This window comes from Pezoporus wallicus, unplaced genomic scaffold (genome assembly GCF_028554395.1).
Source record: "Pezoporus wallicus isolate ANWC-B61680 ecotype Strahan unplaced genomic scaffold, APGP_CSIRO_Pwel_v1 contig_1739, whole genome shotgun sequence".
Lineage (NCBI taxonomy): Eukaryota > Metazoa > Chordata > Aves > Psittaciformes > Psittacidae > Pezoporus > Pezoporus wallicus.
In genome coordinates, this window is record NW_026637351.1 from 313,428 (window position 1) to 446,844 (window position 133,417).

Consider the following 133,417-nt stretch of genomic DNA (forward strand, 5'->3'; position numbering starts at 1 on the left):
GCTACAGCCCCCGCTCAGGCTTTCTTGCCAAGAACATGAGACAGCCTTGTCCAGCAAAGGGAATTGACTTTTCCACTTCTTGGCTACCATCCCTCTGAATGATCGAGCGGGTGACTCCAGGCACAGTTAATTTCATTTATTTTTTTCTCATCAGCTCTTGAAAGTTCCAGTTGGGTCTGCTAATTTCTTCCATAACCTTATGAAAACACAGCTTTCATAGCTGGGCTTTCCCAGAAGCTCTATAGCAGGGATGCAGCATGCTGACTGCCTGGGTCGTTAGCAGCTAGTTAGGGTCTGTGTGTGCAGGTTTGGATTGCATGCCTAATATCATACACAGCAATGCCTAGGGCAGGATTGTAAGACACTGGGGTGCTCTTGGCTCTATGTTGATACTTTAAATGAAGGCTTTGGAACAGACAGCTGGATTGCAGAGATGGGAGGGGAGTGAGAAGTTAAGGGAAGAGGTGGAAAATGGAAAGCAGAGAGGGAAGGGAGCCTGAGAATCAAGCAGAGAGGTTGCAACAGAAGAGAGTGCAGCCAAGGCTCCCTGTAGGCAGCTGGCAGCACACCGTGGCTTGGGGCATGGCAATGCCTGAGGTCTTGCTCATTCCTGGCAGGGAGAAGGGGTGCCCTGGGCAGGGGATGCAAAGGGCTGTTATCAAAATCAGGACATAGAGTTCTCTGTGCCAGTGCATTGCAGGGCCTGTGCCAAAACCCTGATGTGAGCACTGCAATGAAAAGAAACGCTTGTGGAGGCTGAGCTTCCTCCATGCCCAGCAGGGAAAGGCAATGGGTTAGCACCACTGGGAGACCTTCAGGGAATCAGCATGGGAACCTGCCAGGTAGCGCAAGTGCTGTAGAAAACAGATTACTAAAAAAATAATGCTGACATAGGGTTGGAGAAAAAAGTTTTTTTTCTCGATAGACAAAAGAAGAAAGTCAAGAAATAGCAGATACTGTCATGGACACGTGCTTTCGTAAAGTGGAAGAATGGCCCGTGGCTTAAGACTGCTCTTCTGTTCCAAGTGAGCACAGCACACATGGGCAGGTATTTGTGAGTTAGCAGGGCTTGCTATTTTTACTTTCCCAAGATCTGAGCCTATTAACTGGTGAGTGTTGAGACATAAGCAAGAACTACTGGTACCAGGATTTGAACAGCAATTGTAAACAGAATAAAAGCAGCATTATCACCAAGGTGGCCAGCACTGCTGGATTAAAGAGCAAGGCTCGCTCACAAATGAGTAATATTACGTCTCCAGCCCACAGGGCTCTACTTCTGCACCCTGGTGCCCTGGACCAGCCACGTCAGGAGATGCTGCAGCTCCCTTCCAGCCCACGTTTCTGGGGGTTTGCCATGGAAACCAGGATGTGGGCAATTACGACTGCACCACATAGATAGACGATTGGGTGAGCAGCAGACCCAGAAAGGGGGCTGGAACCAAGAGGAAGGTGGAGAGCTGTGTTGCTGCATGGTGAAGGGCCAAACACAGGCTTTCAGAGTCTATATATGAATCATATAAAGGTGCCAGTATTAATAATCAGTTGTTCTGTAATTAGCATTAAATATGATCATTTCCAGGACTGGTCCTCTGGAAACCTGGCAGTATATAAAGAAACGTGCAAATGAGTGAGCTAACAATTCCATATACTGCAAGCTGTATGCTTTCCATAGGCTTAAGGAAAGGAGCTGGACTGAAAAGGTCAGTCATACTCCGCAATGGGTGCAATGGAAGAGCTTATGCTGGCATAGCCATTGGTTTAGCTGTTAACAGCATAACCACCATGAAAAGTTAATTCCTCATAGACTCGACCTTGATTTATGGGTTTGTGGGGTAGAAGAATGTAGAAGCGAGAGTGGTGAAACACCAAAGATGGCGAAAGGAAGGAAAGAAGACTGAGCAAAGTAGGGAGGGGAAGAACGAAGGGGAAACCTTCCAGCTCCATGGGCAATCAGGTGTTTTGGTAGGTTTGAGGGAAACATGTGGAGAGCTAAAGCAATAAGACAAGGCCTGCGGAAACATGGAGACAGATACACACATGCACCTACAGCTAAAGGAGAGGACCTGGAAGAGAAGGGGTTAGTAGGCAGAGACAAGAAGCAGCTGAAAGTCCTAGATATAGAGTAGGTAAGGAAAATTTGATTTTTAAAGATTGTTATTCTTTGCTTTTTCTTCCAGGCAAACTGGTCAAAATGCATCACTGTCCTGAAGATACTTGGCTTGAGTTATGCTCCAGCTGCCCATCGCCTCCTCGGGTCAAGCTGCGCACTCCCAGTACCAGTGGCCCAGGAGCATCTCCGTATACAACCTTAGGCCCAAATTAGCCCCCTAATGGCACTCAAATATTTTCTGTGCTTTGCACAGCCCTAACCATGACACCTCTCTGTCCCTGCCCTTCAGGTGGAGGGAGCTATTTGGGGTTGAGTCCAGCCCCACAAGCTCACTCGCCCTTTAAGCAGGGTTTGCAGCAGGGGGGGATCTTAACCTCTGTAAAGACAGCTTGAACGTTTGTGCCTCCAAGGCAGTGAGTCCAAGTGCAAACCATGTGTGATCTGAATATCCTCCGCTTACACCTTAGAAACCCTGATAAAGCTGCCTCTGAACCACATATGTGGAGCAGACACCAGAACTGGGAGACAGAGACACCTTTTTTACTCTTTGGGAGCACTTGCTGGAGTAAGTGACATCTGGCTGGGGCACAGCCAGGTCATCAGGCCAAAGGCTTGAGCCCCACATCTCTCCAAAAGGCACATGTACTTTTAAGGGCTGTGTATACAAAGTGGTGTGTGTTAGCCTCGGTAAACAATGTAGCAGAGAAGGCAAAGCAGAGCTGTGCGACACTTGATGTGCTGCCTCCCGTCTGGGGGATAACAGCCTGGTGCTGTCCTCAGCAGACAAAATGCTCCTTTAAGGCAAATGATGGAGAAACATTGACTGGCGCTGTATTGCCGGGATTTAGCCCAGCTGATGGAATCATAGAGTCATACAGAAGCATAGAATTAACTAGTTTAGAAAAGGCCTTTAAGATCATCAAGTCCAGCCTTTACCCCAGGACTGCCAAGTCCACCGCTATACTGCGTCATTGAGGCTCTCATCCACATGGTTTGTGAACACTTCCAGGGCTGGTGATTCCACCACTTCCCTGGGCAGCCTGTTCCAATGCCTGAGCACCCTCTCAGTGAAGAAATTCCTAATATCCAGCCTAAACTTCCCCTGGTACAGCTTGAGTGGGAGGTCCTATCACTTGTTACTTGGGAAAAGAGACCAGCCACCTCCTCTCTCCATTGTCCTTTTCAGGTAGTTGTAGAAAGTGGTAAGGTCCTCCCTGAGCCTTCTCTTCTCCAGACTAAACAAGCACAACTGCTGAAGGGTTGATAAGATAGATGGGATAATTCTTCCAAGTAATTTTTGCCCATATGTTGCACAGCATATAATGAAATAAGGAGATTCAGCTAAAGTTAACCAGCAGTTAACTTTTTTAAGGCAGTGATCCCACAGAGCTGCACTTCCTCTTGATGCATACCATCCTTCAGGCATTGGCCTGAGCTGTGCCTTAGATTGTGTTAGGCTTTTGCCATAATTTCTGAGAGCTCATCTTTGTAGGTTCACTTCAATGGGAAAAATTCAAACAAACTAAATAGTAATGTAATTAAGGGGGTGGGGCGTGTGATATGTGCTGGAGCTTAAGAAACAGTCAAAAGCATAGGGACAACAGGTATGACAAGGATGATGGAGAGGCAGCAACAGGATCATCATCTGGATGACATTTTGGAGCCTGTCTTTGCTGGCTGGAGAAGCCAGTCAGTTTTTAAATTAGAAATCAAAAGGTGGGTGCTCACTGCCACGAGATTCTGATTGTCAGTGATGTGTGTCAAATCCTGCAATGCACCAGTGACCTTGTCAGACCCCTCTTGGACCAAATGCCCCATGTGCATCTCCCAGTGTGAGTGCTCTTGCTGCCTCTTTCTAAATGGATGCATTTTTGTTGTCATGGCCATCCTCCTCAGCTATTTGCTGTGCTTGTCAAGGTCAATCAACTCACTCAGGAGTGAACAACTGTACAACAGGGTTAAGGCAATGCTGAGCAGAGCAGGGTATGAAATGATCAGTCACAGAAGTCCTGACCAATGTACAGAAGCAGTGGAGTTGATGTGGGAGGGTTGTTGCAGTGGAAAAGGCTCTGCCCACCTTGTAATAGTCAAAGAGATAGCATATGGAATAGCCTAAGGAATTAGCCTTCAGGACAGCCTGTGGAGTAGCCTCCAGGACAGCATACAGGATAGAGGATAGCACAGCTTAGGGGGCATCCTCAAGGATAGCTCACAAGATAGCCCATTGAATAGCCCTACAGTGGCAATGGCTCTCTCCTGGAAGACTTCAAGTGGCTGTTCCAGGCTGGCAGAGGAAGGATGTGAAGCAAAGGCTTGCACCTCCCAGTAGTCACCTTGCTGCTGGCTCTGAGGGCAGTAGGAGTACTGCCGGCTTTGGTCTGAAAGGCCAGCCTGGCTCTGGCTCCTGGAGTGGCTCCAGGACCCTCTCAGCCCTGCTGGCTGTTATGAATCCAGTTCACAAGGCGAATGAGCCTTGCCTGTGTGCTGCAGCAGACAGCCGAGGCTGCACACCATGCAGGGCCATGTTGGCCTCCTCTGTGAGTCAGTTGTGTCTCACTCAAGCTTCAGCAAAGGTTTGGGGTGAGAAGAGAAGGCAGCGCCAACCCCACTCCCACGAGCCCAGCTCTCCCAGACCACAGCACAAGAAAGGCTGGGGAATGCTCCATCAGAAGCCTCAGAAAACCCCAAGAACTAAGCCTCACAGGACAAGCTGTGCATGCTTGCAGCCCATCAGACAGCCTCTCCCCTGCGAGGGTGGAGGAGCCTCTGTCTCCAAAGCTCTCTCCACTCCGTGACAGAGTGCCGCCCGCCACCACCACTGCCTCAGCTCCCCACAGGCGCAGGCACTGCAGCACAGCACAGACACGCAGCAGATGGCATTTGGCATCTGCTCAGAGAATCGACCGTCGGCTGCTTTGCTCCCTCCTGGTTTTTGGCTGTGCCTCCCCGTGAGAGATGCCTTTGCCAGGATACTTCATGTTCCCTTAGATTACAAATTTCTTCTCTCCGGGGGTGGTATGAATGGTGTTGGGCAAGAGCATGGGCTTTACACTTTCTTCGTGATTCTGGGGCTTACAGGGGGAAAAAAGCTGCCGCTTTTTCTTTCCATCCTTGTAATGATGACAGGAGCAATGTGGAAATAAAGCTGCTGAGTTTGGGCTGAGCTTGTCCATGCCCTGGCTGCAGTGGGTGACTGAAAGGACCCTTCCAGCTCAGGGCACAGCTGGGAGCCTGTCACACCGCTTGCAGGGTCTGGGCAGCTCACCAGAAGGGTCAGCGCTAATTAGTAATTGCAGCCCTATTTCAGCATAAAACTGAATGACATCTCTCACCACCCTGGTGAAGGAGGTTTTCCCTCCCCCATCCCACCCAGGAGATAAGTGCCAGTTGGTTTTGTGTGTAACAGGAGCTGGTCAGCCCCAGGGTCAGAGCTACCATGGGGATGCCCAGCAGCTCTCAGCCCTGAAGCCAAGAGGGGTTGTTGCTATGGGAATCAAGAGGGTACTCGCAGACAGCAGCTGGAGCCCGTGTCTTTCCCTGTTCAAGGCAGCTGGATTTGGAGAGAAGCAAAACTAAAAGGAGGTGACAGAGAGAGACAGAGGCACAGCAAAATTCATGCATGTTAGAGGAGGGACCTTCCCAGAATGAGAGTACAGTGGGATACAGAAGAGCGGGGACACCAAACTGTCAGGCAGCCGTGGCTCGGCTTGGTAGGATAAACCTAATTTTCTCCTGTTTGTCGCTGGAAAAAAGTCCAGTGAAAACCCAACTGTAGCAAGATGGGATCTGCCTCCTCAACTTACCGGTCCAAGTGTATTTATTTGGATATTGATGGAAGAATTCAAAAGGTACTTTTGCTGTTTTTCACAAAGTAGCATCTCCGGACGCAGCAGCGGCTGCGGGCTGTGTTTGCTGCACGACCTATTTCTGTAACGCGAGTTAGATCCGCGCTTGCCTTCAGCGCCGTCCACACGGCATTCAGTGGGCTTCAAATCTCTTTCTAAGGGGAAGCGGGGGGAGTGGGGGGGATCTTGAGCTGCTGCTGCTTTGTACACAGATGTTTATTTAAAGGGGAAGGGGAGGCTGGCAGCAGGGGAAGGCTGGGCGCTGCCAGCTCTCACTGGAGGTCCGTGGTTTAGCAGCTGTGCAGGAGCGTTGCGATGCGTTTACAAAGTTTTTTGCCTGTGGAGAGGTTTTCACCCCAGCAGTGGGAGCGTGGAGCACGGAGTGCGCCAAGTTATGTGGAGATTGCTGTGGGGGGCTTGAGCAATGGGCGTTTTGGCGTTTTCCTACCATCAAGCTGGACAGCAGGCAGATGCCCGGCTGCTGTGCGATGGGGTCACTGCTGCCTTTGCACCTTGGCTCAGAAATGATGATAAACCTTCATTAATTAAAACTTTCACTTCCATTAGCCTGCCCTGTTTGCTTAACCATGGTTCACAGCACAGGGAAAACTGCAGAGAGAAATGTATTCTAGCTAAGAGGGAGAGCTCGCACGCTGTCGAGCTGACAGCCCACTGCTTTTAAACAGAAACAATGCCGCTCCATTTTTGCAAGTCTCTTCTTTCTTCTTTTTGACAGCAATGCTTTGGCCACAAACCAAGTGCTTTTTTTGTAATAGAAGGCCGCTTGTGAGGCTCAAGAGCAAGTAAACTCTGTGAGTTGCAGAATTCAAATATCTCTCTCTCATCTTCCTGCTCTAAATTTCTTTTCACCCAGCCTTGCCTTTTGTTTCTCCTTTAAAAAGAAAGAGCAAAAATACCCTTTCCCTTCCCTCGCCTTTGCTACAAGAGTGACAGCAGAAATGAGGTAAATGGAGAGCTAGTACTCACAGTCCCGTCCCACCGCGCACACCTCCGTTGCCTATGGTGCCTCGGAGACCCACCGCAACTGCCAAAGTCGTGTCCTCAGGAACAAGACCTTGGAGAATCCAGATATGCACCAGTTCCCCAGAGCAGGCTGCTCCTCTTCATCCATCTTGGGGCTTAGACATGACAGTGATCCCTCTGATGCTGTGGGCTCCTCTGTACCAGTGGGCAGGAGCGTGCTGGCTCTGCTGAGCTGAAGGCACTGCTTCTCTATTGCTGGGGCTTAATGAGTTGGTTGCCTGACAGTCCCCCAAAGAAAGGCTTGTACGGAGCTCCCTGGCATCTTTACAGTTCAGTATGAAAATGTTTCAGCATTTTAAAAGGGTGGCGAGTGTTTCTATAAATATTGGTAAAGCACATTGTCTGTCATCTACGCTGGCTTAAAAAAGCCCAGAAAAGCATTTCCCAGAACCAGTCTCCTGAGAGTGCTTTTGACACTAAAAACACAGAGGAGGCATGATCGCATGAGCAAGCAAAGGCAAACTCAGGCAGTATTAAGGGTTTTTTGCTCGATGAATGTTATCTGTTTCTTTTGTCAGATGTGAAATTCCATCTGTGCAATGTCTGGAAGGATTCCTGCAGTAAAAATGCTGTGTAAATGGCGTTCACCCAGGGGTAAGCAGGGCATATCTCAGATTCCCATGCCTCCTCAGTAACAACATCATTAGAAAGAAATAAAAACAAAAATCCAACCTTAATCTTCCGAGGAATGCAGTATTGGAGCCTTCTTAGAGGGAACTCATTAAATCAATGCTAAGCTACTCGTCATCCCAGTAATGAGGTGTGAGCTTCATTATAACAGCACTTGTTGGGTTTGAAAGGGCTCAGGTCCAGCTTGCAATTGTCTTGCTGGATATCTCAGAGTTGTACAGTAGAACTGGGCATCCTACAGCAGTGCTACCTGTGACAGCAATTATTCACAGGAAATTTTGTGCTTCCATAGCCTCATCGCAATTTCTACTGGTGTAGCCTCAGGGTGTGCTACTGACTTCAGGTGAAGTTGTTTTGCCTCGGCACTGGAGTAAATGAAGGGGCAAACCAGGCTCTGAGAGCTTCATGAAGCCTCCCCTGGGAACCAGAGCTTTGCAGATGAGCCCCTGAAAGTGTTCTGCAAAAGGAGTGATGAATTAAGCTAAGTAGGTTTGTGTGCTGGCAGGTCCAGAGGGGCACAGCAGGGAGGGCAGAGGTACGATCACTGAAGGAGAGTTTGCTGGGTTGGAACCCCTTCTGGGGAGTCATTGAAATGAAGGAGGCACCATCAGCAGGGGCTGAATACAGGACCGTGCAAAGGGCAGCATGTCCCAGAGGAAGGGCTGAGGTCCATACCTTCAAGGCCAGTGCCGTGAGCACCCAGGACTCCAGCAGCCCCCTGTGTGAGGGTGGTCGGAAGCTGGGAGCAGAGGGGAGCCCAGCCCAGCGGTGTTGGACATCACTCTGTTATCACACTGGGAAAGCCTTGCCCTCACCTCCACAACTTCCTTGGCTCTCACCCTTTCCCCTCATCCCATCCTGCCTTTGCCCAAAGAGTGTCCCAGTCATTTGTCACAGTTTGATAAACTGACTTTTCAGAGCTACGGGCAGGTAGAAAATTGTCTTCACCAAAGCTGGCGGCAGGGACAGGCTCTCCTCCAGTGGGCAGGTGGCTGAGCATCTTCTCATGCTCAGGGACAAGCAGCAAGGGCTTTGGGATAGACGTGAGATGACCCAGCCCAGCAAACACCAACCATGGTACCACCACAGGCACCTGAGCTCAGGATCTCCCAAGGGGTGGCTTTTGCGTCCACCAAGGGAGGCATTTGGGCTGCTGGTACCTGTGTCCCACCCAAAGGGCAGGGAACAGGATCTCCTGTGGGGAGGTCACCCGCAGAACTGGTGGAGGTAGAAGCAAATGCAAAGTAGGAGATGGAGGGAACAGCCTTGCTGAAGCTGCAGGAGAGGGAAGATCAGAGGTTTCACGGTGCTACAGCTGTATGCCAAACCGGGGCTCTGCGCAAACCGGCTTCAAAGAGGTCACTTGTTTCAGAGCCGAGTGAAAAATGAAATTACAACACAACGTGCTTCCTATCCAGTGCCTATGTAAAGAGAATGCACACCTGGGGGAAACACGTGGCCGTGTTTCACATAGGATACCGTGATCTTGCAGTACCACTGAGGACAAGGATTTCTCCTTGTTCCTGGAATGCCACTAGATGGGGTCAAGCACCCAACCCCCCAGCCTGACAGCAAAGAAGTGAGGTTTGCTCTGTCAAACTTAAGCCGGATCTGGAGTCTTTATTTTCCTTCATGATGTTGTTAACCCTTTGGCTGTGTTTTTAAGAAAAATTCCTATTGAGTATGTTTCGAATTAAAAATCCACCAGCAAGAAAATATTCCCCAGCTCATGCCCAGCTTTTTTCCGTGAGGAAACTACTGGCAAACGTTTTCTTTTGACCTTTGAGATTTAAATGGTAGCAAAGCTGAACCAGCCAGTGGCCTTATTCCCTGATGGGTGGCTTCATGGCTCTTATTTTCAAATGTCACGGGGTAGTGGTTTTGCTGACAGAGTTGTAAGTTTCTCTGAGATGAATGTTTAATTTGAGAGGATTTCTGCTTCCAGTGTCTTAATCCACATCATATTTGTAACAGGGATGGAAAATCAGAAGGGCACAGAGCCTGAACTAACTGGAAAAAAGAAAAGGACCGCTGCCTTTGTCAAGGATTCTATGAAATCACCCAGGGTGGTATTTGCTTCCTCTTCAGAAAGCAAGTGAAGAATTTTGGAGTCATTTTGCTGGTTTACTGAGTCATTCGGGATGCCAAACAGAGAAATTACTTTTTTTTCTCTCAAGGAAATGTATTGAGTTCAACCTTTCTGAGTGTCTGCTGCACTGACCTGTGGAGTAGGATGCTGTCTTTTCCACAACCGTTGTTCCTCTTGGTCTGAGGTGCACAATGAACAGAACAGCGCCAAGACTGGGTTTTGGTGCTGTGGTTATTGCACTGAAATGTCAGCGCGCAGGAATCATTCCTGTCATGTGAGCTTTTCTTTTTAATTAGAACAGCAACAGCAACTGTGGTGTAAATGCTCAGCCTGTAGCAAACCCAACAGATTTTTCCGAAGCTCACCGTGCTATTTTTAACACATCAAACTGGATTCAGGGTGAAAACAAAACACAGCAAAAAAATAATGGCGTGGCAATCAGTTCAAGGCATGAACATATTTTTGGGTGCAGCAGGGCAAGGATGCTCTGCAATGCCCATAGACCTCATTCCCTGTCTGTTTGGGCTGGGGATTTAGAGCAACACTTTTCCAGCCGCCGACCATCAGAGGGGTGCACAGTCGGGACACGGACACCCCCAGGGGTCGCTCTTCCTGGCTGGTGTTCCCAGGTTCTTCCTATGCATGGACAAGCCAATGACGCATAAGCGCAATGAAGCAAGCATAAGTATGTTTTTGTGGGATCAAGGCCATTTTCTTAGTGCTGGCAAACGTTTGTGAGTGAGGGAGTGTGCAGTGTAGCACAGCCTAAGTCTGGCCAGTGATTTTGGCTAACCTTGGCTCTCCAATTTCATCTGGCCCCAGTGAATTCAAGGCTGCTGCTAGATGTTCTTGTTGTAAAGCAGCATGAAAGCATTTCAGGTTCCTGAAGCTCCATTACATTACAGCACATAAACACTTTAAAAAGTAAAAATGGCTTAAAACCATGGTTTTAAAAAAGTGAAAGAAAATGTCAGACTTGAGGCCTCTCTCTCTCCTACTCCCCCTTATCTTTCCAGCGAGGGATCCTCAGGACATTTAGGGAGCCAAACCATAATCCCAGAACATCTCTGTAAATCCAGCATAGCTCTATAGTTATTCTGTACTCATCACTCAGAAAGTCTTGTTTATTGCCATTTATCTTTCTGAAGTCACACACAGTCTATTATTACAGTGCATGTTCACATTACCCAGGACAATGCGTGACTTTAACACTCTTGTACTAGCATTACCTATGGATTCAGACAAGCCAACTGTAACGATTTATGCTACTCATATGCATCTCTTCTGATTTAGTACAGACTAGACAAAACCATTTTGTTTCTAGCACCTTTCTAGTGAACTACAGCTGCAAATCCGCCTTTCTCTGGCCTCTCACCATACCTGCTTTTTCTTACTCTGTTAACTAACATTGTGCTTCTAACAGTCCTATATTATCAATCCTGTTGTGATTAATTGTGTGGGTAGTTATGAAACAAGCAGCCTAGCTTCACTTACATTCAGTGAGGACGTTTGGTGCAAAAGCATCCTTATTATCCAGTTTATGGAATATTTCAAGGTTAATGCACTAATGTGCTAGGGGTTAATTGCACTTAGTACTCCATTAACAACAATCCTGTGCCCTTTTTATGTTAAGAAAAGCCACAGAATAGACATTTGTATCATTTGTCAAAGACTGAGATGCTTTAATATCTGATGCAGAAAATAAGAAACTTGCAGCTCCGACTCTCTGAGCTCTTACTGGTTCCTGGTTGCATTCCGCCATTAACCATTAGTACTGAAAGACTGAATATTAGCAATTATGTCCCTCAGTACAGTCAGTAGGTTGCACAAGGCTCTCTTTCATGTAACCTCATTTCTTCTATGAGCCCAAATGACTCTAAAAAGTAATGAGATCTTTCCTTGCTCATAGTGAAAGAGCCATCCTCTGTCATGCTGTCCCTCTCCATGGATGTGCAAGTGACCCTGGGGGTCACATTTATGACTGTATCATAGCCATTTTTTCTTTCCTGAAAAAAGAAAAATCTGTTTTCCCATAGCGTTCTCTTCAAGTACGTTATAATGATGGGAATTGTGACTTATGCCTCAGGATCCTAATATGTCAGCTCTGTTTGATGGCTCCTGTTTCTTATTTTACAGTAATGTACACAGTTAGGAAACTAACAGGATTCACCTCACTTAACCATTAACTGTAGCCATCTGAAAATTAGTGATGACTGTTCCATGCTAGTCGCGCAGGCTCCCCTGTAGACACTGGGGAGGCGGGTGGTATCCCAGAAGATGATTCATTCCATCTTTAACTGGTTTTCAGAGACATGTGGGCTGATTTGCCTTTGGAAGTTGTCCTCTTTCTCTGCTGGCAAGAGGGAGTCTAGTGAAGCGACATGCATGAGGTGTCGAATTTCTAGATGGTTAAAGTTATGTCAGACAAATCACAGCAGTACATTTCACTTAGGTGTCCTGTTGAAATAAATGTTATCAAGCCACGTCACTGCCCAAAGGTAAGTGTGAATCAGCAGGACTGCAGAGCACCAGCTGCTGGAAGTGAAACATCTACCACACTCCTCATCCTATGACAGAAATGGTGTTTGAAGAACTCAGTGGAGCTTTCATTTTTGATCAGGATTTCAGCTGAGGGATCTCATTTTTTTCTTCCCCATACATGTATACGAACACGCACGTTTACTTTCTGTTCTTCTCTTAAAGTTCCTACTTCATCAAACAGATGGCAAATCTGCTGTAGTATTTTTAATACCACCTAATATTTGCAGCTTAGATAAATGCAGTGGTTTTCTGAATATCACCTGTTTATTAGGGCAAGAAATAAAAAATAGAGAATTTGGATATAGTTGGTCTCATGTTATGCTTGTATCTGAATTCAAAGAATGAGAAACCTGGAAGATGGTTAGGTATGGGATTTTAGATAAGGCTTCTGTTAGATATTGGGAACTATGGTAAGCCCTTTACTGTTGTTTTTTGAGGAAGGACTATTTGCTTGCATGTTTAGAAATATTAATTCCTTCCAGTGATACCTGCAGAGTGGTATCTAAAAGTTCTGGATCCTGCTTCATTTTGATATGGACAACAAAGACCACTGGAGAGATAGGGAAAATCACAGTGAGAAATTTCACATCAGCTTTCTGCCTTAGCAACTCAGAAATCCAACCTGAAAGCTTCCCTTATGAAAGCAGCAACAATTTCCACAGTCCATGCAAGATATGCATCAGAGTTCTATCAGACTCTTTTCTGACACACTCTCCTCCAACCTCACTAGTGAAAGATTACCATTTAAATAGTGAAAGATATCATTATAAATTGTTCAAACTCCACAATTTCAGCCCTGACTCTGAACATCGCTCACTGTGCTGAAGGAAAGGTATCACCAAGTGCTAGAAGTCAAACACAGCAGTCTGAGACCTGAAAAAGAAGGTAGAACTGGAAACTGAGGGAATACTGGCTTTGAAAATAGTTCTGCATTATTTATGTAGGAATTTTACTGGAGCTAAAAAAACTAAAAAACAAACACAAGTTAAATTCTTGGAAGAAAACACAGTTAACAACGTCAGATCAGAACAGGATAACATTTTGGACAGGGTTTGCAGTTTACAGAGAGGATTAGCTGTTCTGAGGATCAAATACAGAGCAGAAATTGGATTTGTAAGCTGCGTTTTTACCCTGAAAACAAAATATAATGTGATTAATTGTAAACTGGTATGTTGCAGAGTATATGCACCATGGTCCCTTAGTAATATCTCCATCACAGTCCTTAATATTGAACTGCTCCTCTGAGTGGGAGGGCTCTTAATCCTTACTCTCTCTGAGAGGGGTTTTAAAATCCTTGTCCTACACCACAGGTGGATACTATGGATTAAGAGACAAAGGCCCATTCTTTCAGAGGAAGATGTTTCAAAAACTGCAGAACTGTATTCAGGGAAGAAACCAGTCCCACAGAAGGAACCTTAGGGCCAGGAACCAGGCATCCCCATCGAGTCATGCTGTCCTCCTTCGCAGCCAATGCATGAGTGCTTCATCAAAATATTATTTCCACTCCAAAAAGCCTCAGTTATTATTCATTCTGCTTTTCCCCTCCTTTGCTTCACATTACTGTCCAAGGCAGACAGACAGCATTCCCCACTTAAATCAAATGTCTGTTTCTTGGTCTTGATGGAGACTCATTGAGACAATCAAGATAAGCATTCAGAGAAGATGAGTTTTCCTGCCATTTTTTCTACACATAGTAGAAGATTTGCTAAAAGTGACAGAAATATGAAATAACCTTAACTCTCAAATAGAGGAAACGAATCATTTGCAGATGCTGCCTCAATTTTGAGGAATACATTCTTTTCCTTCTGGCACAAACCCAAAAGAAATGCAATTAACAGGGTGGTTTTCTTCATGGCATTTAGTCATTAATCTGCAAGCTGAAGCAGAGGCCTCTGTTTCTCTTTCCCCTGCAGTGTATCGCTACTGTGACTCTGTTTACACAGCATTTTGGCTCTGTCTTTGCTTTCAGAAATGATGCTGGCAACTCAGTGTCTTTTGTTGACCAGTCTTGCAGGAGGCTCTTGTACCAGCAGGCAATACTAGAGTCCCTTTGTCCGCTCTTTCTCGCAGGAGGTATCTGGAGCTGCACCCCTGGCTTTTTTGGGCTGTATTGACTTGCATGACTATGTACTTTTTGACATGTGTTTTGGGGACAAAAACCTGTCTGTGTATGATCTTAGCCCACTACCACAGCTGTAGAAACTGTTGTGGTCTCCTGTATTTGGCCTCTGTTGTATTTGGCCTCTGTTATGCTCCATAGCAAGGTCTCAGTCCTATCCTAAGCAGTGATATCTTCCAGCGCCAGGCATTAACACAGGGAGTGAGATGCTATGAGACACGTCACAGCAGTGGATTGCCACCCAGGCATAGGAACAGGGACCTAAGAAAGATGATGACTGTGGGTCAGTGACATTTGAGACAGGTTTGAAGGTGGATGAATTCCCTCAGTGCTGACTGTGGGTCTGGATCAGACCGACAAACAGCACCAGAAAAGTGTCATCGTGGAGACCCAGGCTGAACAGCAGTGGCTTCAGGACATCTGCCCAAGAAGTACATCTTCACAGGATGGGATAAAATGGTCAGTTACGCAGCTAGTGCCTACAGGGTTCTCCACAGTCAGAGCTGCAGATCAACCATCTTCCCTGGTCATGGGAGAAACCATGTGTCCCAGATGACGGAAGTATGGCTGCAAGCCAAGTTGTCACTCTACCGCCTTCATGCTGTTAATGTCCCTGCAATGATAATGGACTTTGGGCAAATAGCATTCCTATACTGTGCTGGTCTCGTCAATAGTATGCAATACCACCCTCCTGTCTCTCCAAAATACATTCCAATCATATTCCATCAGCACAATCGGCATCAACTGTATTGGGAACATAAATGTGCAGACAGGAACAGGAACAATTGCATATTGCTGGGAAATGTGTGGGGCTGGCTCCTTCGTTTCAGAACAGGAGGAAGTTTGTCAGAAAAGCTCAGTAGGCTGAAACAGAAGTAAACTTTAGTAGCACTCTTTTACTATTTTAGTAGCACTCTTTGGTTAAAAAAACCCAACCAACCAACCAACCAACCAACCAAAAAATCTCAAAAACCTCAAGCAACTGAGGACAACCATCCTGAGATGAGTAGTATCAAAGTGCAGTGGGTAATTCACAAATCCACTTTTAGCAAACTTAAGTAAAAATGCCAAGTATGGAAAAGTAAAAAGCATGTACAGAGATAGCTCACAATCTAGGATATACATGTTTTGCTTCCCACACTTTCACTACGACATGGTGTAAAAAAAGCATTGAAATCCATCCTTAATGCACTGAAAGCTCCCGCTGCTTTCTATGAGTCAGGCCGGCTTTCTTACCTTTAATGTTTTTTGATTTTTTTTTTCTTTTAATCTTTTCCTCTCTTATCTGTCCTGGTCAATAATAATTGATTTCCAGAATAAAAAACCTCAATACCTTAAATAGCACTCCTGGCACATCACACGCCTTTAACCTCTGTTCAGCCGCAATTAACATCATCTGCTTCTCTGCTTCGTTACTGCATGTACCAGACGTTGTACCCACCAATACCCTGTCAGACAATTTTAGCAGCTATCACTCTAATGGGATGCTGTAATCTGCTGGAAGTGGGGTTTCAGACCTATCTGAACTTGACTTGCTATGTTTTATTGCTTTGATTACTGTTGTATTTAATAATCAACAATTGATCACTGGTCAAAATAGGCTTTTAAAACACACCTGGGCATTCATCCCACTCAGTTCCCTGGTAGCAGTTACTAACTATAGCAGCGATCAAGTGCCTTGATGTTGTATGAAGTAAAGATATCGCCTGGTATAATCTCATCCAGGTTGGAAAACAGGAGAGATGGGTGTGCATGCACATATTGGTCACAGTCACCTCTTGAGGTGACCAGTACTATCCTCTTCTCTACCACAAAACCCCTGATGCTTCATGCAAGAGTAAGAGTGCTCCTCACTGACAGTGAAAATTGAGGTCTGAAGCCTTGCTTCAGCATCGTCTTGAGCATCAGTGCATCACACCCCAGGCACAATAGTTGCTGGCCAGATGCTGCAGTGTTGTACCTACTTTCTTGAAACTTCCAGGTTTGTCATGTCCCAGGCTGTGAGCAGGCATTACCAGTTCCTCACTGGCAGAGCATCCTGCAGGCTCTCCCACTGCTTCCCCGTTGCCAGCGGCAGAGGTCTGGGTCGACACCATGCAACACCTCCATGTGAGGGATTTCCCCTGGCGTCTGAAAGGCACCTTAGAAACAGCACATGGGAACAGTGTTACTGCAGTGCTATTACAGTTTAGGAATTAAAGCACTCGGAGGCCAAGGCTGCTGGAGTAAGCCTCCAGGCTGTTCTCCTGGCACCTACACCTTTCAGAAGAGTCTTAATTGGATGATGACCTCTTATTTTTCTAGCATAGTCCTCACCAGTCTGAACTGCTTGATCCAGGGAGGGTGACAGCATTCCCCACTGCCTGCAACCCTGGTGCCCACAGCCCCTCTCTCTTCCTGGCAGCATGAGGCAGGGCAGGGAAAACAAACCATTGGAAGGCCATCCTGGGTGGCACATTCCTCATTTTCTGGGTCAGCAGCCTCAAGGCTGATCTGTGACCACGCACACTGCCCGTGCCCTTGATGGACAGCAGTAGAAACGTGCCTGAGAATGTGGGATGCTATGGGTGGTTGGGAGGAGATGGAAAATAGTGTTCCCAGCAAGGCACTCACAAAAAGAGGAGACTTTTGGCCTTGATCTCCCTATGCATCAGACGTCATCTGCAAAATACCACTTTCTTGTTCCTCCCGAACTTTGCCATTAGGTCTTCACAAGTCCCTCTGAGCTGCTGCATTCTGAACCCAGAGGGTCGGTGGCTGTTTCTTCTTGGGGTATGCCCCATTAATACCAGCATCCCCCAGACGAATCAACCCCACCATTTGCTGTTGTCCCTGGCTTCAAAAAGGTGAGCTGGATTTGACTGCAGTGAGGCTTTTCATTTCCACAGTAGGATCAAAGCCTCCACCATAGTAAATCAAAAGCAGAGAGGCTTTCAGCCCCCCACCCTGGCTGCAGTAAAGCTTCTCAACTAGGGAGCACCATCACCTGCATGTCCTAATGGATGCAGGAGTGTTGTGGAAATTGTGGCAAGGGATCATGTCATTGAGGGCTGTATCACAATGGGATCATGGGGATGTTGTACTCTTAGACGTGCTGCTCGAACAGTCTTCTGGGCATAGGGGCTGCCTGGCATATGCTGGGCAGGGGGATGTTCTGGGGTAGATGGGTAGATGGCAGATTCAAGGTCCGAGTTCTGACCTAACAGCAGGAATGATACAGCCTGAGAGTCAGTGGGAAATTTGGCACAACCTGGGGGAAAATGGGAAAAGACTCTGTCAGTTTAAAGCTAGCTTAAGCCAGTGTAGCTCAAAAAGCAGTGCCCTTTTGTAGCATCCAAGGACCTCCCCAAATTTGGACTGTTTTCTTCCTAAATCTGGGCTCTTACATCCTTAAATTCACAGTTGTTCTAATCCTGCAGCAATACTGCATTCTGAGAAAACTTTTGCTCTCAGTTCACATATATTACTGCTCTACTTCTGAACAGTGCAATTAGGTCTCCAGAGCTTGCTCGCTTTATCAAAAAAGACACAGGTATTAAACAGGCGTAGAGAAATATTCCAGCTCTCAAGTCAAATCAGATAATTGAAATAGTAGGATAAGTCTTAAAATTAGCCCAGTTCATGCCTGAATAGAGATCATTTCTCACTGGGAACTAACTGTCCTTTTTTTTCTTTGTCTTCATGGTTTTTTCCTCCGCTGCTGTTCGGTTTGGAAGGTGATCTTTAGTAAATACTGCAATTCCAAAGATATTATGGATCTCTTCTGCATTGCAACAGGGTTACCAAGGTAGGTCTCTCTTCATTTGTGACGTTCATTTCACTCTTGTTCCTATACTTCTGGGCACAATGTAAAGGCAGGCCCCAAATGATTAATTTATCAGCTATTCAGGCTTTCCTCTCATTCCAGTCTACTGGAGGAAGAAATTGAGGCAATCCAGAGAGCACAAGGTGGAAAAGTGCATGAAGCCCGGACAAGAACTGAGCCACCTCAGTGCCATCTGCACCTGGGGAACAGAGTGGAATAGAGTAGAACAGAAGGGATATGAGCTAAAAAAAGGAAAAGCAAGTGCAGAATCCCCGCTGCGAATGCACTTGAGTTATAACCTCCCAGTTACAGCTCAGCACTATATTTTTGCCCATATTGAGTGAAATGCAACCATATATTTAGAACCTGTTTTTTAAGGGAGAAGTTTGAGCCAATGAGAAGCATTGCCACTAGATGATAAACTTTCTATTTAGATACAGTACAATATAATCCCAGGTATGGGATAGCCAAGCATGAATTACCGCATTAGAATAATTTTATAGAATTTAAATATCGCCAAATCCGTTGCTCAGACCAAGTATTTCCTAATTTACACTGTCCTGCAAAGTCCACGTATCTCCTGTAGGGTTTGTTTCTCTTACCTTCAACCTAGAAAGCAGCATCTAACTTAAATCTCTGTGCTGGGAGAGATCCAGGATCAGGTGTAGGTGTGTGTTGTGGTAGGAGATACCATTGTGGGAGGCATGGTATAGTACCAGCCACTTCTGTACCACCTATCCAGGGTGGTGGTGCATGGGGAGGGAAGCCCCTTAGTCACATCTAGAAGGAAGCATCTGCTGTCTGCATAGAGACCTTGAGCAACACAGGCCAGATGCACACCAGCATGCAAGAAGCCATTGTCTTTACCTTTGTACACACAGGTTTACAATACAGAAAATGCACAGAGTAAAAAAAGTCCTTTAATCATGGGTTTATTGCATGATTCCAGCTCTGGGGATTGAAAGATAAAATTGTCTATATTGACTGAGAATTTGCATAAGCTGCTCGACAGAATTAATGCCCTTTGCTGTTTATCCTGGCTATTTCCTCCCATTTGATATTAGAGAAGTTAATAAGTCTCATTTGCCTGTGATGTCAATTACTTCCACTCCATCACCCAAGAAACTTTGTTCAGCAGTTTTAGTGCTCCATGATCAGGGCGTTAACTGCATATATGGCACTTTGTTTTAATCAGAAGACTTCCAAAGAATTGTGCATTTCAACCAGGCTCCTGGAGCCAAAGTAAACCTCCAAAGTTTACATCTAAGCCTCTGAGATCACACCTAGCATGGTATAAAGAAAAAACAGTAAAAAACCCACCCCATATTCAGCAAGATATTTGTTTTATTTGTTTTGGTAAGAGAGTAACTAAATAATTTCAAGGCATTCATAGCACCGGTAGTCATTTGTATAGTGGGAGTCAATACATAGCTGCCAAGTCAATGTATCACAAAGCATAGCTTTTTAACAGAAATTAATAGTTGATGAGTCAACAGAACCCATGAGTTAGCAGGGAGGAAAATCTGCTCTGAGATCAGTGATGATCTCACTTAACGTTTTGCCAGAAACGTCTCTGGTAGTTGAAGTGGGTGAAGCATCAAGCCTACCCTGTCTTGTGCTTTGACCCGTTCTGCAGCAGCTAGAATGAGTCAGAGACAGTACCAGGCCAGGAGTGCTGCAGGAGAGAAGGTGGCTGTGTGCTGTATGCATAGAATTTCAGACAGCATTTCCAACTCAAATAAACTTCTTTGAAACATGCTTTACAGGAATACAACAATCTCCCTTTTGACAGCAGACAACTGCATGGTATCCATTGATCCAACAATGCCTGCAAACTCGGAGAGGTAAGCCTTGCTGCAGCTTGCTCCTCAAAGCTCAGGTCAACCCAAGGGAAGGGGTGGTGGTTGCCTGCAGATGACTTTTCTGTGCAGCAGGAGGTGAGCAGCTCCTTGGAGGAGAGAGATGACAGTAAGAGTTGAATGCTGGCTTATAACACTAATGCCTGTTGGCTTTGAAGATTTTTACTTGCTATTAAAGTAGGAGTAATTGTCTGAGGGAAAAATACTGCTTTTAAGTATTTAATGTAGAACATCTGTTCCCATCCCACCCTGTTTGTTGTCAAAGCTTCCAGCTTCTTTGTTCACCCACTCTTTTATTGCTCTGCTAGGACACAACCATGATATTACCTGCAATGTGAATTCACTCTTTGATGAAGTTAGGTCTCCTCCATGCTGGCTTTGGCCCTTCCCACCCCCAGATCCCTTTCTGCTTGGCTTCCTGTTGCTTATTCACCCCAGTACTTTTAATTTCATTCTGACTGTTCACAGTTACTCCTTCTGCTGTTATTTACTTCATTGCATATTTCATCATTACTTATCAGTGGCACTACTCTAACTGACACCATGTGGCAGGGCCCAAGCAGTTGGGAAGGAACTACTGCACAGGACAGTGTGTGAACACAGAGCAAAAAGATGATCCCCACCACCAGAGTTTCCTCCTGACCTAAAGAATTTCCTTACATTCTCGTTTCACAAGCTAACAAGGCCTGCCAAAGAACAGGCATTTTTACCACATTTATTGCGTGACAGTACAGCACAAGAAGGATCTCTGTCTCTCGTTCAGCAGTGAATTGGAGGGTCATGTGCTCATAAAAAGTGCCCATTTCATATTTAAACTGACAGGTTTTAAGAGATCCTGGAATATATTCAGATTCTCTGGGAGTACAGATGTGAAATACAAACTGCTTTCTGGGTGTTGCTAATATCAACCTCTGACTCTTCCAGGTCTCCATACAAAGTGATTCCTGTTGCCACTGGGCAGCTCTCAGGTAAAATGACCCTTTTGAACTGCGTATACTAAAGCTGAATTTGTGAACATTTGCACATGGGAATTACATGGCTATGATACAAGGAGGAAAGATGATGGTGTCATGGTTGTCACTGCAGCAGAGTAAGTGTTTGATCACAGTGTTCTGGAGGAGAGCTAAAAAAATGTCCCTAAATTTCAACATATCTGAGGGTGAGGTTGGATGGGGAAACTTTCCCAGTGCCTAGCTCCAATCTGACTCAGCACCACTGATGTCCTGGGGGAAATCTCACATGGAAGAGTGGGGTTTTTCAGACAACAGACAATGTTTGAAAGCCTGTTCTGCAGTATTTTGTTAAACTTGTTCATCTTTCAGCAAAGCTATGCTGAGAAGCTGAGCACAACATTTGAACCCCATGGTATTTCCAAATTGCTGATGAGAGAGCATAATGTCTGCTGTAGGCACGGTAGCTCTAAGTGTAATAAATATTTAAATACACCTGACAAGATTAAGGAGGGCCTGGATGAAACAACACGTCTGGAACACGTTGCCCAGCTCACAACACAGGCAAGAGTGGCACTCCTACCATTTCTCTTTGCCTGTCAGTCTTATGCTCAGGCCAGGAGCTCTCAGATGATGGAGCACAGCATTTCGTTGTGGCAATTCCTGTAGAGCATCTGGCTCGCCATCTCTCTCATCTGTGCATCTGCAACATCTCCTGCCACTCTCTCTTGCCTGAGCAAGAGCCCTAATCTATACATAGTAGAGCTATAGGCAGAGGCTGGCCACTGAGGTAGGCTAGGAGACATCGTTTGGAGCAGTAAAATTGGAAGACAGGAGAGACAAAAGGCAAGAGGTTAAGATTATCTTGTAAACGCAGAGTGCACAGAAGAAACAGGAGGGAGCCAGAAAGTCTGGGGGCTGGAAAAAAGTAGTTTGCAGGAACGGGTAAGGCTCTTGCGATAGCAGCAAGGCAGTTTTGCTGGTCTCATCTCCTCATCTGGCTCAAGTTAATTGCAGGTCCCATCTCCTCTTCTTGCTTAGGCTCTTGTATTACTCAAGAGAAAATACAGTGTCTCACAGCACTGTTTTTTTTTCAGATGGGGAGGCACAGGGAACTGAAGCCCCTCTCTGAGGCACTCACATCAGCTGCGGCAGGAATGTCTGTAGGAAAAGGGCACAGCAAGGCAGTGTAGGAGGATGAGGGGTGGGCAGAGAAGCAACAATGGGGAGTTTGTACATGCAGAGAGCAAAGGCGAATGGAGAGCAAAAACAACAAAGAAGCTTAGGAAACAGGGAAGAACTTTATCACAGTAAGATTTGTTACAAGCCATGAACAGGTCCCATGTCAGTGACTGCCACTGCTGCCAGAAGGAGGTAGTCAAAGCCAAGAGACACACGATTGTGAAGAGAAAAGAAGCTGTCTCCTAAACTATTTCCCTGTTGTAACAAAGTCTGCTGGAACAGCATCACTCTTCTGGTCCAGGAGTACGTTATTTGCTTTACAAGATCAGAAAAGATGAGGTCTAACTGGAGCATAACTCTGTGTACCGTCTGGCATGGGTAACCAATAACCATTTGCCCCAGCACAGAGAAAGACCAGTGAACAGGGCTGGCGAGGCTCTGCTGGGGAATGCCACTGTGTTATACCAGCTGGGAAGTTGACTGAAGGCCTTTCAAGAACACGTACCTTTTTTCCCCCTGACATGAAGCTAACCGTATATTTTTGTAAGCCCGTGTATGACTTTTCGCACTCTCCCAGGGCCCTCATTTTTCACTCCAGCTGACAGCGCATGGCTCTGCTTTGTGCAGAGCGCAGCTCACTGAGTCAGCAAGGTCTCTCTTTCCTCCCTGAATTTTATAAAATGAGGATTTCCAAAGGTCTTAGCTAAAAAGGGCAAGAAAAATTCTGATGGTAGGCTGCCAAAACATAAGACAGACGCTGCTATGGAAAGAGGAGGAAGGTTGAACTGAGTGTGATGGAACTAATGTTCCTTGGTATCTGTTTCTCTTTCACATAGGTTGTCATTAATCTTAAGCATTCCTGACGTTTTGCTGAGAGTGGGAAGAATAAACAGAGTGGGAAATTGTTCCTATTCATTAAAAGAAAAAAACCCAGCTCTGTTCCAGTCTTCCCTTCTTAAACAACTCTGCCTGCGTGACTCTGCTTCTCAAAGCAGTTTGTCCAAGCACATGCCAAAAATGGGGTCACCCCAATTTTCACAGCAGTGGGAGGTAATGCACCTCTTTTCAGCAGTCTCCCAGGCAGCTAGAAAAGAATGACGCATGCTTCAGCAGAACAAAGACTGTAAAAGGTGGGACTGGAAAATATGATCCTTCGAGAGGAAAATACAAGCAGTGGCTTTTATCCAGCAGAAGAGATATCCACCAGAGTCCTGCTAGGAAACTGCTCTTCATTCCCTGGCCATAGTCATGGGAGAGGGTTGGAATGAAAAAACTTACTATCCCACCGAGCATCCATTGGATGCAGCATCCATTGCCATATCACCATGGGCTGGCTCTGGGCCTGCAGGGCCATTGCATCATGTGCTGTCCTTCCTACCATGGCCTCAGACCAGAAGGCGCATGGCTATCCAAGCGGAGCACCAAACACCCAATGACAAACCTTTCCTTCTCTCTGGAGCATTTAAAATGCAAAGCTCATCAAAAGGGCATCTTCTCCTTCCTAGAAAGGCTCTGGTCTGTGTCCTTGTGGAGGAACAGGCTTAAAACTCACAAACTGATGGCTGTGTGGGGCTGCAATTAGTAGAGTTCAAGCACTCTGAACTGGTGGTGTTGCTGGAGATGACAGCTAAATGAACAAATCCTACTAGGAGCACACTCCTGAGAGGTCAAAATGAAGTCTGTGGCATTTCTAATAGAGCAGAGAAAGGATCTGTTGTGAAGCTCAGGATAGCCTGATCCACTGCATTCCTAAACACGGGGTAAACATTCACAGGGGCTTTCCTACTGCTCCAAAGTCAGGGCAGCAAAGCACACAGGTGGCTGAACAAGCCCTTAAACATCTCACTAGAGGTGTGACATGAAAAAGCACATAATGTGCTGAGCTTATCCCCAGTTCCATCTGCATGTCTCCAGTTTGTTCTGCGGGTCCTTCAACACAAGCATCCTCTCACACCCGGGGGGAAATGGCCAAGGAAACCCAAAGAGAACAATGCCTGGTCAGGATGGAAGCCAGCAAGTGGAGAGAGCTCACCACCTGCCACTGCTTGCTTAGCAGCCTCCATGCCGGGGAACCCCGCCAGCATGTGTTGGAGACACTTGGCCATGCTGGAGCTGTAGGCACCATCTTTGCCTCCCACTTTGCTTGCCATTCAGTTATTTGCTTTTTCAGCTAATAGGATATCTAGCGTTTGCACTGAGAAAAGCCCAGGGTCTCTCCCAAGGGATACTGGCTTATGACGGGACACCTAGCTCCAGCAAGACCCTTGTAACGGCCTGCTAGAAGGCCCATGTCTGAATTGTCTTGCCCTGCCTTTCCTACCACTGAGCCCACCAGTGACTGAACCAGAGATCTGTAGGGTCCGCTTTTTCTCCCAAAGAATTAAAGACACAATATCTTGTGCAAATTGCTATTGGTAAAAGTGACAGAAGCTCGTCACTGTGCCTAAATCTTCTTATTCTGGGATCTCTCTCTTCTCCTTTTTTAAGCACATTCAGGCTTGCAGTTTAAGCAAGAATTAAGAGGCAGAGACTGTGAGAGAAAAATACAACTCCCACCTGCTGCTCCTTACATGCATCCCACATGGATGCGTGCATCAGGATGGGGCCAATTGCTTCAGGATTACTCACCTGAACAGGGACTTGCACGAGAGAGCCCAATTTAGCTTGGGCTGTCAAGCAAATTTGGTGCTTGATATGACGTGATTCATAGATGCTGGCTTGAGCTTGAATCACGCCCCTTCCTGAGGCTTTTGTACACCTGGATGTTCTTTAATTCCCCTGACTGTCCACATCCAAACAAGCCACAGAAAGTGAAATACAGACAGGGGCTTGGGCCAGAAGAATAAGCACACATGAGAAAGAGCTATGTGTCAGGAATTCTCCAGTCTGATGCTGGCAGGGAAAGGCAGACACTAATGTCCCCCCAACCTTGCTTGGCCACAGCAGAAAAGATGGGGGGAAACCAGCCCATCTTCACAATCCCATGCACTCTCTGCTGCACCCCATTGAGGCTGGCAGGACGGCAGGGAGAGCTGGGAAAGGTGGGGGGATGGAGGTGGTTCCCTGGCTGTGATCCCAGCAGATAAGACGGGAGAGAAAGAGTCACTGCCGAGCAGTGCGCATGCCAGTGGGTAATAAGCCATCTGTGTCAGGCACACATAACCTGAGCTGCCCCAGCGTGTACCTGGTCCCCATCTGACAGGGAAGGTGGTGCTCGCTGCCAGCCCTCAGGTCCGGCCACAGCAGGAGTCGCAGGAAAAGGTGCTGCTGATGTGTTCCCCCATCCCTGCTTTCTGCCCAAACCTGAAGGCAAAGGAGCTGCCAGAGGGATAGCAAGGTAGCTCTTTATTCTGTGATGCCTCAGACAAGCTCCCTGCTGAGCTTGGTAGGCATCAGCAGGCAAGAAGCCAAAGTACCTGTGCCCACTGCGAGCATGGGAATGGGCTGTGGGAAGCCCTGGGCTGACCTGTGCTCTGCCCAACATTGCTCTATTGCAGCATCTTCTGGAGTAGGGGTTCTAATATTTGTCTGTACTCTGAACCACTCCAAGTACTGTGCAAAAATCTGACTTGCTGAACACCTGCATCTGCAAATGTTGCACATTCGTGGTGCCAGTGGAGGATGAGCTGAGAAAAGGGTTGGTGTTGGCTTTTAGGTTGCTGCAGGAAGGAGCTGGCGACCATCAGCAAGGTGTACAGGTTGCAGCTGTGTGCAGCAGGGTTTCCTTTTGCAGAGGGAATCACAGCAAAATGAATGCAGCAACTAAGGGAAAAGGTAGCTCTGTGCACCTGGGGTATCAGCCCTCGCCAGAGTTATAAAAAACCTAGAAGACAGGGCAATGAAAGGAGCAAAAGGACACCTAGCCCTCCTGTTTAGCAAAGGACTGGAGAAGCAAGACCAAATGGTGCTGGAGCAATATCTCATTTTCTTCAGAATCAGGGTTAGCAGAGGTCTCCCCCTCGAAAAGGAACAGGGCAGAGAAATGGATCTTTGTCTCTTTAAGATGAAATGAACTGCCACTCTTAGTCATATATCTTTACTGCACCCTAGGGTTATAAAAACATACATCTTCATTTGGAAAGTCTTTTATTACATCTATAAACATCAGATTGCAGCTGACTGTTCCCTGGATGAGAATGTCCTAGTGCTCCAAGTGAGTTTTGACAGGGGGAGGGAGTGAAAGTAAGAGGGTTTTTTTTACTGGAATGGTGTTTATAGGGAACTTGTCAGTCTCCGGCGTGCTGCAGCCACTGTCAGAGAGCGGAGCAGCATTGAAGTGAGAGGACACGGGTTTCTGTGCTTGTTTTCACTGTCAGACTCAGGTACCACCCCAGGTGCTGCATACGGTAAGCTTTCCTTCTGTCTTAAATAGGACACAGCATTTGCTTTGTTACAGCACATGGGTTTTGTGAGAAAACTGAAAACGGGTCTCTGTGAAAAGAACTGATCTCTTCAGTTGCTTTGCTGACCACTCCGCTGGGAGCTGGATCTCAGCGAAAGGACAAAAACAAGAGAGGGAATTAGATCAGAGACTTTCAGAGCACAGAGTGCTTGCTCCAGTTTAGAGCTACAGGGATAACAGACAAATTGTTTTGACCAGCAAAGTGAATGCTCTTGATGAGTATTTCTGACACCTCCGATGCCTGAGGAGCTGCAAATCCTTTCAACAGGTACCAAGAGCTATTATTTAGAAATAGGTTGTAAATGCTGGGTTGCATTTTTTTCTGATGTGTTTTGCCTGGGTTTGCACTCATGAGACATTGTACTCCCTTACACAAGTGCAAAAAGAAATTCCATCAGGGTATTTCTACCTAGGATGTATAAATGTATTTCTATGTAGGGTATAAATGGGTGTTCCGTAATCTGCAGTGTGTATATGACAGCATGCAATGTTTCTGCTCCTTCAGCATGAGAAACTAGGAGTACATCCACATTGCAGGCATGAGAACAACTGCAGCATAGTGCAGTTTGAACTAGCTAGTGGGAAAAGTGGGAGCAATCTTAAAACAGCAGCTCACAGCTCTGCAATGATAATTTATGCTTTGCCTTGTCCACATGGTGAATACAGTGTGGACAGACTGAGATGGGAAACTTTGCTATCATACTTCTTCTTTGTTCCTGAAATGTACTAGGGTCTTTCTTTAAGGACTTGTTTGCTTTTCCCTCTATGAACGACAGCAGTTCCGTGATGGTCTTGGGAAGGGGCTGGGGCTTCACCAGGCTGACTTTCCCAAGTGCTGGTGTAAGGAGCAGCAGGCGGGGAGCCACTGGTACGAGCACTCCCAGTGCGGCCACTGCCACAGCTGCTCAGGCAGCGATGGGATCCAGAGAGGATCCCCGCAGCGACACTGTCCAAGTTATGTTCTCAGGGAAAAGGGGTTGGGAAACTTGTGTCCTGCTGTGTCCATCCCACGAACCAGGAAGTGAGGACCTTGTTCTGCTAGAACAGTCACTTCGGCATCTTCATGCCTGAAGCTTCTGCAAGGCAGTAGGATCCTTACGAATTTGCACCAAAAGTACTGTCTCCAGGATAATGTCCAAGTGTAAATCTGAAAGGCAAGCTGTCATTTATTGTGTTCACAAGTTGTTGCTTTATTCATGGGCACTCTGTTGCTACTGTTGTAGAGGCAGTTCTTGTGAGCCAGACCTTTCAAAAGCAGATGGTGATTTTGGGTGTCCCACCCAAGGCATGCAAAAAGGGTCTCATTTCTAGAGAGTGATGCCTTAAAACAAGCCACCTCTCAGAGACCCAGCACCCTCCAAAACACTTCTGATAAACCTTGACTGCAATCTGCAGGCATAGGAAGGCATGAGATGAGGAATCGTTCCCAACTGCTGTCACTTGTTCAAAGGACCAGAACAACATTTTGGCTAAACGCCTCACAGTCAGAGCTGGAAGTCTAGGGATGCCACTCTGCAGGGAGGTTGAGGATGTCTTCTTTCCTTTGTCATTTTCTGTCATGTCTCCCTCCTATTTTTACCAGAGAAAGAAGAATTGTTCCAGAATTTATTGGGACAGATTGCTGAGCAGTTCTCGAGGTAAGAAGCTGAACGTTATTGCTGATTTAAAATGTTTTTTCTTTTATGAGCCTGAAGTGAAATTTTCACAGGAGGCAGAGGGGCATTTAAGATCTCTTTCAAATTCCACTCATCCTGCCAAATTTAGGCCTGGTACACACGTTATTTCCTGCTGTCAGCAATACAGTAGCTTAAACCAAAAGCAGTTTTGGCAATTATCTTTGATCTTAAAAAGAGATCAAGTAATAAATATAAATGTTATTACTGTGGTCCTGCCCTTTTAGGAAGCAAAAGAAATTCTTTGTTGAACAGTCAAACCATCTGATTTGTTTGTTTTGCCCTATCTCACTCAAATGTTTCTCTCCTCCGAGAGGATTTCTCAACATCTGTAGAGCTGCTTATTTTATTCCAGCTGGTTTCCATAAGATGGATCAATCCCACCACAGCTCTGCAAATCCCCAGCGTAACTCCGAAGGAGGAGGGCTTCAGAGTGTGCAGAGACCAAAATGCTGCTGTTTGTTAGGCAAAGCATTATCAATTTAAATTTGCTTCCCTGGGGGGTACAATAACAAGTCACTGCTGAGAGAGGGGTTGGTGAAGTCGTAGAGCCGCAGTACATTCCCAGGGCCAGCGCCATGGCAAAATCAGTTCTTGTTAATTTTTATGGGGGAAAAAAAAAGTATTTTCAGACAAAATTTTAGCATTTCCATGGAAAATTCTCCATTCCTTACCGCAAGCGTGGCCGAAAAGATCAATCCTCTGAAAAATATAGGCATTTCTAGCAAAAATCCTTTGTACCAAGGGTAGGTACAGCACTAAATGTATAACATTAATATATGAGGGTTTTCTTTTCAGGGTTTTTAAAATCAATGAGCTGAAAACGGAAGTAGCTAATCACTTGGCAATGCTGGAGAAAAAGGTTGAATGTGAGTGTCCCTTTATTCATATCACAGTGGGAATCGGTGCTTCAGAACCCCCCCCCCGCCTTGCTGCTCTTGTTGTACCCCCTCTCTGCCCCACCCCTCACAGCCCCTCTGCTTTCTCCAATGGCTCGTAACTTGTTTGGCCTTGGCCCTCAAAGGCTGGAGGCCAGCCTGGGGTGAGATGTGGGGAAGGTGAGAGCCCATGCTGGCACCTACCAGGGGATGAGGGCAGGGAGGAATGCCTGGTATTGCAGGAATCTGGAGTCCCTCCTGGCCTCCCCTATGAGGGGCCATTTAGCCCTCCACCAAGCTTTGGGACCAGGGAAACATCCTCCCACTACCCCATGGCAGAGGGTCTCCAACACCCAATTCCCTGTCTGCTACTTCCAAGTCCCCTTGCCTCCCCTCACATATCCCCTCCATGCCCCATATCCACATCACCTCCTCTGTACCCAGCACTGACCCTCCCATGCCTTTGCATACGAAGTCCCTGAACACCCTGCCTCATTAACACACTTGGGACCTAGTACTCACTGCTGCACCTTGTAATTAATTACAGCTACCTTCCTTCTGCTTTAAGTCAGACACTTGCACACAGGTATCTATCTGACAAGGTCAAACATGTCTTGCAGAGAGATTTCTCCTTGCAGAATCATGGAATCACAAAATGGTTTGGTTTAGAAGGGACCTTAAAGTTCATCCAGTTCCAACCTCCTGCTGAAGGCAGGGACACCTTCTATTAGACCAGGTTGCTCAAAGCCCTGTCCAACCTGGCCTTGAACACTGCCAGGGATGGGGCAGCAACAACTTCTTTGGGCAACCTGTTCCAGTGCCTCACCACTCTTATAATAAGGAATTTCTTCCTAATATCTAAACCTACACTTGTCTTGTGGTTCATCTTGTTTTGTGAGGCAGTGATTTCTGGGCTGCAAGCATGGGGGTTTACCTTTCCCTGACAATATTGCCTGCAGACTACTAGGCAGCATCAATTCCCTCACTTGTTCAGTGTGTTATATGTAACACAACGATATTTTGTTACTGTGCACAATGAAAAGTTTAATTCATCAGGTCAAAGAGCTCCTTTTCTGGGTTTTGGGACTTCCTCCCCCGCTCCTCCCATCATTCAGCATCTGACTTGTTGATTTTCAGTATATTACTCTGAACACATGTCAAGGAAAAGCAGGGGAGAGGTATGAATAAGAGGCATGGCACCATCACCCAGCACTGCCTTGACATCAAAGGCCACATCCTTGCTGATACGCAGCATTTAAGTCAGGAGCAGGCAGTTTTCCCTGGTATTACAGCTGCAGAAAGCACTTTTCTCACTAGAGGTGGCTGGGAAAAAAAAAGGTTCTGGTTCGTGGAAGAAATTCTTTTCTTGAAACTTCCCCTGACCAGAAGCTACCTTGACCCTGCAGCTGCTCAGTGAGACTGATGCCTTTGTCAGCAGGGAGAGGGAAATATGTCCTTATTCAAAGAGCAGCTGCAGGGGAACCTCTTCCTGAGGCCACCCTCGCTTTAGGCTCCAGTGGGGTGGGAGCCCTACCTGCAACATGCCTACCCCAGCACAGACCTCTGCAAGATTGGGTTGTAATTCCTCTCTGTTACACAGCTGCTGGTTTTCCTAAAGCTCCACTGATTTATTCTTTTGTCCAAAAGAAAAAAATAAATACAGGAAAAAATGAGAGAAATTAGCTCACTCACTGCATTTTCTGTGAAACTTCCAACCAACTCCTGTCCTTAGGGCTAAGTGCCATGGACTAAGACAAATGAGGCAAGCGTTCCTGTGGGACTTCCTATCCCCCAGGCAAGCAACTATCCCAGCCACTGTCCCCACTGGGATCCCTGGCTGCACCCTGCACACAGGCTGCCTTTCAACGTCGGCAGCCAGCAGCAGTGGAGGGAGATAACAGAGATTTGCAAGCTGCTGCCGGTGGGGAGGAGTTGTGTGCTTGCACACTCCAGCATTTCACTGATGTTGAGGGAAGGCGTCCTACCCAGCACCAGGGTGCCATGCAGGTGAACTGAATTCTCTGGTCCCCAGACAAGGCTTCTTTCCGTAAGTGGGTCTCTCCACTGATGGAAATAGCAGCTGATGTAGCAATCTGCTGCCATTCTGCCTGAGTGCTCCGCGATCCCATCTCCGGCAGCCTCAGCCTGTGGGAAGGAGCTCCCTGGGTTGCCTGTCTACAAGTGCACCCATCTGCTCAAAATTGGACTTCCAGGATCTGTGACAGAGCCAGATCTGCAACATTTCAAAATAATTCCAGGCTTTCATACTTAAAAAGCAAAACTGTGAGAGAAAGGGAGTGTCCAACCTCCCTGCTCGAGCTGGGCTCCCTGAGGTTGCTGTAAGAGCCATGTTCCAGTGCTGGATTCAGCCCAAGGATTTCTTTGGACAGCACAGGGTTTTTTCAGAGGTATTTTTTGCTGCAGGATAACATAATGGGCCCTTAATCAGTGCACATGACAAGGCCATTCATCATTTGTGAGCCAAATACGAAAAGAATTGTGCTTTTGTTTTGCCTTTTCTCCTACCTCCTTCGGAGAACCCTTTTCTACCACTTTCACGTGTGATCTCCAGGATTTCTTCCCCAGTGGGGATGTGTGTGTGGGGATAAGAGCTCATGACAAAACTACATCTGCACCTCACATAAAATGTTCTCAGCTTCCTTCCCATTACTGTCTAGAGACCATATCATAGAGACATGTTTTCAAGAAGCCGAACCTTTTAACCGATTTTTAAATCCCATCTCAAGCTTGTGACTTCCCCTTGGAAAACGCACACAGGGCAAGCACTAAGAATGCTTTACTCTGCTCCAGTGTTTGCGTAGCAGCCCACACATGAATAAGGAAGCCGGCAAAAGCCCTTGACAATTTGTAAGCATCTCACATCTGCCTTAAGAAAATAGTTATGTAAATTCTCTTCTCCCCCTGGAGAGGTTTTGGAAGAAAACCGAAGAGACGCAATATGAAAAAATGCTCAGGGCTGCCATTTTGCACCACAGCTCCTCTTCCGTCTGCAATTGCCTGCCCTACTACCCTCAGTCTGATAACTTTGCTTTGCTCCCATTGTTTCAAATGAGCACCAGCCTGGCATATGGGCTATCCATGAACTTCTCCCAGCTTAATGCACCGGGATGGTACATAGCAGCCCAGTCCTGCAGGTCAGCTGCAGCTGACCATCAGCAGTTGAACGGAGCACCCCAAAAAGTGCAGCCAGATACCCAGAATGAAGATACTGATTAAGCAGGAAAACATCCTGCCCATATCATCACACTGTAATCATCCAAAAAATTGCTTGTTAACAATGCTAGACAAAAAAAAACAAACAGTAATCTGGAAATTGGATTTTTAAGTGGAGGATATCCCTGTAATCAAGCATAAATAAAACCCCTTTCCCTTTCCTTTCCTTAATAACTCGCATTTTGGACTTGCTCATATACTTCTCTGTTTTTCCTCTTTCCCATTTCTAATAGCAATCTTTGTTGTTACTAGCATAAGGAAAATGAAGCTGAGGTCTCTGCTTATCTACAGAGTTGTACCCTCCGAGGCAGTTTTTATCACTTACATGGTACCCTCCAGATAAATGTGATTTTGAGTATTACTTTTTAAGAAGGTTATTGAATACTGATTGTACAATTGCACATTCCCTGGAGCTCCCTGAACCACAGCTTGTCCAAGCAAACAATAAGTAAACAAATGAGCTGTGAAATGATTGCATATGAATGACATGTACTTAATAAATGGTGCCGTATTATGTCCTTGAGCACGCTGATAGTTAAATGAGAGAGAAAGAAAAGGGAGAATATTCTCATACTTGCACTGTGTTAGGTTCTCACAGCTATGTGAAGTGCATTGCTGCATAAACAGGCAATCAAACTTTTTGCCTTGTGGCTCTCATAATTGCACACAGAAAGGAAACATAGGATTTTTTTATGCTACATGCAGAAATAGCCTTTGATTACAAAATTGATTAGCAAAAAGAAGTGACAGATCTTCAATACCTAAAAAAAAAAAAGTTAAATCAATCATTAGAGCAAAACTTTTCAACATTTTTCTTTTTCTCCCACATTCTCACTTTGGTGTTTCTGTATCTAGCAGTGCCTTTCAGAGCTCCTTAACGCTCTGCGTGAACTTTCAAATTAAAACCTTTTCTCTTAATGGGAATTCTAATCCTACTGGGACGTGTTTGCCTAGCTGCGCTCATCATCCCATCACTGGAGGGGATATTTTTTGCTCAGGATTTCCTTTGATTCGTGTTCTACAGCAGAGAAGTGAAGGCACCAGGACAGCTGACTGCTGCTAGCAGTGGTAGAAAAGCTGAGACGCAATAGCTACTCTGTGAATTAAAATACTGTAGCTATTATCTGAAATTGGCAGCGGAGAATTCCTATGGGTTTTCAAGATACATCGGTCTGACAGCACCTGCACATGTGAGAACCGAGGCAGGCTGAAAGAGCTTGCTGGCTCACTGGATAACCCCGTCTTAAAGCCCTTTGAAATTTTGCACAATTGTGAAACGAGATCCTTCGACTTTCGCCATGGTAACACCCCTGTTGTTTTCCTTTGTTGACAGTGGAAGGCCTGAAAGTAGTGGAGATCGAGAAATGCAAGAGCGACATTAAAAAAATGAGGGAGGAAATGGCAGCTAGAAGCAGCAGGTAAGTTCTGCTTTGGACCTAACCAAAGAAATAAGCATCTGGTTTCAAACCTTTATGCAGTGTTTCCACAGGATTGAGTTACCTTCTGGGCTTAGAAGTGCAGAGGCAAGGAACCCAATAACCACTGCGGACAGTGGCTTTAATTTAACATTTGAAGATGTATAGCCATCCATTAGTTAAAACAGCTCAGACTATGGGAGTAGACAAAAAGGTCTTTCAGCAGAGAGATATTTTTCACTATACAGAAAGAATGGGAATTCTTTATCCAGATTTACTGGGAGACAGATAATGGGAAAAGAACTTTCGTATAGTGTGGAGTTCAGTTGGGAACCAGCTAACACTCAAATCAGCTCCAACATATTCTGGGAAAATATCAAATAAATAAGTAACAGCTCTTCTAATTTTACGATCTCATGCTACTATAAAACATCCATTTCAAATTCAACAAGAAGCTGGGAATTTACTCTCTAGTTCAAGGGCTTACTGTGATTATGAAGCTTGGTTTTGCTGTAATTAAAACAACAGCAGAAAAGATTGCATTTTGTAGGGCACGCAGTCTCGGCTGGAAAGTCTGCCCCCTGTGTCACTGAAATATGCCATTAGGACAAACAAATCATCACTGAGAGATGATGAATACTTCTGGAAAGGTTGCTGAAGAGGGATATATTGTGTTGCTCAAAGTGTGGGTGAAGGGTTTTTTTCTCAGCAAATTTAACTATGCTATCTTGACAGCCTCTCTCGTTTTCTTCATTCAGGGTCAAATTCTCTGACCTTTAATCAAAGCTATTTCCTACTGAGGGCAATAGGAGATTTGCTAAAAGAATTAGGCTTTATAATCACTCACTTTCATAAACTCTGCTACCCAGATATGTCAGAAGGCACAGTGTTAATACATTCCTATTAGGTCTGAGGCCAAATTCAGCTGTCATTCTAGTATAAACGCAGAGTAAAAGTATTAACCTCATATCTGCTCCAGATTTATACCAGTGGGATGGATTGCAGTTTGCCCTGTGACTTGCATCATTTCTTGTTCAGGTGTGTAAGGAAATCTCATTAGAAAAATCAGAGTTCAATTTGGCAGCAAATAGGAAAGCATGTACGCTGATTTGTGCTGGTAGTGATGTGAATAACGTGTGCTCATGCATGTGTCTCTACTTTTCCTCAACTGTTACAGGGAGCTGGGAGAGCAGCTACTTACAAGCATAGTGACACACAGGCAGATAGGGAATTAAAACCAAAATAGAAGCTATGGCAACTTCATGTTTGCCCAGTTGCTACCACACACATCCGGAAGTATGAAAGTGTTCCAGCAACAGCCATGACTCATTCCTGTCCCAGATCTTGTCACCTTACAATCTATTTTGTAGTACAAACAGCAACCTGCTAACAAGAACAGGAATGGGGCGTGCCATGTCTGCCCAGTGCAGCTAACTCCAGCTGAGGTGTGTAGTCTTCAGCAAGAACTGTAGTGAGATATTACAGCTGCCAACAGCCAGACACCAGCATCGACCATGGTGCTGGAAAGCTGTGGCAAAAATGGGTGCAGTGCTCAGCAGCTGATACCTAAGCTTGCTTGCTCTTAGCTCACACTGCATAGCTGCTTTCACTGAACCCGTACCCTAACTTACTCTGCTGAGCATCCCTTTGTGCCCTATCAATATGGCAGCTACCTGTCACAGCACTTCTTGGTTGCCTTGAGCTGGGTCTTCCTCTTCCCAGCTGCACAAAACCTCCTTCTCCTTGCACAAAATTCTGTCTATTATTATTTGTAGCTTAAGGGCTTGGGTCTCAAAGCAGTTAGATGTGGCTAGCTTCAGTGTGGCTGTGTATGTGGCTAGTACGTATGTAGCTAGGTTCAACCAGAGATGGCTATGAGTCACTTCTTGCTGTAAGACTGGGAAGAGAATGGTCCTTGGTAGGTGGTCATTAAAAGGGACCCCACTGGGAGCTGCTGAGGAATGAGCTGTGGTTCCCTATTCCCAAGCAACCATGGATCTGCATAACGACACCATAACGACAGTGACCCCAGCCTAGGGATGCTTCACCCCAGAGCGACTGAACAATCTCTCTCCCATGGGCATGAGATACATGCTGTGGGGGAAAAACAAGGCATCCTAGCATATGTGGCAATGTATTTGCACCTACTTAGGCTTGTCATCCCTTGTGCTATGCCATTTGCTAGATAATGTGTTACAGTTGCAATTAGGGATCACATCTAAATTTAGTTAATGTACAAAAGTATGTTTGAGTGCGTATATTCCTTCAATAATATCACAGCAGACACAGCTGTACGCTTGTATGTTTGCATATTCTTACGTTTGCTCTTACATTACCAAATGACAGAGTAGGAGTGAACAGCTAGATTTATAATTAGTCATGCACAGTGAATTGTGCATCTGTCCTCTTCAGAAGAGCAAAAGACCCCCACTTGCATCCCCTCATATTGCTTTTTTGTTTGCTAGTCTGCTTTTTGCTCTCGCCACTGGCAGATGCTACCAACAATATAATATCATTTAAAATCATGATCATTTGCAGATACAGTTTTACATTTGTAAAGGTCTGATGCACCCTGGCTCTAATGTGTTCCCCAGTGTGGTAGCATGGAGTCATAATACATACTGGGACGCCATACTACAGCTGGGAATTAAAGATAATTGACTGACCTTCAGCTAACTTTGGCAGCCAGCTCCAATTAGGGCAAGGATTGCCCACATCTCACTATTTTTATCCAACTAATACCCCTCACAGTGGAATTTTGAGGAAACAGCTTTAGAAATTATTAAGACAGCTTTTCATCAACTGAGAATCACCTCAAACAGGGCTCCCCAAATCTCCTCAAAAGCTGGTTGAAGCCAGCTGACCACCATGAACTGTAGGATGACATAACTTTCACAGGATTCAGACAACACCATCAAGAGTGTTAGAAGACATCAATGTTAAGAGCAGAAAAGAGACCCAGACCAACTCCCAACAGAGAAGCACTAGAAAGAGATTCAATATACAATATGTGAAATAATTTTTAAAGGATCAAATAAAGTTAATGGAATGCTTTGGTTGGCTCTTTTGAGGGGTTTCTTTTAACTTCAATTGGTAGGAGGCTTGAGAAATGAGAAAGAATAATCTAGGGATAAATGCAAAATACAAGCAGATCAACCTGACATGAAAGTTCTTAAAATCCACATGACCAACTACATGGGAAATGTGTGTTGAGTTAAAGTATCATGATTGACACCTGTGTGACACCGCAGAGCTCTATGTTTTATTGTGGCCCCCATGGCTGTAAGGAAAAAAACTGCTTTCACACTGCAATGCAGCAACCTAGATGTTCTGCAAAGGCTGTAAGGCTGGTGTGCACCACCCACCATCTTGGTCCTCTGCTCAGAGGGGATAGAATCATGTTTGGGTTGGAAGGGACCTTCAAAGGTCATCTAGTCCAACCTCCTGCAATGAGCAGGGACATCTTCAACTAGATCAGCATCAGCTTGGCTCTTCCACGTGCAGAGGAAGGACAGGCAGATAACTGTCAGGGGGTGCTGGTGTTAAAAAACAGGCAAGTGTTAGATCACCTGTAACTGCTGGCAATGGCTCCCTTCCTCCAGGACCTGGGAGCCAAGCAGGTTGTATCTGCCGAGCCCGCACCTCACTGCTGTTGTCCCACCTGAAGAGCAGCAGGGAAGATGGTCAAGCCATCAAAATGGATGCTCTTACCCAAGCTTTTATGAGGCCTAGAGCTGGGCTGAAATAAACCTTGGGCTTGGTGTGTGCCTACACTAGTAAATAAGCATAGGTATGCCAGTGTCCATGTTCAGTGTGGCCCCTGGCTGGGCTCTGCCACCCTCAGACACCTATGCCTGTCACAGACAGCAAGCTGCTTGCTGAAAGTGACTTGGTTTAAATAGAAATTATGGGGTATTCACATGCCTGAATAGAGAAGCTCCTCACTTGAATTCAGATAGACTGAGATGCTGCAACAAGTTGCACAAGGGCAGAAAATCCTAAAGAGGATCACACTTTTAAAGCATTTGAGCAACACCATATTAGAAAGAGAGAGTCTGGGGAGCAGGGTAATTCTCCAAGCAATGCCTACTGAGAGACCAGAGTATTTCCAGCATTTTTTGAGGCACTGTGGTTCTGTTTGCACAATGTTAAGAGTTGCATATTTAATTTCAGGACGAATTGTCCCTGCAAGTACAGCTTTTTGGATGAAAACAAGAGACCGACTCCCCGGCGGGATGTACCATCCTATCCAAAGGTACCACACAATGCTTTTCCTTCCCATAATCCTACCACAAGCTTGCTATCCTGACAACTGCTGGTTTTCAATGCATGACTTCACTAGCCATCTACATCCTAGCTATTCTAAATCCAAAGCCTGATCCAAAATCCCTGGGAGCCAATGGAAAAAAGCTGTCATGTGCCTGTGGTGACTTAAAGTTGGATCCTCAGTAGTCTTTAATATTTGAAAGCTCATTAGTGTTTGAAATGTTAATGAACATTTTGCATTCATCAACGTTTAAAGCTCTTTGGTCTAGTTATATTTGTTTATTCTCCATGCTCAGAGCAAACAATCAAAAACAGCCTACAATGTTGTACTCTAATTGAAAATAGTGCTGCTGCCTGTTTTCTCCTAATGGATTATTTTTTAATTTAAAAAGTAATTTATGGAGATGCTTCACCTAGGGAAACAAAGAGAAAATGTGACATTGGATTCTCTCCAGAATGATTCATTGTCCCTGTGAAAATGAGATAATGTATTTACTACAGAAAACAGCAATGCTTGAAGAAAAATGTCTACTGGGCAAGTACAAGCAGAAATCCACAGTGATGAATGAGGCTGAAACCATGAAGCACACAGCATCTTTGGTCCTAGCACCATCAGTCTTTGCCCATGGGAATTATGCAAAGCTTTCAGGCTATGTCTGCTCAGCACCCACCTCACACCTTGACAATACACCAGCTCACATGTGCAAATCAGAGCTTCTGCGTGGTCATTTACTTGCACACATCAAAGCTGGCTCAGCCACTCTGAAGTTCACATGGTCCTGTGTGATGCAGGTGTATGATATGGACATGCATCCTTGCATATTTGCCTTCAGAGACTTACAGACCAATGAATTTTAAGTTCTCCTGTTTATTCAGCAACACCCATTTGTTATCAAATAACAAATCCGTGCTGCCAATTCACAATTTTCTTGGAGAACATCATATTCAATGTACATTACATGTGTGAATGCAAAATCAATTGCTTTCTCAAGAAGGAAATTAATCTTTGGTGTTATTCTATCTTGGATTAAGTATCAGCAGTTTGATGGCTCAGAAAATTTCATTTACCTGCTCAGTACAGTAAGCCCAGACTAATTAGAGACAGCCACGGTAAATGGGCCAAGTGAAGCTACAAGATTTTTGTGGCCCAGAAAGACTCTGATGAATGGAGTCTAGAAAAGATGAATAGGTAGAGTCATGTTCTTTTAACTCCCCACATTCCTTTTTTCCATTTTGTACACAAATCATAACTGGATGATGAGCTTGGGTTTGTTCTAAGCCTCCGAGCATAATGATAAAAAATCACTGGAATCTTGCAGGCTGACAACCAATTTGAAAATGTGGGCGTTCTTGGAAAAAATACTCAAAATGAGAGTATAAATCATCTGCAAGTTAATATATCATACCCACCAGCTAATTTAACACTGTGAATTGTAGACACTTCACACCATCCAGACATAACTGGCTGCATCGAATGTCGCTGATGCTCTGCAGGCAACAAAGCCGGTGCAGCCAGGGACAGGTCTGAGCCTTGTGCCCTTTATATCCCTGTGCTGGTTTTACCCATAACCCCATCCATAACACTTCCACTCTCCCTCCATTTCTCCTGCTCCACAAGGATCTCCACCTATCAGCGAGCTGCTTGGGGACTTCCTGCCTGCTAGGCATGGGTATCCTGGCCTGACCACAAGCAGCTAGTGGGGAGGGTGAGGAGGGCTGGGCAGGCAGAGCGAGAGATCAGTTGCTTTCTCCTTGGGAAATATAGCTAAACCCCTCATGAATAGAACCTTGGGAGTGCCAAGGACACGCCAATAGCAGGTCCCATGCCAGGGTGGGGGACCCTTATGCCAACTGTCTTTTTGTCTGCAGTACATGCTGTCCCAGGAGACCATTGAAGCACTTCGGAAGCCAACCTTTGATGTATGGCTGTGGGAGCCCAATGAGGTAAGGATGATGTGTTAGCTGGGCTAGCATTCTTTCTGAGAGCCAACAAAGACAGAAGAGCCCTTTGAGATGGTCTGTGGGATTTTTCCCCTTTTCTTCCCCAGTACTTTTTCCTAACAGATGCCCGATAGACTATGCTGATTATCATACACTGACTCCTCTCTGTATTTTCTTTAATCTTTTCCTAGTAATGTCCCACAACAACTGGTGCACTGTCATTACTGCCACATGAGTTGTCTCGTGCCATTTTATGTGAACAAATCAATCCCTAGCAAAGTGTATGCTCACGCACATCATCAACAACTCTGCTCAAATCAATAAGGCAGCATCCTGCTGTATGAAGCCAAACAGAGGTTCATGCATTGATTCACACCCTTTTAGGTGAGGGGTTTTCCTGCTGTGTATTCTGAAGAGGTTGCAGAGCTGCATGCACAGCCTATTTGTATTTTCTTGTTGCTTAATTGTCTTATTTTTGTTCTTGTTATTAGTATTATTCATTGCTTGTCACTTGTATTGCAGAAGGTTCTGAAAGGACCGTGTGTAAACCTCTGTGGAAACATGAATGAGAAGGATGTTTCTGTAATGGACAGCTTATAATTTAATATAAAATTAGATTCAGCAAATATAAGCAAATCTCACTTAGGAAAAATATAAAGGAGGGCAGGACTAAAGTGGGGGTTTAGTGTTGTGTTTTTTCCCAAGGGAAGGATTGAGTAGCTCTAGCAGCACCCCAGCAGCAATCACTTTAATTACCTTCTCAATCAGATGTTGTGCATATAAGGATCATTCTGGCTCAGCACCTGTAGGTCAACACGACAATTAAAAATACCCATACCGTACACAGGAACAAGATATTCCCTTCAGGATGTTTCATCTGGCTTTAACAGAAGGCCTCTCTGGTGGCTTTAGGTCCATCTCCCATTTGCAGAGACAGGCAGTACTTCCCTTGTGCAGTCCATGCCAAGCTAAGGCTGGTCCTCTGCAGTTACTGCTCCCTCTCCAGTCTCTTTTCTCTGTACCACGGCCATACAACTGCTCAGGCAAAATGGCTTGGCCCCAGCTTTTTAATGCCTGTCAGGTCTTTACAGCAAGAGAGAATTACGACCTGCCAGGTGGACTGTAACACTGTGGGCTCATTGTTTCTCTGACTATTAAGAAAGAATAGTGAGAGACAAAAAACATTATCCATGGATTCTTGTGTGCTGAGGCATATTACTTTACCACAGTAACTCATTTGGAATCTTAGGAAACACTATATGGTGGCATGAACAGGACTAACACGAGAATGCAGAGATTAGACATGCCCTGAAAGGAGAGATGCTCAGAAATAAGGTACCACACAACCTCTAGTGAGTTGAGCATTACATGGGTTTATTTTATCCTTTTAGCTCTGATTTATGTTTACAGAGAATATTTCAATTCTGCCAATGCTTGTTTGGCAATGAACATTTGCTCACATGTTCAGTGGAGGGCAGGCAGGTTATAAACCTTAGCCTTCTGTAAGCAAATTAATAATGTACTCTGCAGCATCTCAGTAAACAGAACTATGCAGCAAGCTTGTGTTCACTTTATCAAATGCCCACTCATTTAAGCCTTAGAAGAGTCCAATGTTCAAGCTTTGCTGTTGACCAAGAAAGCTAAAAATGAAAACTGAGATTCTCACGTGCTCAGGGGCAGGAGCTTTGGGACTACAGTCACCCGGCCACTCACCTATAGCTCTCTTGGCAAAACAGCTGAGGGGAGATAGGTTTTTCTGAGAGTAATTCAGCCCTTCTGGATCCAGTCTGTTGTCTCAGGAAGTCTTTTCTGAAACTATTGCCAAGCATATATTCTACCTCAGGGACTAGGAACAGGACATGATGGTCTACAGCAAAATGCTACCCATGCAATGTGAGCACCATTCAGCTCATGACATTGTCCATGAAGTCTTGCAGGAAAGTCTCTTTCTTCCTGTTCAGATGACTCAAAACCAGCCTCTTTTTTACTGCATGAACTATGTATATTCCCTGGATAAACATAAAATTTCATTAGATGAAATCATTTTTCTGGAGAGTTTTGAAGAGCCTGAATAATAGAAACCCAGCTAGAAATGTCTCCAAGGCCATATTTGTGACATTATACTCATCATGTTAAAACTCATCAGTCTACAGTCTAAGAACTGCATCAAATAATTTAATGGCTACATTTCATTCCCTGCAGATTTTGCCTTCAGAAATAGGAATGCAGATACATAAACTCCTGGACTCCTGTTCATTTCAGTCTGGTGGCAGCTGTTAAGTGCCCATACACATCAGACGAACAATACCTTTCTTTCCCACTATTTTCAAATCCATAGATTAACTGGGATTGGTGGCAATATATTATCTGCCTTCCTACTGCAGAGCAGATGTTGTCTCAAAAGAGCAGCCTGCCTTTGCAGTTCAGCTGTTGGGATTCATAGTTACAGTTTACAGGAGTGGATGGTCACAAACCTGCTGCAACTTTGTAGGGTTAGATTGATAGACCTTTTGTTAAACAAGAAATACGAGTTAAGATAATGGTGTTAGAAACTCACAAGAAGTCATAAAGAAAGAAGATATTGACACGTATCTAGAATAAAAGGGGTTTTCAAGAATCTTACTTTCTGCTGCCATTTTCCATACAGCTAGAGCCTGGTCCATTTCTACACAGCCAGGGCCTTTGGAGTCAGTGGGAAAACTCCCATGTTTTCAACAAGCATTAGACCATATCCCAGCTGAATTAGAAAAATGGCAATACTTTTTTGTGAGAAAGCATTGCTATGAAATGAATGAATCACAATTACTAAGGAGAGCTGGTGTGACTCAAAGACCCCCACAAAGCCTATGAAGTCAACAGCAATCTGTCTACTTCAAAAAGCTTTAGGAACCTCTCTATCTTCCCTCTTGCACTGTCTTTAATCACACAATCTTTGAACATCTTCCTTTCATCTTAACAAGGGGGCTTTGCAATTATTCGATGCTTGCAAGGGGAAAATTCACTTTGCAATATATCAGAAAGCAAAGTGATATTTACCAAGCCAATAACCTATCTGTTCCTGGCTACAGATGCTGAGTTGCTTGGAACACATGTACCATGATCTTGGATTGGTAAAAGACTTCAATATCAATCCTATTACGTTAAAGAGGTGGTTGGTAAGTATTTAAAATTACTCATATTTGAAAATTTTTAAAACAAAAAAATTGATTAAGGGCATGGAATTAACTGGACTCACCTGAGGAATACCACTGAAAGCAGTCAATCTACACAAATTCTTAAAACTTAAGTACTTCAGCAAATGTTTGCAGTCTAATGGTCCCAGATGATATTTTTTTAATTGTTTTCCATTTGCTGAGATTTCTATTATTGAGAGCAGTTGATTTCTGGTGAATGCTCTTGGTACCTACTGTAAATGGAGACATGACAAGCATTTTCAGATATGGCCAAAAAAGCCAGTATGTGCAATAATTATTAGATGTACTACATGGTGAGTAAAGGAGCAAGTCAGGAGGGAAAAGGAATTTCTGGGAAGCCAAATAACCTTCTTTGCTTTAGTCTTTAATGTTGAGAATGTTGCAGAGATGCAAGACATGATAATGTTAAGATCATACAAAACTAAGATGTCTGAAGAAGAAACACTGACCTAAAAACCATTAAGTTTTCAGGTCCAAGGCAGGGCATGAGAAAGCATTTACTGAAAAGCTGAAGAATATATTGGCTTTCTTAGAAAAACCTGCCACATTCCTAGAGAACTGTAGAACAGTAATTATTTTACCCATTGTTTAAAAAGGATCTAGGTACAGCCTGAAGAATTATAGTTAGTAAAAATTACATCTTTACTTGCCAAATTGATTATTACAGTAATCAAAAACTTCATGATGTGAAATTCATTATACAGCTGTTTCATACAATTCCTGTGGCAAAGACTCATATCTCATTAATCTCTTCTAATTACCTGAAGAATACACATAGAATAGTAGAAAGCATTTTACATGGTGGCTATAGACTTCCAGAAGGGCCTGAACAAATTCCACAAATTCAGAAACTATTTAGCAAACACAAAGCAAACTCCAAATTCATCATACCATGAAGTACAGCAAAAGCAGAAAGCACCTGGGCACGAGCTTACACAGGACAGTGACTGTCAGTGCTTGGTGTGCTGCTGTACAATGAAGCTAAGAAGGTATAAGGCTGATCAGAGAATGGAAGGAGGGATAAAATGGACATGTGCTACCATGTCACTATAGAGGCATACGGCTTACCTGAAATTTATTTCTAGGCCTTTTTAGAAACTTAATATGACCACATTAAAGGAGATACAAAAAATTATCAAGACCTAGGAATTCTCTCTCGAAGAAGGCAGGTGAAAATAATAGATAGTAGTAGCCTGGGGAACATAAAGAAGGACTACAGAGCCCTGGGAGAGGTGGTTAGGGGCTCTGGAGCTCAGATAGTCTTTTCATCAATTCTCCAGGATAAAGAGGAGGACCTAAAAAAAGCTGGGAGGATTAGCCAGGTTAATAACTGGTTAAAAGGGTGGTGTCACAGTCAGGGGTTTGGGTGTCTTGAACACGGGACCCAAGCTTGTAGGCCAGGTCTACTGGAGGCTGGGGGAGCTGGTCGAGCAGTTTTGTTAGGAGGCTTGCCAGGCTGGTCAAGGAGGCTTTAAACTAGATGTGCTGGGGAAGGGGGGCATCATTCCATCCCAACACACCCAGTCAGTTGCCAGGACCTATAATAAATGCCTAGAGCAATGTAGAGATATTCCAGCCGCTCCAGCCAATGAGCCGGCTTCAGTTGGAGCTTGGCTCAGATGCCTCTATACAAATGCCCGTAGCATGGGGAACAAACAAGAGGAATTAGAGATATGTGCACATCTAGAGGGGTATGATATAACAGGTATCACAGACACATGGTGGGATGGCTCCTATGACTGGAGTGTTGGAATGGAAGGTTACAGGCTCTTCAGAAAAGACAGGCCTGGCAGGTGGGGTGGGGGAGTTGCCCATTATGTTAGGGATAGGCTGGAGAGTATGGAACTCTGTCTGGGGACAGGTGAGCAGTTAACACAGAGTTTGTGGGTCAGGGTTAAAGGGAATATAGCTATGGGAGACATTACTGTGGGAATCTGTTACAGACCGGCTGATCAAGGAGAGCCTGCGGATGAAGCACTCCATAGACAGATAGGAAAAGCCTCACACTCACAGGTCCTTGTTCTCATGGGTGACTTCAACCACCCTGACATCTGTTGGAAGGACGGTACGGCCCGGCACAAGCAATCCAGGAGGTTCCTCGGTTGTGTGGAAGACAACTTCCTTCTGCAAGTAATAGAGGAGCTGACAAGGAGAGGTGCCATGCTTGACCTCGTGCCCACCAGCAGGGAAGGGCTCGTTGGAAATGTGATGTTCCAGGGCGGCCTTGGGTGCAGCGATCATGAGATGGTCGAATTTGAGATCCTCAGGACAGTGAGAAGAGCGTGCAGCAAGCTCACTGCCCTGGACTTCAAAAGAGCAGACTTTGGCCTCTTCAGGAACCTGCTTCAGAAGGTTCCATGGGATATAGCCCTGGAGGGCAGAGGGGCCCAAGACTGCTGGTTGATATTCAAGGATCACCTGCTGCAAGCTCAGGAGTGTTGCATCCCTACCAGAAGGAAGTGCAGCAGGAGGGCCAGGAGAACTCCTTGGATGGATAAGGAGCTCCTGAGGAAAATTCAAATGAAAAAAGAGGTTTATAATAAGTGGAAGCAAGGACAGGCGGCCTGGGAAGAGTACAGGGATGTTGTCTGGGAAGCAAGGGATCAGGTTGGGAAAGCTAAGGCTCAGTTAGAATTAAACTTAGCTAGGGATGTTAAGGATAACAGGAAGGGATTCTACAGGTACATAGCAAATAAAAAACAGACCAGGGACAGCGTAGGTCCCCTCAGGAAGCTCTCGGGAGAACTGGCTACACAGGATTTGGAGAAGGCTGAGGTTCTGAATGACTTCTTTGCCTCAGTCTTCACTGCCAAAGGCTCTGACCAAATCACCCAAGTCTTAGAAGGCAGATGCAGGGACTGTGAGAATGAAGACCTTGGACCACTGTAGGAGAGGATCTGGTTCGAGACCATCTTAAAAATCTGAACGTGCACAAGTCCATGGGTCCTGATGAGATCCATCCGCGGGTCCTGAAGGAGCTGGCAAATGGAGTTCTGAAGCCGCTGGCCATCATATTTGAGAAATCATGGCAGTCAGGTGAAGTTCCCGATGACTGGAAAAAGGGAAATATAACCCCCATTTTCAAGAAGGGGAAAATGGATGACCCGGGGAATTACAGACCAGTCAGTCTCACCTCTGTGCCTGGCAAAATCTTGGAGCAGATTCTCCTGGAAGGCATGCTAAGGCACATGAAAAACAACAAGGTGCTTGGTGACAGCCAGCATGGCTTCACTAAGGGGAAATCCTGCCTGACCAATCTGGTGGCCTTCTATGATGGGGCTACAGAACTGATGGACAGGGGTAGAGCAGTTGATGTCATCTACCTGGACTTGTGCAAAGCGTTCGACACTGTCCCGCACTACATCCTTGTCTCTAAATTGGAGAGACATCAATTTGATGGATGGACCATTCGGTGGATAAAGAACTGGCTGGATGGCCGCACACAAAGAGTTGTGGTCAATGGCTCAATGTCCGGCTGGAGACCAGTAACGAGTGGTGTCCCTCAGGGATCGGTGTTGGGACCGGTCTTGTTGAACATCTTCGTCGCTGACATAGACAGTGGGATTGAGTGTGCCCTCAGCAAGTTTGCCAATGACACCAAGCTGTGTGGTTCTGTTGATACCCTGGAGGGACGAAATGCCATCCAGAGGGACCTTGACACACTTGTGAGGTGGGCTGATGCCAACCTCATGAAGTTTAACCATGCCAAGTGCCAGGTCCTACACCTGGGTCGGAGCAATCCCAGGCACAGCTACAGGTTGGGCAGAGAAGAGATTCAGAGCAGCTCTGCGGAGAACTTGGGGGGGGTTGGTCAATGAGAAAATGAACATGAGCTGGCTTCAGTGTGCGCTCGCAGCCCAGAAAGCCAACTGTATCCTGGGCTGCATCCAAAGGAGCGTGACCAGCAGGTGGAAGGAGGTGATCCTGCCCCTCTACTCTGCTCTTGTGAGACCTCACCTGGAGTATTGTGTGCAGTTCTGGTGTCCTCAACATCAAAAGGACATGGAACTGTTGGAACAAGTCCAGAGAAGGGCCACGAGGATGATTAAAGGGACTGGAGCACCTCCTGTATGAAGACAGGCTGAGGAAGTTGGAGCTGTTCAGCCTGGAGAAGAGAAGGCTGCGTGGAGACCTCCTAGAAGCCTTCCAGTATCTGAAGGGGGCCTATAGGGATGCTGGGGAGGGACTCTTCATTAGGGACTGTAGTGACAGGACAAGGGGTAATGGGTTAAAACTTAAACAGGGGAAGTTTAGATATAAGGAAGAAATTCTTTCCTGTTAGGGTGGTGAGGCACTGGAATAGGTTGCCCAGGGAGGTTGTGAATGCTCCATCCCTGGCAGTGTTCAAGACCAGGTTGGACGAGGCCTTGGGTGATATGATTTAGCGTAAGGTGTCCCTGCTCATGGCAAGGGGGTTGGAACTAGACAATCTAAAGGTCCTTTCCAACCCTAACTATTCTATGATTCTATGAAAAGCTCAGTATTGTTGACCTTAGAAAGCAGCTGAACAGAAGGGGTGGGATGAAACCAAATGCAAACAAGGCTAGCACAGAGTAGATTAAACAGAAAATTTCCTCCTCCTGTTTCACAGCCTGAAAACATGAGGAACAAGGTGATATGTCAACACACATCAACATGCCACCTACATGCACTACTGCAGGCAGCTTCCTGTTAGCTTGCATCTCCAAGTAATTGGTTACTACTAACATTTAAGACAGCCTTGTTCTGAACAAGGGGGCTTTATTATGTATTTTCTATGAAGGTAAGACAGGGTGAGATTTCTTTTCTTAAATGCTGACTTCACAGGAAAAGAAAAAAAGGTGATTAAAAAAAGCCTCAAGGACTCTACTTCAAACTATGATACTTCCCCAGGCACAGTATGGCCACCAGTTTGAACTTAAGTGAGTGAGAAAAAGCCACCTCATGCATATGCTTGCTTTCTTGCTCCCACATCCACTGGCTACAGAAATCTTCCAGAAAGGAGAGGGACAGATGACTAATACAACACAGTCACTCCAGTCCTTCAGTGCTCTGAGTCAGGAGTCCCCTGGGATGCTCTGGGCTCCACTGCTAGTTGTGTCCATTACATCCATGCAGTGTTGTACAGTGCCTGGCCATAACTACGGTCTCTACGCAGAGGCTGTGACATACTGCCCACCACCCGTGAGCCTGGCTGTCAACCATACTGTGCCATTAGTTTTTATTTTAAAATAATATAATGTATTCCTAAAGTCCTTGCTGCAGAATAATCTGAACAGCTTTGAAATGAAGCCCCCAGATACTGAATAAGTATTGAAAACCCACAGTTCTCTTGACTTGATCCCAACTTTAGGGCTTCCTAAAGTCAGGTCCTGGGTTGAAGGGTTTGATCCTGATGGGGCTTGAAGACTCTTTAAAGTAAATTCACTATTCAGCTGGAGAAGGGGACACAAATTCCGCCCATATCATTAGTTCAGGCTCAGTAATTGAAGCGTGTGCATAAGGGCTCTCCAAGGGCTCTGGCATGTGCATAAGGATCCAGGCTATGGATGATTCAGCAGAAGGGGTCCAGCAGTGCTGCTGATGCTTGGGTGTTTTGTGCAGGACAGGACACCAAAGGCTCTCCAATACATTGCAAGAATGACTGTGGCATGTGGCAACCCAGCTGTGCCAGCTTCACTCAGATAGCCCAGTTGACAGTAGTGAGGACACATGGAAAGACAAGCTTGAGCTTGCATTTTAATAACGGCATGCAGCCAGGATCTGTAGAAAGTTAAAATCCGTCCCATGTGCCTATATGGCTTAATCTCTCCCATGCTGCTTTAGCGTAGGAAATCCACACAGGTAAGCCAGAGAATGTGCATTCATAACTTCGCTTTGCCAAGCAACACATCCCAAAGTACTACCTCTGAGCATTTGCAAATGAAATAACAACTACATTTCAACCTGGAAGATTTCAAAGCTACAATTTGCATTCAGCAAGAGAGGGGAACAGGGATATACTTTGAGCTCTTTACACACCCAAAGACAACATTTAACCACTGCACAGTTTGAAATACAAATTCAGGAAGAGCACAGAGTCCTGTCTCAACACTGATAGGACTGTCTCACTTGACTGTGCTGGGATGTTTACCCATTGCTAGCTGGTATGAGAGAAGCTGCTATGAGCTTTACCTGCTGACAAATTCTTGAAAGGCAGAAAGTGTCAGAAGGCCTTTGTGCTGTCAGTCTGTCCTAGCAGAAAATAATACTGGGCTCCATAGGACACCTATAGGGATATAAAGTGCTTCCAGGGAGGTTGGGAAGCATCTATAATCATATGCTTATAAAGAAAGAGCTCTTCTCTCTCTGACTGTTTCATTCCCTCTCTCTGCAGCTGTGTATTCATGACAATTACAGAAATAACCCCTTCCATAATTTCCGGCACTGCTTCTGTGTGACCCAGATGATGTACAGCATGATCTCACTCTGCAGCCTCCAGGTATGCCCTCCACCTCAATAGTATCACCCCATTTCTGTCATGGGGCACGTGTTCATCCACTCAACGCTATGACACCTGTGCCATTTTTATTGCAAAATAGGCCACCAGCTTGCTACTGAGTGGTGAACTTTGCAATAGCTGCACTGGTTAGACGCTGGGGCAAGGAGGAAGTGTTTCATTTCCACCTCTGTCTGCCCACTCAGCCATCCCATCCCAGACCTCAAGCACCTGTACTGTTTTCTGAGGCTGCTGGGATGCTACCTTCACCTCCTGGCTATCCCAAATCTGTACACTGAAGCACTTCTGACACTCTGATAGCATGAAATGTCAATGAATCAGATCCTAAAGCCTGATGAATTATGGTCTGGGGATATGGTCTTCATCATCATATTCCCAGAAGAGGTTTTCCCCAATGTGTGCTTGCACCTGGGTGAGCTACTTCAAATAATGCCTTGCATGTACAGTATGCAAGATTCTCATTCAACCTGTACATTGCTCAAAACTACAGGCATAATTTATTTTCATTGGCTGAATAACTCATGTCTATATATTCATTTTGTTTCTGTACAAGCCAGATTTTGTTCAGCAAAAAAACCCTGTCTTCTCCATAGTTAAACGTCTCAGTTACTGGCATAAGTATTTTCTTGCTAGTAGGAGTGTGAAGAAAAACTTTCTTTAATGGAAGTTTGCCCTATTCGGAAACTGGGAATGCAACACTTAATTTTTCTCACTCTTTTTATAACTTTAGTTAACGCAGAACGGAATGCCAACTAGCTATCTTCCAGCCCTCCCCTAGCTAATCAGGATGCTCTCATGACTTGTAAGAGACTATACTAATATTTCAGTGCTTTTATATGATCCCTGCAGTAATAACAAGTTTCAAGCAAATTGCCTCCTCTGAGCTGCTGTTATTTAGTGCAACAAAGGCAAATCTGAGTCATTTTTACTGGAAGGGAAGGCAGAATTCTTTCTTGACTGAAGCAAATTGATCTGTGGAAAAACACTTCATTTTGCTCAGATTTTCATTTCTCTGTAAAGTAAATGTGGGTAGGTTTTTCACTTATATTCATTTATGGGGATAGGGGAAGTAGAAAGCATAATACTACTGTATGTTCTGTATTTTATAGGAGAAATTTTCCCAAATTGACATCTTGATTCTCATGACTGCAGCAGTGTGCCATGACCTGGACCATCCAGGCTACAACAATACGTAAGTCTGTCCCTTAAAATTCATTGGGAAGGTAATATCAGCTGCAGTTTTGGTAGATCAAGTTCTCCTTCTCATGGCTTGAGCTGGCAGTGACCTTCCCCAAAGCCCACAAAATCCAAGGCAGAGCTTCACGCACAAAACTCAGGTCTGGGTTGGGGCTGCCAATTGTCCTTGGCTCTGTAAGGAAAATGCTTTTCCATGTTTCTATTCCAACACTTTCCCTCACTGCTGAGAAAATAAGGTAAAATGTTGTATGATGAGAGAGAAGGAGTAACTTATTATAGCTCTATTGACTGAAATGGAATAATTACATGAAAATGCAAACCATGATTTAACTTCCACAGTATTTCATAATTATAAATAATGAAGTGCATGTTATTCTATTTATTATCATGTGATGAAATGATAATTGTTGACCCATGGGCACTTTTGTGTGCATGTATGTGTGTGTGAACAAAAGAGAATCTAATTTATTTGTAGCCATTCGTTAAATAAGGGCAGAACCCAATTCTGACTGGGATCAGTAAGAATCTCTCTGTTAATATTAGTGGGGGGTTGAATGAACCCCAGACAGTTCTTTCTTTCTTTGTCTTATGTCATTTTAAGATACAGACACACGGTAGAATAAAAAAAAAAAAATAATAAAAAGTCTAAAAAAACCCAAACCAAACCAAAACCAACTTCTACAGGGGAATAGTGCCTGAGATGATATTAAAATAAAATCTATCTTCTCAAAACATCTGATTTGGTATTAACAATCAAAAAGCAAACTGCATCTAATTGAATAAGTATTGAAAAGAATGTAAATAAAAGTAAGCAGCATGGTTTAGAGCAGCTGGTGTGCATCTGCAGGAGTTCTCATTGTTTCTCTTCTCATCAGCTATCAGATAAACGCACGAACTGAGCTTGCGGTACGCTACAATGACATCTCCCCACTGGAGAACCACCACTGTGCTGTGGCTTTCCAGATCATTTCCCAGCCAGAATACAACATTTTCTCCAACGTTAACCAGGACCAATTCAAACAGATAAGACAGGTATGAATGCTGTTCCCCTCTGTCATACAAACTGTTCCTGAAGACAAAAGCACTCACAGACTTCCCTGTTGTAGAATGCAAGTGACTCATTCTCCCTAGAGGGTAGGACTGAAAAAGCCCCTCACACTGTAAGGATTCAAGAGGGATTCTTGGAAAATTTCCACAACAGCACTCCCCGGAATGTCTTGCTGAGAAATAATGAGTACATCCTGACTATTAAAGCCTATGACATTTGGGGGATAGACATTTATATTATTGAAGGAGCCAATTAGGTCTGACTGGGAAAGGATTAAGTTCTCATGGCAGAAGTTTATGCTTTAAGAGAACATTGTATTAATATTAAAAGAGACTTCAAACTGAGAAAAGTTTTACAACAGTAGAGCACTTGTACTGTTGGAAGAGGCTCTGGTGGACTGGGAGTCATCGCAGTTATCTCTGAGAGAGTGAACAATGCTACAATTCCCATTAGAGCTGTAAGGGCCAAAATTCAGGCTTAGTTTTCACACAAATGAAAAAGCATTTGTGCTTTTCGTTACACACCAAATAAAAAAGCAGACCATTGTAAGGGTTCAGATACCTGTCTGGTTGGAGTTACTGATTCTGCCAGTGTACAGGAAGCAGGCGTGAGCCCAAAATGGACAGATCTGTATGGAAACCTTTAACTTTAAATTAATCATGTTTACCCATCACAAACTCAACCTAGCAGGAGGATACCAAGCTCCTAACACATTGTCTGCATCTGGGTATTTCAAAACTCCTAATCCAAGGAAGATGAGCACAGAGGACACCTATGTCTGCTGATCTTTGTCTCTTCCTAGGGCCCTTAAGAGTCAGCAGCAAAATCTGTAGTGCTTTCCAAGGAGCCAGTAGTGGATCTTGGCAAGCAGAACATCTTGTTGTACAGTTCGTTTTTCCACAATTAGTCAATCAGAAAAGAAAACCCTCAATGTCTCTGGAATATCACACAAATCCTCCAGGCCAATCCAACCAGTATCTTCATATACCATGAACTCTTTATAACCCTCTCCCAATTTGCTTGGCAGTTTCAGGTCAAAAATTTCCCCTTTAGGTATTAACTGTGTATTGCATCTGAGGCTTTTTGTGTGTAAGAAAGACTCTACTTTGCTCTGTAATAGCAGACTTTGTAAAGAATGTCAAGTTAATATGTGAACATGTTTTCTTTGCTAGGGGATAATTACATTAATCCTGGCTACAGACATGGCGAGACATGCAGAAATACTGGACTCTTTCAAGGAAAAAATGGAAAATTTTGATTACTCAAATGAAGAACACATGACCTGTGTAAGAGGTTTTCTGGATTATGATTTTTCTATGCACAGTGTGAAAGCTTGTAGACTGAAATTTGTTTGTTTAAAACCCAAGATTCAATATACATTATTAAAAAACATAAATCCTTCTTACATTCTCTGCCCCACCAAAAAGAACTGCAGTTTGAAAATGCACTATATAAAGCAGGTTATTCCAGCTTTAGAAATCCTGGAGTCCCATCAGAAATAAATTATATTTACTCTGTCAGGTCACAAAGTCATCTTGTCCATTATGGTGGGGCAAAAAGTACCCACAAGAGTACAAACCCTAGTCTCCCCTACTTCCCAATCCAGTCATCTTTGATGTCCAGGGAGTCTTCCCCAGCTACCTCTGAGTACTCCACGAACAACCTCATGATCATTTGTGGCTGAATCTCTTCATACAGCAGATAAGCACATGTCCCACTGTGACACATAGCGGTGCCACAGACATGGAAACCAAGGCAGAGAGGCGATAAGTGATTTACAGAGTAACTGAGAGAGTGGAAAAGAATCCAGATCATTTAAGGCCTCTGATTTCATCCTAAAACTGTCCTTTCTGCTTGAAAACATTGCCTCCCAGTGCTTCATAAAGAGAAAGGCTCTGAGTAGGGAAAAAAAAGGGTTGGCATTAAGACTGCAGTATTAAATTATTACCCTCTTTCAGCTGAAGATGGTACTGATAAAATGCTGTGATATCTCCAATGAAGTCCGCCCGATGGAAGTAGCAGAGCCCTGGGTAGATTGCCTACTAGAGGAATACTTTATGCAGGTAAGAAGGAGGGAGGGCTGCTCTTCCTGAATTCCACCTCAGCTACAGGTGCTCCATCTCTGACAGACCAGTCTAGTTCTAGGATGCGAAGACTTCTTTTGCAGAAAGTTGGAGAAGGATGTCAGCAAGAGAAGCTGTTCAGAAAGCAAATGAATGTAATTTGCAGATGAAATACAGCAGCAACCTAGAAATCCTAATGCTAGCAGACTTAAGCTTATTCTCTGTAAAGCAAGTTTGCTTGACATATAAATGATTATTGAGACAAAAGGGCAAGAGCAATGGCAAGAGAAACTTGTCAAGTAAATTACCAAATATCACACAGGAACTGGTTTAGATACTTTTTGCTGCACGTGAACATCACAGTCTGCAAAGTCAGACTTTAAGCTCCACAAACCATTGCTGCTCACTGGATTCCCAGCTGAACACAGTTTCTGATTGCTTAAAAAAAGATCCCTGGAACAGAAGCCCTCAGCTATCCCTGCATGTACATGCTGCAGCAGTGGGATCTCAGTCAACACATAGCTGCAGTGCTCCAAGGAGGAGATGCCAGAGCTATCTTTTCTGTTTTGTCTATATTTGGATAGGGTTCATGCCAAGAAGATCTCTTGGATGATGTGTCAGAAACACTTCTAGCCCACTGCATTTCCAGCTTTTTACTCAAAATTACAGTATCCACGTACCTTACTATTTTGGCTATCCAGAAAAGACACTATGTGCCGAAAGACCGAGTAATTGAGAGAGAAAATCTGCTACGGGATGTATTTTTTGCATACACTGTCTAAGACCTCCTTGCACATGAACCCACACACATAGACACAGTAAGTTTTGTGATCAAGTATGTAGCTTGGTAAACTTTTTTACAGTCAATTGAACTGCCCTCCATCAACCTGGGTATCCAGAACTAGTTTTAATAATTAGTAAAGAAGGTGTAATTTCTCATTGAATACCTGAAAATAATCACTCTCTGGAAAATGATGAGGAAATCAAAGACCTATTCTTTCTCTTCCAGAGTGGCAAGAGCCATTACCACCCTTCTGAGTGCCCTGAAATATTTCACTTCATAAATCTCATAGATTTGGAAAAGGAATCAAGTGGCCTTGTTGACCTGGAAGCCTGGAGGTCAACGTTTTCATGCCAGTGCTGTGCAGAACTGAACAGAGTTCTCTATTCAGAAACTTGCACTAAACAATGAAGGATGCATTGGCCCAAGGGAAACCTATTTCTATTCTGTGCTATCTTCAGACACCACTGAGACCCGTATCTGAAGCCTGCTGCTCTTTAGCTAGTAGCAAGCTAATGCTTGTTACATTACTATCCTTAAAGGCTTCTAGCCATGATTAATATTTGTTCTCTCTGGATTTGTTCCAGAGTGATCGAGAAAAATCTGAGGGGCTTCCAGTGGCACCATTCATGGACCGTGACAAAGTGACCAAGCCGACAGCACAGATTGGCTTTCTGAAGTTTGTTCTCATCCCCATGTTTGAAACAGTAACAAAGGTAAGCCACCCAAGGCCAGAAGCAGAAGCGGGGCATGCAGAGCATCAGCATTTGTTGCCTCAGGTGTTTAGCTAGCCAGGGAAATGGGGATGTACAATTCACACCCTGCCTTTCACCCCATTTCCAGCACATACAAGTTAATAAATACAAAATGAAATATTGATATTCTTTCCTTATTTTCACCCAGCTATTCCCAGAAGTGGAGGAGGTAATGCTCCAGCCCCTTTGGGAATCGAGGGACCACTATGAGGAATTAAAACAGATAGATGATGCTATGAAAGAGGTAAGCTCTAAATATCTCTTTGATAAAGCAAACATTAGGATTGAATAGGTCAAACATTATAATTTAGTAGCAGCTTTATTCTGAAACATTAGGAATACTGATGGCATAATCTCATTACCATGAGAAACACCATGGTTACTCCTGGCTGGGTGTGTACCACAAGCAGCAAGTGTGCACACAAACATGCCTTTGCCAAGTCCATCAGGCACCACACAGGTACAGCCACGGGAAGGGAGCTGCTCGCGAGAGAGGGGCCTCAGACCAAAACCCAGAAGTTACTGCCTGAGCGGAGCGCGTTATCAAACACCTCTTCCTGCAGGGAGCTGCCTTCCCCTGGGAAGGAGTTATCCTGGGCTACATTGCTGCAAAATGTGCTGGGGCTGGGCAGCTCAAGGCACCACACCACCAATCCATAAGTTTGTTTTCTAGGAAGAAACTTCCACTCATGTGTGGAAGCACTTCACGTGCTTGAAATTTTATGAGGAATTACTCTTTCATACACAGCAACTAGTAGGATTAAACACACAACCGACAAAGCTATATTATGGCCCATGCTGAGTGGCAGCCTCCATTTACAGTGTCTCTCATTTTGACATTTAATGCTCAGGGGAGGTAGGATATATACTTAACCATGTTTGCTGCCTCTGACCATGTCTGCATTGCCTCAGGAGCCTGGCAGGGCAGACACCAAAGCCAGGCCCTGGGAGCTGCCCACAGTGCAGCAGCTGGCAGGCTGGCCTGGCTCCCACAGCATCCTGCAGCCTGTGACACCGAGCCTGCCCAACTCCCTTGCACGCTGAGGCAGACGACAAAACCTGCCCAAATGGCATCACAGCAGAGATGTTTTCTGACATGAAAAAACTGATCATGTAGACAGGATACTATCAGTCATTAAATATTTGTATTTAATTAAATATAAATTTATCTGTCATTAAAATAGATTGCAAAGTGCCCTGGCACAGTAGTTGTGCTGACATTGTTTGATACGTGGGAAATGAAGATTTGTTCACTTGATCATCCTTGGTGTAGCTGCCACCTCCTCCCAAGTGCTTAGGAGAAAGAGCCCTTCAGCAGCACAAATTAATCAAAGAGATCATGCTTTGAGGACACTAAGTTATACAGGATAAGAAAGTCTTGTAGGCATTCTGTAGTTTACAGAGGAGCATTTCCCTAAGGAGGGAAGAAGAACTCAAATATGACTGCCAAACTTCCTGAGTCCTGCTCATGTTTCAAGTTGAGCTGAGATTTTCCTTCTGGTTTACAGAATCTGTCAAACAGAAATTCTATACAAACTGACAGAGCTTTAATTATGGTGCATTGGCACAAGGGTCTTAGAAAAACAGGAGCTGCCTGAATTCAGAAATATCCTGAAGCAAGAAGAGTTAGTTAATAATCTAAGAGCCTTGCATGGCAGATGATGAGAAAGACTGAGCTCTGTTTACTCAGAACATACATCCAGAGGAGTTCAGATGAAACGGTGCCTGTGATATACCAAGATGCTGCCTATTATTTTCCAAGCAGTGTTGCACATACCTTGTGAAGAGATGAGCTTTTGACTGACAGCAGCAGTGCAAAGCAGCACTGCGTGAGTCAGGGTATTAATGCTCCTTTGCTCTTCCTTTCAGTTGCAGAAAAAGAAAAGTGACAGTTTGACCACTGGAAGTACTGAAAAGTGAGATGAAAAAGTCTGAACAAGACACAAGCCCTGAGGTTATTCTGGTTTTGAGAAGTGCTGTGTTTGCCAAACAGACACGGTGGCTACATCAAAATCCAACTGGGACCATGTACACAGAGTGATGGCAGGCACAGATGCCTCACAGACCTGTCTGCCTGCCTGGGCGCCTTGTCTACAGCCTGCAGCCTGCTCACACTGGCACTGCCAGCATCAGCACCAAGGATTCCCCATGCTCCGGCATGTCCTCTGCTGCACACATTGCACGGGTTTCAGCACAGCTCAAATCTTCAGCAGATTTGCCTTTCTGGTGACCACATTGCCTGCAGCGTGTAGAGACAAAGCAGTTTAGCTAAGGAGCCTTTTCTGGAAAACAACCCACTGGCACCCAAAACCAAACGAAATAGTTGGTTTAGTCAAGATACAACATATATGTGTACAGCAGTATGCTAATTACAGCATAGCTTAACAGATGCTTATATTCTGACAAGGGTCCTGGCATAGATTTTTGTTTGCCTATTAGGCCCTAATGACACATTTCTCTGTATTACTCTCTGAATTTTATAGTGTTCACAGTACATTCAGAAGCCCAGCATAGTGGATGCATATTTTTTTTCTACACTAGAAGAAGTCAGAAGAAACCTCAGTGAGTTTGCAGGTTCTTTCTGTGGCCTAGTACTACTAGACATCATGGGATCCTTCAGCATGAGCAAAGGGAGTACGAAGCTGAAACCACTGTGCAAGCAAATTTTTATCCTTGTGGATGCAAAAAGCACCAACAAGAAAAACCTTCAAAGATGTACAGATTTTTTTTTTTTACTTTTAAACTGATCTGCTAAATAATATATTCTTCTACAGAAATGGCTGTTGTGCTTGTTTTCTTTTTAGTGTGCTCAGGTGAAAACTGTATCTGTTCCTAAAGACAAACGCTTTCATAATGAATACAAGGGGCTGTAAAGGAGAGGTGAGCCTTGGAGGAAAATCTCTAGAAACATCCCTTGTGATAGCCTTGCATCATAAGTGCAACACCAAGAGATCTACACTTCTATTGATGACTTACTTTGTCATCAATGAGCCATCGCTGGCTCCGGGGAGGCAAGCTCTGCCCAGAGCTGCACTTGTGCAGACAGCCACCAAATTGCCAAAGGGGAGGCCAGAAGAAACCCCCTTCCTCATGGCTACAAGAGGAGAGCCCCCACCATGCTGCTCACCTGATCCTGGCTTTTCCCACTGGGGAAAGGTTACCCTGCCTTGGGGTTTCAGCAGTGAATATCAGTTCCTGTCACAGTGTGGCTGATGAGACCAGTGATTCACACACATTTGCTGGCATCCCCCCACTGGCAGCCATAGGCATGCAGCCAGGGAAGCATGATGCAAATTGCTCTTGTCCTCCTTGGCTCAGTTCTTGAGGCTGCCCCATCAATTGCTAGGTGTGATAGCAATAAGGGTGACATTAGTGCTTTGCCTTTGCAAAGTCCAAAGCTGCATGCATGGTCTTACCTTGTTCTTCAAAAGAGATGAACGGGTGGGGGCCAGTCTTTCCTCCCATGACCCAGGAAGCACCTTAGGAAGGTCAGCCTCTCTGCAGTGTATCTACTACAAAGTTCAGCCCTGAACAAAAACTCAGCATCCTGCTCTGGAAATTCAGATTTATTCTCCTGTTGTTTCTGCAAATTAATTCTGAGCTTAACTCTTGTTTCTCCTCCAGTGCCATTGTCTGGTCTCTTTCTTGTGCATAAAACTGTACTACTTTGAGTACTCTCCAGTCTCTCAGGGAGAACAGTAGTACCTTGAAACATCCACCTCTGTACCCTATTTCTACTTGCACACTTCTAGGGACCCAGGACTAGCTCATGGCCAGCTCTCTCTGCTGCTTCCTCTTTCTGCCTAGGTTGCTTTGTCCTTTAAACAGCTTTGTGTGTGTGGTTTTGGGCTTTCTGCTCCAAACTAGAAAAGGGTCTGATCTCTGGATTTGAACAGTCCAGGGGGACTCCAAAGGAAATGGGAAGATCCAAGAACAGGGTCAGCTCCAAGCTACACAGACATCTTCATGAATGGATGAACTAAGCCCTAGTTTTGATTAACCTCAAACTTTTGATGCTTGAAAGTTGGATCTTAATTATGTGGTTTGGGCCTTATTTCTGTACTAAGTCGTATAATCCAAAGTACATTGTGACCCAGATTGCTCTGCTGTGGAATTCTTCACTTCTTTTTCACAAGTAAATCAAATTTACCATCTTAATTCAAGCAAATTTCCATCACAAATCAGCTCCCAGAGCAAACGAGCTGTGCAGGAGCTAGAAACAATTGCTTAGGATATACCAAGTCCTGCATTGAGCTAGTTAGTTACACTAGATGGGAAAACCTGCTGTAGGAACTCGACTGCACTCTCCTCCCAGTATAACTGTTTAAGAGTTAGATCCTGATAGGAAGTTTTGTTTCAGCTGGTAGGATTTTTGTCTAACCATAAACCCTAATCCAACAAGTATTTATGCATGTGCTTAACTCCCACAAGCCTAGTCATGGACCCTGGCATGCAGTAGCTGATTGAATACTGCAGGCTCCTTGGCTTTCTCTAATTGAAGTTCATGGAAGTTTCAGAATTGGCGGCCCTTGGTGCTTGTTTTGGCTCCATCATTTTTAAGAACAAGCTGAAAACAGTTTGTTGGAGGGAGATGATCAGAAGATGTTGGTGAAATCCCACTGTCTTCACTGGAACTGCATCAGAAACATGGAGTAGGGAATGCAACCTGTCCTAAGGGCTGTATTAGTGACAGTCATGACGCTGTAACACAGCGGCTTACTGAAAGAACAGGCCATGTCCAGGCTGATTTTCACAGACAGCTCTAAAAAAGACCACACGCAATCACAACCAGCTATCAGTATAAATGGAATACCACAGCATTTTTTTAATCTCATTTGACTTTGTAATTTTAGATTTGTAAGAGACATATTTTTAACCCAGGGGAATGCAAGGCATTCTCTTATAATTCTAGTTTCTTGTACTTTTTCCATTATATTTGATGCTGTGATTTGCATGCAGATTAATGGATTTGAGAATCTTGGCAATCAGCCCATTAAAATGTCACACATTTTCAGGGTGACATTTTGAAACTACACTTAGCATGAAAATGAAGTCTTTTGAGGCAGCCAGACAGACGTCTGAAGTCTTTTCTCTCCCTAATCTGATGAATAAGCATGAATATTATACCTCAGTGTTGTTTCAGCTCATGGTAGGTGGCTTAAAAGAACTTTTTATGATCCACTGCATGCATCTTTTCAGCCTTATGACAGCGCCACATGAACCCCAGCCTTACCTTGCTGCTCCTATGCTCGCGATCAAAGATGAGCATGTAACAGGTTATAGCTATTCCATGCCATCTGACTTGGAAAACTAACGATGAGCCCTGGGATTTTTCTTAGTATTTTGGTTTTAAATGATGGCTCCCACAGCCCCGTACACACTTCATTTTTTAGTATGGTTTTCATAATCAGACCAAACTGAGGCTATAGCATAACCGTGTGCCTTGGGAAGGAAACGGATTTTTTAAAATGTGAATACCCCACAGCAGCCAATTTGCAATGAAAATTTACTGTGTGTTAAATACACAGCTTATGTAATGCCAAAGAAGTATCTGTACATGGAAATTGTTAATCTCTGCTGCCTCTGAGCAGCAATAACAACAGCATCTGTTCCATATGGGAGTGAGGCACAGTGCTGGTGCAGAGTATGAGTCCACCAGGAGAAGCACTGTCAAGCAGTATTTAATTTTCCTGTTTAAACAGTGGGCTTTCACTTCAAACTGCCCCTCCTCTCTGGAAATACCTGAAGACGAGTCCTACCCTTGTGCCTGGTTTGTGGCATTAGAAGCATGCACACTTGCTTTCATCCTCCTCGTATGTTGTTCTGTTTTGTTGCAAAAGTGAGAGAGCAGACACAGTGAGGCAAATCACCGACCCTGAGAATGCAAAATCTCACCTCTTTCCTGCACTATCATCTCCCTGATCTCCCTGTGGCAGGCAGGGTATAGAACACAGCAACATGCCTGTTAGCAACAAGGTGCACTCAAGCCCCAGGCTGCAGAAAGGATACATGTGCAAGGACAGACTGATGTCAGGCCACCCGGTGCTGCTCTGACTCCCAGTGTAAAAAAACATTACTTTCCAAGAGGTTGCTCTGGAATAAGGTGCATCCCAGCTCCAGGCTGTGGTCCAGAAGACACCAGGGAGGTCCTGCCCTCCTGAGCCACCCTTCTGGTTTGCACAACCCTCTACCATGCAGCACCCTAGCAATTAAGGTTGTTCAGTGCCAGCAAAGTGAAAGAAAGGCTTTCTGAAGTGTGTTTAAGACAGCCTAGTTGCTGCTTTTCAAGGCACTGTGGCAGTGCAGCAGGTGATCTCTCTCTCAGCTCTCCAGGGGAGTGACTAGGCAGAGGTAAAGTTTGTACTCTGAAAAACTGGCACATTGGAGTCCTGGTCTCTGTGTGGGTTCTATGATAGCACAAGAAACCAGTAAGTCTTAATAGCAAATGTACATCTGCCACTGGCTTCAAACACCCTCTAGAGCCAGTTACCAAGCCCGAACTTCCTTCTTCTTTCAAACAGAGACCCACCTCTGTAAAGCAGCTTGTGGTATTTGGATGTAAAATGCTCCTAACTGCAAGAACCAACAGTTACCATCTTCAGAAAATATGACTTCATAGAAATTTCTGTAAAAAAAACCCTCACTAAACATCTTCATAAATGAAGAAGCTGTACCCAGCAAGTCAACCATCTCTTTCTTGGTGACCATGTTGTAGTAGATCTGTCTCTTTGCTAGTTATAAGTAATAGTTCTCACTCTCACACACACAGGTTGTACTCGGGCACATGCTTATACACACAATGGCTATCTGCAGACATTTTTGTAATACGGCTTTTGGCTCTGTTGCAAGACAAACTTAGAACCAGGAAGGTTTGGAAAGTGTAAATTGGTCTCATCACTGCCAACATTTGCTATAATGTCTCAGAGGAAAAATCTCTGTTTTCCAAACTTTGTGGAAGCACAGTTACTGCGGCTGACAGATCCTCTGCCCTAAAGGAAGCTCCAAGGTGACAGGGACTTGCAGCAGCTCTATGTCATTCTAAGCAAAGAGAGCTTGCTCTAAGCCCACTGATGGCGTTCTGGGCTCAGGACATATGGGATGTGCTCCAGGCTATAAAACACAACAAGAAAATTGACAGGAAAATCAAGGAAGAGCTTGGGCAGGTGCTGGTGTGCCCAAAGCTTGCTCACACCGGGAGTCTGGTGCCTCCTTCCCCATTGGCAGCTGTCCCTGCACTGCTTGCCAGTGCCATTCAGTGCATCTGGACTTCCACGGTGCCTCCAGGGCTAGGTAGCAGGGTCTGGCTGCAGGGATATAGCTGCTTATCTTGGGGAAGAGCTGAAGAAATGAGTTCCTAAAGGTTATGGGATAATAAATGTAAACCAGCCAGTACTTCAGAAAGTTCACTGGGGTGATGTGTGTGTCATAAACAACAATTCCATTTCTTGCATGTTGTATTTTTTTCCCCTCACTCGAGACTTTGATCTTCCTCGTCATGCGGGCTACTGTGTGTACTGCCAAGGGCAGGTCTCCAGCTTCACTCACTCATCGCAGCTCCTTCTCTTGCAGAAGACTCACCACTCATTTTAGGGAAGGTGAGCCAGGCTGCATCATCCAGAGCTAGTGGAAGCTGGCCATGCTTTGCCAGAGAATGGCAGCAAGTTGCTTCTCCACCTGGAAGACAGCTTGCATCCAGACAAATCCTGGTTTGTAGGACTTCAGTGATAAAAAGTAAAAGAATCTCTCCTTTATTTATAGTAGTTCATTTTACCCTACCAGCTATTTCATTTATTCATTCCATATGGGGATTTATTCATTGACCTGTGCTTCATGTTGCCATTTTCACCCATGCAGAAAGCACCAGCTGCTGCCTGAGCGCTGTACAGTGCTAAGCACCTTCATGAGACTGGGCTATGACAGGTCATCTGCTGGCAAGTACATTTAAAATCAGCAAAAATGCATTCCTGTTAACCTGAACATGCACAAGTTCATGGGACCTGATGAAATCCATCTGCAGATCCTGAAGGAGCTGGCAAATGTCCATCATATTTGAAAAATCATGGCAGTCAGGTGAAGTTCCCGATGACTGGAAAAAGGGAAATATAACCCCCATTTTCAAGAAGGGGAAAATGGATGACCCGGGGAATTACAGACCAGTCAGTCTCACCTCTGTGCCGGGCAAAATCTTGGAGCAGATTCTCCTGGAAGGCATGCTAAGGCACATGAAAAACAACAAGGTGCTTGGTGACAGCCAGCATGGCTTCACTAAGGGGAAATCCTGCCTGACCAATTTGGTGGCCTTCTATGATGGGACCACTTGGTGGATAAGGAACTGGCTGGATGGCCGCATGCAAAGAGTTGCAGTCAATGGCTCAGTGTCTGGCTGGAAACCAGTAACGAGTGGCGTCCCTCAGGGATCAGTGTTGGGACCACTCTTGTTGAACATCCTTGTCGGTGACACGGACAGTGGGATTGTGTGCTCCCTCAGCAAGTTTGCCGATGACACCAAGCTGTGTGGTTTGGTTGATATGCTGGAGGGAAGGAATGCCATCTAGAGGGACCTTGACACACTTGTGAGGTGGGCTGATGCCAACCTCATGAAGTTTAACCATGCCAAGTGCAAGGTCCTACACCTGGGTCAGGGCAATCCCAGGCACAGCTACAGGTTGGGCAGAGAAGAGATTCAGAGCAGCCCTGCGGAGAAGGACTTGGGGGTGGTGGTCGATGAGAAAATGAACATGAGCTGGCTTCAGTGTGAGCTTGCAACCCAGAAAGCCAACTGTATCCTGGGCTGCATCAAAAGGAATGTGACCAGCAGGCCGAAGGAGGTGATCCTGCCCCTCTGCTCTGCTCTCGTGGGACCTCACCTGGAGTATTGTGTGCAGTTCTGGTGTCCTCAACATAAAAAGGACATGGAACTGTTGGAGCAAGTCCAGAGAAGGGCCATGAGGATGATCAGGGGACTGGAGCACCTCCCATATGAAGATAGGCTGAGAAAGTTGGGGCTGTTCAGCCTGGAGAAGAGAAGGCTGCGTGGAGACCTCATAGCAGCCTTTCAATCTGAAGGGAGCCTTAAGGATGCCGGGGAGGGACTCTTCATTAGGGACTGTAGTGATAGGACAAGGGGCAACGAGTTCAAACTTAAACAGGAGAAGTTTAGATTAGATATAAGGAAGAAGTTCTTTACTGTGAGGGTGGCGAGGCACTGGAACAGTTTGTCCAAGGAAGTTGTGAATGCTCCATCTCTGGCAGTGTTCAAGGTCGGGTTGGACAAAGCCTTGGATGACGTGGTTTAGTGTGAGGTGTCCCTGCCCATGGCAGGGGGGGTGGAACTAGATGATCTTAAGGTCCTTTTTCCAACCCTAACTATTCTATGATTGTATGATTTCTGAATTTATTTAACTATTTTGGCTAAGGAGAAAATTGTGAACACTCAGATAGTGGCACCCAGTTTTGAACCGCATTGAAGCATGGACATTCATATAGCTTCATTTAGGTGTTTTACAGAATCAGGGCTCAATATGTACCTTTTGCATGAAAATACATAAAATTAAATCAAAAAGGTTACAAGCTGATTAATATTCAAAGTCTGTACTAGTTAGTACTGTACAGTCTTTCTTTCAAATTTGAACTATGCAGGCTAACTCGGGATGCTTAACGAATTTAAATCCATTATTTCCAATGTAATAATCTTATAACACCTCTGAATTTATCTCTAGCACAAAGGTCCTTTCTCATGTCAGTTGTTAAAATTTAACTAGGGAGACAATAATAATCTTAAAAGACACATTGCACAGGGAGGGGGATTCAGTGGCGTGACTTACAAGAGGAACTCAAAGTTTGCAGAGTAAGAATGGTATTTGCAGACTGTAAAAGAGAATAACAACCCCTGGGGCATCCTTTGAAAAAAGAGGTGAATTGTGCTCTGTGTTGCATGGGGGATTTGCTCTCCATTCAGTGGGATCAGAATCAAAGCCTGTTTGCCAGATAGGGATTTCCTGATCTTTTGTAAATTTCTTTTTTAAGCCCCGTTTTTGTGACTCAGTAAAAAGTTGGTTTCACCACCATAGTTTATAGCAGAATTAGCAGAATTCACCCTTTTAATGTTTGTTTACACACTGCAGTCTTCCTGCAGCTGGGGGGGGGGGGTGCCTTCAACTAGCTGCCTGGGAAAATCAGCTTCTCTGTAATCAACCCAGATAACCAACAGCAGGTGAAAGTGCCTGGATTAGCCCTGGGTATGGGCACATGCTGCCCTTACTCTACTATCATCTCAACTCTTGCTGTATTTTTACTACCAGGTGACTGGCAGCATAACCACAGATGCACTGTGATGTGGGGCTCCCTGTTCCTTCCTTGTCTGGAGGAAGAGAAGGAGGAAGTACCACAGTAGGCACTTGAGGGTGGTAGACATAGCAATGACCAAGGCATGATACCACTGGGGATGTCAGCATGGCTGTGACCTTTTTGTCAACATTGACACACAGAGGAGCTGGTAGCTGCCAGGGCAGAGTTAGCCCCTGCAGCAGAGATGCAGCTACAGCAAAAGGAAGAGCAAACCTGGCACCCCCAGGCCTCACTAGACACAATTCCAGTTAAGCATTCATGCATGCAAGAATGGCAGTGCACAGGCTTAACACGTGTACTAGTTTATGCTATGTGATGGCTGTGGTGTTTATATCAGACATGATTATACCCCCTTCATTAGCTTGCATCAGATCCATCTATTTCCCACATTGTCCAAATCTGAAACCTTTTATCTTCTCCAGTTTCTCATATTTTTCAGAATTACATTATTATCTACTCTACTCCATCAAGAACCCCTTTCTTGCCCATCTAAATGTATCCTCATGTACATGAAAGCAGCATAATAACAAGGAACTACACAGGAGCCTGACATTTCTTTTCATGCTAGTACTTACTCTTCAAAATATCCTAGAAGAATATTGATGATGTCTGTCTTTTCACAGGTGAAGGGGACTAAGCATTAGCAAGGACTCTCCATCTTTGGCAGCATGCTGCACCAAGCAGGCTGTTTCGTTACCCTTTTGCAAAACACATTGAAATCCTTTGGATGACACCCACATCAGTGTCCTCACTCCCAACTGCACCACCATTGTGTTAAAGAACTGCCAAGGGAGGATCAGAGAAGAAAACTATGCAAAATTGTTACATTTTCTGATCCTTAAGGAGTTAGCATGTTGGGGAGGATAAGAGTCACTCTTTTCAATGATTATATGATGCTGGCAATAAACAACTTCTGTAGCTATCATATGTCTGTAAAAGCCCCTGATCACTTTAAACATCTCTGCTAGGAACATGATTCCATAAGTAACGTGCATCAGCCACCCGTAGGGTCCAGCTCTGAGTGGTCCCACAGGCACAGCTGCCAGAAAGACAAGCAAGCTGCATGGCCACTAAAACCACAACAATTAAAGATAGAGCCAATGCTTACCCTCTCAGCACTGAGGCTACCATGTATTTTTTGCAGCATTTTCCTCCTCTAGATCAAGCTGAGATTAACCAGTTGGCAACTTTACAGTAACCACAGATCCTAGTGAGGGTCTCTGATGCAAATCACATCCCAAACGGGTTTGGCTCATCTGCAACCCTGACCTCAAATCTTAGACTGTATTTGTCAAATCTAAACTGCTTCTTTGGTCTAGCTCTAATAAGAGCGTTTCTACAGTGGTTATCCACATGGGTACGTAAAATAGTTAACACTGGAAGCCTCTTAGTTTAAAATTCATTCAGGGACAACCATAAGGAAACAGAAAACTGCAAGAATAAAATAGAAACACGTCACTCCCCTTCCTAGAAGAAGTTAATGTCCTTAATTTTCTTTTCAATTTTAATTGCACATATTACTTTGTGCTGGAAGAAGACTTCACACCATGGTAGCACTGAATTGCTGGGAACTCTGCAAATGTTAAGAGAAGCATGGTTTCTACCTCAATGAGTTGACCACATAATCCAAAATGGGACATAAATGAATTAGAGTGGTGCAATACATGCCCCAGGATGAGTGAGCAGATGACAGCAACACTCTGATAATGATGAATGTTCTGGAAGGAAAGCATTCTCCTCCTCTCACCTTCATTCCTCATGTAGATCCTTCTCATTAACCTCTGTGTGAACATTTGGTCACCAAGAGATGTCAGAGAGAAGCTGGAAAGGTCATATGGAAGCAGAACCCAATCAGTAAAACACTATTACATTTCTCCAAAATGAAGTTGCCAACGAAAGCTCATTTGCATCTTTTTTTTGCAGCTGAAGTTTCTTGATTGGCTTGTGGCAGTGATGGTTACAGCATGTTTCTTCTGCTGTAGTTCAGATTTGCTGATCGCAGCATTCCAATCCATGGCAGTGCACCCAGGGGCTGGTGCAGCCTCCTTTATACTTGGACAGGATATAGTTAGAATAGAATATTGATAGAATATATCCTGCTAGATAACTCTGTACAGAGGTGATTATTTGCTTCTCAGAGGAGCTTGGCTGAAAGCTCAGATCCAGAAAGACTTCCCCTTCCTCTCCTAGCTCTTGTTTGGCCTTGCGTTACTCTTCCATTTTCAGCTTATCTGTTTATTTTAAATCAGGATAATTTAGATATGCTTTCTTCCTGAATTACATAATTTTATAGTAAATCGATGAGCTGAGTTGGGAACACTGTGCTCAGCACAGCTAAGTGCAGGGAGCCCATTAAACTCACAGGGACAAAGCAAAGCACACAGGGGCAAAACACTGGCTGTCTTTACCCTCACCAGGAAAGACTTTTCCTGTAAATGGGGGTGTACTTGACTAACCAGTACATGCGAGCTGGAAGTCAATGACTACCACTGCCTGGGGAGCAGAGCAGGAACGTCATCGCAGGGTCACGCTTACAGACTGTGTCATCGCAGGGTCACGCTTACAGACTGTACCACCTCCTGGGTGACTAAGAGCTCATTAAACTACACACACACAAACCCCACTGCAGGGGTGGTGCAGCTCTGTCTCTTCCAAAAGCAGTTGACTTTCCTCCTGCAAGGGCTATAAAGAAGGGGTCAGTGGTCCCTGGGACTGAACTCCCTTTAGTTTGAGGGACCTCATTCAGTCAGAGCAGACTGGACTGAGTCTACGTCATATGTTGCAGGCAGATAGGAGCTTGCTCTGCCCCGACAGGGAGCCTGCCCCATGTAAGCTCGGTATGTGTGTGTGTGTGCAGCTCCAGACTGCAGGGGGCTGTGAACTGGGTGGACCACAGAACTGCCAGTAAAGCCTGAGAGCAGGCTGGTTTTCCAGCATCTGTTTCTGCAGAAGTCCTCCATGGCTTAGAGGTGGCCAGGGTGGGATCAACTCCCAGCCTCAGTGGCACTACCTGCCCTCCTGCAGCCCCTGCCCACAGCTTGGGAACAGGAAAAGATGGCAACAGCAAGTGACACAGTCACAACACTTCCTTCTCTGTGTCCTCATGATGGCCAGCCGCAGGCATCTCCCTTAGCTTGTCGTCTTGTCTCTGTGTTTGCTTTTGCAGGCTCATTCCTGCAGGCCTGCTGTTATCATAGAACAGTTTGGGTTGGAAGGGACCTTAAAGATCATCTAGTTCCAACCCCCATCATGAAAGGGAGCTGATCAGAAAGAGCAGCGGGTAGCCCTCTCACCACCGCTTCACTCCCCAGGGCAGCAGAAAGGAACAAACATCCATGTGGTGAAATAACTTCTCAGCCCTAACATATCCCATTAAGGAATAAAGCAGCAGCTGCACTTGCAGTGTTGCTCATCGCTTACCAGGCAGCACAACTTCCTGACCCTTTCTTCATCTCTTGCAACTTTGACACGATCTATATATACAAAAATAGATTATTTTATTAAAAAATATTTCTTAAATAGGCTAACAGCAGTAAGCTTTGCACATGTTAACTGTCCTCAGGCAAATAAGATCAGCTGGGTTCCTAGTGACAAGGTACAGAAAGCTGAGGTGCACACAAGGTATGCAGGCCTGGCTAAGCCTGCGGAATAAAGAGGTGGCATCCCTCAATGAAGTGACAAAGGATGAGCATGGGAATGGTGAGGTGACTGCACGCCCTGCAGAGCCCTCACAGAAGAGTGACTCCCCCGTTTCTCATTGCTGAACTCTTTGGTGCAGTCATACACCTCACTCAGCGAGACACATTATACCAGTGATATTTCCAGGAGAGCCTGACTTCTGTCAGCGTGACACGAGATGTCAGAACCCAAACTGGAGCAGGAGCAGCAGGCACTGTGCCAAAGCACAAGCAGCATACACAAAGGGGAATCAGGTAGAGAAGACACATCAAGCCAGAGGGACAGATAGAAATAGGGCTCTGATGGCTCACACAGTCCTGCATTCCTCAGCAGGCCCATGAGCCCCTTTCCCATGCCCAGCAGGTGAGGAGGACAGCTCTCGTCGTCCTGTGCATTCCCAGAAGGGGACGTGGCAAGAAGCCCAGCCACAGACTGGGCCTGGGTTCCTCAACCTTGCTCCCTCTGTAACCAGCATAGGGAAAGACAGAACTACTGGGCAGGGTGGCACAAGGCAGCCAAGGAGCGAGAAAGGGCATTGCCTATGCGGTGTGAGACAAGGAGGCACAAAAGTACAAAATGTAATCAGTTCTAAGCAATGTTAAGTTTGATGGCTTTGTAATGGAAAATAACTGCGGTGCTTGGAGGTAGTTTCAGGACCTCAGGGCCTCAATACAAAAGGTGTGAGAAAAGCAGAATAGAAGGACAGGACCTGGGATGGGGAATATCCCGGACTAGCAGATGTCCAGGATAAGAGCAGTTAAACTAACTTATAAGTAGAAGAGCAGATGATTGCTATGTCTGTAATGTTAATTAAGCTTGTTGGGAAAAGTAAACGACCCTTAAAGACCACCACATTTTTGTATGCATGCCGGAAACTTTTTGGAAAATGATGTAATATGCTCAGTAACCCTATAAGGATGACCTGTACAGCGATTCGGGGACACACGTTAGGAGGAGCTATCCCCCGTGTCTCCTGGCGCCACAATAAAGAATACCTGCTTGTCAACTTGAAACTCTGCTGGCAAGTTTGTTCTGGAGTTTTCTCCGAATCAGGTGCCAGTAAAGCCCCACGTGGGGCCAGAGGGCAAGAAGTGAACTAGGAACCTCCTAATAATTACGGTACTTGTTATTAATTCATGCATGGATTTCCCCTATGCTATTTAGATAATGCTGCTGGGCTTCCCAGTAACCAGAAAATAAAGCACCTAGGGTGAAAAAAAATTGCTTTTTGATTTATTTAACCATTTTTCAGTGCTGTTCTAAATAGACCCATTACTTATTAACAGGAAGTAAAGATACAGCAGCAGCTTTTCCATGCTTTTAACTGGCATATCCAAATGGAGCTGCTATACCCAACTACTGCCCAAGATGCTGCATCCAATCAATGATTACTTCGAGTTTCAAGCCATTAAACTTTTGTGTAGAGGACCCTCTATAGAAACAAAGGTGAAACAGGAGGATTTTTCTGGCTTTATTTCTTTTTACTGTAGATCATACCTGTGCTGGGTTACAAAACCAAAACAAAGACTGGTTGAAACTTCCTCCTGGCTATACCATGGACAGCCTGGTTTGATGGGACTATTTTTGAGAAGAAATCGGAAATCCTATATAGCTGGTTTTACGTGAGCAGAGTAATCACTGGGGCCTTTTGTCCTAATTTGGTTTGGGGGGGGGGGGGGGGTTGTTTGTTGGCTTTGAAGAACTTTTTTGGTTTTTAATGAAGGCAGTGGCAAGAGAGGGAAAAGGCTGAAAATCAGACTTGGACCATAACGACCAAAGATTCTATGCCTTCGTATTAAAACAAGCAGGTAGAAACTACTTCCTAAAGAAACTCTCTTCAGAAGTTTCAGAACAACTGCAAAGTACTGGTTGATTGTCGTTGCCCTTAGTAGAAGTTGCTTGACAAAAACCAGTTCTGCCTTGTTTACAACAGAATTTCTTGATAAAGTATTCCAGAAATGTAGTACATGCAAATCTTACCACAGTCACTAATTATTACTTCCTTGAAAATAAGAAGCCTTTGCTTTCTAATGGCCAGTTTATTTGCCGAATATTGCCAGCCTTAGATATGATGAATTATTACTTAAGGTAAATCTAAATGCACATACATAACAATAAGAATTCTTCTGAGAACTGGGAAGTAGGAAAAAAAAAAATCAAATCAATGTTGTCTTTAATTTAAGTAGCTGGAGTGTCTCCTCCTACCTTCCCTGAGCTTTGGAATATTAAAAAATAAAGGAAGCACTGCAATGTGAAATACAGCAATTATAAAGGGGAAAAGGCAATGGAGAAATCCAAGACACCCAGCACTGCAGAAAACTAACTAGAATTTATATGGGATGCTACCATCTTGACAACATGCTGATGAGAAAATACAGTAACACAGTTCTTATTTAAAAACACAAAACCCTGGTGGGTTGCAACACAGCAGTCAAGGCAGTTCATCAAGCTACATGCCTAAAAACCTGCACAGATGGAATGCTGAAATGGATGTTTTAATTGGTGTTTTTCACATTGACTACTGTGTTTCCTAACTGCCTTCCCCCGGCAGTCACTTCAGAAAGGTTTACTAGCAGCAGATACTTGCTTATGCTGTTCTCTTCTGTTTAACACAAGACATAGAAAACACAGAAGTGCCAGCATGTACTGCTGATGTGGGGTAGCAAGCGATGACCCACTTCAGGAGTGGAAGAGCCTTTATTTCTAGCTCTTGCAGGACTTTTCAGAACTCTGGTGTTCAGAGGTGCACACTGGAAATCAAGATCTATCTGCCTGTATAGTCATTCAGTTCTCTACCCCTTTCTCTTTCCAGCCTCTGAAGCCATTGACAAATCATGTCCTGGTTTTTCTCATTTGTGAGCTACCACACTTGGCTGCCCCATTCTGGCCTCATTCGCACCACATCCCCAGGACTGATGGCAGCAGGGACAATCAGTAAGAGTTAAGCCCGGAGGGCTTTTCCTTTTCAGATCAAAGCACTTCACACAAACTGTTTCAGCAAAGAGGAAAGAACAGACTTTGGAGTGTATGGAAATTGGCAGCAACTTTTTATTAGCCTGAAGGTAAAGCAACTGCATTGTATTGGGATTATTTTTCTTTTAAGAAAGGAACATTTTAGCTTATATAGTAAATTTGCTGTCAAAGTTTTGTTAAAAATGTAAGGACTGTTCTAAAGCATGCTAATGGCCTGCATTTATTAGGATTCTTCCTGCTACCACAGATAAAAAGTCACTGTTCAACAATGCCTTGCTGAAAGGCTTTCAGCAACAGGAGTAGGAAGTATATGTTTTGGTTTAAAACACTAAAGAAAAGAAACCATTTACTTGCTTTTTTAAAGGCTCCTTGGATGGTCAGTGCTCAGGAGAGAAGCAGGGGAGTCAAACAATTACCACAAAAAAGCCTAGCACAGTGTGGGGTGAACTTAGGTGGCCTACAAATATCCCTTGCAATCATTTGAGAGTTCCCAGTTCTGCGATAAAATTACTCCCTAGTTGACCCATCCATATTTTGCTGGGCACACATACATGCTTCAGTCCAAGTTCAGCAAATAAACACAAGCAAGCAACATCAGGTTGGACCCTTAGAGATGAATAGCTCAAATACCAGGGAAATTAGTGTTGTCTTGCTCTGTAGCAGCAGTATTCACTTTTTAATGATTTGCGTGTGTCTGACCATTTTCCAGTCAAGGTGCAGGAACTCTGCAATGGATTTAGACCTTCCAGCAAGTTTCCTTTCTCTGAGCACTTTTCACAGACCGCTTCTAAGCGGTCCACAGACATGCAGGGGCTCACAGCGTTAGCTGAGGAACTGTGTGCACAGAAAAGGAAACATGAAATGGAATCAGAAAGGAAAGACTGCAGGAAAAAGAACAAACAGGCATGAATTATCTGTCAGATACCACATCCCATGTCACTCCCTGACACCATTATCAGTCATGAGTTCAAGTGCTGGAAGAAAGTCTGGGTTTCCACAGCGGGCAGGGTGGGGATCACAGGAGCACCCCACAGCCAGTAAAGATCACTGCTGAGATATATCCTGCACTGCAAAGGTGGCTGGGGAAAAAAATACCCCTTGGGGGTGGGAAATGACATGGCAGTCTCTTATCTGTTGGAAGTGTAACAATACCAGCATTCATGCTAAAATCCCATGTAGGATCTGTGATCAACCCAGTGACAGCAGTTACCTGTCCTGTCCTCAGAGAATTTTCCTCCTCTGTGACTAGCACATGGACTCATAACACACAACATCAAAGCTAACGAAGAGAAGGCAGGGCAGGGCAGAAACCTCTGTGGTGAGCAGGAGTGTCACAGGGAACAGGCCCTGCAGGACAGGCATGCTACAGGCTCCAGCATCCCTCCCATCCTCAGGTAAGAGCAACAGAGCAATTCTTGGGACCAGCCCTCAAATTCTCAGAGGACATGGCTAAAATAACGATTTGATGACACAAGAGTCCTGCCTTTAGCTCATACTGCCATCTCAAAAACAGGGTCACCTCGTGACATGCAGAAATGATCCATCACAAACTTGGGCTGCAGATTCCAACTTGTTCACAAATGCTGCAAGCTTCACTCTGTGTAAAGAAACAATTTTCACCAACAGCTAGCAAAGAAACCCACTAGTCAGAGTGTTTTCCTCTGTCCTGTCTAGTTCACAAGGAGTGCAAGCACCGTCCTGTTTCTGGCAAGGTAGTACTACTAAACTTGTACACAACCAAACTCCTCACCTGGACAACCACAAAGCTACACCCTGGGGCTGGGGTTTCCTTAATTGCTTCCCCAACTGCTTTCCCTAGAGCCACCTCTTAAATTAGATGAATACAAAAACCACAAAATTTTAACAACCACCATCATACAGCAGGTACCTCAATCTCCCACCTCACCACTCCCACCCATATCATCAAGTATGTCAGATGGCAATTTCTCACCCTTTCTTGAGGGCCAAGAAAAATATGCATTACCAATGTACTGTACCAGAGTCAAAAGGTTTTCATCTTACACATGCAACTGTCCTTCACAAGGCTGAAATTACAGGGTTTCTTAATCCTAGATTCTCATCAGCATGGGATGTAGGTTAACTACCAGGAAATCTGTTGAGCTCCATTACTGACATTCAACATCTTCTGTTGGAGGAGAGGCTACAAACTGTCAGCAGACCAAGCTCCTGGCCTCACATCTGCATTTCAGCTCCAAGTTTAAGACTTTTACCACACTCCTAGCCTAAATATAGAAAAGCATTTGCTCCATTTATTGACATCCCATATGTATGCATATCCAATGATGTTCTGCAGAAATAATTGCTTCTAATTCAGCATAGCTAAGGACATTCACCACCTTCTTAGAGTAAGGGGGACACCATATGTATGAGAACATGATCATTAACAGTACAAATCAGGACTATCCAAGCTAACTTCTGGGAAACAGCAAGGACTCCATATAGCACAAGAGCCTTCAGGCACTCAGATGGACCTCACACTAGGCTAGATCTTTGTCACGAGAGCCGGTAAGCCACTCCACCAGGCCAGCCTGGTGGTTCAGGCAGTCTCTTGAAAGACAGAAAGTCAGCTCAAAAGCATCTGCTCCAATTATGTAAAGTTAGGTCTGTTTATCTCAGCACTCTCTAATAAAAGGTTATTGCACCTGAGGGGGTAGAACTGCTCACCCACACATACCCCCTTCTTCTTTGTCCAAGACCTAGTGTAATCCAAGAGCACTCAATTGATTCAGTGATATCTGAACAAGATGCTTCAGATCCCTGATAGGTGGATATTGAACAGAGGGGGGTGAATTGCTACACGAGATCACAGTCTTTGTGGCTATGACACTGCATTCTTACATTACACAACTATACACATAGTAGAAACTACTTCACATTTTATTCTTGTCAAGGCAGCTCCTGCCAGAATTAGGACTTTAAGGACCAGAACTGACAATACCACTCCTGACACTTCACAATTTTCATCCAAAGAGAGCTTTGCTGAGGCAGGTTCTTTACTTAGAATGAATTACCAAAATCATACCCTGGAGCTGAAGGCTTTGTACTAATGCACTCAACACTCTAATCTTAAGGGGGCGCTTCCAAACAGAAGGAATATGAGAATTCATGCAACATCCTACAGCATGAGAAAGACTCGTGGCCTCTGAGACACACAATAAGGACAAGACTGCAATTTTGAGAGGACATAAACAGCAAGTTCCGCTACACTGCTGAACACTGATATTCTCAAAACGAGTTACACCTCAACAATGGCTTCTAGAGTACCTAAAATTTGAGTACAGAATGTTTAAGTGTCCAGATACTCAACAGAGGACAGCTGTAAAGAGACCTAGAGAACTACTCATGGTTCATAGGTTAATTCTGAGTACTTTTAATGGATTGTACAGATTCCTAGACCTGGTTTTATGAAGTATGTTCTATTCCATATAAACATGATGCTACCTGGAAGATGAATGCATATCTTCTGCTCTGTGATGAAGCAACAAGTGATCCAATAAGGCTCCTACTAATAAAAAGATGTATTTCTTGGGTAATTGCAACATGAAAAAAAGCAGAATGCAGTCCAAGTTTTGCTCACAGGTCTCTCAATTTTCACAGACACACTAGGATCATATTGCAATAGAAGGATGTTCCAGTAACACAAAATTGACACATTTTACTTTCTGGGATATAAAAATCTATTTTCACACTTCCTCCTATAGAAATATGCCGTAAGTGAAAAGCGATTAAATAGAAGCTAGACAGAATCCCTATCATATAAAAGGAAGGTAAAGGGTAAAAACAGAGATGATGATGTCTCAGCTAAAACCTTTCTTATACAGCAAGAATTTTCCCTACATTCCCTTTCCCATAGCCAAGTACACCAAGTTAGTTACATTAACTAACAGGCCTTTTAAATAGCTTAAAAGAAAAAGCAAACAAAAAATAAAAAATCACATCAACTTTAATCGCCATAATTCCACCCTGAAGAAGAAAGCCTAAACACAGTAGGCAAAAAGAAAATCCCGTTTCAAGGAAAATACTATCTCAAGGATTTATATATCATGCATTAGAGATTCCTAGAACTGAAGCGCTAACACCTGCATGCTGCTAGAAGCTTAGGCATATCTTAAATGCATTATCTGCTGCAAGCAGGATATTGGCCTATCACACTAACTGAAAACCCAAATCCGAGTAAAAGGTTAAAGCAGTCTTCTTCCATAATTCATCTTACATTTAAAAACAGTCCGCAATCGGATCAGTTCCTTTCAGCATGGCAAAAGTTGTAAGCCAACAGAGTATCACAGTGATGATTCTTCAGTCTTCATCTTTTTTGTTTGTCCATTTGCACCATGCTGCAAATCCTGCCTTTTCTTTTTCTTCTGCTGTAACTTTTCCTCTTTCTTTTGTAGGTAAGTGTCCACATCCTCAAATGAAGCCTTGTAGAGATTGCTGTAGTAGCTCTCTGCACCAATAAAACCTACAATCGGGCAAAGCAAGAACACAAGACAAGTGTTGATTCCCTTAATGGTCTCATCAGCCACTTCCTGTACTGCAATTCTGGATAGCGGCATTTCAACTCATTTACTGTGATCCTATCCAGTTCCTTAAATACCAGCATTTACACTGTGTAAGCCTGGTTTGTGTTGGTAAGCTTCTGTTTAGCATCCACACAGTTAAGCATAACCTTCACTTTTTGGCTAAAAAATCCATGCACAGGCAAGCACCTGACATTGAGGCAATGAGTGCACACAGCTCTCTTTACACGTAGGAGATCTGCAGACTTCAAGACTTCTGTTTTTAAAACAACTGCTGTTGCATCTTATTGTTAAGACATCCCACTGAGTTGTTCCCCAAGATCTATGCACTGCAAAGGTGTATGCTACCTAACTGTGCTTCTCTCCTAGACTTCTCTCCATGAATATTAACTTAAAAGAAACCCAAGCGTAGAATTCAAATAGTGATGTCCTACAGCACATATGCATTTTCTAAGCATTCACTCCCAGTTTTGTTACGCCTTCCATGAATTCAGCATAATATCCATCATACCATCTCCAACACTGTAAGTTTAGACAAGTTTAACAGGGAGCTAACTGCTATTTAAATAGCCCAATCAGATTGTTTCTGCAGAGAACAGAGAACTGGACTAGCTGGCTATGTCCAAATTTCCAAATGGTATCTGACAAAGTCAGCGACCTCTAGGTCTCTCTGTATTCCTATGTTTTCCCACTTCCCAAAGTTCTTGATCTTAAAGGATAAACGGAAAGAAATCCAGTATTTGCCAGGGTTCAGTCCTGAAGCTGGTGTGCTACTCCACAGTAATGTATGCGCAGCATCCCCCGTTTCTGGGTAGACAAACAAAGTAACTTTCGCTTGCTGGAGCACAGCAAAGGGCAGCTTTTACTTTTGAGGGTCTTATGTAACCAATTTCGTTGTTGGCTTTTGGCCCTGGAATAAATTGTGCACTGTCAGTTTGAACATCCATGCCACTCTCTCTTTGACTAGTCTGCACTAAATCTTGCTCTGTCTTTTTCTGACATCAGTTATTAGAGAATGTCAAACTGTTCAACAAATACTTCAAGACCAACCTATGTATCGTAAGTCCTACAGAATCAGCAATCAGGTGAACCAAGTTTATAAAAGAACTACATGCAGGCATTAAGACTGGGTTAAACAATAGAATGATCCCGTTTTTCAAAACGAGTAGCTACCTTTTCAAGCACTAATTATGCAGTGGAATAAGTGCTCATCAAATGAGCCTCCCCTTACTAATTAACAATAACAGACACTGTCATCTGAGCAGTAGTCCCCCTTTCCCAGCTGCAGATGTAGCCAGTTACCAGGTTTCACAGCAATCTGCTACACGGTTTCATTGCATTCAGAATCTTTTCCCCCCTGCCTGCCCTTTTTACTTCTTTGTTGTAAGTATGAGGTCTCATTTTCACTCAAGACCTTATACTTCTAATTATCTGCCTGGCTGTAACTACCACGACTCAGACATCTACATGTAAACAGTCTCCCTTCCAAAGCAATACCTGATTTCCTCTTAGATTTCAAAGACTATACCAACTTAACGACAGCTTACTGACAGCTACCCCCTAAACCATCCAGTACTGAATATTAAGGAGAATTTACATTAGACTGCAAATTCCTGCAACTCTTCTATCTTTACATATGACCAGAAAGAAAAGACCACAGGACCAATGGAGACTAACACCTTTTTTAAGGAAGGTTCCTAGTCTCCTAGCAAAGTACAGGAAAGAAATTTCAATTAATCAACTCTCAAAATATAATGAAACATCCACTAACACATGCTGCAACCTTTCTCTACCCTGTAGCCACCACTGCCATAATTTCAGGTTCTAAATAAAGTTAGGTGCTGTTTTGTTTTTTTTTTTTAGTACAAAAACCCCTAGAACCATAGGCTGCTTCTGAACTAGTATTTTTCTGCCAGAGACTGAGGGTGGGGCAGAAATCAAGAACAAAATGAATGAACCCTGATACCAAGCAATTTCATCTGTGATACCATCCAGGGTAACACCCTCCAGCTACAGCAAGTTCCACATAATCTACCTTGCCAAGTTGGACCCAAATGGCCCATCTTTACAGGAAAGCTGCTCCTCCCATGGCTATTCCATTCTTACTATCTCCCCTGTACTCCTGATAAAGTGTCTTGCCAGGTAAGGACAAGATGACAAACAACAATATTTGATATTACAGCAGTTAGACAGACTCCAGCTGCTCTGTCATAGGGTGTTTACATACATCCCTGTGATAAGTTCTCTTTGCAAAACAGTTATAATGCTACAATTCAGATCTAAATACCTACATGGTCTTTGATAACAGTAATCTGAACACACTTCATGATCTGCACTAACCTCCATACCAGACAGAGCTTGAAACTGAGAAAACTGAAAGACTGACTTCAACAGCTACCTGAACTGACCTGAACTCTCATCTTGCTCCTAAATTTTATGCTTTAGCTGTAAAAATTGCATTTCCTGGGCCTTTCAGCCAAATTTCTCACCTTCAAACACTGCCCAGTTGTCTTTAAGATATTTTGTCATCTTCTGTAATCCCTTGTCATCAGTTACAGCCTAGGAAAAGAAGGGACACTGTTTATTATTCCCAAAATATCATGCAATCTCATGTTTCATAACACACTGAAAATGCAGCTCTCAGAGGAGTACAGTGAAAAGGAAAGTGAGCGTAAATCCTCCAAGATCTCTTTTGGGCTCCTTTTTTCCAGGACTGCAATAGAAAGTCACAGTCTGAGAACATGTGTTCTGCTGAGGAAGCTTTCCAGCTTGAAGGAGAAGAAAATGGATTCCCACTTACTACTACCCTGTGAGGAAAAAGAATACCACAAGGAACACATAATGGTCAAAAAAACATACTTAGAAGGTTCATTTGAAACCACTTCACAACTATGCCATAATTAGCTAGGGACTTACAAAGCTAAAAAACGAGCTTCCAGTTGTTGAATAGGCTATTACAGAGAACTTGACAGCACATCCCTCAATTCTGACTCTCTGTTCTCAGCGAAAAAAGAATCCCCTTAATGGTCCCAGAATGCCTTGTCCCCAAAGGAAGGCATAGAGAATGCTGTGTGAAAAGCATTCCTAAGCAAACCACAATGGGATTTTGTGTTTTTGTGGGGTTTTCTTTAAATACTCAGGTGTAGCACACAGAAAGCACAAGTAATGGCTGAAAGCGCAGAATACAGTGGCTGACAATGGCTCTAACTTGATCCTGCTACACCAGATGTCAGCTTTACCAGAGAAGAGACTAGTATTTGTAACAAGCCCTCAGCAGCTTTGCATTATATGCAGAAGAGAAGTAGAATGAGATGCGTATCTATGGCTTTTACTCCATCTCAAGACATAGAGAAGTGTGCCACTTAGCTGTCACAGAACATAGTTTATTCCATTTTTGTTATGGCCTCAAGACAACACAAAACATTCAGGATGTTAGCATAAAAAAGGTATCCACCTTCCACTGTCCATCACATGGTCTGTACAATTGTAGAGGAGCTTCACTGTCTTCCTGCAACATCCATAGCTCTCCTGTTTCCTCAAACGCAATGTCCCAACCTTTATGCTTCAAAGAGATTTGCTGCTTGTAAACTAGCTGCTTGGCAACGGCATCAAGCTGAAAGACGTAGACTGTGGGAATACTTTTGAAAGGAAAAACTTAATTACCATTATTACCGAATCCACCTACAGCCATTACTCGTTCAGCAAACTACAAACACCCACTCTAATTCCAAACAGAGCTGAAGCAAGGCCATTAGGAATTGCAAAAAATACCCAAGCATTTCAAGTGCAGTTTGCTTACATATTTTAAGCAGAAGCTGTAAATACCTAACACGTCAAATGTATTTTCAAGTGTTATATGAATGAAAAAGCAGTCAACTCTGTCTTTTCTTGAAAAAAAAAAAAAAGTAGTAAAGAGAATTTCATATGGTTTACTAAAGATTTATATAAGGAGTGCTGCATCATGGGCACAGCAGCCTACAGAGGAGGCCTACTTGAAGGAATATGTAGCTGAGCACTAGCCATAACAAAGGAAAAGTAAAGGAACTGCGTGCCTGGGAAGGAAGGAGAGAATGAGAAGGACAGGAAACCTTGACATGGCTGAAGAACAGCCATGCACTTATCTCTACCTCTCCCCTCAGCACTCATTCCTCTAGCAGGCACAGCCCCTATGTACAGTTTCTTGTCTCCCTCAGACAGGTCCCCAGCGTGCCAAGGCAGAACAGCTCAGCCCTCTCCTATGTGTTTTACCAGATCCATATGACAGCACTGTTTAGAAATGCTGGGCCATGAAGCTGGAAATAAAAGCCTGACACAGAGCATGGCGGGGCCCCTGGGCTAAGTGACATTGGCACAGGCCTCAGCTGACATGGCTTCCCCTTCCAAGGCCAGTTTGTATGCCCATGCAGAAGGGAAGCAACTTAAGCTCCTTGCTCTAGCAAAGAGCAAATCCACTGAGGGGTCAGCTTGCCAATTTCATTGTACAGGCAGCTCTGGCAATTGCTCCCTTTCTTTTTGGCAAGCTTTGTCAGGAAGAACAGCTTCCTTGCCAGGCTTAAGATGCTGTGGAGAGGGAAAAAGGGCTTGTCCATCCCTGCAAGACATTTCCCCGCCAGCTTAAACCCTTCAGCTGCTGAGCACTCTCTCCTTACATAATACATACATTTGAACCCACAAGTCAGTGTAGCCCACCCCCCCCCCCCCCAGTTTTAAACTGAAGCAATGTTGAGGTTTTAAACAGAATGGCCAATCCCATTTACAGGAGCAGAATATAGTAGCAGAATTTTGGCCACTCCATCACCACAGCACCCTGAACAAAACAGGACACAAAACACATGGGTTAAGCACAGCAATTAAGGGAGACATCCTGAGCACAAACCAGGGCTCACATGCATCCTAGCCTTGCATTTCCTCCTGTGAAGGAATGGCATCACAAAGTCTGCAAAATTCAACTAAGCTGGGTAACCCTTGCACTCACCTCTGAACTCAGACCAAGTACAATGAGGACTCAAGAGACATGCCTGAGATGCCTGAAGATCCACAGTACCAAGTACTGCAGGCCGGGGGGAGTTAGAGCAGCCAACAGGGAAAGCTGCTCTTGCCTTTGCAAAAAGCTGCAACAATTTGACCCACTATTTCATTTAATCTTACCAGTCAAATAGAATGGCAACAAAACCACCTTGAGAGCAGTAGGTTATTCTTGACACAGTGTATTTCTAGTAGGAAAAGAAAAAGAAATATCCTTGTAAGTTAAGACCATTTATGGACAGAAAATTCACATTCCATTTCATGTCTTGGCTTTTAAAATTTAGCAGATGTATTAATTTACAGCAAGTAAAGCAACATAATTACCTTTAAACTACAGTCAAGTATATTTTTGTACCAGTATTTGCTGCTTTATTAAGTTTTCCATACTTCTCCCTTCACAGCCATCCAAACAGAAGTCAAATGTAAAGGTTTTAGTGAAGTACCCTTAGTGGATAAGCTAACAATTGAACGAAAAGTATGCCACCCTCAAACATCCTCTCTTGTAATGCTAATGGCAAACCATCAACATTGAGCCTGCTCAGCCAGGATATCACACTAGCAACTTAGAGATTATAAACATAAGCCATTAGCTGCTTTAAAAAAAAGGAGATAGTGATGCATAGCTAATATCCTTGCTGCACTGTCTGCTTTTTCAACATGTGTCTGGGTGAAGCCATACCACTTAACAGAAAACATGTTCTGAAGAACAAGACAAGACTGCCAGAGGCCATCCTCCTCATAAAAAAAAAATAAATAAAAAACCCCACAGAAAAATCCCCCCCACAAGAACAATAAAAAAATACTGGCAACACACTCCCAATTTAGAAGATACCTTATTTTATCTGTCTGGGAGAGAATTAGAGAAAAATCTTTGCTGCATAAACCATACTACTTGAAATATTCTGCAACTGATTTGAGGCTCCTAGAGTGGGAAGAACTTGGGAGGAGCAGGGAAAGTGCAAGAAGATGCCCTAGGGTGCTTTTACAAAAGTGTCTGTTATATAATGTGAAAGACAAAACTGCAAAGGCAAAAGGCTGATTCTCAAGTATATTTTAGAAGCAGCGATACCCAGCGCTTCTGATTAGTATAATCCTCCCACTAGAGATGTAGCTAGTTATTCCCTATAGGGCAGGGAATACATCATCTTGATGCTCTGCTGGCAGAATTCAGATGCATCCTCAAGTCCCTCTTGAGCCCTCACCTCTTTCCCTAATGCAACACTGGTCACTATACAGAACAGAACTTCTGTTTCATCAGCTTAAGTTGAGTTTGGGAGTAAACATGGGATTTTACCCTTTGAGCTGCCAGCTGACATAGAGGCATTGTCAGGCTGTTTGTTTTGGAATGTTGCAATCAATGTAGGAAAGCAAAACAAGCTGTACAGCTCCCAAAATTCAAGTCAGCAAGTTTAATACCAGAAGCTATTTTGTCAACAGTACTACTAAAAGATAAACCAACTGCAGAAAAGTTAGTTAATTGATGGCATAAATATAGCTGTGTAACTATAAATATGCACTGTGGAACTCTAATTTTCATCTATATTTATATCATACCATGAGAAAAAAAAATAAAACCCATTGTGACATACTATCTTAAGCAAGAACAGCAGCATGCACACACTTTTCACTCATGTACTTGACTGCCTGTTTGTACAGAAGAGGAGCCCTTTATGAAAAACCTTATTAAAAGGCTGATGTTTCAGAGCTCTTGGGAAACACACGGGTCTAGTCTCTTGCTACTCTGCAGAAACAGTAAGTTGTTAATCCATATTTAGCATAAGGACCCAGGACCCCTGTTTCACACGGACGTAAAAAAAATGCTTACAGTTCCAAATGCCAGGTAGGATAAGTGGGCTGAATCAGAAAGGCTTTCTGTAGATAATACATCTAACTAATAATACATCTAAATGTGGCTACTGCACTACGGAGCCATTTACACCACAGCTTTATGTGTAGAAGTGACAGCTCTTACTGTAACCACCAGTGGGTTCTTTAGGCATTTAAGGGAACAAGCCAAGATAAATATATATAAACCTAAAAACTGAGGCAATTATTTCTCATAACAAAGCTCTGCCTCTCTGTCTGTGTCATGGCAAACACACAGGGTAAATGCAGTGATGGGAAGAGCCCACCTACACAGCTGAGTGCTTTGTCAGAGAGACAAAGGGTTCTGTGAACTTGAGGTACATAGCAGCTCTCCTCCAACCTCACCAGGGGAGGGAGGAGGAAGCTTTTTTGATTTGAACCAAGTGCTATTCACAGCTGGACAGAGACAAGAAAGGGCATCTTCTTTGCAAGCTCTTTCCTTTCCATGTGTGGGTAAGTCAACTATAAGCACAGTGAATGCAAGCCCCAGAGCAGTATCTTGTTCAAGGACAAGCCTATGAAATCAGTTAACTTCAAGAAAAGCTGTAAGAGCTGTCTGTGATAAACAGATAAACAGTTCACTTGATACTCTCTGAACTTATTCAGCATTTATGTGACACTTATCAGCCTGCCAACACATTAAAATTAACTTCTGATATCAACTGTGAGAAGGGGTGACCCCATGAAAAATTAATGTACTGGACTACTGGGGTAGAGTTGTGCAATTCATGTTCTGGACTTTAAACAAACCTCTGCTGAGAGACTGCATGAGGTGAAAGCTCCGAAGTGGGAAAAATATAGCACTATGAATTTAGAGAATTACTCCCATTCTAGTGGGAAAATGAACCAAGGATCTGCAATCCATCAACTGAAACCACCGCTACACTGTAAAAAATACTCCCGTGTTCCCCAAACAGACATGTATTCATCATCTGCCAAGCAAAATAACCCACATTTATGTGTTCACATGACACACCATTACTGGTGATTCCATTATCATTGTGCTTCAAGTTGTGTTTCAAGCTTCACTGCATTCACAGCAGTTATCAGTGGTAAAAATGAAATGCAAAGCAAAAGAAAAGAAAAAAACACTTAAACCCCCACCTCACCTCTGGTTGCCAGTCATTCGCAGACAGCATGCTAATTACAACCTAAAAAGCACTGACTCAAGAGACTGTTCACTTAAATTCAGGCTAAAAATGTCACTCTAGGTTGTGAAGATGATCTTTGATACACCTGGATGTGTAGCATAACTGAATACTACCACCAGACATCATCTCTGGATCATCTTCTGGAACTATGATGCCAGCAAAACACAAGTCTTTCCCCTTTGGTCCTGTTGATCATAGGGAAAGTACATATTCACAGCTGTGTAGCCATACAACACAAATGTGGCAATGCACCACATTAAGGTTTATATCTGTCATTTATCTATCTGTAATTGCTGGGACATGATGCCTGATCACTGTTCCAAGGATGTACAAATTCTAGAGGCCAACTGAGTCTCCTGCACTGCTCAAGCATCATGCAAATTTAGTGTCAGAGACAGATTTTGGAATGCTTGTAAGAGTAGGCAATTAGCAGAATTTTGTAGATTAAAGCAACAGGCAAGCCTGAGGCTTCCAAGACCACTGTTAGGAGAGGCATATGACAGTGGATAGAAGAACTACAAAACACTGCAGGAATACAGTTTATTAACTGCTGTGTTATATTTATTAACCCACAGTTGCGGCTTTTCCCCTTCTGTCATTGCTTACTCACACCAAGGTAAAGATGCTAAACAGCGACTCCTCAAACAGTCAAAAAGCACTCCAAATTTCTATGAAAGACTCCATCATAAAGAGTATCCTATGGAACACACCTTATCAAGTGTGTTAAGAGACAAGGCAAGTATTACTAAACTACATTCAGAAGTCTTCAAGAACATTCTTAGAGAGGTGGAGATTATTTTTAAATCAATTCCTGCTCTCAGCAACAAGGTTTGTATTTTTCCCTCTAACCTCTGTTAGTTTATCCAACACTACATTTGAGGTTTATGATATAGTTTAATATTATTTTTTACAAACTTGTAAACAATGGAGTTAGGATTCAGCGTGAGATCAAACACTTAATTTACATGCAAGCTATCCTACTAAATGCTAAGCTAGTCTAAGCAGCAAGTAGCATTTTTAAAATTAATATTAGGATTCCCCATTTCACAGCTAGATCCTTACTAGTCCTTGATGATCCAATAAAGCTAGAAGTCAAAGTATTTTAACATAAAACCATTTTTCCCTCCAACAGAAATGCCTTGCAACATTACTTCAGACATGGATTTAGTGGTTATCAAACCACCTTGTTTCAATAAAGCAGTCTCATTAGCTACTTTTGAACACAAAGATAAAACACTTTGGCTTTGAAACTCCCCAAGCTGCTTATTTCCAGAAGTAATTTTGTAGATTTGCTTCAATCTTCATACTCCCCTCCCCATTCAAATCCTCCTGCACCCAGAATGTAAGAGGATACCAGCTATATGGGCTTGTCTCCTAATTTGGTACACCCCATTTTTTGCTTATGAAAAACATAAGCAGTAGCTGCTTCAAAGATTTAAAGCACCAGACTCAAGCTGATATGCTTTAAAGCACATCTGAGATAGAGACCTCTCATAAAAGAGGTGCGCTTTAAAATATACTTTCAAGTTCAGAAGCAGGTTAAATTGTCCATATAGATACTAACTTGAGTTCCTGCTAACAAGAACTCTAGGCCTCAACTAAGATTCCCATTTGAATGCTGTGACATAAGTAGCAGCTGCCTTTCTGGGCTTATATACAGACAAAAGTTGCACATTATTACTCCCACACGAAGAACAACTTGCTGATGTCTTCTGCACAGAAAAAAAAATGCTGGAATTGTCAGGTCTGTCCCTAGGGGCTTGGTCCTAGGGACAAGAATGAATGCTGTTTCACTGCTAATAGGGTTGTATGCCAGTTCATGTGACAAGAAAGAACAAAACCAAAGACTGAGTACTACCAGAACCACTGCTCACATTAGATTAGCATCCCAAATCACAGTAGCACCACAAAGGCTATATGATACCACTCATGTACAGGCTGCAAGCTAAGAAGAACTAAGAAGAGAAGATGTTCAGTTTTCACATAAGAGCTCATACTAACTTTTGACACTGCCCAGCTTCAGAACAACCCAAAGGAACAAGCCCAGTGCTTTGTCCCCACAGGGCAGTACCACTGCAGGTGACTGGTTACAAATGTTACAAAACTTCTTTTTGACCAGATAAATTGCAACTTTAACACTTGAAATTCTAAGTTGGGGGTTTGCTGGTTTTTTGTTTGGTTTTTTTTTTAATTGTGTGACTCTTTAGATCTTTCCAATGTTACAAGGTATTTTCTAGCTAAGAGACTAAAGTACCAGTGGTTTTGGAAAAATTTCCAAGTGAAGCTTTGTCCATTGTGCAGAGTATTTGGGAAGAATTACAAACAACTGCTTTTGGTCACCTCTTGGCACTTCTTAGAAATGCACGTAAGTCACAGGAACGGATTTCAGGGACCTTCTTCCTCTCCTGAAATCCCAGGTTACTGGGTTGCTAGGTCTCACATAGCTTCCAAACCCACCGCCAGAAAAGAGGAACTCCTAACAAACACATTTAGGAGTCACACGAATCAGGAGGATAGCAGGGCATACCTGGTCAGTTTTGGCTGCCTCAGTCCCACAGATGCTACTTAGATGACAGCAATACACTTCTTCACCACTTTTGTACTCCCAGAGTCTCAGAGTTGAATCCTGGACAGATGGAAGGCGACACAAGCATATTACTAACATCACCTCAGGCAAAGAGAGGCTGCTTGTGGCCTTCAGCTACTTCCTATTTCCCTGAGCAGCTTCCCACATTAAGACCTCAAATTCCAGATAAAGCATTTTAATTAACATAATTATCCCACTCTATTCTAAATTATTCAATCATGCTAACTTTAATACTCCTTTTGAAGTGGAAATTGCATAGCTGGAGGAGTGCATTTCAAGTTTGTCTCAAATAGCAAAGCAATACATGTGCTCAGCATTTTAATGGCAGTTCTTCCAGGTTGCACTTCTCTGCCCTTACTCTTGTTATCACCCAAATTCTCATTTGATTTAGTAATCTGCTGGAAAGAAGCTAAACACCTCTCTGGAAAAACAGTCCTCAAAGAGCATTTGCTAAGAATAAATACAGCCATACACAGCACTAATGCAGAGTTCTTTAAAGAATTATCACAGAATCAGAAGAACAAGAGACAAGAGCCATAGGGTAGCAAGAGCAGCAGCTGAAGCAAAACGCTAAGAATTATTGCAGTCTTCACATCTTCACAGAAACATTGTTTCCTATGCAGTTTTGGTAGTCTGAGAAAACAAAGCACATTGTTTCCCTTCTTTTAGACCAACTCCATCTACTCCCTCTGTACAGGTGTGGCATGACAGCAGAATGCCATCTATTTAAGAAAAGAGAGAGGGAGGAAGGGCAGGAAATACTTCTTCAGTCCTCATCCAAGCATTATGTAGCACTGCACTGCAATCTCTACACAACATGGATGCACTATGAGGACATACCAGCAAGAACATAATTCAAAGGAAGTCCCACAAAGGAAAACAAGTGGGAGGGTTTAAAGGGAACAACTTTATCATCTTAAAAGCTCTAAAAAAAATCCTAAGGCCATTCATTCTCAAGACACTCATCATGGCAGTAATACCTATTCACTTCAAAGTTCTTTAATAGCCCAATGATTAAAGTTTGCGTTTCAAAGCAAGAATTAATGATGAAGAAACACTGAGGACTTTGTGATTTCTCCATTCCAAAGATCTTATGAACCTAGCCTTGCTATAAGCACAGTAAATGGCTCTTATATTATCTACCAATAGAATGGTTAACACTGAACAGAAAGCTGAGAAAGGGGGAGGAGAGAGTTCATGCTGTAAATCACGAAGATTATTCCAAGTATCCCAAAGAACTATGGGAAACACAAGCAAACAATGGTTTTAAAGTCTAAACTTTCAAAAAAAATACTTTTTTGAAGAAATTGCCATACATACCCCAGAAGCTGACAACAGCAGATCAGGATAGTTGGGTATTACAAATATTTTGCTTACAAACCTAAAGGGAAAGCAGTCAAAAGCTAAAATCTCTTGCATGACACTCTGGTCTTTAAACACACACAGTAAATGAAAACATCAATTTCAAAGAGAACCTTATAATAAACAGATTCTCCACATCAAGCTAATGAGGAGGAAGAAAAAATGTGTCTACAGTACTTAATACAATGTATATATACTACACATTCTACTGACTTTCTACTTAATAGAAAAAAGTATTTCCCCACCTGCCCTCAAGGAATTATGACTTCCTCCTGCCTGAGAACACTGCCACTGGAGACAGATTTACTCAGGTAGCATGTTCCCCTTTCTCTTTTCTATGCAAATACTTGTAAAAACGGAGTCTCTATCTTCTTTGTAGCCACCCTTTAAGTACTGGAACATGGTGGTAAGGTCTTCCCTGAGCCGTCTTATCACAAGGCTGAACAAACCCAGTTCTCTCAGCCTTTCCTCATATGCAGGCTTCCCAGCCCTTTAATCATCTTTGTAACCCTTCTCTGGACCTTCTCCAACCTGTCCAAAGCGGGGTCCAAGTGGGGACCAAAACTGGACACAGTATTCCAGATGCAGCCTGACAAATGCTGAGTGGGATAATGACATCTTTATCTCTGCTGGTGATGTAATCCAGCATCATGTTGGCTTTTAAAACACAACGGATGCTTTTAAAACACAACAATGATGACCCATATAAAACTGACCTGATCAAAGACTATTTAGGTCTTTAACATTAGTCTCTTGCTTTTATACCATGCCAGTTCTGCAGGTTAGACTACAAAATCTTATTAAAATCAGACTGACACTCCAAATTAATCTGTATCCTAAATGCTTTATTAAAACACTTTGGTGGGCAAGTTTAGATATGTTGCTACCCATATCTCAAGTTTCCCAGTCACACTGGCTTTCTTTCACTCCTGTTTCCAATACAGTGAGTGGACTGTACCATGTTGCATCATCTTGTGGAAAAGTGTGCCTAGAACAGTGTTTTTATCCCCAAGTAACTCAGCAGCCCCACAAGGAGAATTAGGTATATTCTCCACTCTGTGCAGGGTCATGCCTAATGGAAGGATCTTCACTTGAAAATGGAGAAGAAAGAAAAGATCATCCTTCCCACTTTATCCAGAGTGAACCATGCATTTTATTAGACTTGACAACACAGCAGCACATCATATTTCTACAGGGATATCCCTATGATCTACCTTCCACAAATCCTTCTACTTGCCTTTGAGTTCTTGCCCATAGCAATAGAACCAATCTCACGAAAAACACCACATTAAAAAGCACGATTCCTTGAATCTACTTCATGGGACCATTCTGCAGCCCCCAGCTCCCAGCAGTCTCATATCCAGGCAGAAAGAGTGCTCTATCTTTCCTATCGATACAGATGTGGTTTTATTGTATCACCACAGAACCTCCAAGTCTGACCTCAGCATTGAGATGCTATTAGTGTATGTCCAAACCACAAATACTTCCTAAGATTTCTCTTCCTAAGACTGAAGGTAGCCTTCATCCTGAACTAACAATCTCCAGGCTCTGGAGTCTTTTATGGCCAGCAGGTCAAGGGAGGTAATCTGCACAGCTGCTCTGCTGAGTAGAGATTACTGGATACATTAATCCCCAGTACAGTAGATTACTGGATACAGTAATCCCCCCCCTGGATTACTGTATCCAGCTCTAGAGTCCTTAATACAAGACATGGACCTGTTTGAGCAGATTCAGACTAGATACAAGGAAGACATTTTTTATAATGAAGGTGGTGAAACACTGGAAGGTTGCCCAGAAAGGTGGCACATGCCCCATTCCTGGAAACATTCAAGGCCAGGCTGGATGTGGTTCTGAGCAACCTGATCTAGCTGAAGATGTCCCTGCTCATTGCAGGAGGGTTGGTTGATGACCGTTAAAGGTCCCTTCCAACCCAAACCATTCCATGATTCTAACTCAGATCTAGCTGTTGTTTAATATGATCTGAGGAGACAATAACTTCATCCATTGATGCACAGTGAAGAGCTGCATGCAGTAACCTATGCACACAACAAACTTACTCTTTGTGCCCCAGACAGAATGATACAATATAATAAGGAGCCTTTGCCAAGCTGATTCTGATCTTCTCATCTCTGTCTGCAGTTAAGATGTATCGGTCATCAGGACTCAGCGCCTGTTGGTGAAGGGAAGGAGAGATTTGGTGCCCAGTAGTTCAATGCTTGTTTTAATATAATTCTTCCTAACCAGGAGAAAAAAAAAGATAAGCAGTAAACTGTTTCTTCTGACTCTGAATGGCAGGTGCAAACATTAAGCCATGCTTTTGTACCGACAATAGAAGTACAAATATTATGATAGTGACTTTCTTATTTACTAAGACAAGTGACACTGACTACCATGTCCAGGGAAAGACACTAACCTGCAACAGTACAGGTGGAAGTCCCACTGCATCTTAAAAAGAAACAAACTTACCACATTGGAGAGCTCAACCAACACGACAGACAGCATGAATTCCCATATATCCCTATATTCCTATCACCAAGTCTTCTGTGACTGCACCATGAAGACTTTTTGAACACTCACACTCCAAGAATACAAAACCCTTTGGTAAGCCTGTTTCTTTACCAAACTCTGCAAACACAAACTTGGAATGAAGAAATCCAAACCATATACTTCACTTATATAAAAAGGAGCTCCCAAATCTGGGACAAGAGCAACAATGAAAGATCCAAACACAAGCAAGAATGAAGAATTGTACGCTAAGTACACAGACACATATACTTACAACATCCAGTAGCAGAGACAAGTGACCCAGCTCAAGTTTTCCATCTGCTTGGGGTTCTGTTATTGAGTAAGAATAGACATCACCAGACTTGTCCGCAACCAGAATCTTATCCTCTGCAGCTGTAATAACCAGGGAAGTGCATCTCCTGGTCACACACCTGAAAGAAAAACAGCAGAGTTTGAACAGCTCTGGATGGCACCTACAGCAAGTCTGGATTCAGACCCAGTTAAACAGACCATGAGATAAAAAGCTCTCAAATGCAACTTTCTTGAAATGGCAGCAATGAGAATAATGTTAAGGGAAGGTATGGGCCAAAACAGCCCTTTTGAGACCTATTATATGACTAAACTATGTACTAGCAAACAGCAGAGGGGTGGGAGAAAAAAGAGAGAGACCATTAAAACTGCATGCCTGCACTTTGCTTAGGTACTTTCTCAACTGAGCATTTTGTCTAGGCAGCCTGCCAGTACTCTACAGAAAGCTGGTAGACTTTCTTGCACTCTCCACAATAAAAATAAAAGTTAAACACATAGAAAATAGAAGACAATGTAGCAGTTCTCCTAGTAAGGCCTCTGCAGCAAGACATCTAGAAACTGTGCTGAAACTATTTCTCTAGTTGACAATTTTTACCATAAAAGGCAGCTCTCCTTTATGAGCCTCACAGGCTCTTCCTCCTTGCATCCAGTCAGTGAGCCACAGTCTCAGGATACCTTGTCCAGGCAAAGCCCTGAACTTGAACACTGACTTTCCCTCATCACCTGCCGGTATCTTACAGTTCCAGTTGCCAGTGCAGCAGGTAACAGTTTTCTTACAACTTTTCAGATAAATGTAAGAACCATGTATGTCAGAAAACAAGTTTTAAAAAAGGTTTAATCACTTAGTCTGAAGAATGCTTCTGCAACTTAACAGCTACTGTTAGTACTGTTATTTTTTGCTTTCCGTAACACCTCTTTTCCAAACCCCTCTATGTCTTATGTGCTAACACAGGACTGCAAACACCAGGAATCACAGAGAATGAACATTTCTATTCACCTACTGTGAACTTTGGTGACCACCTGGAGGCAACAGAATAATACACTGTACTTCAGGTAGGAAGACAGAATTGTAATAGTTTTTAGTGACTGTTTATAAAGGACCAAAGAGAAAACTTATAGGACAAGAATACCTACTGACACATTCCAGGCTCAGGCAGCACAGTTTTAAAATAGATTACCTTGCCAGCAAGAAAAAGTCTTGCACCAAGTTCCTTGTACTGCCTTTAATATTAAGCACAAAGATTCCAAAGTTCCTCGTCTGAAACAAGCTGACTACAAAAGCACCACATGAAAACCTTTATACAGCTTGCCACAAAACACCAATGCAAGGTGCATAGCCCAACTTTGGAGTTCTTTTTTTCATGCAGAGACTTTTTTTTGCCTGTATTCCCAGTTTCCTAACAGGAGGTAATGACATTCAAAAAAAAAAAAATGCAGCTGTCGCCCTGATTGATCTTTCACCAGAAAACTGAAATATCAAACAATTATCCAATGATGTATTACGAGCAAGACATACAAGGCAGAGCAGCAGTGAAAAACAGAAAGCAGAATGAACAGAAGTTTGCCCTCTCTGGTTTTGTCAGTGATTATTTACTCACTACAACATTGGTTAACCCACCAAAGGTCCATCATATACCTCACACACAGCCAAGCTGACAGAGGCTCCACTTTCTTTTGCAACCAGGGCCTCACATTTGTTAGAGATCACCAGAAACAGAGACATCACATGCTGAGGCACTTTCTCACGAAGTCCTTCATTGTCCTCTTACTTTACAGACAATTGTCACAAGCAGCAGCAGAAAACTTGAAACTGGAGGACCTCTAGTGGACAGCTACAGACTGTCTTCAAAGAAGACTGAAGGACAACTGCCAGCATCTCTAAAGATGTGCTTTTAAGAGATTTCTCAAACTCCCCAAAACATCTCTTCCTCCAAATCAACAGAAATGGTCAGTGCACTCATTAAACTCGTCAGCATCACTCTTACAGGCCCACCCCGATGTTCACGAGGCTTATGTAAAGTTTCATGTCTTAAAATGCAAACACTGTCTTCTGGAACAAGAGACAAGACTACCCTTTCTTTGGCCAACAACATAAACATACGCAATTCCATTTTGGTGTGGGGCATAGCATGCATCACTTTCTGACAGATATCTTTGAATTCCCAAGAACATTAGATTTGTTTGAGCAAGTACAAGTTAAAAAAAAGGAAGCTTACTGACAACAAAAGGCAACATCGCAAGTACTACTATTTTATAACTCTAAATTAAGCAGCCATAACTCTGTAACAAAGTGACATGCAACATCCTGCTTCCTTACCTGATGCTAACACACTCCCAAGAAGGCTTCGTACAGAACAGAATCAGACGTTTGTTGTCATCTGTTAAGGCAAAATAATCTCCTGATGGAGAGAAGGCAAAAGCTAGGATGTCATCACTTCCTTTATCTGTCTGTTTTCCATCCTGCCTAATAGAGAGAAGAGGAACCACAGTTCACAACCTGAGAGTTACTGAAATCCTTAAGAGAAGGTTGCTGTCACACCACCAAGAAGAAGCATAAAGAACAAAGTACAGCTATAAAAGTTTTATTTGTGGTTAAAATGTTGGACCAACTTGAACAGTAATGCAAAGAAAAAAACCAAGAGAAAGGAAACTGATAAAAAGACTAAGTCTGTATTGTTACCTGCTAAAAACCAAGTAAACAAACAACACTCCCTAAAAATACAAACAATGAAACAAAACCAACACTAGGGTTTGTGCTAGCAGATCTTTACATAAATTTCAGAGAAAATAGTGAAATTGGATACAGGTAAAACAATGTCCAGTGGTTGAACTTAAACCAAGAAAAACACTTTTTCCAGGGTTTGAAATCTCCTGACTTACAGAACAGATTTGAAGGATGAGTTACGTAACAGGTTTGTGTTTTTTTTTGTTTTTTTTTTTTTAACTTAGATGGTCTAATAAAAAATGCAGCATTTTTCCATAGCTATCTTGATTGAGAAGAGCCATACAGAATCATTGATTAAACTACTAGTGTTTCTCTAAACAAGAAAAAGGTGTAGCCACTCCTCTGGGATGGAAAAGGAACAAAAAAATAATATATATATTCACCAGGGTTAGTAAAAACATCATCAGCTGATAGAGGAGTCATTCCATTAATTTCTTTTCTCATCTTATAATTTCATCACATTATTTTTACCATTATTTTTATCATCGTTTTTATCATCTCTCTTATGTTATTATTTCATCATGATCACATAATCTCAGGAGAGGGTGCACCCTCTAAGAAAACAGCAGATTACCTAAGCAGATTTTCTCACCCTTCATTTCCTAAGGTGGGCTTCTTTGCATTGACACAATCAAACACGAAGAGACCATCATCACTGCAAACAAAAAAGCAAGACTAAAAACACTGGAACTACAACAACCATGAGCTTAACTATGAATAGCGCCAACTCTTTTGTAACACACTATTATTATTTTCCTATTTTGCAACATGCAGAAGTACCACCTCTGCCGAATGGGCTCCCAAAGAGCTACAGAAACAGAAGTTTAAAAGCTTGGATCGCACACATATACCAAAAAGAAATTCTGAACTGTTGGCAAAGTAACCATGTATTCTGCATATTGGAGAGTTTAGACTGGATTATTAGGAAAAATTGTTCACAGAGAGTATGCTCAGGCATTGGAACAGGCTTTCCAGGAAAGTGGTGGCATCACCGTCCCTGGAAGTGTTTAACAACTACAGACGAAGCCCTTAGGGACACGGTTTAGTGGTGGTCTTGGCAGCCCTGGGGTAATGGTTGGACTTTATGACCTTAAAAGGTGCCTTCCAACCTAGTTACTTTCGTCAAACTCGACGCATTTGCCACTAGCATCTGCCCATCTGCGGGTGCACAATCGTGCCAGAAAACCGTCAAGACTATAAAGCTCAGAACTGGCGCTTCAGTAACAGCAAAGTCTGCCGAGGAGCGCCCCAAGGCCTGCGCCTGGCCGTGCAGGACTCTTCCGAGCGGTGCAGCGGGCCGGCCTCTACTGCTGAGATCTGCATCCCCCCAAGCATCGGCACTGACCCGGGCTCCCTGTACGGCGCCGCCACGAGCTTCCCGCCACCGCTGGCGGCCATCAGCGCCCCACGGAGCGCCAGCGCCGGGCCGGGACTACGCCGCCGACCCCCGCCGCCACCGCAGCCGCCATCAGCCTCCATCCGTCAACACCGCCACGTGCGGGGCGCAGAATACCGCCGTCACTGCACGGGGCGATGACGTTTTAGGCTGTGCCGCGCCTGCGCGATAGGGGAAGACCGTGTGAGGGAGCGTCTGTCACGATTCCGGTAGCTGCTTCCGGGACTAGCGCCAAGATGGCGGCTCCTTCACTGCTGGGCTGCGGGCGGGCGGTAAGCCGCAAGGTAACGGGTAGGGAGGGAGCTGGATGGGGTACAGGCAGAGGGGGACAGAGGGGCTGGGGTTGCTCAGTAGCGCAAGCCCCGCGGCGCACCCTCCTCTCCCACGGGCCCGGCGGGGGGGCGGCGGGGAGGTGCACAAGCGTGGGGCAGAACCACAGCGCCACCTGCGAGCCCTTTGGCTGAGGTGACTGATGGCACTTCCATGCATAGCGCAGTGGGGATTGCGGGTGGGCACGGCTCCCTCCGGGGTTCCCTGTACCCTGGAAACCGCCTTTATCCCGTTTTCTTCATCTCCAGGTGTTGCGGCTGGAGGTCCGGGGGCTGCGAGGCCAGGTCCCCTCCGCGGAGCTCTGCACCAAGCCGGCGGGCTCCGGGAAGCCGCCAAAGAGTAAGATGTTTGCTTCGTCCTTCAGCGGTGGTGGGGGGTACATAAAAGGCAACGGGTGTACGGCTGGTCGTAGGAGAGTTTCTAGTTAACAGCCTGAAGTTCAAGGCTCCCCTGGGTGTCATTAAATAGGCAAGAAGAACTGTCTTGGAACTGCTGGTACATAAGCCAAGGGAGTAAAAGGTCATCACTGTGTAAACAAGGATTTCTTTTCAAACTTACTGCATAGTAAGAAAACTGAAAGTAAAGGTCTAGTGGAAATCGGGTCTGTGTGGGATAAGAATGCATCTGGTCATTGTTTAGAGGCAGCAACTCGGCACCATGCAGCCATTTGCTCACCCCCCTTCCACCTTCCCCAGACAGGATGGGGAGAATTGAAAGAATGTAAACCCCATGGGTTGAGATAAGAACAGTCCAATAACTAAAGCATAATATGAAACTGCTACTACTAATAATGATAAAGGAAATAACAAGGGCAGAGAATATAAAACTTAAAGGAGAAAAGAATAAACAATAAACACAAGTGATGCCCAATACAATTGCTCACCACCTACCGGCCGATACCCAGCCCTACCTGAGCAGCGATCTGGGCCTTCCAGGTAACTCCCCCCAGTTTCTATACTGGGCGTGACATGCTGTGGTATGGGATACCCCTTTGCCTAGTTTGGTTCAAGTATCCCATCTTTGCTCCCTCTGGGCTTCTCATGCCCTGCCTCACTGGCAGAGCATGAGACTAAAAAGTCCTTGACCAGGGTAAGCGCTGCTGAGCAACGACTAAAACATCGGTGTGTTATCAGCATTGTTCTCAGACTAAAGCCAAAACACAGCACTGCACCAGCTACTAGGAAGAAAATTAATTCTCTCTTAGCTGAAACCAGGACAGCTATATTTATATTCATAAGCCATGCTGTCAGCTTCATATTTATTTCCTGTTTACTTTCACCTTAATTCTTTAGCTGCTGTGATACTTGACCAGACTTAAGGAGAGTTATCATTACATTTGTCTTAATATAAAGCAGCTTTGCAAGTTGCCTGAAATTTGATGGAAATGTGTAGCAAGTTACTTTTAATGATGTGCAAAATCTGAAGTTTGAACTTCAGATGTTCACCCTTTTCTTCTGAAATGTTAGGATAATCAGGATCAAAAAGCATCCTGTTTTGCAGAAAAACACTTTGAAGATCCAAATACCTGCTCTAGGCAACAGAGTCAAGAAGCTGCAGAGAACTGTCACAGCCCTGTTGTGTTAAATTTAGTTACAATGCTTCTTGCCCCATAGGTTTGCAAGTGAGGCAGTACGTGGACCTGGTTTTGCATGCTGTAGTGCATTTGACATTCCCAAGTATTTGAACCCCTTCTGTCCCTGACCGAAGGCAAAACATGAATACAAATTTCGAAGAGGGATAATTTGTGCAAAATGTTGTTTGTAAATAGAGGCTCACTGTGAGTAGGAGTGAGTAAGATTCCATCCCAAATTAGAGATCCAGGTGCTTAAAAAGCAAAGCTCCATGGGACAGTAGGAGTAATCAGACTCATTGATAGCTGTTGAAAAGATCACTGGTGGAGTAGTTGAATGCACATTTCTGGCTTCTAATATTAGCTTCTCAAATGTCAAGGCAAATAAAACCTTGGTTGTTTCATTAAGAAAGCCTACATTGATATAAGCTTGATTGAACAACAAATTGCTTTTTATTATATATTTTTTGCATTACGTTAAGTGTATTTGAGATGTACTTTAGCATCAGTTTCTAGATTCTCTGTCCTGCAGCTCTGATTTCAGAATGTGTCAGGAGGCCTCTTAGGCCACCTCTTTCAGCGAGCTGTTTCCCCTGCAAATGGCTAAGGTTAGTTAAGCTGTATAGGATGCAGCTGTCTTTTTCAAATTCTGGCTGGAACAGGGTGTGCAAATTTTCTTTGTTTTGATAAAATGGTCATGGTTACACCCAAACTCAGGATCATATCTGTAATTTCTGCATGCCATCTTTCTTAGTGTGAACATGTTCTGATAATGATGCTGTTACAAGCATCAGTAAGAACGCATGTGGGCATAATATTCTTGTTACTAATTTGGGTGTATTGTTCTTTTGTCAAAGTGATGCAAAGACAGGTCAGGTGGTACAAAGTTTGAAGTACCCCAATTAAAATGTCTGTACCAGTTGTGTTAGACTTCATGATTAAAAGCTGAAACATATCTTTTTCACGTATCCAAATATTACTGTTTAAAGTATTTTTCCAGTAACAATTACTGTTAATGGTCAAGCTGAATGTTACCTGTCTTCTTTGTTTCTTAGGATACTGAACATTAATACTTCGGCAGCTTTTGCTCAGCTTTCACTTCTCTGTCATCCCTTCAGGCATTCTCATTTTAGTTTGACCTTCCTGTACACTTCTTTGAAGAACTCTTAAATCCTGAGTGATGTTTACTCACACAGTAGTTTCTACAGGCTGCTGTTTGGTTGTGTCAGTCTGTGTAGGGAATCGGGCTTCTTTCAAAGGTGACTGTGCCATCTTCCTACTTCCCCCTGACTTCCATCCTCACCCTGCACCTCCCATCTGGCAGAGAGAAGTGTCTGAAATTGTTCAAAAGTATTACCTTTATAGTAAGCTGGCATCTTTTTAATTTGTGCTTATGTTAAGAACTCTGTGTTTCTTTATCAAATACTTTGCTTTTAGTTTCATTTGTCTCTTCTGTCATGTTTTCATTTGGGCATTGCTAAAGACTTGCTTTTATTCCAAACTGTCATGGTTTAAGCCCAGCTGATAACTCAGAACCACGTAGCCACTCTCTCACCCACCCCCTTCTTGCCCCCCCCACTCCCGGAAGGATGGGGAAGGGAATTGAAAGAATGTAACTCCCACAGGTTGAGATAAGAACAGTTTAGTAACTAAGGTATAACACAAAACCACTCCTGCTACCACCAGTAATAATAATGATAAGGGAAATAACAAGGGGAGACAATACAGCTGCTCAACACCTGCTGACTGATACCTAGCCCAACCTGAGCACTGATCTGGGCCTTGTGGGTAAATCCCCCCAGTTTATATACTGGGCATGATGTGCTGTGGTATGGAATACCTCTTTGTCTAGTTTGGATCAGGTGTTCTGTCTCTGCTTCCTCTCAGCTTCCCCTCCTCCTTGGCAAAGCATGAGACTGAGAAAGTCCTTGGTCAAAGTAAACATTACTTAGCAACAACTAAATACATCAGTATTATCAGCCTTGTTCCCAGGCTGAGAGTCTAAAACACAGCACTGCACCAGCTACTGAGAAAGAGAAAAATGACTGCTATAGCTGAACCTAGGACACAAACTAATTGTATTACCTTCTTGGATCATATAAGGTATTACTGTGAAATACTTGTGAGGAGGAAAGCTGCATTTAGTTACGGTCCTGTAAAGTAGATCTGGGTTTAAATCTGCACAATAATCTGGAAATCTGTTGAATTACACTGCTGGCTGCAAGTGGTGCAATTCACAACAGTTTTATGGCTTTGCTATAGCAAATTTCAGCAGTAGTGTATCTTCTCAATGTGCTTCCAGTCCTTTGTCCTCCCGTTTTTTATAACCACAACAGTATTTACTGTTGATCAGCCTCCTGAGGATATCATTGGCATAAGCATCCAAGGGATACTTGGTACTCTGAAAGGGCCTGAAGTTGCTGATTTCTCTTCAACTGTTGGTTCCTTATCTGGAGAACTCAGTTAAATGAAAGTATCCATGAGGGAGAAGAAATGAAGGCAGGCTAACATGAAGCGTTAGGAGGTCTTCCAAGACCTTTTTTACAAAGAGGTCTCAAAAAATAGCAGTGGCGATAGTGAAGACAGGAGGAAGATATAAGGTCTTTTAGAAATGATTCAGTTGGTAGATCACATAGACACATGAAGAAATAATACTTTAATATATGGCCTCACATCTCTCTTACTCTGTTTCTTGGGAGTCATTCCTCCCTACTGCTTTAAAGCTAACTATTGCGAGAGGCTGGCTATTGCTCTGTTTACTAAGTCTTGCTTCGCTGGCTTGTTCATAGACAAATATTGTCTCTGTAGCAGCCTCAGCTAAAGCTGAATAGCTCAGCTAACAAGCTGTCTTAACCTTCATCTGAGATAGGTAGGTGTCTTAAACCATTTTCAATGATGCAGAATAAAACACAGAAGAACAGCTCTTGCAAGGAGTCTGGCAAAGCAAGGAGAAAAGCACAGCAGCAAAAACTTAAGTGCTGACTAGAACTGTGGGGTTTTTAAACTTCAAGTGTCTTAAAACTTTCAGCTTTATAATGCCTGTATTTAGTATAATAACTTCTTTGAGTTTGCTTTCTGTACCAGATTATCTCAGAAAGTTAAAATTGTATGACTAAGATCACTAACATCGGTGTCGGATATAATGATGATAATCCTCTTTATGCCATTTCCTAGATCTAGTGGCACCACAGGGAAGCACCAAGCTGCTACCCATCAAGGCACCAATTGAATTTCCTAAAATGTTGTCTTCTAGCTCTCTCCTAGCATCTGCAGACAAAGGTGAGAGCATATCTAGTACTAACCTCGAGGAAGCTTCAAAACCTTCTGCTGAAGATACGAGGAAATTCATGTCAAGAAAAACTGTGGTTGAATTTCCTCAGCGAGTAGTTGTTTCTTCCCTTGAGGACGAAAACATCACTAAACCTGGAACAGGAAGAGGATTGAGGAAGGAGATAGTTGAGGAAGAAACTTCATCCAGCTCAGATTCAGATTCTAGCTCAGATTCTGAGGAAGAAAATGATGGTGATGATTCAAAAGGTGCCATCAAAACCGAAGCTGAGTTTCCTAGACGAGATTCTGTCTTTTCTGAGAATAAAGCGGTAAAGGCATCGATGCTAGCAAAAGGTAACTTGTCGCAGAAATCCCACAAAGAATATGTGGCTAAGAAGCAGCCACAAAAACCAGAAACTGGTGTGTCTTCTATCAAGCAGGACACATTTTCTAAAACATCAATCAGCAATGAAACATCAAAATCCAAAGCAGGAGTCCCCAAAGTAAAATCAACTCCAAAAGAAGCAGATCAGCAGAAGCTGGTCTTAAAACCACGCGTGGTTGAAAGGCAAGACCTGACCAATGTCCCTCATAAATCTGACTATTTGGAGGACAAGTCCATTGGAACCCAAAAAGCAGCTATTCAGCTGAAAGCTTCATCAGTGACTCAGGAAGATATAAAGCAAAAACTGGTATCCAGAGGAGAAGAAGAAATGGTGAAGGAGGCACAAGAGTCAGAAGCAAAAGTAACTGCTCCCAAACTAGAAGAAGAGACTTCTGAAAGCACAATGTTGGTGATGGGCACTGCAGCAAAGGAGACCATACAGGAAGGAGTCGTCGAGGCTGGAGCAAGCAGCACAATAGAGGGTACAGCTTTAAATTGTTTGAACTGTATTGATTCATCTGGGCTAGGGTTTAACTTTTTTTTTTTTTTTTAAGTGTTTCCAGATCTTCTCTGCTCATGATTCTCTGATCTTTATACTGAAGCTAACTGTGTAGCAGTGACTTTCTGGAAGATAAACTCTTGTTCACTGCTGATTGTTACAAGTACTTGGTAATACTCAGTTTCCAGTTATGCTGTGAAAGGAAGCGGTCTTCATTTCACTGTATTTATAGTTTCATAAGGGAGTTACTTATAAAATGTAGACAAGATTGTTTCCACTGTGAGCAAAATCATAGGTTTTATATGACAAAACTTGTTTTCCCTCTTCTCTTTGCTCGGAAGGATTTGGTAGCTGCCTTTCTCCTGTGCCAAATTCAATGTCATCTGATTCTTGCTTAAATCCTCTTTTTTTTTTTTTTTTGTCCTTAAATCTTGGCAGTGTTTCAGGTAGTGCCAGAAGCAGGTATTGATTCTGAGATCAGTAGGTTGTAAATGAGTCGTGTTGAAGTAGCACAATGTTGACATCATAACCCAGTTTTTGTAGTGAGTTGGGGAGGAGTCAGCGATGTTTTTAGGAAAGAGCGTTGTGTATCTTGCAATCATCCCCCTAGCTATACTTTCCTATCTAACTTTCCCTTTTTATTTACTATCAATCCTGTTAACTTACCTACTGATCTTATTCTGTGTATTTCAACAGCAGATGCCCCTCCGTCCTGACCTGTGGTGCTTTACCATTCTTGCCTTTCAACTTAGGTAGCATACCATTCTTGAGACCCCTCTTGTGTTTGCTGTTTTGAATTAAAGAATTTGCCTACATGGAAGTAAAAGTGGCATAATTGTGAAGTTGCTTGGATATCATCCTTCGAGTGATACTCTTGCTGAAAAGGCTCTGAGGGTCCAGGTGGGCAGCAAGCTGAAGATGAACCAATGTGCCCTTGCAGCGAAGACCACCAGTGATAACCTGGGCTGCATTAGGAGGAGTGTTGTGAGCAGGCTGGGAGAGGTGATCCTTCCCTGGTGAGATGCACCTAGAGTGCTGTGTTCAGTTCTGGGCTCCCCAATATGAGAGATGTGGAGCTACTGGAGAAGATCCAGCAAAGTGCCACTAAGATGATGAAGGGACTGGAGTCTCTCTTCTGTGAGGAAAGGCTGAGAGAACAGGGACTGTTCAGCTTGGAGAAGAGACAGCTTGGGTGGGATATTGGGTAGTTACATAAATTTATGGAGAGTGCAAAGTTAAAGGTAAGACTCTCTTCAGTGGTGCATGGTGAAAGGACAGGAGGCAGTAGGTACAAGCTGAAACACGGGGTTTTGCCTGAACATCAAGAAGCACTTTACTGTGAGAGTTGCGGTGCCTCAGGTTGCCAAGAGAGGTGATGGAGCCTACATCCTTGAAGCTGTCTGGACATGGTTCTGGGCAGCCTGCTCTAGCTGACCCTACTTGAGCATTTGGGGTTGGACCAGATGACCTCCAGAGGTGTCTTCTAACCTCACCATTCTGTGACTCTGTGAAATGTCTAACCAGGTTAAGTGACAAATAATGGGGTTTATACATCCATTTCCAGGATGCAGGGCTGACTAAAAGACCTGCCTCCTGTTTTAAGTGGTTAGTCAGCTCATAATTTGATCTGGTTTATAAATTGGAAACTAAGCTTATCATCTTTCCTCTCTGCAACTCAGATACTCAGCTGCTGATAAATGCAGCACTGTTTGCAAGTGCCATTTTCATTTACTTGCTCCTCCTAGCAGTCAGCAGCAGCAGCTTGTTTTAAAAAAAAAAAAATGTATTGGAGAAAGGTTATTTGTATTTCTCTCTCTGGATGCTTTTCCCCTTGGTTGGAATGTCCCCTAGTGGAATGCTAGATGCTCAAGCATTATTTCCACATTGAAGCTAATACAGAGGCCCCAATTTAGTTCAGTTAACTTCAAATATGAGAGGGAGGACTCAGCCTTGAAATACGCTAATGATTCAAGGTGAAGATTATAAAACATTAAAGATCTATGAAACAGCCTCCTCTGCTCTGTAAATACTGTAAATCCAGATTAAGGTTAAGACCATGTGACAGACTTTTCCTGCAGATCTGTACCTATGGGGCAATAGTCAGACACATAATCATAACTCCACCAACAAAACCCTTTTGGGTAGGATATGCCTTTGCTGAGAGCAGCACTTATGCTGTTGAGTTCCTCTGTGGAGGTGATAAGGCTGTGACAGCAGGAAAGTTTCTGCTGGCTATGTGCTAGAGGAGAGGTGGGGGTTAGTACAGACAAGTTCACATCCCTTTCCTGCTGGTGTAATGTCTTCGGGTGCCAGAACATAGCCAAGTCAAACCCAGCTATATTTAACACATCCCTAGTATCTGCTGGCATATCTTGCTCTCTCTTCCTTTTGAAGCCTTCCTTCAGAATAGCTAGTGTGTTTCCATGTTTAATGTTCACAGTTAATGATGCCTTCTGTAATCCGTACTTCTGTCTTGTTCTGTGTTCTTCTGTTCATCTGCAAGCTCTGCAGCAGGCACAGTGAAAATGCAAAAGCAATTTTTCGCATTACAAACCTGGATGTTAATGTGATGCCATCGCGCTGTAGAGCAGGCATCTAAATAGTCAGCAGAAACTGCTGACTTCAACTGCTAAGTAGTGAAATAGTGGCATGGTAAGTCAGAAATACACTTTGATTCATTTTGGAAGAACATCCTGTGAAATGCATGCTCTTTAAGAGAGAAAGCATAGATGAAATTTTAAGTATGGGGAGGATGAACTCTGGCATAAATTTTTCTTTCAAGAAGCCAAGTACGGTGTCTTTGGGCAGGAAAAATGAGACTCCATCTGCTTTTCTTCCTGAGCATCTGTCTCTTAATTTGGAACAACTGTCTTTTGCAGGTTGAATGTACACTTGCCTTCGTTTGTCTGTTCTGTGGGCTGTTTGTATCAAAGACCGTATCATGTGGCTTTTAGCCCCTTAGCGTTGTCTCCTATGAGCTGTCTCAGTAGGAGCTGAGCAATAGGCACAGGGATATTTCCTTTCATAGGCTGTGTGTGGTGTTCTGCTGAAATCATGCCTTACTATGGTATGTTTATTAGCGAGTCTTGGTGAGTGTCACAGATACATGCTCTTAAACTGATAGCCTTACATCACAATAGTTATGTCAGAATTAAAGGGAAATTCTTGTGTTCAGTTGCTTGAGTTCTTGTATTTTTATTGTAGATTGTACTACAAAAGACGCTTAATATGATCTAACCTAAACCACTACTTACAAATTTATATGATGAGACTTTTCACTAGATAATGCTTATGTCTTTCCTATTGTTAAGACTCTGGGTATATGAGAATGAATTAATAGTGGGAGTAAAGTTTTATTTCTTGCAATTTCCTTGGTTGTAAAACCAGCCTGTAACAGGAACCTTTTATGTAAATGTACTGCCTAAATTTGCATAATATTCTAAAGCAGTAAGAATTAATGTTGGCTTTAACATGAAATAAGGACTTCTGAATAACTTTATTGGGTTATTCGTTTAGGTAGAAGAGCTACTACAAAGTTTAGAAGATTATATTTAGAAGAAAGGAAATTTACATCAAAGGCTCTTGATGTATTACTGCTCAGTATAACTACATTTGAAATTTAACTGTGGAGAGCTCAATAATTCCATCGTTTCTCCCTGCAGAAAAAATTCAGTCTGTAAAGTAGTTCTAATAGCTGAATAGCTGTGTCTGGTGGTCTAACGTGATGATAGATCATTTGTACTGCTACTTTGCTTCTCCTGGCTTGCTAAGAATGTCACCTACTGTTCGGGCTGGAGGGAAAACCAAGGCAACTATGAAAAAGCCAGGAAATGCAGACATCTGTCTTCAAGATATAAATGTTCTGCCCTGTCCACCCCCAGCATTAGATGGTATTTGGTATTTTAAAACCTGTGCTAGTTTAGATAACTTGTACTGATTCCTATTCCCCTACTGCATATTAATGTGCTGCTTTAGGACCAGACAAGGTACCAGTAGGGTGTAGTGTACTTATCCTTTTGTTACAGTTGCTCACTGTTGGGGAAGGAGGAAAGGGTTAATAATACTGACTGGATAAGGGATCTGACAGTAATTAAGAATATTGCCCTCTGCTGTGGTGTCCTTATAGTCACCAGTTACTGTTTTGTTTTCACAGAGGCCACAGCAGTGGGTGAGCCTGCTCCAGAAGAGTTCGATAATTCTACCTACAAGAACCTTCAGCATCACGAATACAACATTTATACTTTTTTTGATTCTATTGAGGTTCTCTCCAAATTCAGGCAACCTCAGCCATCTTCTGGAAGACCTTCACCGAGGCACTGAGAGAACAACATTTAAAACAAATGCCTAGGCAGAATGATAAATTGTTCTATTTAGCATTGTTGCTTCATCTGTATTATAAATCAGATAATGAATAATAAATGAATGCAGAATAACTTGTGCTTTTGAATATATCTTCTTGGTTCTCACAGTCCCTTTCTTCTTGCGTTTTATGAATGAGCTGTCAATAAATCATCACTGGATAAAAACTGCTTTGCTACCTCTCAGTATGTATTATTTGGTGATAGTGTAAAAGGCCTGACATTTCAGTGTCCCCAAGTGTTTGAAACTGACCATTCTTTCAGTACAATGTCAAAGAACTTAATGGCCCTTGTGCATGTGCCTGTTCAGTATGTGCCATGGTTTTAATAAGTGTTGTTATCACTATAACACAGACGGCTGTTCTCCTTGCACACAAATGTATTACCAGCTCTGAAGAGGTTATGTTTACTCTGGATTTGAATTTAAATCATTGGCTAGAAACAGTGTAAGGAGTACTGTCTCCAGTGGCAAGAGTGTATGTTTTGTGTTAGTGGAGGAATGTAACTTTCTGTAATGTTATTGAAACATTTCAAATGCTCTGCTGTTGTAAAGGGAGAGCATACAACTTTATTTAATCTTCTGTTGGGGGTTCTAGCATCCAGGTTCTGCAGTAATTGAAATAACTTAAAATGTAGGAGAATCTCAATGAGCAATTCCTAATGAACTGTACTACATTGATTAAACTCTGAGAAATAATGACTTTTTAGGGTAGAATCACTTGAATGTTATTTTTAAATGTGACAAAAATAGCATTAGGTTAAAATCAGCTCCTGGTACTAATTGTTCAGTGGAACTATGTTTCAGTTCCCAGTGGTGGTTTTTTTCCCCACTATAAAAGTTAAGATTGCTGTCCAGCTTCACTCTTGCTCTGCAGAAAATGTGAGAAATGAGGCACTTCTCAATATGTGTTATCAGCAGTTACAGTTGGTCTCACTAAATTTTGTATTCCCATCCTATTAGTAACAGTCTTCTGCCCTCTGGGAAAACTGCCTTGATGACCTCCAGCTGTTGAGGGTTTAGTTCCATTTTGGCTTCTTGTTCATTTTGGGGGTTTTTGGAGTTAATTGGTCTTTGAGCAGTTGTACTTGCAATAGCTCCAGTGTTTTCCATCACCTGTCTGTATTCTTTCAAGCAACAGAATACACAAGATCAAAGGGAAAACTTAGTCAGCCTTAGGAGTCTATCTGGATATTGGATGCAAATCCCTGGGTGCAATTAGTAGAACAGATATTTTATACTCTAACTTGGCAAAAATGTGGTAAGAAGGATCAAGAGGCCTACATCAACCTGCTGTGTAGGATTTTAAGTCAGAAACCCCTGGCAAGCAATTTTATTGTCCTGTAAAAACTAAAAAGCATATTACTGACTCAAACTATGAAATTTAAAAATCGGCAAATGTATAAATCCATGTGCTTAGCAATAAAGAGCAGAAAGTCACTGTGAGACAGCAGTGGTACCACGTACACTGTACTTATAAAAGGGAAAGAAATTTGCTGTTAATATTAAACACATGAAAGAGTAAGGAAAAGGGTCTTCCTTTATTAAGGGCCCACCGGAGGCCTCAGTAAAGCTGCTGTGTTTTGTTACTAACTGGGACTCTGTGTAGTAACCTGAACCCTGTAGCTTAGATCTGTGTTGCTGCTGAACCATGTTCCTATTTGTTTTCTGATTACAGAAGGAGGCTGCAAATTGTCAGAATCTAAACAGTGAAGGTTAAATGCAGTCCATTAATATGCTTATGTGTTTACTAAATCTGCCCACAGTAGCTGTGGCTGTGAGTTGTTTCGAGTCAGATTTACTCACCTAGCACCCTTTTTATTTCTAAGAAGGGTTGGTGTTATAAACAATGATTTGCTTAGCTAAGCAGGAGTGGGTTGAAACAAGAGTGTGTCTTGCTTTTACTCAACTCCTACACTTTTCTTAGCTAAGTTTCCAGCTAAGGAGATGCTAATCTGTATTCAGGCTAGGCATTTTCCTACCCTTTTTTCACCATTACAGCAAAAATTAATGGTGAATGCTCTTCCCATGTGTGTAATCCTGCCTCAGTGTCTTCTGGTGTTCTTTTCTACACCTCTAAAATCAAGCTGGAAATCAAATAACTTCATGACTCTTGTACATACAGTGCATATCTTCTATTTGTTCTGTTCAGTGAACCAGTCTGCTCTGGGAAGGGCAGATAGTGTGAGGAAGGGCACCAAGACTTTTTCCCACTGTTGCGTTTTCTTGGACTTCAATGAAAAAGGCTTCTTTCTTAATTTGCACTTGGCTATTATCAGATGTTGTTGTGTTTGAGTCACATACTAATATTTAAGTTTCAAGCAGGATGTGATACAAGGTGCTCAAATTCTGTAACGTTAGTAACTTTGTCTTGCAGCAGTAGGCCCTTGTCCCATACAGTAAGGGACCACCTTGTTTTAAAGAATGTATAATCCAGGATATTCACATAATTCCTGGAAAACCTTGAATATGAAAGAAATTAAGTCCCAGCTTAGTTTCTGTGAAAACCAGAACCAGCATAAAATTCAGAAGTGGGGTTTTCAATGTAAATAGTGTAAATAGTGTGTTACTGGGAGAGTAGATAAGAATCTGGAAAGTGGAATTAGTAACTTCTCAGTAAAAAATATGAAGCAACTACTTTTCTTGTCTTAGGGAGTGGCTTTCAAATTTTAGGTCCTTTGATTTATTTTGGTTTTAGTGTAGCCAATTTCTTATGAAATCACTTTTCATAGCTTATTTCCACGTAGATCTTTCAAAAGTAATTTAGGAGCCCAGAAGGTTCTGGACAGCAGTTGAAAACCCACTAATCCAGGTTGCAGAAGGACAAATGGAAGCAAAGTTTGGTGGTCACTTGAGTCATTACAAGGTCAAAATGTGCTTTGGTCCTCCTTGGTGCTTCCTTTCATGCATCCAGTCATGATAAGCACTGCAATCTATAAGGCTACCTTCAAATTAATTTTAAATTTGGGAAAATAAGACTTTTAACTGGGTGCACTTACGTACCTTGCACAGTATGTCCTCAATTTTCAACAATAAAAACATGTTCAGGGCATCTCTGGTTTCCTGGTTGCTATATGCACGTAAGATATAAATGAACATAAGCTATAAAAACCTCCCCTTAGCCTTTTCTCCCACCATAATAGATGCCATCATCTAAGCTACTTGTACAATTATGTTGAGCCTGCTACTAACATGTAATGAAAAAAGTGGTAAGCAGTTTTAAGGCTATCTCCATATGACAGGCAGCTCTTCCTTCAGCTACTCATGTTAATGAGAACGTGAGCTGAGAACAGTCATCAGACTGCCCAAGATTTGTCTAAGAGGAGGGCTTCTCAGCTTTATGCCGATCAGAATCCTAGTGCTCATAAAGTGCTTTGGTGAGATTTTGTGATCTTGCAGAACTTGGGAGGAAGGGTAGTAAAAGCTAGTAGGAGCAGCCACTGTCTGTTCCAAACAGTTTGAATTCCTGATGGGTCCAGCCAATGACTTGTGCAGTGTGAGTGAGTAGAAAACATGCTTACAGTATCCTGTAGCATTATAACATTAGAATCATGCCAACTGAGTTTGGAAGGGAAGTCTTGAGATGATCAGTCCTCTTCTCTGTAGCACATGCAGTTAGATTGCATTGTCCTGGACCTTGTCCAGTTGAGTTTTGATATCTTCAAGAATGGAGATCCTACAATCTCTCTGGTGACTTCTCAAGCACTTGAGCACCTTCATGATTTAAAAAAGAAACAGGCAAAAAAAAAAAAAAACCCCAGCAAGCAAAACCTTTCTCTGTTATCAGAATTTTTGGTTTTCTGACACTGATCTTACTATGCACCTCTGGCAAGCCTGGCTTTGTCTTCTCTATACTCTCCAAAGAGGTAGTTGAAGGTAGCAGTAAGGTCCCCTTTATTCTCTTCTTCAGACCAGATAACCTTTGTTCCTTCAAGCTCATCTTGTGCAACATACTCCAGGCCCATTTTCATCTTTGTGTGTCACAGTGCGCCGCCCTTGGTTCATCCTACTGTGCTCTGTAGCAACACAGGTTGCTGAAGTGCCTCTGAGTGTCTTCCTCATGTAGCTTATGCTTTAAGGTATAACATGCTAGAAAAGCACTTATGTTAATTTTACTGTGGAATCTTCCATAGTCTTTGGGATGGGACTTGGAAGATTCCTGTTCCTCAAGATGCTATGCAGCAACAGTGGTGTGGGGTAGGTTCAGGTCCCCACTGTCCTGATGTAAAAACAAACAGAAAAATCTAGGAATTGTTCTTGACCAAAGTATTTGCTATCTGCCTGTGATCTACAGCCCTCCTATGCTATTCTGTATTGTATGCTGTTGTTTGCATACAGAGTTAGACAAAAGGAGCTAACACAATAAGGGTAATACAGGCACTTCACTACAGGTCCTTCAAACATTTGAGTGATTGACTTTGCAACCATGGTGTTCTTGTATTGTGGCTTTCTTTATTTATTTGTTCTGATTCTGTCCCTTTACAGAAACTCCTCTAAACTCTGGATAATTTTAAGTGAACTGTTAGGACTCTGAACAAAATAATCTATCAAGTTTCCAGATCATCCTTCTCCTCTGATGTGGTATTTCATGGAATTCTAAACACCCATTTTTACTTTCCATGATTCCATGGTTTCAGTACTCACATATTATTCTTAGTGTTCATCTCAGGATGATACCACTGCCAATACAATCTGCACATATTTATGAGCTCCCTTTTTGGTTTATTTTTTGGCCTAATCACATTCAGTTGCAGTCAGAAATTCATACCCACCTCAGAAAGTCTTAGGATACATTTCCTAAACTCCCCTGCAGTACCCCTAACACTGAGCTATATTCCATTGTTTGAGGACTGGGATAAACATGATGGGAGCTGGAAAGAAACTCAGAATATAGAAACCAGACAGAAAATGTAGGAACTGAGAGCAAGGATGGTCCTTATGACTCAGGTATTGGACTGGCTCTGGATCATTTGTGAAACTGTGTAACCGTTGGCAAGTCACATAATTTCTCAGGTTCTCATCCAAACTTTCTACATGAGGAGTTACAGGTCCCACTGACTTTGTACATCGCATCTATTTAGTGAGCAATTCCAAACAAAAACTAGTAAAAAATGGGAGAGATTTTTTCCTTACATCTCCTATTTCAAGTGTACACATTGTTTAGAAACTCTGAGCTAGCTGAGGTTCTCCCGTGGGATGCAACGCTTATTAACAGCATGACAAAAATACACTTCAGATAGTCTGCACAGAAATGCCAGCAATTCTGAAATTGCATTCAGGCAACGGCGAGGCCATTTAGATACAAAAAAAGCTTTACAACTGTTCCAAATACTTACTAGGGAAGACTGTTAACAGACAGGAAAACATGGGGAAGTGTCCAAAACCAGCAATCCACCCTGGTGAGAGATCCAGCTGCTGGGAAGTGGAATGGTGCTGGAATTCATACCAGGTTGTTGTCTCTGGACACCAGTCAATGGACTCCATCTTTTATATCACCCTCCCATTAGCCATAAGGATTTGGTGTTTTTCAACTTCTTCTCTCTTGGAGGCTGGATATGGAGAAGGAGCTTTTTCTTTCAAGTCCTTGCTGAAGAACTGCTTCAAAGCTGTTGTCCAGGAGGGGAACACCACTACTCTACCCCACTCCTTCCTCCTGAAAGTTGCTGTTCGGCAGAGAAAAACTGACTGGTCTACCCTTCTTCCAGCTGCTTAGCTCCTGCTGAATGGTTTCTTACTGTTGGGCCCTGAGCTGCTTATCTCCATAGTCTTCCTTCTGCTGAGTAACTTCAGGATTTACCTCTAGAATCAGTGACCACTTTCTTCTGCACAAAATTGGGAAAATGTTTGAAAATCTCAAGAAAGACACCCCATTCCCCCCTTCCACCCTGCAAATTTGAGATGACGATAAAAAAAGAGAACTAAAGAAAGAAATAATTGGGAGTTCTTTTCCTTGATGTTGGTTGTGCTTTTATGATTGTGTGTTTTGAGATTTTCCACATAGCCTCGAGGAATGGGGGAGCTATTTTTTTGGACGTTAAGATTTCAGGTAACAGCTACAAGATTCCAGCTGCTCAGGCCTCAGGCTTCATGATATACTCACCGATTTATGTGTGCTAATGTTAAGAGATTTGGCAGAACTTCAAGCAAGCGAGTGAAAACAACGTGTTTATTCTAAGCTTTGCTCTTGCCCTTTGACTTGATAGCGGCTGTGCAACTGGCCTGCCTGCTCAGCCTTGCTCTGTCGGAGCATGGGAAAAGTAGGAGCAGCAGCAAAGAGACAGCTGGCTGGCTGCTGCCTTAGAAAGACATCACTGCATCACGTCACGCTTGGTAAGTTAACTCTGCAATCAGAAGGGCTGGGATTTTCCCTTTTTATTTAAGGGGGGAGGTAGGTGCTCCACAGATTGACTGCGGGGATTTGGCCGTGCTGAGTAAAGAATTCCGTTTGTCAGTGGCAAGGTGGTTTTCAGCCCTGAAGTGTAATGCTTTTCTGACCCTTAAAAATAAAGAGCTTTGCTGGACGCCTTTTGAATCCCCTTCAAATGAACTGTTTGTAACCTTATTAGGATTTTCTTCTTCATTTCTAATATGTGGATTGTTTGAATGGAAGTATTAAAGCCAGCACAAGCAATAAAGATGTATTGCCAGTAAAATAAAGCTTGGCCTCTCACCATACAGAGGAAGCAGATCAAGTCAAGAAAACATTTCCTAAAAGTCACTTTCCTAACTGTAGTACTATTCCAATAGCTGCTTCTTAAAACTTACACTATTTTGCAATTTACTAATCCACACATTTAACTGAGTGTGGAAGTGCTAGTTAATTGACATTCTGGTTCCAAAGAAATACTGATATTCTGACGGGCTCTAAACCAATGCATGAATTTACAGAGTGGGAAGCAATAGAGATATATTTCTGAGAATCCAAGAAAAGTTTGTAAATGATATATAATGAACAAACATGAAACAGTATTTACGTGCATATGGGCTGCTAGTAAAATCCTGGCTTTGGGTGAATCTCACAGGAAAATTATGATTGATTTCTGTCATGCCAGACTTTCGCCTTGTCTCTTTAAAACTCTTATGGTGAAACTCATAGGGAGGTATGTCTTGCCCAGTTCACATTTACTGTTGTAAAAGTATACATATGTAGAAGACTCACTGGTAGGGAATCACATATGGGACTCTAGCCTTGAAGTCACTAAGCCGGTGAGTGTATTTTACACCTATTTATGTTGAGCGGGCTCAGCAGCTTGCACGAGGAATGTAATGTCCTGAAGGGCTGACTTTGTAATTTGCGGCTGTGTATATATTTCCTTCATGAAACCACATTTATGTTTCTTTATTATCATTATTATTTTAAAGGGTTTTTTAACTACTCACAGCTTCCATTTCTTTTTCCATAAACCCTGCTACCCCATCTTCAGCATTCTGACTTTTTAGATTTCAGATCTTGGGTATGATGTTGAGGATCAGGTTACCAGCTGGGGACATCTGGATGGGTTTAAGATCTGTGCATATCATAATGAAATCTCTTAGCTATATATTTTGAGTCCATGTTTTCATTCTTCCCCTGTTTCCCATTGTTTTGTATCCTCTCTATTTGCATGAGTGTATGCAGTCTCATGCAATTATATAAAAATGGTTTCCTTATGCATGGTATGAATTTTTATAGCTTTACATTCACTTTCTTTCTTTCTTTCCATCATCCCACTTCATGTTTAAATAGGTAGAATAAGTTAGGTAATATGTACACAGGGACTGCTCCACCATGCACTGGAGCTTTAAGTATCTCTGTTAACACATGCTATAGCCAAAGAAGTTTACGGCATGAAGAGGGAAAAGGTTATTGTTAGTGTAACTGAATAAGTATTAGGGTTAATATATAATGTATAGGTCTATGTAATGGATAGTTTTTATTCATCATAAAATGTTCAAATGACTTGCAGATGTATGACTGCTGCAGCTGTTGCAGACCTTGTAATGGCATTAGGCTCTGACTCAGAAAGCAGCTAGTTTGCCAAGAGATTCTGGCAATGGCTATGGCTGTGATATCCCCATTGAAAAAAGTATTGTCAGCAGTGGCGGTGGTGATACAAAACTGAAGTATGAGAAAGGGGGAAGGCTGGGTCTAGGTACAACAGGAAGGAAAATGGGGGTTCTGAAAGTGTTCATTTTTTTTTCATGTTTAACTATATCAGTAGTATTCTACCACTGCGTGGTCTACTAGGGAATCAGCTGTGATTTATGGTCACCACAGATTCTGGCTGCATGCAGCTTATGTTATACTAATTGGGGAAAAAAACCCACAAAACACCAAAAAGCTTTGATAATGTAAAAGCTTGCTCCTGAGTTTTAAACAGGAAAAGAAAGCTCTAGTCTACAAGCAGATAGAATTGAATCTCACTGTGCAAACGCAGTCTGTTGTACAAACTGTGCAGCATGGGGGCTTGGCTGCTTGCTGCCCGTGGAGACTGTGCAGTCATGGAATATGCTTACTTAGCAGTCAAAGGAGTGCCATCATCCTACAGATGCACACAGAACTCTGAAACAGTACTGAGGAAGAAAACTTAAAAGTCCCCTGCATGTTTTGTAATTGTTTTCCTAGTTCTAATTGAAGTGAAGGGAATAATGAAGATTGACATCCTAAATGGGCACGCATTTTATACCTGGGATGTCATACTGAGGTGAACATGCTGGGTTTGATGAGGCATTTTGATTCTTGTGTGACTGCAAAGGCAGAAGCATGATCGTTTTTAGAGGAGAACTGGGGAAAGCAGTGCAAAACAAAAGCACAATTTTGACAGGGTTCAGCACTAACACTCAGAAAGTGGGTGTGTGGGAAGCAGAGCCTTGTGGCAGCTGAACTCTAAATCTCTGAAATGGTGAGGGAGCATAACAAGAGCCGCCTCTCAATGAAAAGTGGATTTTGTCGCTGCCTTTTCTGATGCTTTAAACTACTTACAGACCACAATGCTGACTCGTGTTTTCTATGAACAGTTACAAAGCCATAAGCAGTATTATTACTGGCTCTTTTCAAAAGGCCCCTGCCGATTCCAGTGTGTTCTTTATGACCCTGGTCAATGCCATATTTTTGAAAGTAAAGCTATCAAAATATACAGATTATTAGAAAAGAGATGCAATCTACAGGAACTTTACTTACTAGATTTAAAACCCCGAAATTCCAACTCTTACTGATGTGACTTATGCCTTACATGAGTAAAAGCAAATGAGCTGCTAATAGTTCCCTTCTCTGGGGCTCAAAATTCCTTGGATAAGGGAAAAGAAGCCAGCCAGCATGACTGTTGTAAGCTGTTAGCTGGGGCTTAGGTCTCCCCTCTCCCTGGTATGTGTGCTGCTCACTAGACCAGGGTTACTTGTTTAGTCTGGACAAGTCTTGGTCAGCAGACCAAGGTCTGCTGGTGAGCTCTACCAAGGTCCCATCAGTGGGAAGCAGTGTGTGACAGCAGTGGGCTGTTGAGCTCACCAAGCAATGCACCCTGCTCAGGGACTGTGCTTCAGCTGCTTCCTAAGAGCACAATGTAAAATACAGGGCTTTCTGATGGATGCAGGATGTGACTCAGCTTGGACATGGGGCGTGAGAGCAATCAGGGCATGGTAAAAGGCAAATTTTATTTCTGGTCTGGTTCTTGATCAGATGTGTTTAAATAATCCTACAGAACATTGTTCCATCATCATCTGTGCTGGCCAATAAATACTGTATGCAATGAAGAAGAATCTCCGTAATGGGTGGGTGGAGCTCCTGTCCCAGGAGGCCCTACAGCAATGGTATGGGACTATGGTCTGCAGATCTGTGGGATTTCATGTGCCATTTCTATGGGAGGAGGCCTAAGTCTACCCCTGGGAATCTGCACCTGCTCTGGGAAATTAACATGACGTTGCAAACTTAGAAGAGCTAAAAAGTCACTGCCCTGCATCTTCCAGGTTAGATGGTTGATGTGGGAGGTGGACCTGTATCCTCAGGCATTGCAAAGCTTGAGAAGCATGCCTCTCAGGATGTGCCAGCATGGCACAGTACATCTCTGTGCTGCAGATCCCCAGCCCAGGTCTTTCTCAGAGGAAAGAAGCAGATCTTGGCAGGGATATAATCTTGGATCCCAGAAGCAGTACTGCCTTGGTAGCATAGTGTTCATTCTCAAGCTAATGTGCCTTGTCTCTTAGCCCACCAGCTAACCTGAACACAGCATGAGGTTGGTATTTCTTACTCTCCTGCTTCCAGATCCAAAGCTATTTCGTACAGAGCCAGAATAGGGATCTCTGTACCTTATTGCTCTGCAAAGTGTCAATACATCCTTTCTTTCCTATGTTTTCTCATCAATAAATTTTAGAAAAAATGTCCAGAAAGTCTCCTGTATCTCCTCTTGCTTGCGAGGAAAGGCTGACTTAGGTAGTCTATCTCCAGGAAAGACTCACTGGTAGGCAAAAGGATATTCAAGAATTGCAATCTGTAAATGGATTAAAAAAATGGAATAGAGGAATGATGGAGAAGTCTGACAGTGGCCATTAAATATGGGGATCTGCTTCAGAAAGGTGCTAAATCATCCATCCCAGAAGCTCCTAAGATACATCAGAGAAAGGCTGGCCCAGTTGTTTTCATGTTTCTTACAGTCTTTCACTAAGCACCTACTTCTGGCCACTGTTGGACTCAAGGTAGTTTGACCCACATGTACATATGGAAGAAAGGATTGCCCTGCATTTAAGAAGTGGGTGCCAGTTAGGTCCATCCAGGCTATGTGTGTATTCAACACGTGTGCACAAGTTAGTCTTGTACTCAGCTGTCAACAGCCATTCATGTTGAGGGAGAGCCTGAAAGCATTAATGGGAATGCTGCCCCAAACATCAACCATCACATATCCAGAGCCTGGTCCAGATGCCTAACAACTCCAAAGAGGAAAGGCTTCAGCTAGATGTGGTAATAGGAATGTGTGTTATATCTGAATGACAGTGTGGATGTGGGCCTGGAGGATATGGTGTAAGTACTGCAGTGTGGACCATCAGAAACAGGCTTGTCTACTTTCAGCCCAGAGGTGGGTGTGCATGGGTGTTTCCACAAATCCTAGCTTGGCAAAGGCGAGAAGAGGAATGCTTGTGGTATGCTTCTGCCCTTGGCATTTCCCATTTGCTTTTTGCTCAGTGCAGACGTCTGTGTGGAGCTCAGCTTTTCTTTTGCTTTGTGCTAGCAGCTCAGGTGCCTGGCTAGACAGATTCACTAGGCAGCAAAGAACCTAATCCTCGCTGAAGGCCACCTAATCCTCTCAGTTTAATGGCCTTTTACTCCTTCAGATTGTCCATTCTTTATTTGATCAGCAACTGAATTCTTTCCTCTTCCATCTGAAACAGAGTGTTGTGAGCAGGCTGCCTGGCCAGCCATTCTCATTTGTTGTTACCAATGCCCCTCGGTTCTTCTAGGCTCCAAAATGCAGAAACCCATAAAAGCCGTTGGAAGTAAATGAGTAATGGAGGGGAAAGGCATGTCTCTATGGGCTGAAGAAAGTGCTCTGTAGACCAGTGTTTGAGAACCTCTCATTAATGCTTCCTGGTTATTTTTTCTGCATTTCACTTTGCCGAATCCAAATCCCTCTGAAGCCAGTGGGAATTGTTCCACTGACTTCTGTGAGAGTTGAATCTAGCCCCTGGTCTGAAAGGTAAAGCTAGTCCCACAGGTTTTCTTGTATTTCAGTTGGTTTCGCTTTCTGCTTCTCAACTCCCTGAGTAACATGAATGCATTAATAATGCTCCATGGTGAGATTCATGCAAAATATTCTCTTTTTAGGCTTTTTGTAAAATAAAAATCAAGATGTGCATTAGCAATTCTACCTCTGTCCTCCTGACTGTGCTTTTATGACCCTCTGCACTGTTTTTTGCCCTCCCCCCTTGAGGTAAACGACAATATATTTTTAAGTGTAACACATTTCTGAGGAAATTTTGCAATCACACAACAAGATACTCTAAACTTTCGGCATCGTTAAGAGGAGACAGTTTGCCCTCAGAAGGTAATCTGTTTATACCATCTCAAGTGGAACAAGTATCAAGTGGGTATGCTGGGTTGTGAAAGATGTTTGTTCCATCACCATGGGACTCCTCACACAGTTTCCAGGGCAAGGCATTGCATGTAGGGAGGTGACAGTGGATTTCTACATCACGGCTCAATTTTCGGCTTTTAAGTAGACGCTGTACTTTTATGATAAGCTCTTTTTCCTAAAATAGCAATTTGTTCAAATTAACATCTCTGATAGCAGAAAGGGAGCAATGTAGAATAAGGTACTGCAGGACATACAAGGGAACATTATCTTATAGAGCTTTGGGGTTTTATCCTCCAGATCGCCCAAAATTCTTTCCAAGTAACGTGTTAAGATACTGGTAATGCAATGACTCAAGCATATAAACAGATGGAGTGAGTAGTATGCAGCCAGTGATTCAGCTAATGTACAGCTCTGGAAATTCAAATTTGATTTAACATGAGGAGAAATCTTGAATAAGACATTTATAATTTTTCCATTTTTGAAGGAAGCTCTAAGTAGGTTGTTTTTTCTACTGTAAGGTGGAAAAACATAGGACAATAACAGCTCATCAAAAGGATAGCATCTTGATCCCCACATAGAAACTCCTTGCAGTAGTACTGCACTGCAGTGCCAGCTCTTGGTCTGAGCCCAAGTCCTCCTGTGGGACACAGGCTCTTAATTTCTCCAGAGGGAGTGTTCCCAGCTGAGTTACACAGATCTCCATAATCTAGTTCAAGCAAAGCCTGACATTTATTTAGACTGAGTTAACTCATAAATTTCAGCTTTAAAATCTTAAAAGCCATATCCATTATAAAATAAGTCACACATTCTTCCCAGGCTCCTCCTATACCACATAAATTTGTGGCTGCAGATGTGAATGCGCTGTGCCTACAAACAGGGCACAGAGAGGTTGCTTTCTGGAATGCTCTCCAGCCAGCCAGAGGACACCTAAGTCGTTGACTTGTCTTGTTACATACTTTTTTCACTGTGAGTGATGAAAGAAGTAACTGGTTTGCTGCAGAGGCCTCCCGTTGTTAGAGATCAGCACTTAAAAACTTAACCTGATTTTTATTGGAATTTGGGGAAAACCCTGCTCTGTTCAAATTATTCCAGTCTTATCACTGCAATTACAGTCTTATTCAATAAGTTATGAGCACAGATTACTGCCACCCTCACGGAAGCCCATCCTTTCATCACTATGTAAATGTTTCCTTTGCGAGCTTAATTATGAAAGAGTTGCAAAGTACACAATCAAGAGCCTTTTTGTGAATAGGTTAAATGCATGTGAATGTTATATTATGCACACAGTTGTACTATTTAGAACTTGGAAAATACTAAAGGATGTCAGAGTAAACCTAATTTGTCTAGCAACTGTATGTGGATACAGTTTTGCCTTCCAATAAATTTACACAATCCTATTAGCACTGAACTGCAACTGAAAGTGTGCTTCAGAGAATAGATTTGGGAGTGCTCTTCTCATTTGGTGAGACGGGACCTTCATAGTTCAGTGTTTGCAAATATTTGGTCCAGCTGTGGGGAATGCTCTTATACATCTGAGACTGTTCTCAGTAACCAAGTATGGTCCTGACCCTACAAACATATCTGTGCATACTTTGAGTAACGAGCTATATTTAATAAGCCTATTTAATACATACAATGTTAAGAAAGTAACAGAAGTTTGAGAATTTGAGTATTCCGCTATTTGCAGTTACAAGCCTAAATATTACAGAACCTCAGGTTTACGTACTTGTAATTTGCTATTACAAAAGACAAAAATGGCATTTCATTCACCCTGGCATGTAGCTTTTGGTTTTTTAGGGTAAAAAACAAGGCAGCTCTCTCACCATTGCATTTCAGTGAGTACACCCATACCAATGGGAGTTCATAGCATAAACCTACATCAGTTGTGTAATAATCCTTATGAAATGTGTAGCATAGAGAATTTCTTTATGATTGCTATCTTCTGTCCTGCATTTTGGATGCTTGTCCTTTTGCAGAACTGATGAGGGACAGCACAGTTTGCTTGGACAACTAGAAACAAAGAAAGAAAACGGTACCTATCCTTTCCCTTTTTGTTTTTGTTTGTTTGCCTTTGAATCGCTTATCTCAGTTATTTCTTCATTCTTTTCCCTTGCTGCTCCTCTCCTCCCAGCTCTTTTCCAAATGTTACAGGCTCCTCTCAGAAACCTTGTAATTTTTAGTGCTTTATCTTAAAACTTCATCTCCTGGAGTCATTTTAGCTGTGATATTTTAAAAAATTAAGCTTAGCTTTCAAGCCTGCAGTGGCTGCATCAGAGGAAACTGAAGATCAAACAAAAAGCACGGACCTCTCAACAGTGGCTGGGAACAGTGCACTCAGTGAGTTTAGAGATGGGCAGCTGGAAGACACCAGTCAGATCAAGCTTGATTTTCAGGTTACTTTCTTATGGGAACAAGGTTTATATGGTCATGTCATGTAGGTACAGGTATATTTGGGGGTGTATCCATGTCATTTAATAACATTTCAAGATACTACATTCAGGATTAAAGCCGTCAGAATAACTTAGGTCCTGTAGCTTTCATGAAAATAAGTTGTCAAACAGAGAGGACGTATCATGTACTCCCTGAACAATGGAAAGTCTGCAACACCAGCTTTTAGGCAACAGCGTCTATTAACTAAAGAGAGACCTTATGTACACCACAACTTTGGAAGGTATTTCAGTTAAAACTTACACCTTAGACCCTAAAGTTAATAAACTGTGAGCCACAAATGTGTGGGGAACCAGGCTTTCTTAATTATGCTGCTTGGCAGTCACATGCTTTAAGATTCAGGAAGTCAGAACATCTACTGTTATCACAAAAAGCATAAGGGTCTGGGGAGAGTAAAGGATGGAGTAACCTTACTTACAAAGGAGACCAAGAGATGCGATTACTGGGGTGAGGGGGAGACAGCAGATGAGGAATTTCTGCTGCTGTCATGCATGAGGGAGGGAGCTAGGGAAGAGAAAGTGGCAGGCAGGAAGGAAAGGAAAAACAAAGAGAAGTAGGAGGAAAAAGGAAAATGCAAGTTGGGAAAGGCATCAAGAAAGGCTTTGAACATCACTGGGAGAAGAGATTAAACAGAAACTGAATTAGTTTGAATTTAATATGTACTTTCTCAGAAGAAATCAGTGATCTCCTCTCCAAAGAAGTACAAGCAAGGCAGAAGGACACCAAAGGGTTTGCAGACAGAATCAAATTTGAAGAAGAGGCAGGTCTGGACATGGGAACCAGATAATTTTAAGCACTGTTTAGTGAATGTGTCACTAATGAATGTGTCAGGGATAATGAGAGATGAAACTTGTGGTAAAAGAAGCCAGCCATAGGCCATAGGAACTCTATTAAAGGTGTTACACAGTGCAAGAACAGAGAGACTCTTGTGAGTAAGACAAACTAAGAGTTGTATTTTTTTTTTTTTTTTTTTACCTTGTTTATATAAGCCATTCACATGAACTTTGAGACTGGATTCACACATCTGAGCACTCTGGATTAGCATAGTTCATTTTCTCTCCCACTTTGCTAGGTGTGTAAGTTATTTCTCTGTTCACAAGCCTGACGTCCATGTGGTTCTGTCTGTATGGGGGAAAAATGGCTCAAAAGCAAACTCCCAGGAAGGCTCCCAGCAGTCTAGAAGGAGGATGAAGTGACTGTTTTGTTAGTGGACAAATGGTGGCAGTGTGCAGAGCGTCTAGATCCCTGAAGACTGAGAGCAACTGGGTTGGCAGAGCAGGGTCTTGACACAGCAGTTACGCTCAGAGGACTGGAGGCAGACTTGGCTTTGTGGGAGGAGCTGTTTCTATTGCCAGACTATCAGCCAGCTCTTCTTTAAGCGTCCTGACCCAGGAAAGTACTATGTAAAACCAACTAGGTAGCTTGCTACTGCTGTTAAAGCAACAGGAAGAGTAGCATGGACCTTGAAAAAAAAGTAGGGCATTCCCTGTTTACCAGGGTACAGGATAAGCAAGTATATTCCCAGCTGCTGTTCTGCAGAGGAACTACAAAACCTGAAACTAAACCTGCTTAGGTTTTAAGCTGAGCTTCCTACAATGAGATTTGCTCTGTACATATCAGCTTCTTCCTCCATGAACATCAACCCTCAAAGAGAGAGGGAGAGGGGTTTCTAAGATGATCTGAGATGCCTTAAGAATGAGGAGCAAGGTAGAGATGATGAATCACCCCAGTGATGTGACCCAAACATGCACATTCAAGCCCTTTTGAACTGCAGAGAATCCACAAGTGAGAAACTTGTAATATCCCGCCAAAATGCCTAAGCCACAAGGCACCCATCTGTCTGATACCACATTTCCCTGATAGTCTTGCTTTTTGGGAACAGTTTAGGGAAACAGGGTGGTAAAACATGAGGGAAGAGTGCTGGTTTCTTCCAGCTGGGGAAATGGGACTTTCAGTGAAAGACATCTGTACCCAGCAGTTTTAATTCAGATCATGGCAGGACCTCGGGGCAGGATCCTGGAGCACTGCAAGACATGGGTTCGGAGGAAGGTGAGAGCAGCTCTGGGAGTCACAGCATGGCAAGCGCTTACCATGTTTCACCAGCCAGTTTCACCCCACACCGGGTGAAGATGTTCCCCCACATAGTTTCAGGCTTCTACAACCTTCGGGGACGCCTCCAGCGAGACCCCTGCCTTACCTTCTCCGAGGCTCCAGGGCTCGGCAGGGTCCCCCTGAAATGATCAAAGGCACAATGGGTGTTCTCCGGGGTCCTCCTCACCCCTGCCTCCCGTCCCCGCCGTGTTAAGGCCCCTGTCGACTCGACCCAAGACGGGGAGCCCTCTGCTGTGGCCGCGATCAGACCGTCGCGGCAGCTGCCTCCTCTCCGCACCTGCCCTCGGGGGGAGGACGGGGGCTGCCGGCGGCAGTTGGCCCCGAGCTGACGGGGGTAGGGCGGTCAGCACCCCCCCACCAGGCCCTGCCCCCGGCCTTGGTGCCGTTTCGGCGGCTGGGCTGTCCGGCGGAGCGCGGCGTAGCCCCCGGGAGAGCGGGTGCTGGCGCGACTTCGGCCGTACACCCCCCCTCCTCCGCCTCCCCTCTTGTTCCTAGGAAGCGTGTTCTGTCAGCGGCTGGCACTTGGGGCAGTGTGCGCGGTTCTGGCGTGAGCTGGTGGTGTCTTCCTCTTTTTAGTATTACTTTTATCATTTCTGATGTGACCTCATTGTCTCTTGGCTCAGTTATAAGTGGAAGTGCTTGACACCTTACACCGGGGCTTCGAGTGTTTACACAGCCGCAATTAGGAGCTGAAATTTGACATTGCCCAGAGGCCCTGCTTATGATGTGTATAAACAATAATCAAGTGCTGGTTTTATCCTGAAATATTGCCTCAATTAGCCACATGTCCTGGGTCTCCGTGGAGTAGTCGATAGCTTTCCCTCATTCCCACAGCACCAGCTGCCGTGGCCCCGACTTCATCAGTTAGCAGTATGAGTAGTATACCCAGTATTACCCAGTAGCATCTGGGTAATAGGTCTCTTTCTAGCTTATCGCTATCTTTTAAAAATTATTATTTTTTAAACACTTTGTGTTTTCCTAAGTGGGAACATTCCATGTAATTCTAGAGGCACAGACATGTTATTTATTTATTAATCTGCTGCTCTGGTTCTTGATCTCTTTTTGTCAGTTACATCTAAGTAAATGACTAGTGTGGTGGTTTTTTTTTTTTTGGCGGGAGGAGAGTGGCCTGATCTGAAATGATACCCTTATAAGTGAATTTTTATGCCATGCAATTATTTTCTTTTGGTCTCATGAAGCTAAGAGCTGTCCCGGCAAGATTCGTTTTTGTCCTTGCCCCTGTTTGGAGTGTGATGTGTGCATTCCATTAAACAGATGACAGGAATAGGGAGCATGGACGCTATGTTCTGATCTGTGGATGCTGGGGAACACTTGAGCCTATGGAGGATAGTGCGAGGGTGTAGATCGTTTTCAGTGTATGCTAAATGTCTCCTCTAATTGTTTTTCTTTTAAAAAGCTAAATAATTCTTACTCTTTACAAAAAGCATTCACATACAGTTAGTGAATTGCTCCTAATTTTATTCTAGAGCATGCTCTGTGCAAAATTTCACCAGTACAGGTTGTTTGATTACAGCTCAAGAAATTTATGCACCTTGCTATTCTCTGTACTGTGAATACACTTGCAGATTACTCCCTTTCCTCTATGGGATATAAACTGTTTATGGTCTGCCAGTGCTGTGGCAATATCCCTTTAGTTATATATGTGCAGCTAAAGCAACACGGCATCTGCAGCTGGGCAAGCACCGAAGTCTTGATTAAGAATGAGACCTGGTTAGTCCCTGTTAGCTGTCTTTACAAGTTTTATCGCTTACCCTGAACCAGGAAACTAATTGTTGTTGTATCAGAAATTCTTGTATGTATTTCCAGAATGTGTCATTGCTAGAGTAACAAGGAACAGCAAATGCATTTTGAGTGCATTTTCTAAACAGCTTTGTAAAATAAAATTGACAGAATTATCCTTTCCCGAGTTTATGTATAGCCATATATAATTGTTATGTTTAAGTTTTAAAAAACTTGAGAGGAAAAAACCCCAAAGCATTTCACAATCAGTCTGAAGAAACAGTTCAACACTTCTCAATATGTCATTACTTTTAATCTACCAAAATAAATAATTCTGATTCTATTTTTAATGTGTGTCATATTTTCAATTTATTTTATGACGTGTATAGTGCATTTTTACTGTTGACTGTTAAAGCTTTACGTATTTTCGTGTCATGATTAAAGTATCCACAGGAAAACCTAGTGTAGGTTTCACTGTGTGTTCTTAAGCTTCAGTTAAGCAGTGGAAGGCGTAGCTTCATTCACTTCACAGGGTAAAGAGGGGTAGTGTAGAGGCTGTTGCGTTGCACTGAGACTTTGAAGCCTTGATCTCAGTGATTTTGGAGCATGGATTTTTTGATCTATGCCTGTGTATCCTTCTCTATGTACACTGAACTCTAATAACTGTCTTGTATCAGAAGTGGGTCTTATTATCAATTAAGTTAAAGTGCTTTGTTAGATTGGAATCGATCTTGTTACCATTTGCTATGTTCTAATAGGAAAACTGAGGATTCTTCTGATTTTGTGTCTGTTGCTGTTAACAGTCAGTTTAGGTTATATTTTGTATTTGGAAATTTCTCTTTGGCATGTACAAACTTAGTCTAATCTTAAGTGCCTTCCGGCCTTGATTTGTGCTCTTAATCTAGGTACAGTTTTGAAGATTCAGATTATCTTCTGAGTATAAAATAACATTTTTCAAGCTAAGTCCTTGCAGTCTTCTGTTAGTGCAACTGAAAGTTTAGAATGGATGAAATATACATGATTATTTTAAATGTTTCAGTCTTATAAAGTGGATATGGCTTCTAGAAGCTGTACGTTCTTTTTCAGAATTTTACTTTCTGTACTCTCAATGCAGTGCTGTAATGAAGTAATGATAATTCTGATTGCTACCACAGCAAGTTTAGAGATGTTTAGAAGCAATCCAATTTCCTGGAAAAGATTTAACACTTGCTGTTATTAAGCCCTGTATTAACAGCCAGGGGTGAATGATCCACAGAAGCACTACTGTGATAGTGGAACTGCTTGTTCTAATGGCCCTGTTAATGTCCTGAAGGGAGAGAGATGTAGACCAAAATGTATTTCAGTATATTATGTAGTGGTCTGAGAGCCAAATGTTACCTCTGCAAAAATGGCACATAACGTGAAAGCTGGCAGTAAATCAGATTAATATTTTTATTTTGGTGTAAGTAAGGATTATTTTTTTGGTGTGAAATGTAAAATTCTACAAATGTTACTTCTGGTTGCTTTGGTGTCACTTGTTGAAAGAGTTTGTAGGCTTATAAGTGAGAAGTATCGGGGGGGGGGGGGGGGGGTGTCTTATTTTACCACAGCTCAGTGCTGTACAAAATGTAAAACAACTCACTGCTCTTCTAAGCAAGAAGATTCCAAGAGCAAGGAAAAAAGCTGCTGATAAGAGTTCTTTCCTCCACTTAATTAGTGCCAGATGTTACCAGAGTATTTTACCCAGGCCATTATAGCTCTCCTAGCTCTCCCCAAGATAGCAGAATGCTGAAGTGTTCACATTTGTTAAGAGGTTCTTCACGTTGCTCAGTAAGATTGTCATGTCGTAACTGTGGGACACTGGTATCATCAAATGGAGCTGGGGGTGGGGTAGAAAGTGGTATAAGAACACTATGAATCTGGAGATACCAGTCTTTGTTGTTATGGAGTGCTGGCATGTTTTTATGGGATTGGTAAAAAGTAGTAACTTGGTTCCCCCACCAGCATCTTGGAGATACTAAACCATGTACGTTACTGAAGGACAAAAAGGATGTTGATGTTGGAAGTGGAAATAAAATTTGGGTTTGCTCGTCGTTAGGTGCTTGCTTATCGTCCTTCATATGAACATGCTTGTTTGTTTTCAATATAGCAGCTACTCCAGGCCATTATGTTCTCATTTTTTCTATACATAGATGCATAAGAGGTATTTGCTGTTAAACAGAAGGCCATCCAAATACTTAGGCAGTCAAAAGGTGACTTGTGAAAATGGGAGCTAATGGACTGTGATAGCCTTGTATTGTCCTCTGAACATCCCCCCGAGTCTGTAACTGTCATCTTATGCAGCTGACAGTAAATTCAGGCAGAAAAAGTAGAGTAGTTTACTGCTGGTATACTAAAGGAGGAATCCATTTTTCTTTCAAACCACCAAATTCCAATTTATATTTTATTTGTGAGCTTTAGGAGTTGTCTGTGTTTTTTCTTGAGGGCAGAGGAAGTTAGGAAAATGTGGTTATACTTCATATCCTGCTTAGCTTTTTTCAATTTACATAACAAACAAAGCAAAGGGAAAAGGATATTATAATACTACTGAAAAACAAAGACCAAGTCTTTTATGTTCAAAGGAAACAGAGGCAACTATAAAACAAATTGGAGCTTTATACATGTTCAACATGCCTGGAGAGTAGGGGAATGAAAATGTGCTATGTTGTATGTTTTTATAACTAAAGAGCGTGAACTTCCAGGTCGGTCTGTGATCACTTCATTCATATGTGTTCTAGCCGATTTTTCTATGTCACAGGTCATGATAGTAGTGATGCCAGGAGTAAGGTTACCTGGTTGTTTTTTTTTATTATCATTTTGAGGTGGTGGTTTCAAGTAGCTTATTTCTCAGTCATACTGAAATTTGCTGTGATGAATATGTTTGGAAACTTTAAGCTAAAATGGCTCAGCATTTTGAAAATTACTTCTAGAGAAAGTAAATAGGTTCGTTTAAGAGAAGGAAAATGCTTGTTTGCCTTATTTAAGAGCATATCAGCACCTGAGTCCTGGAAATCAGCATTGCAGAAGAGAGAGAGGGAAGAGAGTGTAAGCATTCACACGAAGCATATGGCTGTTCCTTGAGAAACTTCAGTTAATCACAAGCTCTTGAAAAGCTGGTTCATGTATGTTACTTGGCAAATATTTGTTAACTAAATTATCTGAATATTCCATGGAACACAAGTATGTTGCTCCTTGGATGTCACCTGACTGTGCAGTCATCATCTGGACCAAGTAGTTAAGCATGATGCATCCCTCAGCAGTAGGTGATGGGCAAGTTTAATCCTAAATAGTATTTATCTATACTTGTCCCCCAACCACTTCAGGCTTAGTCAGCAGTCAGACTCCTGGAGGAATGAAGGCTGGTGTTCAGGGAGTGACGGGGAACAGGGGCTAGAGCCTGATAAAAGCACAGAAGGCCTAGGAACCCGAAAAGGATGATGCTAGCAAAATTACAAGTGGGCAGAGTGGGTGGAAGGAACAAGAGAGGGCAAGAGGTGAGAAAGGTCAAACTGTATCTTGATGCAGCAAGAACAGTGGGGAAGGGCAGTGTGAGGCCGAAGAGCAGAAAGAACATGGGCAGGGGAGTAAGAGAGGATGAAGAGTGTTGGCAGCAGGAGCAGAAGAGGCTAGAACATGGTATGTCTTCCTTGCAAAAATGAGCTGAACTGATTGCTTCCGGTTCATCTGCTACTAAAGAGTTGTGGACCAAGTGGAGTGGGAAAGGAAGAATTTTTGTTTAATTAGTGTTTTGGAAAGAAAGTAACAGTTCATTTTAGGGCCTAAACTTAGTAGCAGAACAGAGCTGTTAGTGTTTGTCCAGATATGAGGGTCAAAAGAGGGAAGATTCTGGAAAACTTACTGGCCTGTTGGAACTGGATTTGACAGAGGGTTGCAGGGCCAGGATTTTGTTCAGCTAATCCAAGTTAATGCTTGGCTCATTGACAGGCGTATTATTTCTGAAATCTGAAAGACCTAAAAATGAAATAGCTGATAATAGAACATCTTAATCTTGAAGTTCTTAAGTGCAAAAATGTGCAGAGGGGATTTTCTTATGCATTCAACATCTTAAGTCCATTTTAAATGAAGTTACTAGTTAAATTACTTCATCCTTTAATTGTGCTTCAGCAGCATTAAGAATTGAGTCTTTAATAGAAAGAATCATTAGAAACTTACGGTTTTATAATAAAAATGTTAGAAAACTTATATATGCTTACATAAACTGCTTACTAACATTGTAATGTATTCAATAGCAATAAAGGCATAGTGAGATTGGTGGTTATTTTGTGTCTTTATGAAACCACAAAGTGTAAACACAAAACAAGATTAATTTCAGTCATAGTTTATTGGGTGCTGATCCAAATCATGACTAAAATAGGATTTCCCGTTGCTTTGGTTTAGTTTGCCTGGAAGGACATGATTAAATGAGTGTCTCCTGAAGTAGGAGATTCACTACACACTTGCATGGATATTCCAGTGGCTTTGATGGCAAAAGAACGGAATTGGTCTAGTACAAACGCAAACCTGATGTTTATCCATGTGGGGAATGCTGGGGAAACGTGAGGGTGGAGTTCTCTTTGTTGTTGTTTTTAATGAAATTGTATTTGAAAAAGTAATTAAATGTCATTAAGTAGGAAGGTTGTACTAGAATCTGTTCCAGCTGTGGAATTGCTGATACACATCCTGTGGTATGTGAGGCGGTTTTGGTAGTCTTTCTAATGCAGTCCTCTTATTACGATAGTGGCAAGCCAGGTACTATGCATCTTCTTCATTTTGGGTCTAAAATGTCACAATGGTAGCACACTGGGTAATACTAAGGAGAAAAGAAATGCTGCTGTGTCCTGTGACAAGTAGGTATTCGGGGATGCATGATATATGTGCTAGAATTCACAAGCAATAATTGTAAAAAGTTCTGCAATTTGCTGTGTTAAGAATACAAAAGAAAAAAACAAAAACAAAACCCACCAAAACTAAAGGAATCTTCATTCACTCTCTGCTGGGAGATGGATGAGGGAGTGATGGGAAGTATTTTTGCTCTCTTGTACCTTAATCCCTCAGGAGTCTTGGAGCAATTAAAGAAGGGAGGTTTCCTTTCCCCCAGGTTTTGTTTTACCAAAATTTCTGTTTAGTCTCCTTAATTCTGTACTCTTGCTTTATGGAGCTAATGAAGCAGGGTCAAATAACAGTGTGAAATGGGAAGGAGAAACTGAGATGCTGCAGGAGGTTTCTTAAATTTGAGAATTTTTTAGTAGTTGGAAGATTGAGGTTTTCATTTTGCAGAAGGTAGGAGAGCAACCTGAGGATTTCTGCAATGCCAAGAGCTACCTGGAGGCGGGATATGTAGCATACTGAGGTGACGCTATTTTATGCCTAGATTGGATAGGATTTTTCATCTTTCTCTTCCTTGTTAGGAAGAGCTATGGTAAATTTGGGGGTTACATGAACCATGAACACGAACCATTATTATGCATGCTTCCCAAGAAATGTGTTGATATAAACATAGGGATGCATACAGAATTAGGGGGCGAAAGTACTTCAAAAGACCCAGATGCCCTTAATTCTGCTTTTGTTGTGTTCAAGAGGTTTGTTATTCATCCTTAATATCCACTTAACCAGTTACTGCATGTGCAATTTTAGCTTGTAAAGTGGCGCATTTTTTTATACTTTTTTTTTCATATTTGGTACCTGCAAATAGGAGAATTTCCAAAATTCCTTTAAAATACCAAAAGCAGAGTTTGCACAAAGAGTGAATTGCTAAAGGAATGCAAATCATCTCATGAGATGGTTGGTTGGTTGCCATGCAGTGTGATGTTGAGTGTTGATGCTTGGAAGATAGTCTGTGATATAAATACGTTGTATGGTTTGTTAAGTTCTGAAATGGGGTGATATGAAAAGAGGATGCTAGGAAAGATTAATGGGACAGCAGAGTGGTAAATATAGTGTTGGAGAGGTCTTGCTGAATAAAGTCAATGTAACAGTATAGATGTTCAAAATCCTACAGGCAAAGAAAGTTTAATGGTAAGTTGTATTTCTAAAGAAATTTTAGTGGTGGATGTTAATTTTAAATTTTTAGTTTCTTAAAGTATAATATGCATTCAGGTTTTTTAATGTAATCTGATAGTCATCCAAAATAATATATAAATAACTCTATTGCGCCACCAAACAACAAAGGGGAAAAATTGACACAAAGTAAATCTCATTTTAGTGCAGCCAAAAAATGTTCTTGTGGCTTTTTAGGGCTTGTCTCCTAGGGAACTTGACAGTGTAGCTATTGTGTAATAACTGTTCAGTGTGTAGTGCAGCTCCCTGAGGCTGGCATTATATTCCTGAACAGGAACATCATCTTTCTGAAAGCGTAATATTCTAAATGACTGTACTTTGTAAGTACATAAGATAGAGGAAATGGAAGCCACCTTACTGCTGAATGAGGAGTATATTCTCATTGAGCACAGTTTTAATAAACTTGTATGCATCAACTTCATACTGATTTGCTTGTCTTAATTTTACTGAGTGTCTCTTTGTAGATAGGTTGATGGAGATAAATAACCATTCTACCTTTGCAGCAAAGGTAGAATGAATCCCTGATGGGGTGTTGTCATATACTGTCTACGTATTGCTTTGTTATTATTTGAATCTATAAAAATATATGTCTTGATCTTAATGTCTGCTAATATTTATCATATGTATATGCACAGGTCTTTGTTTCTTACTAGCTGACATGCAAAATGAGAGAACAAAAAGAGGGTTCTTCAGTGCTTGAATTACAAGGTCATATTTTACTTCATGGTAAAAACTTTAATGGTGACACTTCTTTTAAGTGACAAAGCAAATTGCCCTTGTTTTTTGTTTCATAGTTAAATGTCTTTTTTATTGTGGTAACATGACTTTAAATCTTGTTTGCAAGAAGAATAAAAGGAAGAACCAACTTGGAAATAGCAGTTCCAAGCTAAGGCTTGATAGTGAATTGGTGTTGTCTCCATCCTTTATTTAGCAGGTTTGCCTGTTCCCTGTCTTGCCCCACTGAGACTTGTAAGCTCAGATCTCTCTGTTTTCTTGTCTGACATGTTTTAGGGTAGATTCTTGTCTTAATTGCTGCCAGATATCTCTTGGAAGAAGGCAATATTACTGCAATGTCCAGTGGCTCCTTCTCAGCCAGACTTTTTACTCTGCAGCATCTTTCACTTGTGCCTGCATTTCTTCAGTACCTCTTTAATTCTGACTTCTCATGCATTGCCCAGAAACTTGCCTATTTCCAGAGTGTCAGCTGAAGGCTTTCTTCATGGCCTATGTTTCATACATTTAATGTATGAAGAATACTTCTTCATACATTAAATATTTCAGACTGACCAGATCTGGCAGCAGTGGCACTGTCAGTTCTTTGCTGCTGTTGTTTCTAAATGGAGGGAACAGGTTTTTCAGATGTGCTGTGGTGAAGGAGTCCTTCCCTATGTCTCAGCAGGCAAGGAAGAGGTAATCAAAATTTACCTGGCAGTGAGCTACATTCAGAAGATGCTATCAATAGTGAGAATTCATCTATTTGAAGATAGCCCAATAAGTTGGGCTGTGTGAAAATGATTATCAAAATTACAGAAGACAAATACCTTGTGAAGAAGGGAGGAAGAGGGTACACTGCCTCAGAACAGAATTAAGAAGCTGCAAAAATGAGAAAACCCCGTTCTTTGGGGACATAGGTCTTTAACAGTTTAAGAGAACGGTAAGAACTTTTAAGATGTCGTCTGCCCCTTGAAGCTTCGCGACAGTGTCTCAGTTTGGACTGAAATTTCTAGCTCAATATTTAATCTCTAACCGATGGTTGAAGCTTGTAACTTATCAGGGTATCTCCCCTGTTCTTTTAGAGCTAGGTTTCATGAACTAGAGATGGCATATTTGCTGAGTGGCCCTTAGCATTTTGCTTTTCTGTGAACGTGTCTGAAAAACATTACTTCCATGCTACACATGGATAAATTTTGGTTCTCAAATCCAAATACCAAATTCATCTCATTTTCAAAAATGTTGGGGTTCCTTTCATTCCAGTTGACAGAGCTGGCAGTGCAGGAACCTTGTCTATGTGAGAAAAAGCGATAATCTCTTTCAAGATCTCAGCTGTGTGTTTATCCATCGTATTATTTCTGATACTTTTCAGCAATTGTTTTTTTTTAAATGTATTTTCACAGTCTCTGCTACTTCACTTTCACAATCATTACTACTTTTTAAAAGTAGTATATTTTAAAAATATGTCAAGCAGGTGCTATTAAGTGTGATTAAAATAATTGTAAAGTTTAAAAAAAAGTTACCAGTTTTAAACCTGCTGAATAATCCTGTTGCAGAACCTGTCTTCACAGAACATGCGGCCCTAACAGTGGCTCATGCCCTTTCCTATAGTCTATTAGTTTTATATCAAGTAGTTGATTACTTGGTCATAGTCCTTGTTAGAAAACATTCTATAGTAAAATCAAAGCATGTTTATGAAGGAGATTTAAAATTTAAATAAATAGATAAAAAAGACTTTTACCTTTCTTGGTTTCATGCTTAATTTTTACAACACTGAGGAGTTACAGCTATTTGCATTTCATAGTTTTATTTTTGGGATGTGTCTTGTCTAGTCTAAGCAGACAGACACTGAGCCAGAGACTAAAATAATAAAAGTTGAACTACAAGCAAGTTAGCAGTCCTAATGCAGCCTTCTGCTA

General features: G+C 43.1%; 3 protein-coding genes and 1 long non-coding RNA gene across 10 annotated transcripts; 3 read left to right on the plus strand and 1 right to left on the minus strand.

Moving 5' to 3' along the window:
• Positions 1-5,501: 5,501 nt before the first annotated feature.
• PDE9A (phosphodiesterase 9A) lies at positions 5,502-58,280 on the plus strand. 5 transcript variants are annotated; one of them, XM_057405000.1, is made up of 18 exons: positions 5,506-5,958; positions 18,095-18,165; positions 19,950-20,027; positions 20,967-21,010; positions 28,159-28,213; positions 29,048-29,118; positions 33,695-33,779; positions 37,950-38,031; positions 39,912-39,986; positions 43,052-43,138; positions 49,533-49,637; positions 50,765-50,847; positions 51,728-51,884; positions 53,073-53,186; positions 53,859-53,963; positions 55,332-55,460; positions 55,648-55,743; positions 57,369-58,280. In XM_057405000.1, exons 1-18 carry the CDS (start codon positions 5,890-5,892, stop codon positions 57,417-57,419), a joined length of 1,557 nt encoding a protein of 518 aa, XP_057260983.1. In that variant the 5' UTR covers positions 5,506-5,889; the 3' UTR covers positions 57,420-58,280. The 5 variants fall into 5 exon arrangements, with proteins under 5 accessions (XP_057260984.1, XP_057260983.1, XP_057260987.1 ...); XM_057405001.1 differs by lacking the exon at positions 53,073-53,186 and having other exon boundaries at positions 5,502-5,958; XM_057405004.1 differs by lacking the exons at positions 5,506-5,958; positions 18,095-18,165; positions 19,950-20,027; positions 20,967-21,010 and adding an exon at positions 25,417-25,435.
• Positions 58,281-75,864: 17,584 nt separating this feature from the next.
• On the minus strand, positions 75,865-96,028 carry WDR4 (WD repeat domain 4). The gene is made up of 11 exons (XM_057405005.1): positions 95,911-96,028; positions 95,158-95,220; positions 94,158-94,304; positions 91,806-91,962; positions 91,084-91,196; positions 88,985-89,045; positions 87,605-87,703; positions 82,184-82,248; positions 80,490-80,673; positions 79,525-79,594; positions 75,865-76,977 (listed from the first exon to the last, which is right to left on the minus strand). Exons 1-11 carry the CDS (start codon positions 95,961-95,963, stop codon positions 76,799-76,801), a joined length of 1,191 nt encoding a protein of 396 aa, XP_057260988.1. The 5' UTR covers positions 95,964-96,028; the 3' UTR covers positions 75,865-76,798.
• On the plus strand, positions 92,809-94,530 carry LOC130596930 (uncharacterized). Its single transcript, XR_008971642.1, has 2 exons — positions 92,809-92,893; positions 94,312-94,530. It is a non-coding gene; the product is annotated as an uncharacterized LOC130596930 (long non-coding RNA).
• A 103-nt stretch (positions 96,029-96,131) lies between the features above and the next one.
• NDUFV3 (NADH:ubiquinone oxidoreductase subunit V3) lies at positions 96,132-106,448 on the plus strand. 3 transcript variants are annotated; one of them, XM_057405007.1, is made up of 4 exons: positions 96,132-96,233; positions 96,540-96,630; positions 101,036-101,998; positions 106,169-106,448. In XM_057405007.1, the coding sequence occupies exons 1-4, from the start codon at positions 96,198-96,200 to the stop codon at positions 106,333-106,335; spliced, it is 1,257 nt and encodes a 418-aa protein (XP_057260990.1). In that variant the 5' UTR covers positions 96,132-96,197; the 3' UTR covers positions 106,336-106,448. The 3 variants fall into 3 exon arrangements, with proteins under 3 accessions (XP_057260990.1, XP_057260989.1, XP_057260991.1); XM_057405006.1 differs by having other exon boundaries at positions 96,137-96,245; XM_057405008.1 differs by lacking the exon at positions 101,036-101,998 and having other exon boundaries at positions 96,139-96,245.
• The last annotated feature ends 26,969 nt before the right edge of the window (positions 106,449-133,417 follow it).

Coding starts and splice junctions, on each gene's coding strand:
- PDE9A (XM_057405000.1), top strand. CDS start 5,890: ATGGGATCTGCCTCCTCAACTTACCGGTCCAAGTGTATTTATTTGGAT. Junction 43,139..49,532: donor TTACGTTAAAGAGGTGGTTG/GTAAGTATTTAA, acceptor CTCTCTCTGCAG/CTGTGTATTCATGACAATTA. Junction 51,885..53,072: donor AATTCAAACAGATAAGACAG/GTATGAATGCTG, acceptor TTTCTTTGCTAG/GGGATAATTACATTAATCCT.
- WDR4 (XM_057405005.1), bottom strand. CDS start 95,963: ATGGCCGCCAGCGGTGGCGGGAAGCTCGTGGCGGCGCCGTACAGGGAG. Junction 87,704..88,984: donor TGCTGTTGTCAGCTTCTGGG/GTATGTATGGCA, acceptor CCATCTGTCCAG/GATTCAACTCTGAGACTCTG. Junction 76,978..79,524: donor CAACTGGGCAGTGTTTGAAG/GTGAGAAATTTG, acceptor GCCCGATTGTAG/GTTTTATTGGTGCAGAGAGC.
- NDUFV3 (XM_057405006.1), top strand. CDS start 96,198: ATGGCGGCTCCTTCACTGCTGGGCTGCGGGCGGGCGGTAAGCCGCAAG. Junction 96,246..96,539: donor GGCGGGCGGTAAGCCGCAAG/GTAACGGGTAGG, acceptor CTTCATCTCCAG/GTGTTGCGGCTGGAGGTCCG. Junction 101,999..106,168: donor AGCAAGCAGCACAATAGAGG/GTACAGCTTTAA, acceptor TTGTTTTCACAG/AGGCCACAGCAGTGGGTGAG.